This window comes from Saccopteryx bilineata, chromosome 12, assembly GCF_036850765.1.
Source record: "Saccopteryx bilineata isolate mSacBil1 chromosome 12, mSacBil1_pri_phased_curated, whole genome shotgun sequence".
Lineage (NCBI taxonomy): Eukaryota > Metazoa > Chordata > Mammalia > Chiroptera > Emballonuridae > Saccopteryx > Saccopteryx bilineata.
Genome location: NC_089501.1, coordinates 28,679,000 through 28,823,178, shown reverse-complemented (window position 1 = coordinate 28,823,178; position 144,179 = coordinate 28,679,000). Strand labels below are relative to the sequence as shown.

Genomic DNA, 144,179 nt, shown 5'->3' with positions numbered 1-144,179 from the left:
CAAAGAATTGATGCTTCTCATCTCTCTCCCTTCCTGCCTGTCTGGCCTGTCTGCCTCTATCTGTTCCTCTCTCTGTCTCTCTCTGTCACTCTCGCTAAAAAATAAAGTAAAAGTACAAAAAGAAGCAGTTTCACAATGGCACCCCAAAAACAATTTTGCAAAAAAAATAATGTTGTTTTGTGGCCACCAAACAAAATGTGTTGAATGACCGTCTAATTCAAATAAAGTTGATTTTTCTATGATGTTGTTAAAATTATAGCCTAACTAGGTTTTGAATGGGGTCCATCTGGGACTCTGAGCTTGGGATGGGGCCATGAAAACCAAGAAAGGCCATCTTACATTTGGCCCCAGTTCCACTTTCTAAGCAAGAGGATCACGGGAGACATCCAAGCAGGGGTCTCCAAACTTTTTACAGAGGCGGCCAGTTCACTGTCCCTCAGACCATTGGAGGGCTGCCAAATACAGTGGTCCTCTCACTGACCACCAATGAAAGAGGTGCCCCTTCCAGAAGTGCAGTGGGGGCTGGATAAATGGCCTCAGGGGGCCGCATTGCGGCCTGCGGGCCGTAGGATGCCCCTTTCGTGTCATGTAGAGAATACAATTGTAAGGAGGACGCCTTCAGCTTCTACATTTTCTGTTTATTTGTTTAAAATGTTTTTTCCTGCCATTTCCCCCCAAAATAAAAACCTACTCAGAAGTACATTTGTATTAGAAATAGAAATTTCTGACATAAGCAGAAATGTACAGAGTTGGATTTCTGACGCTGTAATTTTATCCTCTGTTTTCAGCAAGGAATTTTAGAATCTTCTCCAAACTCATAATTTTTCTAGTACACTGTCATCTCAATATGACAGCTACTTGACGATTAAAAAATTTCAGGAAGGAAAATTAAAACATCATTTTTAAAGAACAAGGATTGCCATGGAGTAGTTCTGAGGAGTTTAGAAAAATATTCCAGTGACTAGCATTTTGCCAGATCATTTGCCAAAATGTTGACATGAGAGTTCCCTGAAAACTGTCTTAAGTTTCCAAAAGTTTCACCGAGGAAATTGTTAAAAGAATAAACAATCAGTTGAATTGCATACAGTGAAGAATAAGGTCCCCGTCCAATGTGCATATTCTCTGTTTATAGCTGGGAAGAATTTAAATTACTTTCCTAGCATTCCTTTTACTCTTTAGTATAAACTAACTCAAAAAATGAAGTAAAAATTGATGATCTAGCAATGTTTCCCTGGCTGCCATACAGTATGGGCAATGAGTTCTAGACTCCAATTTATTGGTTTGTCAGAAAGTTATTTTCATCAATTTAGCTTTACATTTAACATTCCTCTGCTTAATTGAAACCATGCGGACACATTTGGTTAGCATCCACATTCCTACAAAAGTAAAAAGGGTACTTTGTTTCAAATTCTGCATAGTTTACTGGTAAGTTATATTTTTCTTGCATTTAAACAATTAACCACTCAGTTGGCACTTAATAGCAAAGCCTTGTTAATTGTTATTATCAATGGGTATAACTCATTACAAACATCCTTAACAAACATCCAGTCAGCTAGTAGGGGAAAGAGCATTATCCACAACTTTGTTTTAGTAATTGAATAAATGATTTGCTGGGGACTAGGGTTTTCAAACATGGCCCTGGGAAATTTTTAAGAATTTTAGAAACCTTTTTAGCCTGCTTTGTCCATGTCTCGCCCTCCTGCGACGCTGTACCACAGAGCTGGCAGAAGGGCGAGATCCGAAGGGTTAACTGATAAGTGCTACAGTTGATTGCAGACATTTCTTTCTTTTCAACCCCATTGTGGAAAATGACTCCAGATAGGTTTACGAAGTGAGTTTAGTGAGTAACAGGTTTCTAGGATTTGTACTTCCTCTGTTTTGGCAAAGTGATTCTTAATAAACCACAGAAGCAGCAACAGGACAGCTTGTACTGCTAAAATATAGTATTTTGAGGTTGACGAACTAATAATATATATATATATATATATATATATATATATATATATATATATATATATATATATTATGTTTATATATATCTAATCCCCCTGTTCTGGTAGAAAGAATGCAAAAAATAAGGAGGAAAAAAGAGAAGAAAGTATGATCAAAAGAATGAATTAAGATGACTCCCAACCAACAGTGACAAGGGGGGTCATCAAAGCTCATTCCATACAGTCTGTAGAAGTTAGAATTACCTCCTGGTATTCATGAATAGAGGTATCCTTTCAGTAAATATTTACTGAGCAGTTACTGTATACTGCTCCCTTAGATACTACTGCTGCATTTGTTGCTACTTTGTAGCCACAGAGAGATGGTGCCTTGCTTCTCATATCTTATGTTCCAGTCACCCCGACCACTTCCTCCTCTTCCTCAGGTGCCCGTGTGACCAAGAATTGAAGCCAGAGCATGGTTGCTAATCTTGTCTTACTAGAAACTGGAGCAGGGAGGCCACACTCGATGTGAAGAAAGACAATAAGTCCTGAGTGGCTAAGTCAAGAGAGGTCCAGCTGTCAAATAATGAGGGAGAGAGCCAGGAAGAGTGCCAAGTGCAACAGTGAGGATAGCTAACAGGCCACCAAGCTCACAGTTCTCACCACAGAACCCATTGGCTGGCCTCCTGCCTCTGACTTGCCTGTCCTTCTTCCCTTCACATAAAACCAGAGCTCTGCTAGTGTGCACATATGATCCTGTTACCATTCCTTAGAGTGTTCTGAGTGACTGCCTATTCATTGCCTGAAGATTAAAAACAAAAAATTGGCTTACAACATCATCATGATCAGAATCCCTGTCTGTGCTCACTGCCTTCCACCCTTGACCTCAATACCCCATTCTGAACCTCTCTCCCTTAACTTCCAGCCTTGCCCTCACTGTTTCTTCTGAGAAGAAGAATCTTCTAATTTATCCTGCTTTCCCCATCTTCCCACCTAAAGGTGCTAGAACTTCAGGTTTTGGTTTCAATGTTACTTCTCCGAGATGATGTTCCTGACCTTCCAGAGTTTCTCAAAAGACAGACTTGCAAGGCTTGTTTAAAATATTTCTGCATTCATTTTATATTAACTGAATCAAGTTTTCTGGGCTAGGGCCCAAGAAACTGTATTTTTAGTGAATATTCCACTTATTCTAATTTATAATAATATTTCAGGACCAATGACTTCGATTTTAGGATAATATAAAAAATAATAAACAACTCATAGACTATAGTCACCAACCAATCAAGATGGACACAATGACTAATCAGGACAGATTATGTCCCATCAAAATAGACTCTAGCTGGTCCTGGCCAGTTGGCTCAGTGATAGAGTGTCAGCCTGGTATGTGGATGTCTGGGGTTCAATTTCTGGTCAGGGCACACAGAAGAAACTATCATCTGCTTCCCCCCCCCTTCCTTTTCTCACGCTCTGTCTCTTCCCCTCCCATAGCCATGGCTCAATTGGTTTGAGCATACTGACCCCAGGCACTGAGAATGGCTCCACAAAGCCTCTACCTTAGGCACTAAAAATAGCTTTGTTGGGAACATGGCCCCAGATGGGCAAAGCATTAGCCCCAATGGAGATTGTAGGGTGGATCCCAGTTGGGGACATGTGGGAATCTCTCTCTTTTTCTTCCTCTCATTTGGGGGAAAAAAAAAAAAGTAAACTCTGGCTGTCAATCTCTCATATGTACATGTGGGTACTAACTACAATCAGCTCGTCCTGGGCTATGATTCGTTGCGCCCTACCCTTCCTCTGGGACTGAAATATACTGGCTGATATTTATTGAGTACTTTCTCTGTGCCAGGTATGGTTCTAAATAGCTTTCTTCTATCATTTCAATTAACCTTCAAGGTATTGCTCTAAATTAAGTGCTATTAAGTGCTCAATTTACAGAATTGAGACACAAAAATGTTAAGTCACTTGCCCAGTGTCACACAGCCATTAAGTAAGCAGAGCTAGAGGTCAAAAACTCAGTCTGACCCCAGAGCCCTACACGATTATGTACCTATCAGGGTATGTTTGATGATCTATTCAATTGCCAGTCTGGTTAGTTTGACTTCCTCACTACGCTGTGATCTTCACGCAGCAAACCTGATACAAAAAATAGCCTGTCAATATACATTTGAAGGATGACAAGGCACATGCTAATTCAGTTTAGGATCCAAAGCACTGGACAAAAAGGTTGACCGATTGCTTGGACTATCTCCTAGGGTTTTGAGACGTGTTTTTAATGAATTTCGAAGACAAGGAGCTTGGAAGGTTGCAGGAATTATGGGAAAGCAACGATCTAAGGCCACTGAGATCCGTGCACCTGGAAAGCACCAGCCAGAGTCTTGGCTTCTCTGCTCCAAGCCTTTCTTTCCAAAGTGATGAAAATGGAACTGACATTCATCCTGGCAAGTAAACCTGTGCCAGAAAGATTAGAACCAACAGGGAGGTGACAGGCCTCAGCATGCCATGCAGTTCATTTCTTAAAAAATAATAATAAAAAAAAACCTGTCCAGGATGCCTTTTGGTCCAACCAGTTAGTGCCCACAGCCTTGGTATTGAAACATTTTGTCATATGGATTCACCGTAAAAAAATCAAAACACTCAATCTTTTTCTCCAAAAGTATAAAGTTGGTTTCTTGCCTCTGGTTGGAGCACTGTGACTGTCACTTCCCCCAGCCGAGGTCATTTTTAACTGAGGGCCTGTCTTCACTTCTTGTCACTGCTACGACACAGAGAGGGTGCTGCCCCCCCACCCTCTGACCCTCCACCTTCCCCAGGCCTCTGTCAGCCACGTCTGTCCTCCTCCATGTCTTTCTGAACTCCAGTTCTGCTAATTTCCAAACCAAACTGCATCTGTGCTAGACAAGTAATCTTCCTAAAACCCTCATCAAGTTACTATACTGTAAACATCAGTCCATAAATCAATACTTTACCATGACCCTCAAAATAAAGTTTATACCCTTCAGACTGGCTTTTAAAGCCTTATATAATTTTACCCCTATTTTAGCCAAAGTTTTTTACCATCTCCCTTAGTATAACTTCCCTGCCATCAGGAACATGAAAAAAACCCTGTTCTTCTCTCTGAATGCGCTAATGATCCCCAATAATACCTTAGTGGCACCTCTTCCAGGCAGGCCTCCTTATCTCTCAAGTCCATGTGGTTCTTTTTGTTTCCCGAACTTCCGTAACACACATCTTTTGAGTCAAGCCCAGTCTGACATTGATTATATTCAGCATTGATTTGCAGTTGAACCACCCACACTGAGCCCACAACACTCAGTTCAGTACTGCTCAGGGACACAAAAACTTGGTGGGTGTCCCTTAACATGTAATGAGTCTAAAACCATTTCATTAGTGACCTCTTGCTATCTTAAAAAGTATTCTGCTATTTGGAGGAAAATCTGACAACATTTATTTACTGTGACTCATTTCATAAAAAGCAGCATCTTGGAATCTCTCTCAAGGGAAAGTTCCGGAATTCAGTGCCCAGAATAATACACTGGTAGGCTTTCGGGGTTGCAGTGAGACATGCAAGGAGAAGTACTCACCGTGGACCAGAATCAGGTGTATTCATAATGTTTGAAGTTACTGTACATTCCTCCAACTGCCAGGGAAGCCACATTCCCTTCTGATCAATCCAAACACTCCATGGTTCCCTCTTTGCTATCCAACTTGAAAAGCTTTGGAATTAGGCTTGCTCTCTTTTTTTCCCTCGGATTCCTAAGGAAATGCTTGAAGAATTCAGCTCTGCCTCTGACACTCTGACACGGTCACCCTGGACAGCTCCCATGCTGGTCCTATGACTATGCCTTCACTGGACCTGGACTGTATGTATTGTCTTGTCCCTGTTTGAACTTGGTCTCATAATTGACCTTTTCTCAGGGTGGTGTAACAATTGGAAAAGGGAGTTTTGAGGAAATGAAAGTTAAAGGATCCACTTTGACCTGAAAGCTTATTAACTTACAGCTAGCCCATTTCTGAACCTCCCTCATCCACCACCAGGGCCCACCCCCAGACACCACTATTTGCTCCCACCAATCTTTAATTCCTATGCCACCAGAAATGAGATATAAGTCAGTGATGGAAAGAAGCATAGCCAATCTGAATAGAGAACATGCATGTTAAGAATAATCAAAATTGGCCCTGGCCGGCTATCTCAGCGGTAGAGCATCGGCCCCGTGTGTGGAAGTCCTGGGTTCAATTCCTAGCCAGGGCACACAGGAGAAGTGCCGTTTGCTTCTCCACCCTTCCCCCTCTCCTTTCTCTCTGTCTCTCTCTTTCCCTCCAAAAGCCAAGGCTCCATGGGAGCAAAGTTGGCCTGGGCGCTGAAAATGGCTCCATGGCCTCCACCTCAAGTGCTAGAATGGCTCCGGTTGCAGCAGAGCAATGCCCCAGATGGGCAGAGCATTGCCCCCTGATGGGCGTGCTGGGTGGATCCCAGTCAGTCGCATGCGGGAGTCTGACTGCCTCCACGCTTCTAACTTCAGAAAAAAAATAATAGAATAATCAAAATTAGTGCAATAAACTAACATAAGCAAATACCAAAATTATAGATTTGTTTTTAAGAATTAGTAATTATGCTTTTAAAACTAGGAAGAGAGAAAGTAGCATTCTAAGTGGATAATTTTAATTGAATGAAAAGACAAGGGAAGACTTTTTTCATCCAATAGCACAGTGACTGACAGGAAAGATTCACTTAGCTACACACTTTTTAGTCTGATTCTAAAATACACATTTCCATTATCATAATATTTGGTGTTTTTGTTTGTTTGTTTTTATTGACTTTAGAGAGAGGAAGGGAAAAAGAGAGGGAGATAGAAACATCAATCTGTTTCTGTTTGTGCCTTGACTGGGATTGAACCCACAACCTTTGTGTATCAGGACGTCACACTAACCAACTGAACTATCCCACCAGAGTTTCAGTGTTTTTAATGATTTACTTTCACATAGATAAAGCAAATCATAAGTGAAATTTAGCCTATGTCTGAATTGCCACAGATTTTCTGTCCCTAGTCTAAATCAAAAACTTTTACTCTATCATCCAGGGAAACCACAGAAACTATAAAACTTATTGGAGGGACATTCAACAGTAATCTCAAATGCTGTTTTAGCTTTCTGAAAACAGGCCTTTTCTATAATGTCCTTTACCATCCAGAGTCCACATTTCAATTTTTCCCTGGCCTACACTTCAATATTTGGTTATCTCTTTGCAGAAGACATTCTATTTCATGTGTACATTTAATATAGATATGCTTTCTAAAAAGTAAATTATTATAATGAAAAACATATATATATTTAAGGTGACTCAAAGTTCATCCAGCTAGAGTGTTGTTGACATTGATAAACCACTCACCTTTTGCTCTTTTAGTTTACCAAGTCATTAGGCAAGTTCAGTGGAACTACAGTCAGTATGTGCAGCAGGGCACATTTGAAGACTCTTATAATTTGTCAATAATTAGACTCCTCCAAAGAAATATTTCGCATTTATTAAGGACTTGATTCCACAGTCTTTCTGATTATATTACCCACTATAAAAGTAAAGTCTGGGCAGTTTATCATTGTCAATAGGTTTTTCCCAGGAGAGAAATCTTTATGGAAAATAATATCACACATTTATATTGGTAACTTGGTTCTATTAAGATATTAGATGAGTTAGAATTTCTACTTTCTAGGTTATTTATGTTAGAGGTGCAATTAAGGAAGTTTTTGCCAGTATGAAAACTCTAGAGAGAAGAAGATGGAATAAAAAATAAAAAGTGAGACCACTTAAATCTAAAATAAATGCCAAATTAATTTATGAAGAAATATGCAGTATACACATTGCCACATCCAGTGTGCATACTTCTATGGCAGTTTTCAAAACCATTATTTTCTGTATTTTAACTAGTGTTTTTGGCCACTTTACCCTCTATAATCAGGAAATCAGTTAGAACATTTTAAAGGATCATACATAATACATTTAAAAGTTTATTATCTTGAAAATATAATTCCCTCTGGGGAGTTGAGTATGGCTTTCTTGGATTCTTGCCTTTATTGATATTTTATAAGGGTTACATCCATAAGAGAGGTCTTAGAAATCTGGTAACCAACCAGTTTTCACAACAATGTAACCCCTTAGCATTATGGTGCTGAAACAGAGGAAAGTGAAATTTCCCCATTGCCTTTGGCTGTAGCTAGGAATTTCCTTTGGAGGAGACAACAAAGCAAGATTCAACTAGTTTAATAATCATGATGGGACCAGGGTGAATAAAAGTAATGAGCAGACAAAGAGAAAAGTAAAACAGGAGGGAAGGAAGTTGGCATGTGGAGGCAAAGACAGTCACTAACATCAATTTTGCACCCATTTATAAAGCAGGATATTGGGGAGAGTGAGAGTTGAGACTAGGAGCTGAGAGGAGGGGTTGTTTTTAATATGTTTTTCTTTTCAGTTTTTTCTTTTCATCCTATGGTGTTGAAAGCACAGCTTTCTCAAAGACAATCTGACCTATAGTCAACATTATAAATCACTCTCCTTTTTTTAAAAAATAATATTATTTTTTTAATGGGGCGACATCAATAAACCAGGGTACATATATTCAAAGATAACATGTCCAGGTTATCTTGTCGTTCAATTATGTTGCATACCCATCACCCAAAGTCAGATTGTCCTCTGTCACTTTCTATCTAGTTTTCTTTGTGCCCCTCCTCCTCCCCCTTTCCCTCTCCCTCTCCCCCCTCCCCCCGTAACCACCACACTCTTATCAATGTCTCTTAGTCTCACTTTTATGTCCCACCTACGTATGGAATAATGCAGTTCCCTGACCTCATAAGCTGAAGGTCTGCATTGAAGATCTGTAATCAATACTGTAACTCATTCTTTTAAACACCATTAAAAAAAATTCTCTAACATCTTTATGGTTAATTCTAGAAAACAAATACCAAGACATTGTTTTGTTTTGTTTTTCTCAGATAACTTTACATACATCAACACTACTTGAAGCTATTACTTGCTAGTTCAGGACTCAACATCTTGCATGAATCCTGACTGACAGTTTCTGAAGTCAATTAATGTAGGGCACAAAGTAGTAAGAGCGTTGTTAACAGCAAGGTTAACAATTCGGTGACCACCTCAAAATTTAAGAAAGAATGAAAATTCTGCTTTTAAAATTTTAATAATTGTAATAAAAGAATTTTTCTAATTATATTGAACAATTTCTGTTTGTAGCTTTCCTATCAACCTACCAGTTTACTAGTAAATAGTAATATGGTTTGGACACATCACTTACACAACCAACCATGAATCTGTAGAACAAGATGAAAAAGTTTAAAATCCAGAATAGCTCTAATGAGGTGCCAGAAAAGTGACAAAGACAACAGCTCTAAGAAAAATAAATAAATAAGAAAGCATGTGACTGGAATGCAAAATAACTGCATGATTCTAGATTTAGGAAACTTTTATTGTCATTTGGTTCTATAGCCATCAGAATACTGCTAGATTATTGTGACTATATCTGAGAGTCACATTTTTGAATGGACAATAAAAGAGTGTCTACTGGAGTTCAACTGGGTTAAAAACCCTGAACTATGAAGAAAAATGGCAAAAACTAACTTTTGTGACAACCTGGGACAGAAAAATAAATGAGGGTAGAATATAATGGTTAATGTCAAAGGCTGAAAGAATAGATGAATCTCTGTAACTTCAAAAACACAGCCAGGCAGTTTTGTTTAGACAGTATTTTACTCTGCGTAAAGCAGATACGGAACGGCAAGAAGGAATAGAAGTGGCTGAGTACTGCTCCAAACATCCGAGCAGAGGCTTTGCGACCATGTGCCAAGAGGGAGGATGAAGAGATGCTTTTCTTTCCCCCCAACGCTGTCAGATCTCCGTGCATGATCCTTTGCCAAATATAACTTCCCATTTAAAAAGTATAGGGGATCAAAAAGGCAGATATCACTTAAAAGCTGAAATTCAACATCTGACAACATTATCTATCCTTTGATACTCACTAAGTTTATCCTGACACAATTCAATGCACATTAAATAGTGTTACACATTATACATGTGAAATAATAAGGAAAGGCAATGGACCCAGACACCACTTATATTTTTAAACATGTTTGTAACAATTTAGAAATAATATTTTCTAGCGGGAAAAGATTATCTTATATGCAATATAACATGAGAAAAATCTTAAATATAAATAGTGGCACAAAATTTGAAGTTGGCAAGATTGATACTATCATTAACATTGCATAGAAAATTTCCATATACCATTTCTGCATGTTAAAAAAAAAAAAAAAGGCCACAAATTTCCTTAGGTTGGACCACCCACACAGAGGGATAATTCAGATGGCCTTGCTCCTCATACTCTCTTCTCCATGTCACTAATTAATCCACTTAGTCATCTTTTATCTAAACAATTATTTGTGTGCTCATTATAAGGCATAATTTACATCCATCACCTTGGACTCTACATACTTCAGGAGCATTAATCTCCTATTATATCAGGCCATAGTTTTAATAACATTTTCCATTGCATTTAATTAATTATTTGGTGGGAATAGATTAGAAATTTTAAAATTAAGTCCTTTTTGAAGGATTTGTTTGCAAAAGCCCCTTTATCTTCTGCTGGTGACTACATTTTCTCATCCCCACATTCGTGACTGCTCCTAAACTTGGATACCTACTGAAAACTATAATAATCATTCATCTTTAGTATATATATCATTATTGTATGTAATATTATATAGCATTTCCCATTTTTCTCTCACCTTGATTAATTTTTCTTCTTGCAACCCTTATTACAGGTCTGCAACCCTTATTCAAAACCCTTGGGAGCAGTTATGTTTCAGAATTCATTTTTTAAAAATAATTTTCTGAGGCAGCCCTGGCCCGTTGGCTCAGCCATGGCATGTTGGTCTGGCGTGTGGATTTCCGCTGGGGCACACAGAAGAAGTGTCTATCTGCTTCTCCACCCTTCCCCCTCTCCCTTTTCTCTGTGTCTTGCCACCCTCAGCAACTGAGGCTCCATAGGAGCAGGTTTGGTATGGGAGCTGAGGATGGCTCCATGGCCTCGCCTCAGGCACTAGAATGGCTCAGGGTACAATGGAACAATGCCCCAGATGGGCAGAACATCTCCCCCTGGTGGGCATGCTGGGTGGATCCCTGTCAGACGCAAACAGGACTCTGTCTCTCTGCCTCCCGGCTTCTCACTTCAGAAAAACATAAAAAGAAAGTAAAATAATAATAATAATAATATTAATAATAATAATACTTTTCTGAGGCTTTATGGCATACTACCATCTTTGACAGCTCCCTGTACTCAGACATTAGTATTTCTACAATGCAGTGCATGGCAATTCATAGGAAGAGTGATAAACAAAGACTACAAATAGCTTCACCTTTCTCCAGGTCATGTTCTGCTGCGGGAGAAGTTCAAGTCAGGTCAGAGTTGCTGCCAACTGACCTAGGAAATATCTTTCAGCTTGAAGAGCTTTTTGAATTTCAGAATCACATGTAAAAGATTGTGAACCTGTAAATATTTACTCTTTGTCTATTTTCTCTCCAGCTTCTTAACTAGGATTTAAGAGCTGTGGAGGCCTGAATATTTTGTCTATCTCTTTCCAAAATCTAAAATAATGAAAGACACAGTAATAATTAGTTATAATAGTAATAAATAGAAAGAAAGAATGAAGGAGAGAAGGAAAGAAAGAGGGAGGGAAGGAACAAAGGAAAGAAGGAAGGAAGGAAGGAAGGAAGGAAGGAAGGAAGGAAGGAAGGAAGGAAGGAAGGAAGGAGGAAGGAAAGGAGGGAGGAGGGGGAAAAGGGGAGGGAGGGAGGGAGAGAGAGAAGAAGAAAGAAAGAAAGAAAGAAAGAAAGAAAGAAAGAAAGAAAGAAAGAAAGAAAGAGAAGAAACAGATGGTCTGGCACTAGAGCTGCCTAACAGGGAAATAACACAATTTATACCAGATCCCCTCCCCTAGGGACTTTAAATAGTAATACAAAGAGTAAAATACAGACTGTAGATTGATGCAGAAACTGAAAAACAAGACAAAAAAATACCAATTGAGAAAAAACGCATTAAGCAAAAGCAATGAGGCAACAGAGGTATAAGAAAGCAGAGCCATGAGGCAGAAGGAGAGGGAAGAGGTTATTAGAGGTATTAGAAGTAACAGAAACAGTGACAGAGGGATGCCTGAGTCCACATGATAGTCCAAGACTTGGTATCAGTAATGCCCTACAAATTGCTACAAAAAAACTTCCATTAACTATACTGCTCACAAAAATTAGGGGATATTTCAAAATGAATATGAAGCAATGAAATATCCCCTAATTTTTGTGATCAGTATAAATGGTTCTTGTTTGACTTTGTTCCTAGCTGAAACAACTTTAGCTGAACCACATGACATATCTAATCTTCATATATTAACTGATGAATTTGGAGAGATGACGCCAAAATTTCCTTCCAACTAAAATAATTGTGTCCTGTGGTGATTCTCGAACATTAGCATTCAGGACCTCATGGAGGTATTGTTTAAACTCAGAACAATGGGCCATGCCCTCCAAGCTTTTTATTTGAGAAGATATGAGTGTCGCTGTAAAGCCAGGAGGCACGGCCAGGGCCAGCATCAGAGCAGCCCAGCCCATGCAGGTTCGCATTGGATTCGGACAGTCGGTAAAGAAACCATGGAGCCAAAAACTGGTGGGCCATAGTCTTTAATCTAGCTTGCACCCGGCGGGCAAGTAAAAATACACACTGGGCTCCAAAACCCAGTCACACTCAGTGCTCACAAAGCCACTGACTTATCCGAGTTTCCTAGAATCAAAGGTTTCTAGCTCACCAGACTTATTCTCCTCAGTTCCCCATTTCCTTCCTTATCCCAGATACAAACTCTACATAAACTGGCATCTCACTCAGCACTCCGCCATCTTGGCTGCTTCTCCTGGCCTCCTCCACGTGGCCTTTCTCTGTTCTCCTCTGCTCTCTCTTGCTAATCTCAGGAACCAAGAGACAAGTTCCCGTTCTACCCCTATTTTATAGTGTAGCTTTACAACCTCTAATCCAATATACAAAATAGGGAAGTCTCTTATACAAAGTCACTTCTCTGAGGCATGATTGGATTGTACCACCCCTCATCAAAAAGGGTGGGAAAGGCTTAATCCCAAAACCAAGCCTCATGCTACAATTCTCAACACACATTAATATCACCTGGGCAACGGCCTCTTTAACAAAGTGAGCATAATACATTTTATCTGCCCAACAGTCGCCTGAGAATTTTCCTTCATAAGAGGAAGGTGACACTGATGCTTCTGGCCTGGGGACCAGTTTGAGAATCACTAATCAATGCAATATTTATTTTACAAGACACAGGTGAACCATAGTTATCCAAACTCTAGTGCCCTCTGTAAAGTTTTTGAGTTTGTCCCTCCGTAAGGCATGTCTAAACTTTCCATATACTCTTGATATTCAAATTGATTTCCAATCCTGAAATGCGAATCTTCCAGGGAAAAATGAGAGTCTCTCCCCACTGTTGGGCAGATAAAATGTATTATGTTCACTTTGTTAAAGATGGCGCTGCCCACGTGGAGGCCGTCGCCCAGGTGATATTAATGTGTGTCTCTGTGGGCTGTGGGCAGGCAGGATCCTTGTAGCCTGGGGCTTGGTTTTAGGACTAAGCCTTTCCCACCCTTTTTGATGTGGGGTGGTGAGATCCCATCATGCCCCAGATAAGTAACTTTGTATTAAAGACTTCCCTATTTGTATATTGGATTAAAAGTTTGGATTTCTACACTATAAAATGGGGGCAGAACAGGAGCTTGCTCTCTTGGTTCCTAAGATTAGCATTAGAGAGAAGAGAGCAGAGAGAGGCCACGTGGAGGAGGCCAGGAGAAGCAGCCAAGATGGCGGAGTGCTGAGTGAGAAGCCAGTTTGTGCAGAGTTTGTGCAGGGAGAAGGAAGGAGATGGAGAACAGAGGTGAATAAGTCTGGTGAGCTAGAAACCTTTGATTCTAGGAAACTCGGATAAGTCAGTAGCTTTGTGAACACTGAATGTGAGTGGGTTTTGGAGCCCAGTGTGTGTTTTTACTTGCCTGCTGGGTGCAAGCTAGGATTAAAGATGATGGCCCATCAGTTTTTGGCTCCATTGTTTCTTTACCAACTGTCCGAATCCAATGCGAACCTGCATGGGCCGGGCTGCTGTGATAGTGGCCGTGGCTACTGGCTTTACACCCACCATGAAACTAACTTTTTTGAAATTAAGTAAAACTCGTGTTAATATCGCCTTCCAGACACAGGCCTGAGAGATGAAAGGTCTCAGCGTTCCTGCTCCCTGTGGACCCACCCGTGGCAGCTGCTTCTTTTCTGATCGCCAGAAACCTTTAATCTCAAACGACACAAAGCAGACGGTCTACGCTCAACCAAGTTTACGGCTCTAACAAAGTCGCTCACTTCCCTGGCAGCAAGTTTTCATGAACTGGAAACTTCCCAGGATAATTCTGATTGCTTTGCCAGTGCAAAAAGGAAGCTACACAGCCAAGCTTTAAAAAATAAAAAAAAAATTTTTTTTAGACCAAAATGATCATTAGAAAAAAAAAAAAAATGTTTTCAATGTGGCAGTTTCAAAAGTAAATTCTCAGCAAATCTAGAACCACCAAATAAATAGAATGACTTCCTCGGACATAATTATATTTCAAAGAAAGTAAACGCCATTATTCACTTGCAAAGACAAGAAAATAGGTGTAAATTGCTGTGAGTGCTCCAGAGCTCACTGAAAACCTTCTTGGTGAAATGTTTTATTATCAAATGACACTTCGGCAAAGGGATCCACCCTCAGCTTTCCTGTGTGGGAAAAATGGTAGTGGGGGCAGAGGTAGCCTGGGCTGGCATCTTAGGTGACTGATCCTGGGGTGATTCATTATCACATACAAATATGGGTGTGACAAAGCGTAGAAAAGGCACTCGAAAATGGCATCTCTGAGTCACCTGATGCTCTTCTAGAAATGAACAATGGATCCCTGAAGACTGAAATACACATGGTACCACAGTCAGGAAAAAGAAGACGGAAAAGAAAGGATTAAAAGGTTGACAGTGATTTTTTATTTCTTCTGAAGCCAATTTATTTTTCTTTGAGCTAAAAGGACTCTGCCTCTAGGCTGGCGGAAAGCAACCTGTCCAGGAAGCCACATTCATCACACCAAGGAAAAGGACCACAAAGGAGACAGCATGATAAATACCTGGTTTCAGGAGCCCAGGATAGAGTGTCCAGAAATGAGGATAAAAATTTATTTATCTCCTTGAAGCCTGGGCTCTAGCTCAAGTAATATTCTCAGCAACGTTTGCTGCAAAACAGCCAATCTATTCAGTGGTTTAAGACTTAGATATATTAATGACATGATGCTTCATCATATTCTGAAAAGGTTTATAGAGTTGTTCTCTGATCTAGGACACACATGCAAGTTATTTGTTATGGTGATGGCTTGCTTTGCAGAGTCTCTGCCCTTGACCCAGTCCCATAGATCAATGTCAGACCGAGTGAGGTCTCCAGCAAGGGACAGCATGAACCCTCTAGTCAGGGTTAGGCTTCTGAAGTTTAGAGTTGGTCCCAGATTCAGGGATCAGACTGACCTGGGTTTGAATTCTATCACAAACTTCAAGTTGTATGTCCTTAAGTGACTTAACCTCTGGAAGCCTTGACTTCCTCATGCGTAAAATGAAACTAATTATAAATCATGCCTCAAAGGATATTTGTGGCCAGATGCGAGCTATTATATATAGTGGCTAGGTCTTGTACATGGCAAGTGTTAAATATCAGTTACTATTACTATTATTATATTATTTTTTATAGTAGAGCTTCTCTTAATGACCTTTAATTATCTGATTTGGCAGATTAACTCACCATGCTCTCCATTCCTTCCGTTAAGCATAGAGACTGATGCCAATGACATTATAAATATTCTTAACAGCAGAATACGTCTGAGCAGGCTGGGACAATGCTTGTCTGCTCCTGCCGGTTTAGTTTTTACTTATGTAACAAAGGTCAAATAAGTTTATTCCCAAACCTGATTGTGACGGTTGTAATTGGTATTGGAATTTTGTAGTGTCATAAATATTGTGTAAATTTATGAAACATATGAGCAAAAAACAAAGAGTTGTTATCTTTGTGGAAACCAAGTTAAATGCTTTGGAAAGAGAAACAGAAAAAAAAACAATTTCTGCCAAATTAAGTGCCAAAGCTACAGAAGGGCCTTGTAAGTATAGTCCAGATTGCTCTGCATTTTAAAGAAATGGAAGTGGAAATTGTAGAGCTGCTTTGGATGTTGCTCATGGAAAAAAGATACTGGAGAGCTCTAATCAGCAGATCTGTTCGTCTCAAGAACACCGGGCCCTACATCAAAAGATTGATAATGAAATATTTTTAAGTTAAAATAAAAAGTTTGAGATATATATATATATATATATATATATATATATATATATCATCTTCCCCCAAAATGGTGTTTTTAACAAGTAAACAATACAACACCTCGAGTGAACCCTGAAGTAAACAATGAACTCTGGGTGATGATGTGTCCATGAAGGTTCGTCTATTGTAACAAATATGCCAACCCAGGGAGGACGGTGATAGTGGGGTGGCTATGCATGTGTTGCACAGACAGATGTGATAAACCTCTGTACCTTCCTCTCAGTTTGGCTGTGAATCTAAAATTGCTCTAAAAATATAATTTAAAAGTACTTTAAAAAAATAAAGAAGAGGGCCCTGGCCGGTTGGCTCAGCGGTGGAGCGTTGGCCTGGCGTGTGGGGGACCCGGGTTCGATTCCCAGCCAGGGCACATAGGGAGGCGCCCATTTGCTTCTCCACCCCCCCTCCTTCCTCTCTGTCTCTCTCTTCCCCTCCCGCAGCCGGGGCTCCATTGGAGCAAAGATGGCCCGGGCACTGGGGATGGCTCCTTGACCTCTGCCCCAGGCGCTGGAGTGGCTCTGGTCGCGGCGGAGCGTCGCCCCTGGTGGGCATGCGGGAGTCTGTCTGACTGTCTCTCCCCGTTTCCAGCTTCAAAAAAAGAATTAAAAAAGAAAAAAAAATAAAGAAGAGAAAATTATTATTTCTGGGCTCAGCTGCATCAGACAAGAGGGTTTTTAGATCTTCTTTATTTGTACTAAGTCTTGGAAACCCAGTGTGATTTTATCCTTTCAGCCCATCTCAGTTTGGACTGGCCCCTGTGGCTACTGGCTGCCACGCTGGGAAAAACAGACACAGAAAAAGTAAACCGTCTCGTGATGCAGGCTGTCTGGGTGCGGGTGCTATTATTTTGGTGGTTCCAACGAAAAGGAAGTGACTAGGGAGGTCAAAAGGAGACGGAAACAGCATGGAAAATTCAGGATAAATATGACACAACTCTTTAAGTGGAATGTCTAGGCACTGTAAATGAAGGAAACACACATAAATATGCAAAGGAAAACAAGTGAAACTCATGTCCGTGTTCACAAGAAAGGAGAACTTGCAGACGTCAATTAGAGAAGAGTAACATTGTCTGCCGTGCAACTCCAGCTTCTCAGTCCACAACGAGAATGCCCACACAGTTCAGGCTTACCTTTCAGCAACCTGTGGGACAGTCGAGTATGGAGTAGAAAGACTGTTATAAGAGAAGTAAAGCGACCAACCTAAAAGCAACTTGTAGAAGCATTTCCAAACGTCTTAAAGCTGTGCACACACTTTTTGCATTTATCACATTATTATGTTAGTGAAAACACATTTTGGAGGCTGAAATAATAAGTCTGAACAAAGAGCTTAACATAGAACTGATGCACATTATCCTTTGGGAATTCCACTAATGTTTTTTAAAAAATATTTTAACAGTAAAATATTCTAACCGAGAATATCACAGCCCAAGATGCTGTAAATCAAACAAAATATTTATGAAGGAAAGCCCCTTAATTCCTCACCAAACACTTGTATCAATGAAAAAACAATCAGAATAGAACAAATTCCATGTCAGAGGTTAATGGAGATGTGTGACGTATCAGATTGCAGACTTTTATTATACAGTGCGTAAAAAATTCAATAGAAGCCTAGTGTTTTACCTCGAGCCCAAAGCTGCACCTGAATTTACATATGAAGCTGACATGTGAAAAACATTTTCTCATTTTCCTCTTAAGTAATGACCACAGATGGCACAAAATAAGCTTTTGAAACGACTATACCGAATTGATAAAATTTTAGTAATTCAACTTAAAATGGAATTCTTTAATATGCCATTTCATAAATACATAAAGACGATGGTAATGACTCTCCTTCTGGGCAGAAGTCTTCCTGTTCATTCAGCTGGAGCATTGGGCTTTTCACGCTCTGTCATCTGTACTTTTGCTCAGGTTGGAAATGGCCAACAAAAAGCAGGATTCAAATTAGAAATAAGCACTAACGTGACAACATAAACATCTTGTTTGTATTTTTACACACACAAGTTACAATGGCTCTCCTTACTGTTTCTCCAAGCCCTGATGACTTGTTTTGTAATCAATCCCTTCATTAAACTCTGTTCAGTTAGCCAATGTGAGTGTACCATTTATTTCCTTCTGGGACCAGACTGGTAAAAGGACATAGAGTATTCTCATAATAATTTTAGGGAGCTAAAGAAGATTGGGGAGATTGCAGACTGTTCTGTGGAGTTTGTACAGAAACACAAAGACAAACCTGAGGAGACTCAAGTTCTAACACAAGTGCTTAGTGGAGAGCACAAATTAAGAACTTCTTGTTACACCTTTAGGGATAGACCCAAAAGATGTTTGAAATCACAGTAATTAACTCATAGTAAAAAGATACTCAACTTATCTCTTTGATAGGTTTAATAATTGGCTATTAATAGACTATTGTTAATTAATAGATCCCAATCAGTTAAATAAGCAAAAGCTAACACTGAGAACAAAAGTGTGAATTTGTTAATATCCAGGTGGTTTGTGCTCACTTTTCAGTAGATTAATTTTTATTTATTCATTTAACGGATGCTTGCATTTTCAATATGCAAAGCCCTCTGTTAGGTGCTGCACAAAGTTAAGATAACAAACGACAATAACTTATTCTTCATGTCAAATCGGTGAGCGCATATTCCCAAATAAAGTGCAAGATCAATGCACACACATTTGAAAAACCATGGCTATTGATCCCCTGAGCACCCAGCCTGCTGCTGTGTCCATCACAGGTGAATGTCAGATTTTTCTCCCGAAAGTACCTCTAGCACTGAGAATTGATATATAAATCCTTCCTCCATTCTGCAGCACCTCAGGTTTATTTGTTTTCCCTTCTGTTTATTTTGGTTTCTTCCGGCTGCATTAAGTGCCCTATCATTTACCCCCCACAGACGCCTTCCCCTTGGGAGCTATTCTGACAGGGGTGGACTGGCGATGGCCTATTCGTTAACCCTATTTTACAAACCAGTATCATGAAAAAGTGAATCATTATCATCACCTTTCCATGAACATTTAACTGGCTGGAGCTTAATATGGAGGAAAAGGCATCACCAATCTGTAAACTTCTCCAAAATATATCCTAATTCAATTTCCTATCTTTGTGATGATCAGCATGGACTTGGACCACCTGACAGCATCCTGCTTCATACTTGATCTGCAGATGTCTAGTTCCAGTGCGTACCCGTGTTTGCTCTCCGCTGGGCACTTTGCGTTAGAACTTCCATCTCCTCGGGTTTGTCTTTGTGTTTCCGTGCAAACCACACAGAACGGTCTGCCATCTCCCCAGTCTTCTTTAGCTCCATAAAATTATTGTTAGAATACTCTATGCTCTTCTATCAGTCTGGGTCCCAGCAAGAAATAAATGGCACAGTCACATTGGATAACTGAGCAGAGTTTAATAAAGGGATTCATAACAAAAAAAGTAATTAGGGTTTGGAGAAACAGTAAGGAATAATATAGGATCCCAGGAGTAGCAATAGCAGTAAGGAATAATATAGGATCCCAGGAGTAGCAATAGCAGTAAGGAATAATATAGGATCCCAGGAGTAGCAATAGCAGAAAGCTGTTACTACATGTGGAGAGATAGAGACTGCCCTATCATTTATAGGAGCAGAGTGAACCAACATGGAAACCCAGACTAAACAGCCAGCCTTCCCGCCTCCCGCTCTGCTGTTGCCTCTCATTGGTAGAACACAGCGATGCTCACGAACACAGTTCATTCAGGGTTGTCTCTCTACGAACCTGAGGAATAGATACAGATGAGCAAATAGAAACCGTTGAGCACAAGTCTGAGATGATGTTAAGATTTGGAGGGAAAAATAGTGCTAACATTTTCCAGCCTATCACCTTTCTTTTTCTCTTTCTGAAAAACTCCAACTTCCGGTTCCACTTGCAATCGATCACCATACGTCATCTAACAACTGCTCCTGCTGGTTTCTATCTTCTATCCAAACTTTTCTTCTCAAATGAGGACACGTCCCACCTTGCTAATCCATTAGGCCCCATGAACACAAAGTTTTTAAATACAACAGATTTCCCTGGGAGTTGTACAGCAGGAATCAACTTAAAACTGAAGTATCGCTACCCTTAAAGTTTACTTCTATTTCTTTTTTTTTTTCTTTCTTTCTTTTTTTTTTTAATTTTCTGAAGCTGGAAACGGGGAGGCAGTCAGACAGACTCCCGCATGCATCCAATTAGGATCACCCGGCACGCCCACCAGGGGCTGACGCTCTGCCCACCAGGGGGCGATGCTCTGCCCATCCGGGGCGTCGCTCTGTCGCAACCAGAGCCACTCTAGCGCCTGGGGCAGAGGCCAAGGAGCCATCCCCAGCGCCCGGGCCATCTTTTTGCTCCAATGGAGCCTCAGCTGCGGGAGGGGAAGAGAGAGACAGAGAGGAAGGAGGGGGGGGTGGAGAAGCAAATGGGCGCTTCTCCTGTGTGCCCTGGCCGGGAATCAAACCCAGGACTCCTGCACGCCAGGCTGACGCTCTACCACTGAGCCAACCGGCCAGGGCTAGTTTACTTCTATTTCTTAAACAGGAAACTTATAAGAATTTTTGTTCTCCCAAAGCTCCAGCATGGCAACATTTCTTGCTTCCTTTAACATTATGTCCCAAACTTACTGATTCTTGGACTGCAAAAAAAAAATCCCTCATACTCAGTTACCATAGTAGGTATCTAGTTGAGTCAGCATAGCATCCTCATTTTCTTTCGGGGAAATGTGCCTTTCCAACACTGTAACATGGAGTTTGAGTACTAGCTGCTATATTTTTAAGGACCACCCTCCTCTTGTCATAGGAATTGGTCCAGAGGTGAGGAATTGACCCAAGCTGGCCCAAGCATTCTGCTCCACTCCTCCAATTAGTCCCCTGACACAAGAGGGCTCATCAAATCCCATCCCTGGAAATTTTAAATTTGGGACAAAAGAGACTAACTCAGTTACTTTCTGGTCATCAGTGTGTTGCCCTGAGCCTGAGAAATCTAGTGGATATAATTTCTGTCAGCAGGGAGGAGTCCAATAAAAAGGAAGAGGACTTCATCGGTCCTTGTTTTCACATGCTTCCTCTCACAGGAAGGAAGCTTTTACACATGGATTGCCCTTCCCCTGGAAGACTCTTTTCTTCTCTTGGCTGATCAAACATCGCTTCTTCTTCTTCCATATCTCAGTTCAAACATCACTTCTTCCTAAAGTCCTCACTTACTTCATTTATAAAAATTAAAATCAAATTGTAGCAGAGGAAGACATATAATATGTAAATAAGTAATTTAAAAATAGGGTGTCACATGGCAATAATTGGTATAGGGGCAAATTAAAGAAGAAAGTGGAAAAGAGAGAAAGGAGTCCTAATGTGGAAAGTAGTTTCTACTTTAAATATGGAGGTCAAGGGAATTCCTTCTGAAGAGAAATCTGAGGAGATGAAAGAGCAAGATTAGCAGATGCATAAGGGAATGCCATTCCATGCAGAAAAAAAAACAGGAAATGCAAAGGTCCTGAGGCAGGAGTATGCTTGGTTTTGTCAAAGAACGGGAAGAAGGCCAGTGTGGCTAAAGTAAAATAAATGTGGGCAGAAAAGTGGAAGAAAGATCATAGAGGTAGCAGAGTCGGATTATGTAGAGCCTTGTATGTAGATGAAAGAACTGGCTTTTACTCTGAGTTAGATTGGAAATCCACTGGAGGTTTGGAGCAGAACAGTAAAATGACCTAATTGAAGTTTTAGAGAAATACTGTGACTGCTGTTTGGGAGAACAGACTGTTAGGAGCCAATGGTGACAAGAGGACCCTGGTTAGAAAGCAACTGCCGTGACCTAGGTGGGAGGTAAGAGTGATTTAGACCAGAATGGAATCAATGAAGGTGGAAAGAGATCACCACAAGTGGACTCTATCTTGAAGGTAGAAATACAAGAATCTGCTGACAGAATCGATTGTGTGTAGAAGAGAAAGATAGGAGGCAAGGATGACTTCCAAGTTTTCGGCTTAAGCAATTAAGAGCTTAGAGTTATCATTTACTACAATGAGAAGGGATCAGGACTAGAGTACATCTTTTGAGGAAAGACCAGACGTGTGGTTGGAAGAGCCTGTTAGACATCCAAATAGAGACGTCAAGTGAGCAGTTGGGTATATGCGTTTGGAGTTCAAGGGAAAGGTCTGTGATAGAAAAATAAATTTAGAGGCCTTCTACATATATATGGATGAGACCTCCAAGGGAGTGCGGACAGAGAAGAGACCCAGGGAATAAAACCTGAGTTCTCCAATATTTCATTCAGAGACAAGATGAAGAATTGGTAATGTATGCCAATAAGGAGAAGCCAATGAAGCAGCCAAAAAACCTGAAGGGTACAGTGTGTTAGAAGACAAGTAAAGGAAGTATTTCACAGAGGAGGGAGTGGTCAATTGTCAAATGCTACTGAGAAATCTAAAAAGTTAAGAATTGAGAATGGACCATTAAATTTAACAACACGTAATTCACCAGTAACTTTAACAAGAGACATTTCAGAGCAAGTATATCTGTGAACGTCTTAGTGGAGTGGTTTCAAGATGAACTGGAAGCAGAAAGTAAGATAAGGAGTATAAATAACTGTTTTGGGGAGATTTGCTCTAACTACAAGTTGAGAAATGACAACAGTAACTGAAGGAATGTGGGACCACAGGTTTTTCCCCTTTACCCCATTCCTCTCCTGATGTCTCCTCTCGCCTCAGATCTTCACTATCTCCTTCATCCTGATTCTGGCTGCTGACCTTGCTTTATTATTTCACAGGAAAAAAAAAATAGAAACAATCAGAATAGAACGACTCCAAGTTGCCACCACAAATTCTAACCTGCTATCTGCACCCTCGTGTATTCAACATGAAACAGGTGGTTTGGTTGCCTGCATTTCTGAAATGATTTCTGGCTATATGACCGCAAGAATGGACAAGAAGGATTGTGTTAACTAGGGTTTGGGGGTTGCTAAGTGAGAATGTTGAAGGATGCTGGAGACAAAGACAAAAAAACTATAACATTAAACTGTGATTCATTCCGTTCTTTCTGACTCAGAAAGCATAAGAACTGCTGCTGTACTGTCACAGCCTGGGCCCGGGCAGCCCAAGAGCATGGCTCAGTTTGGGGACAGATGCCAAGATGATGGCAACTCTTATTAACTTTAAGGTTCTAGATATACTCAAAACAAGCAGCTTCCCTTAACCATTTATTCACTGTACATTTTTCCTCTACATATATCCAAACTTTCCCTTTCAGCCTATTGAAGTAATGGGTTATCTACTCAATAGGTAAAATAGCTTTGTTTTATTTAATTTTTTATAGCATAGCCTAAATTATAATGGGGAAAGGACTAGGTGTGTTCAGTCTGTGCCATATATGATTGCTGTCATAATTTTCAATCGTCATCTTTCCAGAATGAAGTGCCTCTTTTTCTACTTCATCATATTTGGAAGTGCTTTATCCCCAATACACAACATATGACTGTAGTTCACATTCATGTCCTTATTTTTTAAACTCCTTTTGTATAAAACATTATATTAGGCACTGCAGAGAGCATATAAAAAGAAAGTTCTCTACCTTCAAGAAACCCTTAATCAAGTATGCAGTCTAAAAGCTGATATGGACTATGGATATTAGGAGCCCGAGGAGGCAAGAAAGGGCAGGGGAAGAAGAATGCAGAATAAGGGATGAGATATCTGACCTCATTGCTCCAAGACCTAAATTGTAATTGAAAGAAAGCACAAAGGACCCAATATCAAAGAGCTTTCAAGGCAAAAGGCCTAGATTTTTAAAATATTTAAACTCATTTTGTTCCTTAGGTAAGAAAACATATTTGACAGAAATTAAAAGTAAAATGGTATGTAAATATATGCAAAAATAAATACCCTATTTGGGAATGTGCTGTTCAGAGTAACAGCTCAAAATGGCCACAACCAGGGCTCTTAATGTGCATGCCATCTGCGGAGGCACGAAGCCACAGCTGAGAGCTGAAGCCAGGGGCAGGAGTCTGAAGGGACATTTACCCCCATTGGATAGAACATTTTCTATAATCTTTCTAAATAATCTTTAGACCAGCTTCTATGAAACCTTTAGGACTGAGACATTATTAAAGTCCATGGCTATGATAACTAAACATAAAACTTTCCTGAAAGAGTTACATAAATATATTGTCTCAAGCACCATTATAACTGGAAGTTATAATCTATTCCTTAAGAGATATTTTACATTTTTTTACAGCTTTTAAAACAATATTTATATAGGTTTAGGTTTTGCAAAGAAAAAGTAATGTGATTCTATTTATATTATATATATGTTTATATATATATTTAGTTCTGTTGTGATAATCCCGTGTCATCATAATAATCACCACCACCATTTATATTCTGGACACTGGGCTAAACACGTTACACATATTATCTCAGTTAATCTTCACAAAAATACCATAAGACAGTATTAGTAATCCTATTTTGAAGGAAAAGAATTGGGATTTAGATAAACTAAATGACTTCTCTAGTGTCTCACAATTGCTAGCTGTAACTGGCACAGCCAGGATTCACACCAAGCCCTAACTATAAAGCCAGTGTAGCTGAACAACTGCCTCTCTCTACACACTTGCACATACATTATACACACACACATGTGCACATGCACATACACATATACATACACAAATATTTAAGCCACTGCATTCTCTTCTCTGAGTTATCACTTTCCAAATGTATTAATATGAAGATCATAACAACTTCCACTCACCAATGCCCAGTGGTTGCTCCTGCAAACACATCAAAGGTCTCTGTCACACCCCATTATAAAGTCACAGTATGTCAAAAGAGATGAAAATTAGTACCAGTGCTTCTGTTCACAATTATTTAACGAGGAGACCCAGCATATTAAAAACAAAAGGTGAAATGAGTTTTAAGATCAGATATTACCTTCCTACTATTTATGGAGGCCAGGATAAACTTCTGACTGTATATGATTAAACGACTATGGTTTTCATTTATTCAAACTCGCATTCAAGTCATTATTTCTGATCTAGTAACCCTGCCATATAAGCTGCCAACTGGTAGGCTAAATTTCAGCTTCACCTTTGGGTCTCTGGTGAACCCATAAAAGCTATATTTATGTATTTGTTAACCTAGGATTTTAATGAAAAAAAGAGTTAGCAAATTAATAAAATGTTCTGTTTTGCAAACAGAAGTCAAATTCATGCCATTATGAAGGGAGAAAAAAAGCGGAAAAGCTAGCATTGCCCAAAGCAGATTATATGCAGACATAAAGATATTAAACCTCTAAGGTTACTGAAAAAGAACAACAGAAATTCATATTGTAAAGGTAGGATTTAGGAAAATATCTCTAAAACAAGACTTCTGAGAATACAGAATTTTTAAATGAAGGTAAAGTTCAGAATGCAACTTTCCAATTTAAAATTAACCTTTGAGTCTTTTCCTTCTTAACCGGGGTAACAACCTAAGATAGGTAACAAGAAAACATTCTATTTAGACTTTCATTATCTCCTCTTTTTTCCTAAAGCCAATAAATTTTGATCCTCCAGGAGCTCTCTCAATAGCTCATTACATTTCCTGAAGGAAGCTAAGAAAGAACAAATTCTGTACACACACGCAACATGTATAAATTTATTTCAGCAAAACCTATCCATGCTGCACATGACAGGCTGGTATTCCTGGGAAGTTGCCCCCTCAAGGAGAGGTACCAGATTGGATACTGACAAGATGCTGAGTCCTTGAGGCCTTGAGGCCCTGGGATTAGCCCAGCTAATCTTTTCTCTCCCGCACTAACACTGCAACACAACAGTAGTAGTTCAGGTGTATATTAGACGTATTCTGTATACATTCACGGACCTAATATCTAGGCTTCTTATTCATTATTATTAAAATTTGTTTAGAAATTTAAGAAGAAATAAGAAAGATGAGTGACTAATGTTCTTAGAAAATTACTACTCTGTAAAAAAAAAAAAAATGAGAGATTAAAAATCCCACAGCTGTAGAGCCAAGTTTTTTTTTTTTTGTTAGGCATATAGAGCTTTCTGAATCCCATAAAAATCTCAACATCTGATCCATTTCACTTTTACAAGGGAAGGGGCTATTACACTGGAAAATACGCGTAAAAATCTGCAGCATTCAGAGGCATTAAACAGTTTTATTTCACATTTGTTTCCTATGTCTCCTGCTTGATAGACACACTGTAGCACCTGCCGCTATAACTCTGCTCCCAACAGCTCCCAACCTTCTCTTTTTAGAAGGGATTAGCGGGAACTTCTTCGGAACAGCTGAGTAATGCTGCCATCTCCTGCCCACTGCATAGACGGTAGTGAAAGTCCCCTCAAAAGGAACAGAAGGAAGTGACATGAGATAAAATGATGAACTACAGACTGTTGGCTTTTATAAATTTTTAGCCGGTAATTTAAAACCAACTTGATTCAACGTGACAATGCCATTAATAATTTTGTTTTAAATTTGAGGTGTTTTAGATAGCAGTTATTTTAGAGAAGTTTTAGAGTTTTTAAACATTGAATTGGTAGTTTTGATGTTTCTGAATATTGTTTTCATATGATTTAATTTCAATATCGAGTGTATACAATGTAAATATGAATAAAACTTTAAAAAGTTTAAACATAAAAAATTTTCATTGAATTTTAATATTAGCTAAAGTGTTCTCAGGAAATTGATTTCTCTCCAACAATTCCAAATTTAGAAACAGAGAAAAGCGTACATGAATAACAAAAGCTAACAAAACCAGAAATTAGTCTTCCTTTGGAATTTTACCAAAGCACAGACAAAAAAATAAGTGAAGAAACTTTTCAAAAGTATGTATTGATCTCTAAATTTCAGAACCTGAAAACCAGAAAGTTCCAGATCTTCAAAAAATAACTTTTCCTTTGCTCTCGTTATTGCTAAAAACCAATAAAACTGGTGTGTTCATGCAATTATTTCCCCCGATTTCTGAGGGTAAGGACTGCATTCTAGTCTAAGATGAGAATCCAAGTCTTATGCTTATTAGTCTTAAAGAGATCTTTAAGAGGCAAGCGTTTCTCTGCAAACATTAGCAGCATTCTGCTATCTGTATGAAGGATGAGTGATTTTTAAAAACAAAAGCCCAGTTCCCCTACTAATCAATTATAGATGGCAACATTCCTCCTTTAAAGTTATTTATGACTGCTTCTGAAAATTAAGACTAATTCATTTACTCTATTTAATGGCAAAGCAAAGCAGCTAGGTACAATTTTTTGTGTGTGTGAAATACACCCTCATTATATACTTCGAGACAGATTCTTTTCAACTCACTCCTTTCTGGACAAATAGCTCCCCCTGTCTTTAAAAACACATCCTTGGACCTGTTAGTTCACCTGTGTACTGAGGGCCCAACAAGGGTCTCTGTTGTAGATCCTCCATCTGGGAACCTCACCACTCTGCTTCCCTGTGGTTTTCCTGGATAATACGAAATACCGCTAAGTGCAGATCAGGAAAATATTGCACAAACTTGAAGTGCACAGCATTGCAAATGATGGCCTGTTTTCTGAGAGATAGTGCCTTACCTCTGTTGTCACTACTGATTGTATTATTTTCAATCAGTTGTCACTACTGTTGTATCCACTACTGTGGATAATTATGCTTATACATTTTCACTTTGTATAAATATTCTTCCACATGGTACACACGTCTGGTGGAAACCAATTAAAGTGCCATTGTTAGCTTATTTTCCACATACTGAAAAGTGTGTAGAGATTTGTAGTATGACTATGGTCCTAATCACAGAGAGATCATCTTCACCAATAAACCCACACCTATTTATAAAATATTTTTCTTCTACATATATTAAAAACAGAACATTTTAATCTTCACCAAAACCCTCTAATCACTGTTTACCTACACGCACCAAGGCTTCTGGGAGCATGTCCCAGGATCTGGGGCTCATCTTCTCAGCAGGAGGATGTGGGGATCAAATGAGATCATGTCTCGGAGCCTTCCCTCTGAAACATTTAGGTTCGAACTGCAAGTCAAGTCTGCAGTGGGAAAGTCTTTGTCTAACCTCCTGCCAAATCCTCTCTAGGCAAAAAAAAGAGCATCTTCTCCAGAAATACAGGAAGAAAGCAGGAATGTCACGTCTTGGTCAGCCTCTGTAGTTCTACTCCTAGAAAATAATACAATCAGTAGTGACAACAGAGGTAAGGCACTAGCTCTCAGAAAATAATGTACCACAGTTGCCATTAACAATTACTTCAGCTCATAGTAACACTGCCTGTGTCATTATATAGAATATTCTAACAGTATGTTTTGATTCTCTAAATTTTGTATCATATAGCAATAAGTTCCTTTGGGGAGGTGCTCATGATAGGTATTATAGAAATATATATATTTATACTAAGTGTTAAGTGGAGCCCAGAATTACATAAGAGCTCCTTCCTGGTAGACTGTCTTCAAAGGACTAAAATCAAACACTAAGAAATATGGAAATATGGAAATTGCTTAAGAGAGGATAAAAGAAACATCTATTATTCCCTTGCACAACTGTTTAACTCTTATTGTCAAAATATAAAGCAGAAATCAAGGAATCCTAGAATTACAGTGTTAAAAGGAAGATTTCAGACACTTTTCCACTCAACTCTACATAGAGGATTTGTTTGCATTGATATTTTATTTATATTTTGGGAAGACTTTTGCTTAGCTTAACAGTTTAAATAAAGCGATATATTTTATTAAATTTATTTGTTTTCCTTAAATAAGAGTTTGCCTCTGTCATCCAAATTGGCTGTTAATTTCCAAATTTGAATGCCTTACTAGGAAAATAGAGTTAAAGAGTATATATAGGTAGGATGAAATTCATTTTGCTGCTGAGAACACCTTTCATCACCCAAGTACGAGTATGGGACTGGCAATGATTATGAACATTTTCTCGTCAATAAATAATACCATTTCAGTTGAGACTGTCTGTGATCACCAGGGAAAACAACTCCTAGAGTTCTATCCAATGCAATAAAAGTAGAATCATTCAGCCAATATTCAGCTCATTTAGAGTCACCTTCAACTGAGGATTTATAACATTAAGTGATTGCTGACATTCCAAAATCAAAGGTGAATGCTGGCATGTTCTTGTTTGTCTTTTTGTTTCTGACAGAAAAAAAATAATAGCCTCAGAAATACAGCTTGTTGTTAAAATGTTACCTCCACTTGCTACAAATAACACTTACTTTCCAATTGTCATTGTGCTGGAAGGTACTTGGACCACTGGCTGGGCAGGTTGCGGTTTCGTCCAAGGTCCTGTTGTTTGATGCCCACTGCTCTGACTGCAACATAGGAGTTCCTTTGAAGACCAGCTCATTCCCTTTTCCATTTTTACTGCCATCAACAGGATAGTTTAAAAGTGTAACTGAATTTTCGCTACACTTACATCTGCCCTGCTTCTTATTACCTAGCTCTCCAGATGGCAGCAATGCTTTGAATAAGACTCGTTGCTCACGATAACATGAGGCAACAATAAAGGTAATAGTGAGTATGCTGTTTTACACCTTGATCTCAGTTATTTAAAAGTCTATGAAGAAACGTAGTTTTCTTTCCACATAGGGCTCTGAATTCCACTTCTGCACTTTAGCATCATTGTCATTTTAATGTTTATTTTTAGAGTAAAATTTCTAGACGTTTTACGTGACTGAAATTTGGAACATAAAATTTTGAACTGGATGACTTTATTTCAAAATGCAAGTTATGAGTGAGGACAGAAAAGGGTTTCATTTCTTCTTAAAAATTATACATATATTCCTTCCTGAAATAAGAGCATAACTTGCATCACTTTATGATCCACATGTGGGTAAATACCTCCCAGTAAGCCACAACATGCATCCATTTAGCAAAACATCTGCTGACCCCTGAAACTTCAGCAAGTATATCCAGCATCAAATCTAAAAGACAGAGTTTTAAATTTGTAGCATTTCTATGTTAATACTTTATTTTCCCCTTATGGATCTCATATTTATTTTTTTTATGTGCATTTTGCTCCTTTTAACTTGGTGGCAGCACTGTGAAATATCACAGGCCTTTAACTCTGTATTTTTCTCTAACAAGCCAACCAGGTACAAACGGGATTTTTATATTCGTTTGTAAATTTTAGTTGAGGGCAACAGAGAGAAGGAAAAATAAAAAGACAAATACGACATTTGTGTAAGGTTTAATTCACATCACTCGTACAATACTGTGCTGTTGGCATGTGTCTCGATAAATAGGCTTCAAAAAGAAATTATTGCAGTGTAAAAATAGTTTCCCTGAATTCACGTGCTTTTTACTATTCCCAGGTCTCAAAATGGCTTTTAAAATTATTTTTTCAGACTCTTGGAGCTATGTACCCCATATTGTGATAGGGTACATTTCTCTGCCCTGCTCCCCAGAGTGGTGTTGGAGTGAGGGGAGCTAAGACAGCTTGGCACCATTCTAGTCTAAAAGAGGCCCAATTTGAGAGTTTCACTTTGTTGCCAGAAAAAAAAGGAACATGAGAAATCAAAGTGTCAAAAGAGGCTGAGGAGTTTAAGCTTAAGACGAAAGCTCACACGTTAACTAACCAGCTAATAAAATAATAAATAAATAAATAAATAGGCAGATCAAATCTATACATCCAGTAAAATATTCGAGTGCCCACAACACCAAGCTGGACACCAGAGCTACAGCCTGGAACAACGGAAGTGCTTGCGTGCAGCTACTCTGCCGAGATGATCGTTTCCAAAGCGCATCTGTTTCCTTAATACTCTCCAAGTTATGCTCATCTGCCAGAACAGGCCTCCTCTGACACCTTTTGGTCTTCAGGTAGTTCCAGGCAAATTTTCAGTACAGTAAAAGAGAAAGGGGCCCAACAAAAACATGCAATCCACTGTCACAGCTCAAAACCTTGTCTCCCAGGAATATGTCCGAGTTTCAATTTCCTAGTTGTGAATTAAGTAACCTCAGCTGACAGCCTACCAAAGCACATGAGGCGAAACGACCTCACCAGCTAGGGGTGGTGGATTCTGCAATATCAAGGCGTAAAGCAACCTGAAATCATACACTAAAGCCTGACGATATTTAAGGGATGGGAGAAGAATCTTTTCCTAAGGGCAGCCTGCTGCTTCTTATCTCAGCCTGTTTTCCACTCCTCAGACACCAGCTTCGTACTGCCCTCTGCTGGCCAGGGTCTGAATTCACTCTTTTTAAACTGTTCTTTTTTTATGAATTATTTAATTTTACTAGAAAAATAAATTCATTTGTTCACAGAACATAACATTTTTTAAAACTTTTATATTAATGCGACTTTAAATTAACTCCAATAATATCCTGCCATATAATTTCATTTCTTTAATTTAAAATGTTTTCCTATGACAAAAGCAATATATGTTGATTAAAGAAAAACAAGCAAAAAGGAAACCAAAATAGCCACCTTTCCGGAAACAACCATTAAAACTTGATGTGTATTCTTCAAACCACTCTCTTCTCTGCCAGCATGCACCCTTATATTGCTTTTTAAAAAAAAAAAATGGGGTCCTATTGTACATGTTATTAATATTGTTTTTAAAAGACTTGTATTAACAAATACCCTTCTATACTGTCCATTTTTATCACATCATAATTTCCTTATGATTACACAATCATTCTCTTTATTTTATTTATTTATTTATTTTGTATTTTTCTGAAGCTGGAAACGGGGAGAGACAGTCAGACAGACTCCCGCATGCGCCCGACCGGGATCCACCCGGCACGCCCACCAGGGGCGACGCTCTGCCCACCAGGGGGCGATGCTCTGCCCCTCTGGGGGGTTGCTCTGCCGCGACCAGAGCCACTCTAGCGCCTGGGGCAGAGGCCAAGGAGCCATCCCCAGCGCCCGGGCCATCTTTGCTCCAATGGAGCCTTGGCTGCGGGAGGGGAAGAGAGAGACAGAGAGGAAGGAGGGGATGGGGGTGGAGAAGCAAATGGGCGCTTCTCCTATGTGCCCTGGCTGGGAATCAAACCCAGGCCCCCCACACGCCAGGCCGACGCTCTACCGCTGAGCCAACCGGCCAGGGCCAATCATTCTCTTTAAATCAAGAAAAGTTTGACTAACAGCCCTGTGATAAATATACTTATAGCTATAACCACTCTGTTTTCCATAATTGGTGAATAAATGTGTTGTCTTAACTATTAGGCTTCTGAATTGATGCTTTAGTTTTTCTCTCCCTTTATCAAAAATGCAAGAGTAACAGAACCTGCTGGTTTGGCAGGACCACAGAATAATCACCAGGCCTCCAACCTTCAGTTTCACAACTCAGTTCATTTCATACAGAAAGAAGGAACTTGAAAGAGAATGAGTTTCGATCTATAAAAGCACCTTTCTGGCACACTCCTTTTCCAAAGCCAATTTGCTGTGGAAACCAAAATGTGAACGCAAACGGGGTGATGAAGACAGCGAATGCGGAGCAAAAGAATAAAGGAGAGAAGTACCAGTACTCATAAGGATGTTTCCTGTTAACTATGTAGGTCAGAGTTTAGAAAATAGCCCCTTTAGTGTAGGTAAAGAAAACTTAGGATCATTCTCCTAACCCATTTCCATGACTTTTCAAGCAGAAGCCAGATTGTAATGCAACTTTAACCAGTCAGACTATGATTAGGCTCTAGGTTTTAGAGAAAAAGCTTATCAAAACATCTCGCTTGAGCCCTGGCCAGATAGCTCGGTTCAGTGGTGGGATTCAAATAATTTAACAACTGGTTGTCTGCCCTAATGACCTTTTTAAGTACAAAAAAACCCAACATACCGAAAGGTAGTTTGTTATTTCATGCATTTAATACTTGAATAAGAAAATAAAAGAGGTACACAAAACTAAATTATAAGTTTTAAAGTATTAATGAAAAAATGTTAAATAATACCTGACAAAAAACCATAAAACTGTTAAGATATTTCCATATTGCTTATTGACTGGCGTCCTCACTTGCAATTTTTTTCACCTATGGATGGAATGAACATTATTATGGGTGCATAGAATATGCTGTTGCACAGATGAATGTTAAAAAAGAGTAAGGAACATAAATTTGTGATTTCCACATTGGGCGGCTGCCCAGGCACCCACCTTACAGAGAACCCTATTTACACATGCCATTTTAACGGTAGGTTCACAGAACTCAACAAAAACTTAGGTTTTAGTTCTGCTAAACTGGTGAGAACCGACTGAATCCCACCACTGGCTTGGTTGGTTACAGCATCATCCCAAAGTACTGAGGTTGCCAGTTCAATCCTCTGTCAGGGCACGTACAGGAACAGATTGATGTTCCTGTCTCTCTCTCTCCCTTCCTCTCTCTCTAAAACCAATAAAATAAACAAGCAAAAAAATCTCGATTGCTAAAGAAGTTTCAATTTAGGTCTGCTTATGCAATTTGAAGTGTAACCCAAGTATTCATGATCTTTTTGTGCCTGGGGTGGCTGAAGTCCCAGTCCTGCCGATGTGTCGACACAGACGACTCTATGGGTGCCATTTTTCCAACAGGGTCAGATGATGCTTTTTAGTGATTTTTATTTTGTAATTTTTTTTCACTTACAGTTTACATTAAATATTATTTTGTATTAGTTTTAGGTGTACAGCACAGTGGTTAGTCAATCACATATTTTACAAAGTAGTTCCCATTATGTCAAGTACTCACCTGGCACCACACAGCTATCACCATATTATTAACTGTTCCCTATGCTGTACTTTACATCCTCATGACTACTTTGTGCCTATCAATTTGCACTCCTAAATCCCTTCACCTATTTCACCCAGCCCACCAAAGCAATAATGTATTTTTTAATTAAGGTATATACATATTTTGTTTGCTTTGATAATGGTAATTACTGCACACTTAATAGACTACAGTGTAAACATGACTTTTATATGGACTGGGAGACCAAAACATTCATGTGACTCGCTTTATTGTGAACCAAACTGGCTGTATGTCCGAGATATACCTGTTTTTACATAGCCCAAGTCCTATACAGCTGATCACCCTCTGTAAGATTAATCTTCGGTCTTTACCTTGTTGACCCCTTTGTCCCCAGCACTTGGCCACCACTGAGACAGTCTTCACCTAACAGGTTCTCTATGGAAGAATGGGAGAGCCTCACAGCCTTTCTATGGGCACCTCCTTAGCCCAGTCATGATGCCTCCATTGCTCTTGCAGGAAGGAACTTATTGCCAGAAAGCTCTGGTCTTCTGGCTTGTAATTGAGCTCAGGATCCTGGCTGGCAAGAGTGTCCTACCCCTCTCAGCCATCAGCCTGCTCCATCATGAGCCTGGGAATAGTGAAAGCTGTGATCCGTTCCTTGGTTCAAGATCCTACCCTTGCTTCTGAGTCGCAAGAGGCATCACAAGTTGCTTTGTGTTCAACGCATTCCTTGAGCCCAACTCCATGTGCATTCCTCCAAAATGGGGAGGAGGGGGAGAGCCAAGGTTAGTCTTTAGTAATTCTAAGGTTTCTACTCTTCCAGTTTATTACCTCTGAATATAAAATTGTTCAACTGCCTCAACACTCCAGTTAAACAGACAACACATGTTTTAAGATATCACCATTGCCTGACCTGTGGTGGCGCAGTGGATAAAGCATCGACCTGGAAATGCTGAGGTTGCCGGTTCAAAACCCTGGGCTTGCCTGGTCAAGGCACATATGGGAGTTGATGCTTCCTGCTCCCCCCCCCCCCTTCTCTCTCCCCATCTCTCTCTCCTTTCTAAAATGAATTAAAAAAAAAAAAAAAACTAAGCAAAAAAAAAAAAAAAAGATATCACCATTGTAATACTGGTGATATCATTATGTGGCCAGGTAGGTTCACATTGGATTCGGGCAGACAGAAAAACTGTGAAGCTGGAAAGCCTTGGGCCATTCCATTTAATCAAGTCTCACAGTGGTGGACAAGCACACAGCCAGGGGAAACTGCAATTCAGGCAAACAAACAGCAAAATGGCCCCTCACAGCGGCAGGCAGGCACTGCGCGCATCCATAATCCCCCGAGCGCAGCACCCATAGCCTTATACAGGCCACACACACGGGGCGCTGCCACCTGCTCACAATCTAATCCCGCAAAGGGCTTGCAGTGGGTAAACCAGTGAGCAAGCCTAACACAGCTGTCCGAAAACGATTAACACACCCTTCTTGTATTTCTTTCTATGTATGCCTTTGCTCATTTTTTTTTAAAGCAGTTAAAGTGGCTTAATAAAATGTTTATATGAATCTTAAGAAAATTAATACCAGGCCCCCCCCAAAAAACAGGAAGTGGAATATTTGGCTTGGAGCACAAGTCTCATTGTCCACGGGAGCAAGAAAACCGGTACCAAGTACGGATTTGGCTCAGCTTTACCTTATTTGGGGCACAAGCGTGATGTCCTCAACAGGATCGTTAAGTGCACACAGCAACTGGTTTCATTTATCTACTTTCCCCAATAAAAGACGGAACCGTCTGCGTCTGTCCTAGCACTGCAGCTTGTGTTGGCCCCCTGTAAACCAGGGGGTCCCATCTAAGCTACAGAGAAGTCACAACTAGGAGTTCTATTACAGCTGGACTTGGAAGGATGAGATTGCCAGGTAAAAAAGGTACTTCAAGGGGAAGCAGGAGCTAACAGGTGAAGTCATGCAGACAGACGGGCAACATGACTTTATTTCCTACAACCAAAAGCAGTGTGGATGAATCAAGTGAGCAGTGACTCGGCGTGAAGTCACTTGGGAAGCTATTGCAATCTCCTGGATGAGTCTTGTCAGGTGTAACAACGTAGAGAAAAGCGGTGAGGGTGCCCGAGGACTGTGGCTTGGGAAACCGGAAGTAACACATTGGATATAAGCACTTGCTCAGCAGCTCTAACCAGAAAGCTGTTTTCAAGGGAAACATTTACTTGGAGACATAAAGTTTGAGGTGCAAGTGGCTGTTCACACAGATGTTCAGTACTTATCAAAGCCAAAACAAAGAAACCACAGGAATCCAGAGTGGAAGCTATGGTAGAACTATGTCCCAGGAAGGTGTCGAGAAACAAGGACGTCAGCTGAACTCTGGAACTATTATAATGGAAAGGGACAGAGGACTGGGGAAGATGAATGGAGTCAAGAGCTGTTGGGCAGCTGTATGGCTTGCTTGCTGGTTTACCCGCTGCAAGCCCTTTGCCTGATTGGTGCGTGAGCACGTGGCAGCACCACGTGTGTATGGCCTATAGGCTTTGGGTGCTTGTGCTCAGGGGGATTGCGCACGCACGGATTGCCTGCCCGCCACTGTGAGGGGCTATTTCACTGCTTGCTTGAGATGCAGTTTCCCCTGCTTGTGTGCTTGTCTGCTGTTGAGGGACTTTAAACGAAATGGCCTAACCCTTTCCGGTTCCGCAGGTTTTCTGCTGTCTACCCAAATCCAATGAGAACCTGTCTGGCCTCAGCCACCAGCATTCCAACAGCAAAGTGTGGACTAAACAATTTTAGAGGAAAAGGCAGTTTACTAGCTATTATATTTGACCTTCGAGGTATTGGTGACAATGTTTTAGCAGAGAAAAGAAATTGAGGACAGATTATCTTGCAGACTGATTCTGAAGAGCATAGTACTGAAAGGTAGGGACGAGGGTGGGAAATTCCTTTTGAGACACCAATGCTGGTGTAACTGGAAGTTATCTGAAAGCTTACTTAGTCCCCAGCCCTAATCTCAATAAGGTGCCATTGAGTGAAAGAAATGGAAATGCACTTTGAATACCAAAAAATAGGTATTTTCCCCACCTTGCCTAAAACTGCAGAATTTCCTATAAAAAGTGAATTGTTGTACAACGTATATGGTTTTTGCTACTGCGTCAAAAGCTTCAACAATGCCATATATAGAACGTTTCAACAGATCCTCATGTAAACAAACTAGAATTTACTGTTTTCCTTATAAAACCAAATAGCTCAGGTAGCAGATAACCCCAGATGACACCATCCAGGGACCCCTATCCACAAGCTTTGTAAACCACATTAGCTCTGGAGCAGGGGTCGGGAACCTATGGCTTGCGAGCTAGATGTGGTTTTTTTATTTTAATGGGGTGACATTGATAAATCAGGGTACATGTTTGGGACTTTTGATGGCTGCATCTGGCTTGCAGACAAATCTTTAAAAAAATGTTAAAAATGTAAACATTCTCATGTATTACAATCCATTCATTTCCTACCACTCATGTTCATGGTTGCGGGTGGCTGGAGCCAATCACAGCTGTCCTCTGGGACACCAAATTTTAACTGGATGTGTCAAGTACATGGGTAGTTGTATGGCTTTCACGGAATTACATTTTTAAATATGTAGCGTTCCCGGCCCCTGCTCTAGAGCTTATACTTGAGGCCACTCCAGCAGTGGGTACCATGCTGAGAACCTTTAGTCGTAGTGGATTACTAGGGGTTTAAAGGCAGATTTTGGGAAAAGGTTTAAACCTGCAAATTCAAGATTTAAAAAGAAACCAAACTCCGCTTCAGTGTCTGTCCTGTCTACCAAGACTGGCCAACTATAGAAATACCAAGTTACCATGTTGGTGATTTACCAGGAATTCAATTACCAGTCTTTCATTACTCTTAAACAGGTTCAACATTTCATACCCAACTTTTATCCAAAAATACATGTCATCATCACTTCTAAGACTCCTATGGACCACAGCAGTGTTTAAACTGCTGGTCTGTGCAAGTTAACCATCCTCACGTTGTATAAAGATTATAAATCCAATAATCTTGGTTGAATTCACTTCCACTTGGGCTAATTTCTGCCTTAGCAGTCCTCAAAACTAATCCTATTTTTACCAGTCCCAAGTATAGACTGAAAACCACTGGATCAGACTAGAGTACATTTAAGTGCATCTTCTGTTTGTCACACTTGTCACCGTAAACAATGTCCTTTCCCAATGGGCATGTCCATAAGCACCCCTTCCCACCATACTTTCTGGTGCCCCACAGATGATTTCCAATCCTGCCCTCTTTTGATCTGCTGTTTTTGTCTTAATCTACCTCCTGTCCAGCTTGCAAGATTCTTACCTTTTTAACAACCACATTTGACTAGCTTTGGACAAATTCTCCAGGTTCAAGGCTGGGCAAATCAGTTAGTCAATGCCCACCCCAAAAAACCCTGGCTACCACAAATATTGCTTAGACTGTCCCATTTCAACGAGCAACACTGAAGTTATGTACTGGTTAGGACAGCAAGCTACCGTTTAGAAACCCAAGAGGGAATTAATATTAATAGTATGCTTCCAGTTATTTTCCAACCATTACCATTATCCTTTGTCCCTCACTAACAGGGATCTTATTTTACTTATCCCCACCCCACACCCAAAGACACAAAAACCAGAGATGAGAAACAAAACCCAAGTTTATTTGTTCATTTCTTGCATTTGAAGTACTCCTCGATGACATCCTTTGCCTGAGATTCTTTGCCATAGTCCTAAAAAATAAAAGTCAAATAGTTTTTTCTCACTAACATTTAGAAATTCCAAGTCGTCAGCACTAGTTATAATGAAGCTTTAAAATTAGCTCGTCTTATGAAAACGGTTACACTATTAAAATGCCTTATAGCCATTTTCAGGGACCTTAATGACTTTAATCGTCTTTAAGGCTCGTAACATGGCTTTACTATTGCCAGCTCTCTCCAAATTTCTGCAGAAACACATTCAGGTAAGCAGATTCATTGGCTGGCTTGAATCATGGATTCTTTTTCTTTTCTAAAAGGCAGAAAGCTCTCTCAATCTATCAAAATTCATATTTTTTCTTTTCAGGAGCTCTTGATTTAACATTTTAGATTTAGTATGCTTCCTGAACACAACCTTCACCCCAGGAGAAATGACTTACCTTAACTACCACACAACTGCAGCCAACCACTTTGCGGGGTTTTCCCTCTCGGTCAATTTTACAGAGGCCTACCCATTCCCCTAGCTTCTTGTTGTCGTCAACCTATTGGGGAAATTTTAAATATCACGTTAGTAGGCATCAGTGCGACTACACTGACAACAGATCAACCTATAAGGTACTGTAGTCAGATAATAGGGTGACATGGCAGTTTCCTCACAGCAGTTCAGTAGAGGGAGCCAGTTGTCATCATGCACAGCACCAAGGTCCCTATAGATACAGCACTGTTTTCTTCTATACCAACACCAAAACTAGCATTTAGCACCAGAGGAAAACAGTGGCTTCTATAACCACCTTTAGGTAGCCAACATCAAATTTATGTGATGTTTACTGTATCTGCAGAAAGCAGTCAGATCAACACTACAAAATTTGCTCAGGTGTGACAAAATCACTCCACAGAGCATTACTCCTGACACACTGGCTCATAGTTCAGATAAATCAAATTCATCGGGTAACATACCTTAATTAGGTTGATCTGGTGTTCAGCACAAAGGGCCTCCACCAACTTGACATACATAGGCTCATCACAGTTGGATGCAAGTACACAAAGGTGGGCTTGGCGCCTGAAATGCAAACCCAACAGTAAAAGCTAAACTTCAGACCTACATCCACAATCTCACTTGACAAGGGAGCTGTCTTTGCACTGGCTACACCAGTAAAACGCTCCCAGCATATCCACTGGTTCTAGTGAATGCTGCTTCAGTTTGAGAAACCTGTTACATGTTACACATTTTCATTCAATTCATCTAAATAAACGCCCAAGTGTTCAGTGATCCTTAAAATGAAGCTTATGCAGGGGAACTGTTTACTGAACAGTTTACCACTTTGTAGCCAAAACAAAAATATACAGATGTGCACCTGACATATGATTTCACTTACATGTAGAACCTAATAAACAGAACAAACTAAACACAGTAACAGATATGAGAACAGACCGACAGCCAATGGGTCTACACACCTGTTTACTGATGTAAACAGGTACCAGGCTTAGAAACCCTGAAAATGAATGCATTTAAATTCTCCTCAAAGTTAACACACCCAGTATTGCCAATGTAACCCAAAAACTGAACTGAATGTATTTACAGACTCCATATTCACATTTCTAAAACGGCCATTTCATTTACTAAAATCATGTAAAACTCCAGATGCTTCGGCAATGAACTCGAAATTCCATTAAGTTAACTAGATGGTTTAAAAAGTTTTGCAAATTATGTACTACAGAAGGTTTGTCCTAGACACAGTGAAATTAGCCCCACAAACTACAGGTTTGTCAGACTGCTACGTTTCACTCATTCGAGGAGTGAAGGGGTATCCGACAACTTGAGTCATCATTCAAAACTGTAGTTGTCCTCGATGAACCCAGCGCTCACCCCCACTCCAAACAAACCCACGAGCTTCAGGTGGGCCATAGAAATCTGAGTTCTGGTACCTTTTCCTAGGTTTCCTGTCGAACGGATGCCATTCAGAACTTTTGGGCTAACACCGTGAACTTCAGCTTCCTTCCCTCGGCTGCAGTTTTGCTCCGGTTCCAAACCCACAGTATTGAGATTGATACACGTACTTGTCTAAGGCTTTGGCAGCTTCACGAATTCCGCGGGCTAGGCCATCGTGGATGAGGGCGGTCTTCAGCACCTCTTGTAAAGCAGTATAAACGTCCATTACACCTCCAGCAGCAATGCTGAAATGTAACAAATAAAAGACGATTAAAAAAAAAAAATCTCCCGCAAACCACCTAACGCCTTGGACTCGGCATCGTCGGACAGGTACGCTTAAGGCGCCCAGGCTGACCCAGAGCCCGCGCTGCTGGCCCGCGCCTATCCGCACCACGATCCCGGCCCTGGGCTCACCCTTCCTCGGCCATGGCGGTGGGTTATGGGTGGAGCCGAATCTTGAAAGCACTGTAACACAAAAGAAAAGGAAAAGAAAAAGGACACTGGTTGACTACAGGCTTAAGGTGAGACCCTGGAACTTAAGGCCAAACCCAGCAGAAAAAGACACCTAACCATGCACGCTCCATTGTCCGCCACCCTCGTCTCTCTCAACTTACCCCAACACTCCGCCTCCGCGCAGCTCCGCGGCGGCAGGGAAAGAGACCTCCCGCGGCCGCATGACGGTATTTAAGCGTCTCCCAGGACCCCTATGCGCATGTGCACTCCTTTCCTTGAAAGAGGTGTCTCTTGTAGTGCCTGTCGAGAATTTCTGTTTCCGGATCGAGGCTGTTGAGACAAGAATACTGCCACTCCTTGAGCTCTTCTGTGCCCATCGCTGCGACGAGAAACAGGCACTAACGCGGGCAGCCTCACATTGTCCTTTCCCCGCCGGGGGCGTGGCCTGCGGAGGCCCAGGAGCATGTTCTACGGAACGCGGGACTGGTGGAGGGTACTTGTGGGCTTGATCTTGAAAGACCCCTAGATCAGTGGCTTCGTCAGAACTCCCGTTTTAACCCCTTACCGCATCGTATTGTCATTCTTGTCAACCCTATAATTGCCTGCCTGGAGGGCACACGCTCTTATAAGACACTCTGGATGTCCACGAATGTTCTGTGGGTGATCGTCCTCCGTGTGCGTGCGTGTTCATTAAACGAAAACCAACTTGGGTTTTCACGACTTCTGAACGCATGGCAAATTCCACTTTCCCGGCGATGGTTAATTAAGTGCAATCTTCAGCCAGGTCGTTGGTTCCGGTTTCTCAATGTACTTGGTCCTACGTGAAGTTCTTTTTATCACGCCGAATTGTCCCGAGTCCGTTATCCAGCGCAAATGCGGATTCAATAGGTGCATATCACACACCTACAATGCAGTCGACACAGGGATGGAATCTGTAAATATCGCAGGAAAACGTAGTGTTGGAGAAATCCAGCATTAATTTCGCCACCCAGGACTGGCGAAGTTAGGAGTGGAATCCGAGACCACTAAACTCTGGCTTTCCCCGGAAGCAAAATTTTAAATTTTGCAAAGATGGGCTATTCCTCCACCCACATTTTCAACTCAAGTACATGAAAGACAGACTAATTTAATCGGTAGTTGGTTTTTTTTTTTTTTCCCCTTTGGTTTTAACTTCGTCTCCTAACAAGTCGCCAAGCCAGTCAGTAACTGTTAGGCGTTTGATAGGTGCCAACTCTGGGTACACTGAACAGCGAACAGTTAAATGTCAGAGTGAGCGCCCTAAAGAAAATAAAAAACGGATAACGATAGGGTGAGAGGCCGAAATAACCAGAATAGAAGTATACTAGAATTTTAATAAGTTGTTTCAGTTCATGTTTAGTTTTTTTTTAACGCTTTCAAATTTTCATGTTGCAAAAGTGGTGAATTTACTTCTTTCCATTTATAACTCATCCTAAAAAAGTGTCCACTTAATTAGTTGTTCAATGGTTTTAAAAAAGCTGCAGAGTTTATAAAAATGAGAAGATTTCTTCCTGCCACTCTCATGCTTGTGGTGGGATTAAGATTTGAGCCAAATAATAGACTATCTAACGACCACAAGAGGCACAAAGTGGCATGGGGTTGAAAAGAGGGGAAGATGTGGAAAGGTGAGAAAAAGAAAGACTTTAGATTTGGGGCAGCATTTGAAACGGGCTCAAAAATAAAAAAATAAAACACGGAAAGGATTCCAGTGCGGGGGGGGGGGGGGGAGACAGGATTGGAGGAATGACTAAGAGCAAAAGCATTGATGCCTCCTTGGCTTTTTTGGAAGTTATCTTACACATTTGTATTTTTGAAAGAGAATGTGGTAAATAGTGTGTCAACAAGTTTCCCATTATCTAAATAATGGGAAACTCCCTGGCTGCGGACCGGTAGCGGTCCGTGGGCCATTTGGTACCGGTCCGCAGAGAAAGAATAAATGTTACATTATTTTCTGTTTTATTTATATTTAAGTCTGAACGGTGTTTTACTTTAAAAAAATGACCAGATTCCCTCTGTTACATCCATTTAAGACTCACTCTTGACGCTTGTCTTGGTCACGTGATACATTTATCCGTCCCACCCTAAAGGCCTGTCCTGTGAAAATATTTTCTGACATTAAACCGGTCCGTGGCCCAAAAAAGGTTGGAGACCACTGATCTAAAGTTCATTCAAGTTAATATGCTAAGCATATTAAGGAGGAGACAGAAAATTTGGAAAAGACTCAGGATACATAAATGGGGAAAGTAATCCCATTGCCAAACAGCATATTTGTATAGGGCAAAAAAGATTCAATACCTTTCAGTTTATACTGTGATTGGTTTCTGTCTTCTAGCAGCTTGTAATCTATTCTGTAGACTCACGTATCATAGACCTATGCCTTTACATTTACAATTCACCTTATAAATACTTTTTCTGTAAATTATTAACCTTCTTCCTTAGAACTGGAGCTACATTTTTTTTTAAGCCTAGTTATATAATGGTTCTAATCCCAGAAATGAAGTTAAAGGGCACACTGGTTTGAGATTTCTTTAGTATAGATTCTCCTAGTTCATTTGTTTAAGGTTACCTCTTCTCAATTTTAGATAGAACCAAAGGTAGAAGATAGTAAAATAGAGGCTGATGGCTAGAGTCAGTTTTATATCAGCAAATTAACATGTAACATGCACAAATGTGCATCTAAAATACATGTGAAAAATAAATAAATTATAAAGTTTGCTTTAAAAACAATAATAGTAAATAATTTTGTTTAGCACTTTTTTTTTTAAGTAAGAGAGAGAGAGAGAAAGGGACAAACAGGAAGGGAGAGCAATGAGAAGCATCAACTCACCTTAGTTGCTCATTGATTGCTTTCTCATATGTGCCTTGATGGTGAGGGGGGCGCTCCAGTCAAGCCAGCAACCTTGGGCTTCAGCCAGCAACCATGGGGTCACATCTATGATCTTACACTCAAGCCAGTCACCCCTGTGCTCAAGCTGGATAAACCCATGCTCAAGCCAGTGACTTCAGGGTTTCAAACCTGGATCCTCAGCATCCCAGGCGATGATCTATCCACTGTGCCACTACCTGGTCTTGTTTAGCACTTTGTATGAACCAGTTAAATTACTAAACTATTATCATATATTTTCTTTCTTGATCATCACTGAGAGCCACATATTAGTGGTGGTATTAGCCTTCTTTAATAGGTAAAGAGTTAAAAGGCTTAGAGAGTTTCCCAAAGTCTCACAGCCAGTAAATGTGGAAGCTGGTGTTTGAGCCCAATGGACTACAAAACTCATGCTTCTAAACTTTTAGCCATTTGGATGATTGCCCAAATATGTGAAAGAGATCACTGAGAATTCAATGAAAACTCTACATCTATTTTTATGCATAATACAACTGTTTCTACCTCATTATGCTAAAAAGAACTATTGCATAGGTGGAGAAAGGGGATATTGCAAAGTTAGACAGAAAAAGAGGGAGCAGTTGAAATTTGGGTTTCTGTCCCATTTAAGCATAGGATGTGCTAGTTTGCTGGGGCTGCCATAACAAAATATCACAGACTGGTTCGCTTAACAGAGATTTATTGTCTCACAGTTCTGAAGGCAAGAAGCCTGTAATGAAGGTGTTTTCAGGGTTGTTCAAGAATTAAAAAAACAACAACAAATAAATGAATGAAGAGGAAAAATGAAAACTATAAAAGAGGATCAAATAGAAATTTGAAAAAATAAAATATGAGAAATAATTTACTGAAAAGATTAACAGCAAATTGGAGATAACAAAAAAGAGTACACTTTAAGCTATATAAAGTTGAAATAATCCAACTTGAAGAACAGAGGAGGAAACCTTGAAAAAATGAATAACTGCAATGATCTGTCAGACAAAATTATAAGGTCTACCATGTATGTAATTAAATATATAGTTCTAACATAATTGCCATTGGAATGTCAAAAGGAGAAAGGAATGAGAAATATTTGAAGATCTGATATCCAAAAGCTTCCAATATTTGATGAAAGACACACATTTTCAGATTTAAGAAGCTCAGTGAATCCCAAGAAGTATAAATACAAATACACAAACAACAAGGCACATCGTAAGTGAACTACTGAAAGTCAAAGAGAAAAGTCCAAAAGCAGTCAGGAAAAAAAATGATAAAAAAGCAGGCACATAACATACAGGACAACAATAATGTAAAATTATACTGATTTCTCTGAGAAATGATAGAGTCTAAAAGATCATAGAGCCATGTTTTGAAAGGACTGAACGATAACTCTCTACCCATATTTCTATATCCAATAAAAAGATCGCTCAAGAATGAAGACAAAGACATTCAGAGATAAACAATAACTAACAGAATTCATTACCAGAAGATCTACACTTGAGGAAATCTCACAGAAAGTTATTAATGTTGATATCAAATAGAAATTCAAATGTTATGGAAAGAATGAAGAACACTGGAAATGATAAGTATGTAAGTAAATTTAAAAGACTATTTTTCATAATTAAAAAATACATATGATCATTTAAAGCAAAAATTATAATGTTTCATTACTGACTTTATATCACCTGTAGCTATACTGCATGTAAAAGCTGAAGCATAATGATTGTAAGAAAGTACTGGATATGTGAACCCATATGGTTACAACATTCTTATGGGGTTTTTTATTTTGTTTTTTGTGTATTTTTTGAACGAGTGAGAAAGAGAAAGGAATGGAGAGAGTGATAAGCATCGACTTGTATTTGCTTTCACTTTAGTTGTGCATTGAGCTTCTCATACGTGCCTTGACCAAGGTGAGCCAGTGTCCCCTTGCTCAAGCCAGAGACCTTGGGGTTTTCATGCCAGTGATCTTTGCGCTCAAGCTGGTGAACTTTGGGATTGTGTGGATGGTCCTTTGCTCAAGCCACTGACCCTGCGCTGATGAACCTGTGCTCAGAACCAGTGACCTCTGGGCTTCCAACTGGCAACCTCAGCATTCTGGGTCGACAGTTTATCCACTGTGACACCACTGGTCAGGTTCTTTTATTTTACATGAAGTGCTACAATATTAACTCTACTCCAGAAAAATTAAGAATGTATATTATAATTCCTAAGCAGCCACTAAAAAATAATTCAGAAGTATTCACAAAAAATAAGTTAAAATATAATTCAAAATATTTTCAATTAAACAAAAAGAAAATGAAGAAACAAATGAGTAAAAAATAAATAATGTGAAACAAATAATAAAATGGTAGACTTAGATCCAACCATATCAATATTTACCTTAATTATAAAATATCAGCTCAAATTAAAGCAGAGAATGTCAGAATGGATTTTTAAAAATCCACTATAAGTGATGCATATTAAATATACAGATAGATTGAGAATAAAAGGATGGGAAAAGATATTCCATGCAACCAATAAACAAAAAAGTTGTATGACTATGTTAATATCAAATAAACTATACTTCAAGAATATTACTAGTGATAGAGGTGTTTCATAATGATTAATGAGTAAATTCATTAGGGAGACATAACAATCATACACACACACAATTAAATGATATAATAAACATCAAAAATCATAGTTGGATATTTGAATATCTTTCTTTCAACAATTGACCGAAAAATGAGACAAAATAAGGTCACAGATCTTATTTTGATATATAGTTTAAAAAACTGTAACTTTGACCTGATTGATTTTTAGAGAACACCACATCTGACAAATATAAAATATTTTATTTATTTATTTATATTAATTTTAATGGGGTGACATTGATAAATCAGGGTACATATGTTCAGAGAAATATAAAATATTATTATTGTCAAGTGCACAGGGTAATTTTCACAAAGACATATCCTGGACCATAAAACAAGTTTCAATAAATTTTATAAAAGGTTGAAATCTTCCAGAATGAAACTCGATCACAATAGAATCAAATTAGCAATTAGTAAGATAACTATATGTGAAAAATCCCCAAATAATTGGAAATCAGAAACATGCTTTGAAGAAAAAATAAATAAGGGAAATTAAGAAATACTTTGGGCCCTGGCCAGTTGACTCAGTGGTAGAGTGTTGGCCCAGTGTGTGGATGTCCCAGATACAATTCCTGGTCAGGGCACACAGGAGAAGTGCCCATCTGCTTCTCCATCCCTCCCCCTCTCTCTTTCCTCTCTCTTTCTTTCTCACTTCCCCTCCTGCAGCCATGGCTCGATTGGAGCGAGTCAACCCTGGGCACTGAGGTTGGCTCCATGGCCTCTTCCTCAGGTGCTAAGAAGAGCTCTGAGCAACACAGAGCAACACCCCAGATGGGCAGAGTACCCCCCCCCCCGTAGTGGGCTTGCTGGGTGGATCCTGATCAGGGCACATGGGGGAGTCTGTCTCTGCCTCCCCTCCTCTCACTAAATGAAAAATAAAAGAAAGTACTTTAAACCAAATGATGTGGGATAAAGCAGTGTTTAGAGGGAAATTTAAAGCCTTAAAAGCTATTATTAGAAAAGAGAAAAGAGCTAAAAGTCACTAATATAAGCTTCCAAAATTTGAAAAATAATAGCAAAGTAAATGAAAAGAAAGTAGAAGGAAGATAGTTTGACTGGTAAATTCTACAAGACATTTAAGGGGGGGAAACACCAATCTTATATGAACTTTCCCAGAAAACATAGGAGGAGGGAAAATTTCTGACTTATTTTATGAGCCCAAGATTACACCTGCTACCAAAGCTTGAGAAAAGAAAAGAAAATTATAGATCAACATTACTTGTAATCATAGATAGAAAAATCCTTAACAAAATATTAACAAATTGAACTCACATTATTTAAAAAAAATATATGTCCTAACCAAGTTGGGTTTATCCCAAGAATACAAGGTTGTGTTAACATTAGAAAATTGATCAGTATAATATATTATAGTAATAGAATAAAGAAGAAAAACAATAAGTGCAGAAGAAATGTTTGATAAAATTCAATATCAATTCATGTTAAAATCTCTCAACACATTAGAAATAGAAGGAAATTTCCTGAATTTGATAAAATGCACATATGAAAAACTTGTAGCTAACCTCATAGTTAATGGTGGAGGACCAAATGTTTTTTCTCTAAGATTGGCAACAAAATAAGGATCTCTATTCTCACGACTTCTATTCAACATTTTATTGGTATTTCTAGTCATTGCAATAAAGTAAGTAAAGGTTTAAATGTAAAATTTTTGTTTTAATTGCTTCTAAAATAAGATGTTTAGGAATAAATTTAATACAGAGCATGTAATACCTCTACAATAAAAAAAATACAAAACATTTCTGAAATTAAAAATATCTATATAAGTGGAGAGATAGATCATGGTCATTGATTAAAAAACTCAATATTGATTGGATGTCAATTCTCCCTCAGTTGATTGATATAGTCAACAAATTCACAATAAGAATCCTCTCAGGTATTTTGGAGAAATTGAGAGATTATTCCAGCGTTTCTACAGAAATTCAAAGGACGTAGAATATTCAGAGTGCTTTTGAAAGAGAAGAACAAAGTTGGAGAATTTCACTACCTGACTTATGTGATGAGAATAAGTGAGTGAAAGAAGCTGGTACCAATTAAAATCCCTCTCGTAAGGTGGCAGCATTCCGGTGGAAAGGGGACATGATTTTAACTACAATATCTTATCCTTAACTCCGTTGGCATCATATGCTACAGATGTGTGTCCAGTGGCGGTGCACAGTTTTGTGTACTGGACCACTACTGGGGTGTGATTTTAGGCATGTAGCTTGTATGGGCTGTGTATAGTCCTCCTGCCGATTCAAGGCGCCACCTGATAATCTATGATAAACCCATTTTCTGTTTAAATTCATCAAAGTTATTTCCTTTATTAGTAATAGGGAACCTTGACTGATACAAATACTAGGAAAGAAAATGCAGAAGGATGAAGGAACAAGGGGTGACTGGGACTGTGTTTTAGATAGAGGGCAAAGAACGAACTTCTCTGAAGAAGTGGCATTTGAACAGAGACCATATTATTTTATTTTAGTTTGTAAAAAAAGAGGGGGTTTCATATGTGTATATATGTCAAGATGAGCATATATAAAAATGTGAATAGGCCCTGGCCAACCAGTTCAGTGGTAGAGCATTGGCCCGGCGTGTGAAAGTCCCAGGTTCAATTCCCAGCCAGGGCCCACAGGAGAAGCACCTATCTGCTTCTCTACCCTTTCCCCTCTACTTTCTCTCTGTCTCTTTCCCTCCCACAGCTAAGGCTCCATTGGAGCAAAGTTGGCCCGGGCTCTGAGGACGGCTCTGTCACCTCTGCCTCAGGCACTTAAAATGGCTCCAGTTGCAACAGAGCAATGCCCCAGATGGGCAGAGCATTGCCTTCTAGTGGGCATGCCAGGTGAATCCTGGTCAGGTGCATGCAGGAATCTGTTTCTATGCCTCCTCACTTTCTTGCTTCAGAAAAAAAAAAAAGTGAATAGATCACTATGGCAGGATGATAATAGCTCCCAAAGATAATGGCAGCATCCCAGTCACTGGAGCCTGCAAATGTTACCTTATTTGGAAAAGGAATTCAGTGAGTGTGATGAAATTATTAACCTTGAGATGAGGAGACCTTTTTGGATTTTGGCTCAAAAAAATTAATATCGAACATCCTGGCCAATAGATCTGCATTGTTTTTAAGCCACCAAGTATGTGGTGTATTGCAAAAGCAGCCACGGAAAACTGATACAATAATATATTCAACTGAAACCTTCATCATCTGGAGGGAGAGAGGAAGATAAGAATATGAATATATATGTCACAATACCCTTTATGTAAATTAAAAACATAAAGACACAAAACAAGAGTATAAATTTCATGAAAATATATACAAGCAAAAAGATTTGTGTTAAACCTGCAAGAATTTGTTGCTGATGGGAAGGGGAAATGGAGATAGAGATAGAAATAGATGACAACAGAAATGAAATTTTTATATGAAAGTTTGGATGATAAAGTGGGGGAAGCTTCCTATAAGATGGAGCAAAAAGGTCTGGCCTGTGGTGGCACAGTGAATAAAGCATCGACCTGGAATGCTGAGGTTGCCGGTTCAAAACCCTGGGCTTGCCTGGTTAAGGCACATATGGAAGTTGATGTTTCCTGCTCCTTCCCCTTCTTTGTCCCTTCTCTCTTTCTCTCTCTCTCTCCCTCTTTTCTCTTTAAAATGAATAAATAAAAAAATTAACATTTTTTATGATTTTAATTTGTATTCACATAGATTAAAGTGTCCCACTGAATATATCTCCTCCCACTCCCTCACTCCCCCTTGGACCCCCCCATGCCCCCTCCCCCAAATGCCCTCCCCTCTTCCCTCCAGGATTTGCTGTCCTGTTCTCTATAATGCTGTGTTATGTATATATAATTTCATTAATCTCTTTTCGTTCTCTGATCCCATCTTCTCGTCTACTTTCCCTCTGAGCACTTTCCCTCTGGTCCCTTTGATCCCGCCTCTGCCTCTGTTCCATTGCTCAGTTCACATTGTTCATTGGATTCTTCAAATGAGTGAGGTCATATGGTATTTTTCTCTCTGGCTTATTTCACTTAGCATAATAGTTTCCAGGTCCATCCATGTTGTCGCCAAAGGTAAGATTTCCTTCCTCCTCACGGCCGTGTAGTATTCCATTGTGTATATGTACCAAAGCTTTATAATCTACTCGTCCACTGAAGGACACTTGGGCTGTTTCCAGATCTTGGCTATTGTAAACAATGCTGCCATAAACATGGGGTTGCATATCTTTTTTTGGATCAGTGATTTTTTATTCTTAGGATATATTCCTAGAAGTGGGATAGCTGGGTCAAAGGGCAGTTCCATTTTTAGTTTTATGAGGAATCTCCATACTGTTTTCCACAGTGGCTGCACCAGTCTGCATTCCCACCAGCAGTGCAGGAGGGTTCCCTTTTCTCCACATCCTCGCCAGCACTTATTCTGTGTTGTTTTGTTGATGAGCGCCATTCTGACAGGTGTGAGGTGGTATCTCATTGTGGTTTTAATTTGCATTTCTCAAATATTCAAAGAAGAACTAACTCCTGTCCTTCTCAAGCTATTTCAAAATATTCAAGAGGGAAGACTTCCAAATAAGAATTTTTAAAGAAAAAAAAGATGGAGCAAAAAGAAAAAAGATGAAAAGTAGAAGAGAAAAAGAGTAATGAATAAGAGGACCAGTCTAGGTGACCCAATGTCTGCATAAACAGCAGCCTAAAATGAGAGAACAAAAGAAGGGAATGCAGGCATCAAGGCTATAATTCAAGGAAATTCTCTGGTACAGTTTGATGTTAGTTTGGAGAGAGAAGGTAAAGCAAAATAAGATTGGAGTTTACAGCAGTGGTCCCCAACCATTTTTGGGCCACAGACCGGTTTAATGTCAGAAAATATTTTCACGGACCGGCCTTTAGGGTGGGACAGATAAATGTATCATGTGACCGAGACAAGCATCAAGAGTGAGTCTTAGATGGATGTAACAGAGGGAATCTGGTCATTTTTTAAAAATAAAACATCATTCAGACTTAAATATAAATAAAAAGGAAATAATGTAAGTTATTTATTCTTTCTCTGTGGACCGGTACCAAATGGCCCACAGACCAGTACTGGTCCGTGGCCCAGGGGTTGGGGAACCACTGGTTTACAGGGTTAGATCATAAAGATTCTGGAAGGTCACTTAAGGAACCTTTGCTAGAGCTAATCCTTTTTGTTTAGAATAGCTATTGGCCCTGGCTCATGGCTCAGTGCATAGAGTGTTGGCCTGGTGTATGGATATGGATATGGATATGGGGGTTCGATTCCTGGTCAGGGCACACAGAGAAGTGACCATCTGCTTCTCCCCCCCCGTTCTTCTTCCCTTTCTCTCTCTCTCCCCACCCCTAGCCAGTGGCTCAATGGGGTAGAGTGTGGCCCTGGGTGCTGAAGATAGCTCCATCGGAGCACATCAGGCTCAGGTACTAAAAATAGCTTGGTACTTGAGCATCAGCCTCAGATGGGGTTGCAGGGTGGATCCTGGTCAGGATGCATGCGAGAGGAAGTCTACCTCACTATCTCCCCTCCTCTCACCTAAGAGAGAGAGAGAGAAAAGAATGGCGATAAAGGCTCTCTTCAACTACCCAGGAATTTTTACATAATCTTCAAGACCTAAGGTAACATCACTGCCTCAGGAAGACATTCTGGACTTATTTAGCCAATCAAAACAGTTCTTCCAATATATTATAGAACTCATTGCATTAGAATAAACTATTCATTGGTGCCTGTTTCATCTCCAATAAGGAGGTATGCTATTTGAGGGCAGAAGCCATATGGGGCTCATTCATTTTTAAGTCACAATTATGGTAACTCAATAGTCTTGTTTCATCTTGGCCCCAAATCAAGAATTTCCCTGTTCACAAACATTACCCTTCCACAGTAAGTAAGGTAAAGATTGAAGTGATACTGATAAAGGAAATTCAAGAGTTAGAAATTTAGCTCAGATGAAGAAATGCTAGAAAAATCCCTGGACTGCAACTTTTATCTAATTAACTTCTCCCTAAATTCAAACCCCTTACCTATCCTTTTCTTCTTCTTATTAAAAAAAAAAAAAAAAAAGTTTGAAATTTGGCTGAGACAAGGTGTCAAGATAGGTTTTTTGGGGGGAATACAGATCCCAGCCCTCCTCCCGGCCCCTGTCTTCTCAGATTGCTAGCCATCTGAATAAAGGACCCATAAAGATTCAATCCTTATCGCTACTTATTTGGCTGAGTGGTGACAGGCAGCACCAACGCGTGAATATTTGTCAGGTATCAATACCTCTGTTTTTGTGACAGAAAGTTAAGCGTGAGAGTAAGGTAACAGCCCTCATGTTCAAGTACCAAGCAGTCCACACCCCTTTATTACCAGTGCTCACAGCCATCCTACAAGATAGGCATTATAATGCCAACTGTACAGAGGGACAAACTGGCCTTACCACCCAGAGACACAGACAGCTAGTAAGTGCCCTGGATTGAAACTCAGGCTTTTGCCTCCACGGGTCTTATTCCTAGACACTCTGCCCTGCTTCCTCAACGTTCATTACAATTTTTCCAAATATATATTTTTCTTTTCTTTTTTTTTTTTTTTTTTTTTTTTTTTTTTTTTTTACAGGGACACAGAGAGTCAGAGAGAGGGATAGATAGGGACAGACCGACAGGAAAGGAGAGATGAGAAGCATCAATCATCAGTTTTTCGTTGCGACACCTTAGTTGTTCATTGATTGCTTTCTCATATGTGCCTTGACCGTGGGTCTTCAGCAGACCGAGTAACCCCTTGCTCGAGCCAGAGAACTTGAGTCCAAGCTGGGGAGCTTTGCTCAAACCAGATGAGCCCATGCTCAAGCTGGCGATCGGGGTCTCGAACCTGGGTCCTTTCTCATCCCAGTCTGATGCTCTATCCACTGTGCCACCGCCTGGTCAGGCCAAATATATTTTTAAAAGATTTTATTTATTGCTTTTTATTTTTTAGCGAGAGAAGGAGGGGGAGAGAAAGGGTAGGGGAAGGAGCAGGAAGCATCAACTCGTAGTAGTTGTTTTTAGCACATGCCATGACCCAGCAGGCCCCGGAGCCTGGATCCCCCACAACCCCCACCCTCCCTGGCATTCTAGGTCCACCATCATCCATTGCTCCACCACAGGTCAGGCTTACTTCTGCAAATATTTTTCTATTCCTGGTGCTTCGCATCAGTTCATTCCAGTTTATTAATGTCTGGCTTCCATGATTTCAACACTGCATTACTTACCCACTGTGAACAATAACCCACTCAAGAATAAGTTATGAGCCTAATTTTCTAATGTACATTTCTGTCTCACAGATTAGGGACGCTTATCTCTTGTGTTCACATACAGCATCCTTTTTTGCTTCTTGTAGAGACACATTTTACTGATCTTGAAGTAGGTGTTTCAACTATGTAGACTCGTCCTTCCCATTTTTATTTTCTTATATAGAATGAAAGAGTCCAGCGTATCCCAGAGAGTGGAGTGTGATAAAAGCCTGTGTCTTTAAATGAAAAGAAAGCACTGCCCCGCCTCTGGGAGCGCTCCTGTATCCTCCTGGGCCGCTAGGACCTCCCGGGCTGCGCGCTGTTCCAGCGCTCAGGATGGCAGGACACCGCTGAGCAGTCTCCGCCCGCTTTTCCCGTCTTCCGCTTGCCCTCCTGCTGGGCGCCCGAGACCGAGGGCGCCGGTCGGGACCTGGAGTCCCAGCACACCGCGCATGGACGCGTCGGGGGACACCGAGGGTCCTCGCGTCCCAGAAGGTGACCCACAGCGGCGCGGCCCGACGCGCCTCCGTGGCTTGGGTCTTGTCTCTTTATGGAAGGTTGAATTAGCTCGGTTTGTTTCCTAGACAATCGAAAAAGCTGGGGCCTAACGTGTGTGGGGTTCGGGTCGGCGTTTCTTTCTTCTCTGGAAGGAGTTCAAGTTTGGGGGCTGGAGTTGGTGCGGTTTCTGATTCTCTGTAGCTCTGCTTTTAAGCACTGTGTTTAAGAATGCGTTCAGAAAGCATGCCATCAGACAGACGGGAAGCATTACATTTGGATATCGCACTGTTGTCCCCCCCCCTTTTTAACTTTCTCTCAGTTCCCTTTCTCATCTACTAAAAAGTTTTACAAAGATTCCTAAGACTTCCTCATGGGTGCACAGATTTCTCCCCCTCCACTGCAATGACAAACTGAAAAATAGAGCAAACCAAACATGTTTTCCTTAAATTTCTTTTTCTTCCTTCAAACAATTACATTTAAAATTGGCTGATGAATTTGCTGGATGTTTGAAATGGAGTAACATCTGGTGTTAAATATTTAGGTTAAATTTTAAATTAATACAAATGGCCAGTGATGGGCTACCGGTTTGTGGGATTTGCCTTTCCAGGAGACACCATTGTAAGTATTAATTCAGCACTGACTGCTTTAGTTTGTCTTCTTACACTTCACTTAACTTCAGTAGCACCCTAGAATGCTTAATAAACAGCTAACACAACATGCCTAGGACACTGAGTCCCTGTAGCAGATGCAGCTAGAAACTTGAGCCATTATGTTTCAGAGAGCAGAACCCTTTGGACAGCACCCTCCCTGCTCCTTCAGCCTTCTTGAATGTGTTCAAAGTGAAAGAAATAGGCCTTATGGCGGAGGCAAAACAGAGCAGGTGGTCTGATAAATTCTGAACTGGAATTCTAATAGGGAATACTATGTGAACGAAAGTGATATATTTTCAAAATTGCAGTGATGTACAAGGATTGTGTTACATTCAATCACATATGCTATACTGAAAATAACTTCAGAGTGCTTAGTCTGTACACAGAAGTGCCATTTGTGTACACTGATCAGTCGTTCCAATTACATGACTGTAACTGCAGTGTGTGTTTGCCTTTAAGGTGATGGCCCTGCAGAAAGTGCAAGAGAGACGCTCAGCCGGCTTTCGAGAGAACAGCTTTTGGTATTGATATCAGCAGCTTCTATGAACTTAGGCTCTATGCTATGCTATTCTGTCCTCGGGCCCTTTTTCCCCAAGGAGGTGAGACTTTTTTTATTCTTATAAACTCTTAATTTAAACAAACAAACAAACAAACTTTCCTGACTGGGTGATGGTGCAGTGTGGATAGAGCATTGAACTGGGATGTCGAAGGACCCAGGTTCAAGATCCCGAGGTCACCAGCTTGAGCGCAGGCTCATCTGGTTTGAGCAAAAGGTCACCAGCTTGGACCCAAGGTCGCTGGCTCGAGCAGGGGGTTACTCCGTCTGCTGTAGCCCCACGGTCAAGGCACATATGAGAAAGCAATCAATGAACAACTAAGGTGTTGTAACAAAAAAACTAATGATTGATGCTTCTCATCTCTCTTCATTCCTGTCTGTCCGTCCCTATCTGTTCCTTTCTCTGACTCTCTCTCTGCCTCTGAAAAAAAACAAAACAAAAAACTTTTGAATTATTTAATTGAATACTATGTAAAATGTAAATATCTGCATATAGTAAAGATGATATATAGAACTTCAGCTAACAGGAAACTTCTTAAAGAATATTTGATACCAGAAAAAGAAGATCCAGTCAAAAAGAACATCATCTTGGGAGGTAATTCACCTAAATATAATTTACCTTCTTTGCTTACTATGTATTTAGATTAACCTTTATTTATTTGGTTTATGCAGTTGAGAAAAAGAGGCCATGCTGAATAATTGAGAAGTTAATGTTACTGCAGAAAGTCCATGTTAAGACTTTAAAGGAAACCACGCTCCACTAAATTCCCTTTTCTGACTTGAATTTCTTGTGAACTCCAGAGGCAGTGTTTGTGCCAAGGAAGAATTCTGATTAATCTTAACTAGTTCCTTCTAATCGTAGCCTTTTACATAGTATTAGGATCTATAGAAAATGGCACAGACTCAAAAGGAAAAGCCCCTGGAGAATCCACCTGGAACCTGGAGGTCAACAGGACATAGCGTGAGAGGAATAGTACCGGCTTGGCTGAGTGGAGATAAGATGTCTGTGTGTTTCACTTGGGGATCTTTGCCAAAGCCCCACTGGCCTCTGCTAGTCCTCTAACGGCTTTGATAACTCTGGCAGTTCTCTAACTGCTAAGATAACATTGTAGCCTTCATTCTGTGTCCAACAAAAGAGGGTGAAAATGGCTTCTTTACTAAAGAATAATATGATTTTGTATCCATACAGTGCTGTTCCCTTGTCAGTGCGCATTCCCACACTTTTATCACAGTTGGTTTCCACAGCTATTCCTTAAGATAGAGTAGTGAGAATCGCACCATGTTGTAAATGAAGAAACAGACTCAGAAGTTAAGACTCAGACTGGTCCAACCAGTCCTGTTCACTGAATGGGAGTGGGAGGCTTAACGGCTTCCCACTGTGGATGGTGCTAGGGTTTGGATGCTAGGGCAGAGGAAGATCAGGAAGATGTCCCTCTCTTGTCTGTCCACTGGGAGTGAAAAACATGAGCAAAGATCTTGCAGAGTATTTGAACATCCCTTAAGGAAAGGATTTCCAAAATGTATGAGGCTCTAGAGCAGGGGTAGTCAACCTTTTTATACCTACTGCCCACTTTTGTATCTCTGTTAGTAGTAAAATTTTCTAACCGCCCACCGGTTCCACAGTAATGGTGATTTATAAAGTAGGGAAGTAACTTTACTTTATAAAATTTATAAAGCAGAGTTACAGCAAGTTAAAGCATATAATAATAATTACTTACCAAGTATTTTATGTCAGATTTTTGCTAAGTTTGGCAACTTAATCTTTATAAAACAACTTACTATAGTTAAATCTATCTATTTATACTTTGGTTGCTCCACTACCGCCCACCATGAAAGCTGGAATGCCCACTAGTGGATGATAGGGACCAGGTTGACTACCACTGCTCTAGAGGAAGAATTGGTTAATTTTACCATGAGTGGGAATGGGAGTGGGATGGGGAGGGAAGGTCAGAAAGGGGTGGTATTGAAAGGGCCTTCACAGCATAAATCTAAGGTGATCTTGAGAAATGGTCATCCCCTAGGTGAACAACAGAGGCAGGGTGTTCTAGGGCACAGCTTGAAATAGTCACAGGAGTAGCAAAGGAAATTGCATGTTCTTGGAGAACAGCAGATAACTTGAGGCTTGATCTGGGGTGGAGGTAGTTCTGACAGGAGACAGAGGCTCTGAGGAGGCAGGTGGGAATTAGAATACAAAGGTCCCTCCATGTATGCCAAAGATTTAGTCAGTGAAATGTCACCAGAGGTGTTTGAGCAAGACAAAGTAGCCTGGCCAGACCTGGGGTTTGGAAAACAATGGTGGCTGTAAGCCTGTGGACTTAAGATGCAGAAGAGCTGGAATAAGTGGACAACCAGTTAGAAGGGCATTTCCCGGCTCAGCTGGAACTCAGTACAACCAGTGTTAACTTCTTCTAGGAGGTCTATAAACAAAGCAAAAGTAGGCTGTGCCTGTGTTTCTTAAGCTTTTGATTTAGTTTTTTGCTCACAGGATGGAAGGCTGAAGAAGATGGAGATAAAACACTAACTTTAAAGGGTGTAGGAATGAGGAGTGGGCTCTTCCTTTTCGTTTCTTATTGAAGCCCTCTGCCCTGGCAGAACTCACTCTTCCTCCTGTGTGTTCTGTCTTCCTTCTGATTAGGGAGAACTAATCAGGCAAAGGGAAAACAGGGCCCTTCTTAAATTCTGGTGCAGGATTCCTATTTCTACTCATCCCATTTTTGGCCCCCTCATCCTTGTCAGAGGATTACACATGAACCAAAAATTGTTTTTAATACCTCTTCTTGATTTCCTAATGTGAAGAAGGATCCATGCTCTACCAGTGGTATTCAGCTGCTGCTGTGGCACGTGGTTCTAAGTCATACTGTCACCATATGTTTCAACAGTGAATGTGGGAACAATCACAAGATGGAAACAGTCCTGGCAGCAGTGTCTGGAAACTTTGCGAATCTGTGCCCTCATCTATAAAATGGGGATAAAAATGCATCCCTTATTTAATTCTCTTGGATGCCCTGTGAAACAGCACTTACTAGCGATTCTGGCTCATACTAAGGATCCAATAAGTGTTAGTTGCTATAACCACTATGTATTTTCTTCCAGACTCCAGAATTAAATAGTTAGAACCATTAAACAAAATAAACATGAATAATGTAACTTGGCCAGTGAATGCTTTTTTCTATATCTTCATAGACTCCTTTGGTAATATGTTTCCTTTGAGATGCCTGTTTTAGTTTGCTAGGATTGTCATAACAAAGTACCACCAACTGGGTGGCTTAAACATTAGAAATTTTTGTATCATAATTCTGGAGACTAGAAGTGCAGGATCACGGTGTTGGCAGGATTGGTTCTTGCTGAGGGCTGTGAGGGCAGGGATCTATTTCAGCCCTCTCTCCTTGGTTGTGTCTCTTCCTATGGTCTCCCTTCTGTGAGAGTCTCTGTGTTCAAATTTCTCCTTTTTATAAAGATACAAGTTGTTTTGGATAAGAGCCAACCCACGGACTTAATTTTAACTCAATCACTCCTATAAAGGCTCTATCTCCAAATAAGGTCACATTCCGAGGTACTGGGCGATAAAGTTCAGCATATAAAGTTTGAGGAACACAATTCAATTCATAACACTACATGACCTTTGTGTAGTAGAAATGTCAACTTCCTGTTCTAGTCTATATCCGGCACAACCTTTTGCTAGGGTGCATCAAGATATCTTTTTTAGTGAGATCTCTCTTTTCTCCATACCACGATCGCAAATGGTTATTAATAATAAGAGGTGAATAGCTAATTCTGAGTGCTTTCCATTCAGCCTTTTCACTCTCTCCCATCACCAGATATTAGGGACTACATTTGAGTGGGTGGCTGGGGTCTTTCTAGAGTAAGGGGTTCTTTCTTAAAGGTTAGCTGAGAATAACAGAGTTCACCTATCTGTTTTCTTATGGTATTATGCTATGAGAAATGTAGGCTTTATTTAAAGAACAATGTTGAAAGAACTTTGAAAAAGACAAAATTGACTGATGATGGTAACTTTGCATGGGAAGCCAGGGTGTAAATTTTTGTCTTAAAATTGTAGTTTGGGAGAGAATGTAAAGAAATGCGATCATGGCTATTGTAGAGAATGGATTTTGAGAGGTGCAGCAGTGTGAGTGCATGCATATGCATTTCTGTGTTAAGAATAAAGCTATTTGCAAAAGAGCTGAAGCTATGGCAAAAGGATGAATCTAAATCAGATCTTCCAACAATAACTAATCACTGCTGGTTCCCAGTACAGTGCCGGACCCATAGAAGGTGCTCAGTAAATGACTACTGATTGCCTGAGAGAACAGAGAATTGTGTAGTGCAGGCTTTATGCTTCATAGTATCCCAAGTTGCTAATCCTATCTTAAAGAAATTATCTCATTTTAACTCCTTACGTGGCTATAGTTAGAACCTGATGTAGGACCTACCTTATATCCAGGGTTTAAACAGTTTTTAAAAAGTTATTCAAACCTTTTATTTTTGTGTGTGAATTCAGTTGTACATCACAACCAATAGTATCAGTTGAAGTTCAAAAGATATAGAATAAATATTCTATCATCTGTAGCAAATTTAGGAATCCAGTGATAGACTAGGCTGTAAATATTAAGAGGTATAATTGGTGGATGGTATATTACTGTAGGTGTTTCAAGAGAACTAGAATGTTAGGGAGAGGAAGTGTCTTTTATCTGTGTTGATGTCAGGAAAGAAAACTTAGGTTTCTCTAAACAGTCAGTTGGTATTAATATCAGAAACCGAGAACTACCCTGAATGGGGCTTGATATGACTCATGTGCCAGCTCAAGGAACTTCCTATTCTTCAGTTTTTTGACTTGCAGAATGTCTTTTTATATTTTTCTTTAGTGGAGTGTGATCCTATAACTATATGTAACACTGAATAGGAAAAACTCTTTCTTCTGTATGTGCTTCATTCAAACTCACACACTACCATACTCTCACTTCTGATACCAGGTGTATGGTTTTTGTTTTTGTTTTTTCCCCCACAACAAGCAATTCTGTGATGCCAGCTGGGTGGCTAAAGTTTACTTCAATTCTGACAGACCCACAGGGTAGGGCTTGCCAATGCAAGTAGTGGGTCCCTAGGTTACACACTACTGCTATCTGACTTGGCCACAAAGTGAGGGTTCCCACAATCTCCCTGACCCCTTGGATTTGATTACTTGCTAGAGTGGTTCACAGAACTCAAGGAAATACCTCTGTTTACTAGTTTATTATGACAGGATACGGTGAAGTGTGCAGGTGACTATCCTGTTGAAATAAATGCATAGGGCAAGTATGTGGGAATAGGCACAGTGCTTTCATGCCCTGACTGGGCTCACTAATCTCAATACTTCCACATATTTATAACCCTGGAAGGTCTCCAAACCTTAGGGATTTTTATAGAGGCTTCATCATGTACCCATGATCAATCATTAACTCAACTTCCAGCCCCTCTTTAGAGAATAGGTGGGAGAGGCTGAAGATTCCAAGCTTCTAATCCTGGCTTGGTCTTTCTGGTGACCAGCTTCCATCCAGGAGCCTGCCAAGAGTCACCTCTTTAGAACAAAAGACATTTCAATCACACAGGAAATTTCAAGAGATTGAGGAGCTCCATTTCAGGAACCAGGGTCAAAAACCAAATATTGGAACAAAAGATGTTCTTATTACTTGGAAAATGACAAAGGTTTTAGGAGGTCTGCACCAGGAACCAGGGACAGAGACCAATATATATATTTTCTATTATTTCATAGCTATCATAAAGGCAGTGTGTCCAGATCAGCTGTTTGGTCAGTTCCATGGATGAAGTAGATCCTAAATTTCCTCAGCCAAGATTTTTTGCTTTTGTTTATACCTTTTTATACACTCTAATTCTGTTTTATGCCAGCTAAAGCTAACACTTCTTTTTGGTGGTGGGGGGGAGTGAGTGGAGGCTTTATTGAAATATACAAAAAACAATTGCACACATGGCTATCTTGATAAGTTTGGATATATGCATATACCTGTGATGTCATCACCACAAGCAAATCAAGATTCTTTCTTTCTTTCTTTCTTTCTTTCTTTCTTTCTTTCTTTCTTTCTTTCATTTTTATTTTTCTTTCTTCTTTTGTTCTGTGTGTGGTAACAACACAACATGAGCTCATCTTGCTTAAGAGAAACTTTATATACCCAATGAACAATAATCCCTCACTTCCCTCTCTATGAAGCCCCTGAGAACCACTATTTTATTTTTTGCTTATGACTATTTCAGATACCTCATATAAGTGGAATCATGTAGTATTTCTCTCCAGTGTCTGGCTTATTTCACTTAGCATAATTCCCTCAAGGTTTCCACGATGTTGCAAATGCCAGGAAAGAAAGAGAAAGACAAGCAGGGAGAGAGAGGAGAAGCATCAACTCATAGTTGCAGCACTTTAGTTGTTCATTGATTGTTTCTCATATGTGCCTATACCAGCCAAGCCAGTGACCCCTTGCTCAAACCAGCAACCTTGGGCTTTAGACCAGTGACCTATGGGCTCAAACTAGCGACCAGGGGATCATGTCAATGATCCTGTGCTCAAGCTGGTGAGCCTACACTCAAGACAAATGAGCCCTTCCTCAAGCTGGGAACCTCAGGGTTTCGAACCTGGGACCTCAGTGTTCTAGGTTAAAGTCTATCCATTTCCACTGCCTGTCAAGTGGATTTCCTTCTTTTTTAAAGCTGAGTAATACTCCACTGTACTGCATGTATATACTGCATTTTCTTTATCCATTCATCTGTTGATAGACTCTTGGGTTCTTTCTATTGTGAATAATGCTGCAGAGAATGTGGGACTGCAAATAACTCTTTTAGACACTGCTTTAAATTCTTTTGACCATAAACTCAGCAGAGGGATTACTGAATTATATGGTAGTTCTATTTTTATTGTTTTGAGGATCCTTCTAACTGTTTTCCATAGAGGTTGCACTATTCTACATTCTCATCAACAGTGTATATGGGTTACAATTCCTTCACATTCTCACCAACACTTACCTTTTTTTTTTTTTTTTTGTATTTTTCTGAAGCTGGAAATGGGGAGAGACAGTCAGACAGACTCCCGCATGCGCCCGACCGGGATCCACCTGGCACGCCCACCAGGGGCAACGCTCTGCCCACCAGGGGGCGATGCTCTGCCCCTCCAGGGCGTCGCTCTGCGGCGACCAGAGCCACTCTAGCGCCTGGGGCAGAGGCCAAGGAGTCATCCCCAGCGCCCAGGCCATCTTTGCTCCAATGGAGCCTCGGCTGCGGCAGGGGAAGAGAGAGACAGAGAGGAAGGAGAGGAGGAGGGGTGGAGAAGCAGATGGGTGCTTCTCCTGTGTGCCCTGGCAGGGAATCGAACCGGGGACTTCTGCACGCCGCCAGGTCGACGCTCTACCACTGAGCCAACCAGCCAGGGACTTACCTTTCGTTTTTTAGTAATAGTCATCAAACAGGTGTAAGATGGTATCTTACTGTGGTTTTGATCTGCATTTTCCTGATGATTAGTAACTGAGTATCTATATGTGGTGGCCATTTCTTCGTTCTTCTTTGGATAAATGTCTATTCAAGTCCTTTGCCCATTTTTTAATCAGGCTTTTTCTTTCTTTCTTTCTTTTTTCTTTTTTTCTTTTTTTTCTTTTTTTTTTTTTGCTATTAAGTTGTAAGAGATTCTTATGTTTTAGAGATTCTTATATATTAACCTCTTACTTATTAGATTGTTTGTAAATATTTTCTCCCATCACATAGGTAGCCTTTTCACTGTGTTGGTTGTTTTCTTTGCTGTGAAAAAGCTTTTTACTTTGATGTAGTCTCAGTTGTCTACTTTTAGTTTTGTTGCCTGTGCTTTGGTGTCAAATCCAAAAAATCATTGCCATGACCAATGTCAAAAAGTACCTTCCCTATGTTTTCTTCAATGAGTTTAATGGGTTCGGGTCTTAACAGTTAAGTCTTTATTTTATTATGAGCTGATTTTGTGAATGATGTAAGATAGGTGTCCAATTTAATTCTTTTACATTTGGATATCCAGTTTTTCCATCACTACTTGTTGTGTGTTTTTGGCACTCTCATGGACGATCACTTGATGATGTGTGTGTAGGTTTATTTCTGGGCTCTCTATTCTGCTCCATTGAATGATCTGTTTATGCCAATGCCATCCTGTTTTAATTACTGTAGCTTTTAACTTTACTTTTGAAATCAGGAAATGTGATGCCTCTAACTTTGTTCTTCTTTCTCAAGATTGTAAAGCTAACAATCCTTATGGGCATGGTAAGTGAATTATTTTCATGTCAATGACTAGGTTTTGGTATAGTTTCCCTTATTTCTCCATCCTGTTTATTTTAGAATAAAATTTTCAAAATTGCTATGTAGATAAAGGTTACAAGAAGATGATGCTCTGGATGAATAGCTCCATTTTTCTATATTAATGATAATTTGTCTTTCAAACTTGTTTCTTTTTCATTTCTTTAAAGGCTAAAAAGAAAGGAGCTAGCAATACAGTTATTGGTATGATCTTTGGATGTTATGCCTTGTTTGAATTGATGGCCTCTTTGCTATTTGGAAAATATGTAAGTATTCAATTTCATATAAACATTTCCACTGATATAGAAACAACCATCATTATACTTTATGAATTGTGCTACTGTTGACAGTTCCATTCTTAGGGGTGCCTGATTTTTAACTTCTTTTATTTTTTAAGAAATGTATGTTTTTATTCTATTAAAGATTTATTTTGAAACCCTGGGCTTGCCTTGTCAAGGCACATACAGGAAGCAACTACTATGAGTTGATACTTCCAGCTTCTCCTCCCCCCATTTTTTTCTCTCTCTACTCTCTTGATTAAATTGACTGCTTAAAAAAATCAATAAATAAAATCTAAAATTTTTTAAAAAAATAATTAATGTAACTTTATATTTTCCCCAAATTGTATATTTCCTGATACAGTGAATTTTTTATGTCAATATAAACTTGTACCAGTCATCAATTTACTACTCTTCTTTGACATTTATTATAGCTTGTACATATTGGAGCAAAATTTATGTTTGTAGCAGGAATGTTTGTCTCAGGAGGAGTTACAATTCTTTTTGGGTGAGTCATGTTTTGATATATTTGGGAGCCTGAACAGATTTTATAATCTATCTTCAGTTAAAAATTTTAATGGATTCTTTACATCAGTCAGTACCACTGATTGTTGAGTGTCTGGCATGTGACCAATGGTCAGGGAGTTGGATGATGTAGAGAACAAGATGAATGACATTAATCTTAAGAAAAAGTCTTCTAGGAGATCACCGATAAGCTGGCTACTGAATCTCTTTATTAGGACTCTTGTGACTATGAGTGACAGAAACTTAACCTGCTTTTCTGAGTCACAGAGTTTTTGGCTCCAGTGAGAGAATGAACTTTTCTTTTTTAGCACGAGAGAAACCCATAGACAGGAAGGGAGAGAGATGAGAAGCATCAACTCATAGTTTCAGCACTTTAGTTGTTCACTGATTGCTTCTCATATGTGCCTTGTTTAGGGGGGCTTCAGCTGAGCCAATGGCCCCTTACTCAAGTCAGTGACCTTGGGCTTCAAGCTAGTGACTTTCAAGCTCAACTCATGAACCATGGGATCATGTCGATGATCCCATGTTCAAGCTGGCAACCCTGCACTCAAGTCAGTGACCTCGGGTTTTGAATATGGGTCCTCAGTGTCCCAGATCAATGCTCTATCCTTTGCATCACCACCAGCCAGGCAAGAAAGTGAATTTCTTATCTAGAGAAGCAACTGAAGAAAATCAGGATACATATGTTAAAATAGTTACATCAAACATCTTTCTTAAGTGCCTGGTTTTACTTTCCTCCTCTGCTTTGTTCTTGGACAAACTGTACCCTTGTGGTGGCAATATGGTCCCCAGCAGCCACAATAGCTTCTAGTAGAGTTGCAGAATGGAGTTCCATTGACCTGATTATTGTAGATGACCCAACCCAGCATCAAGGACTGTATCCAGGAGAAGAGAGTGCTCTGATTTGCCAGGCCTATGTCATGTGCTCACTTCTGGACATGCTATTTGGAGGAGAGGAATAATAAGTGCCACAGGCAAAACAGCTTTGAAAGTTCTTAAAATTAGTCTTTAAACCAGCAGCATATTGGCAAATAATATGGAAGAGCTTACACAAGTTATTGGGGAACACAAACAAATGATAAGAATTTGGTAAAATTGTGATGAAATAAGCTAATGAAATCCATATCAAATTAAGTGTTTTTTAGATTTTTCTTTTTCTTTATGGGGGTGGTCTTCTATTTTCTTATTCATTCTTTTTTTTTTTTTTGAAGATTTGAGCCCCACCACGGGGATTGGGTACCTGAAACTAAGAAGTTTTCTATATTGGTTCTTGTCAGAGTGATTCTATATATTTCAAAGGCCTATTTAATATTATTTATGGGACCAATTGTGCCAGCAGAAAAGGTCAACAAAGCTCTCATTATGCTTCATATTGTTACCCCAAAAAAGGGAAGATAATTCTCTTCTCAAAGTATAACAAAGCAATCTTTTTAAAAATTTGTATTCTGAAGAGATTTATTCTAATAACTCTGGGTCAGGTACTGATCTTTTCAGTGGATACAGTTAAAAAGTGAGGGAATAAAAATCAGCTTGGCATCTGAAACTTGTCTTATTCTCTTTTAGTGTATTGGACCAAGTTTCAGAAGGACCAATATTTATTGCTCTGTGTTTTCTAGTGAGAATAACAGATGCAATAAGCTTCGCTGCAGCAATAACTGCATCCTTTGCTATCCTTGTAAAGGCTTTCCCAAATAATGTGGCTACAGTATTGGTATGTATTTCACAAAGTTTTTTCTGTTTTACTTTTAGCATAGGCTAAAATATTTGTTTTCCCTTCTAAGTTAAAGCGGAGTCTATTCTACTAGATCTGGTTTTCTCCACAATCTGTGTTTGTTACCTTTTACCCTGGTGTATAAATCCAGCAGCAGGCTATTAATAAATGTATCATTAGTCTTACTCAGGTCTCTTCCTGGGCTTAGAATCCCCTTAATGGTAAGTGTGGTCTAAGCCAAATGTTCTTACTTCTACTTTTGTTCTTTTTTAAAAAATACCTCCTTATTGTTATTTTGCTGTCTCTCATAGCCAAGATTGGGACTCGACTACCTGAAGTGTTCCTCTGCTGTGGAAAAGAGTTATCTTTCATGGCCAAACACTCGATTTATACTAGAGTTCTTCCTCTGCTTTTCCTAGATTCATGAGAGGGATGTTAGAGATCATCCTGAAATTCATAAGTGCTTCTGTGCTGTTTGAGGAGCACAGGAAAAGATGTGTGTGTTAAAATTGTGAAGTAGATAGAGTTTTTTCAGATAATGCCCATTCAATCTTTATTTGTTCATTTTTAAAACAAAATATATTAACTTAATGTTTTTTTCCTCTATTTTTAGGGAAGTCTTGAGATATTTTCTGGACTGGGACTAGTGCTAGGGCCTCCGCTTGGTGGCTTCTTGTATCAGTCCTTCGGCTATGAGTTTCCTTTTATTTTTCTGGGATGCATAATTTTGCTGATGGTACCACTTAACCTGTATATTTTACCTAATTTTGGTAAGACTATATTTATTACTCATTTTAGAAATCTTAAATGTATTTGTATGCCTTTGTAGGAGACCAATTAATGTATGATTACTTTTATTTTATATAATCAGTAATATATTTTTAGAGCACCCTGAAATAACGGATTCTATTTTCAGAAAAAAAAATACTGTAGGCAACCCATTTATATAAATCTCTATATAATGGCAATATTTTCTGACCTTTAGAACTAGCAAATATTTAATTTCTGATCATAAAACATCACCCTATGCAGTGCCAAGCAAAGGTCATCTTGGACTTAAATATTCCGAATGACAAGGTGCTACGCACCACAAGTGGTACCATTCTTTTAGAAGACTGTATAGGACAGAGGGCAATCCCACACCTGTCTTTCCAGTTCTTGCAGCTGTCTTTGCAGCATGGCCCAGGTATAAGGACACAGCAGTAAGTAATGGAGTCATCCTGGCTTCAAAGCTTTGTGCCCCATAGGAGATAACCTATCTTGTAACAACTCTATGGACACAGCTTCCAGGCTCTCCTCAGTCACACTCAGGGAGGCACAAATACCTTATCGGGTATTTATGGTTTGTTTATAGATCCTTCTATGCGAATGAAATTTACTGGGCAAGAGTCACCTTTATTATTAGCAAAATTGCCTAGTAACATAGTTGGCATTTTACCCTTATCAGGCTACCAGGGGAACAGAGCTAGAGTTAACTTGAGAGCTGGAGAAGAGAGACCATTGCTGGAGAGGCACCATCACCTGGAAACATACATGGGGCCTGTCCTCTTTCTAACCTCACTAACATTGCAACAACAGTGGTTTCTGTAGACCAGCGTCCTGGGCTGTGCTCAGACGGGAATTGCAGATCAATTTTTGCCTGATAATTAAGCATCTGACACCAAGTCAGATTCTCATACAGCAGAGGAAAGAGTTCTGTTAACCCTTTACCACACTGTATAAGGAAAAATGGCTTTGCTTACTAGTTAATAGTAGGACACGGTATTGAGAACTTCTGTGATTTGGTACTGGACTGGTCCCAGTGTCTGTTACCCCCTAAGCCCTGGTCTGCTCTCCTATTTCTTCCAGTTGTTCCATATCTTGGTATTTTCTCAACCCCTCTAATCGCCGCCAGCCTACTTATTTCTCTTCATTTTTGTGATTCCTCAATTAAAGTTTTCCCGTATCTTTATTGAACTTTACAAAGTTCCAAATAGATATATTTATATGAACAAAGTCGTTTGACAAACTTGTTTATCTACAGAAGGATCTTCCAGTTAGAGTGAATGGGGGAAAGGTGGTATAAAAAAATCTCTAAGATTATGCCAATAAGGAGTGCTTTTTAAAGTTACTGTTTTAAGAGAGCTTCTAGACAGAAGCTAGAAAATTAAATCTTTTCCTTTGATGACATTGGCAGAATTCTGTGTTCTACTCCACTCATTTAGCTCCCAAACTCAACTCAGCATGTGGGCCGCAGAGCAAGATCACAGCCCTTTGGCGGGCCGCACTAGGTCTACAAAAGGCAACTGTTACGCAACACTTTTCTCACTGCAGTTGAAAACAAAAAAAAATCAGTACAACAAGCACAATCGTACCTACAGTTTACTCAGTGTCACAAAACGACCAGAAACTGTAGTTCGCATCACAACTGCTGTTAACTAAGCTAATATCTAGCTAGGATGCTAGAGAAATGAAAAAATACAAGTAGGCCCCTAGGCTTACTTAATTTTATCCAAAATATTTTGAACTTTGTGGATTAGTCTGCGGGCCGCACAAAATTGTTTGGCGGGCCGCATGCAGCCTGCGGGCCGCGAGTTTGAGACCCCTGCTCTAGACCCACGGACAATGAGGCTCTAGCTGTGGGTGGGTAAGAATTAGCTTTGGTCCCACCCTCATTCTCACCCTTTATATCTATCTGTTCACCAAGTCCCCTCTTCTGTACTGCTCTTAAGAAATATTTCTGGCCCTGGCCAGTTGGCTCAGCGGTAGAGCGTCGGCCTGGTGTGCGGGGGACCCGGGTTTGATTCCCGGCCAGGGCACATAGGAGAAGCGCCCATTTGCTTCTCCACCCCCACCCTCCTTCCTCTCTGTCTCTCTCTTCCCCTCCTGCAGCCAAGGCTCCATTGGAGCAAAGATGGCCCAGGCGCTGGGGATGGCTCCTTGACCTCTGCCCCAGGCGCTGGAGTGGCTCTGGTTGCGAAGGGGCGACGCCCCAGAGGGGCAGAGCATCGCCCCCTGGTGGGCAGAACGTCGCCCCTGGTGGGTGGGCCGGGTGGATCCTGGTCGGGTGCATGCAGGAGTCTGTCTGACTGTCTCTCCCCGTTTCCAGCTTCAGAAAAATACAAAAAGAAAAGAAAAGAAAAAAAAAGAAATATTTCTAAAACTCGTTCATGGACATGTCAATCCTCTTATTAAAAAAGCCCTAAACCTATAAAATGTGAGCTATATCCCAAAAGCCATTAAGAGCTATTGTTAGATTTCAGCATGGGAGTCATATGAGCTGGAGTATCTCACACACACTACCTAGCTCTTATTTATCCTTCAAAATTTAATTTGTATTATCTCTTTAGGGAAGTGTTTCTGAAACTTTTCAATCATTGGATTTAATGCTGAGTAAGTGGTGCTACTGCTCTCTACTGGTTTTGTTTTGTTTTTTTTTTGCTGCCTCACAACTGAGAGTACCCCACGTTCCCATCTCTACCTGCAGCTCCCTGCTGTAGGCATTTTCAAGCAGGAGGTCATGTCCTTCTAAGAAGAAGATGTCAGAATTGGAGGGAGCAGAGAGAGTACCCGAGTAGCTTGGAAAAGCTTCTGAGGTGATTCTCTAAGATTCACCCTAAGTTCAGACAGCTTAATTAAACTCATTATATGTTCGTCTTCCTAGATGTTATTATTTTGATAACCCCATTTCACACTTTGGATTTAGAGACAGGAATCATTTATGCCGTAACAGTTTATTTTATACCAAAAATCCATACCCATTATATGCGCAATAAATATAACTGATTACAGTTGATCTTTTATACTTTGTATCTTAAAGGTGACCAGTAAACATCTTTAATATAGAGTTCAAAATCCATACCAGTCTCCCTGCTGGCACTACTGCACTGAGCCACATGGTGGTGCTTGACCTCTTTCTAGCCCAACATGCTCCTTCTGTCCTTGAGTGTCCTGGGCTGTGCTCAGGTTTGGTTTGTATTCTGAAAAAATCTATATGTAACACTTAAAACAGCTGAAGCACTCTGTGCCTTTTTGTGTACTTGACTCCATACTGGATCATTATTCAAGAAGAATTTATTGAGTAATGAACCGAGGTGGGTGCTATTAGAGAAAGGAGGATATACAAGTGCTAATCTTGGCTCTCAAAGATCTTCCTTGTCCAAACGAGACCAGCATCACCTGTCGCCTGGATCACTGCAAAAGGTCTCCTTAGGCCAGAGCCTGGGTCTAACCGCTTGTTTGAAATCTCCAGTGATTTCTCTGGTTTCTTAGCATGATTTCCGAACCCCTGCATAGTCTTATCTCTACATTCTTGTGCAGTGTGATCTCTCCCCACTACATAGGTATCCCTGACCCCTGCCTTCACCCTCCGATGCTCTCTTTTTTCATGTCCTCAAATACAATAGTTTTCCTCACTTCTTAGTCTTGGAATGTGCCATTCTTAGAATAACATGCCTGCACTATTCTTTCCTCTTTTTTGCTCATCTCAAATTCATCATCAACTTAGGTATTACTTTTGTGAAACTTTTTCTATATAGTCTTCCTGGTTTTGTTTTGTTTTGTTTTGTTTTGTTTTGAGGTTGTTTTTTTTAGGACTTGTTCTTCTGTGTTCCAACAGGTGTCCTCCTAGCTCCATCCTCTCCTTCTCCACTTCTCTCTGAAAAAAAGGTTTTGAGTTTGTCCTTTTGGCCTTGGTCTGCACAGCATTTCGCATGGTACCCGCCTCAAAAAAGATTTTGTTTAGTAAATTAATCGGGAGATAAGAAAGCCATCAAACAATAGTAAACAATGTAAAACAAAATATAGCTTAGGTTTTAAAATATATAATAGACTTGAAGTGAAGCAGGAAACCAGAGGAACATAAAATCTGGGGAATAATTAGGGCCAGAGCCAGAACTTACAAAGTGAACAGAGTTTGGAAAATTAGCAGGGAGAGCAAAGAAAGGAGTCATAAACTATAACCAGAGGCTTGGAAACAACCATCCCCGGAGCGGGGAGCAGTGAAGTAGGTGAGGGAATGCTGGGGAAGGGAGCTTGGTGCTCAGCGGACCTTGAATGCCACATGGACTTCACACATGATTCAGCAACCCCCCTTTCAATCCAGTGTTTTCTTTGCCAGCAGGAAAAAAAAAGTTGTCTCGTGTTCTTTGATTGATTCAGATTCTCCTCGGCGTGCACACAGTGTTCCTTAATAAAACATATGCCTTTTCCCAGACACCAAATGAAACATTACGGATTCTTTGTTCCATCTGAGAAGATCACACTTGCTTCTAGCTAATAACTTATAACCTCCGAGCCCTTCCTTTCCTCACACTCTGGTCCTGGTTAATTCTTTTTGAATCGGAGACATTATTTTTAGAAAAACTAAATGTGGCCTCTAGGTTTGAATAACTTCTGCGGATAGGTTATAAGCAATGTTAGGCAAACTCAGAGGTGCAGTTATTTTGATTACCAGATAGTGATGGCCTTACCAATTTTTACCCTTTCAAATAGATTAAATGATAGTTAAGTGATTTTAATTACTCTAATTTCTCTTTTTCATTTTTATACCAAAGAGTCTACTCCGGTTAAACAATCATTCTGGAAACTCATCAGTTTAACCAAGGTCACCTTCATAACCTTTGTCATCAACTCGCTCAGCGCGTGTTTTGGCTTCCTTGATCCTACTCTGTCTCTCTTTGTTTTAAAGAAGGTGAGTAGCCTGATTGCCGAAGAGCTCTGTATTGTTGAAAGGGGACGTATTTGCTTGCTCTTGGGCGCTGCTGGGTGGGAAGTTTTCCGAGTGGCTGTGAGAGGAAGGCAGAGTGAGAATTGCACACCTGTACTGTCATCTCACGTCCCTGTAACTAGGGGTCTGGTTCAGTGTCGATGAAAGAAGCCTTGCACTAAGTGGCCTCAATATCTGTCTCCCTGTTTCCAAAGCCAAGCTCAAGTCATCATAGGTCTGGCTTGCTTGCATATCATCCTGGCTGTTTAACAAGGACACTTTTCCTGTGTTCGTTTGAATTTCAGTGGGGAATTTGGAGTACCCAGTGGCTCATTTAATGTGACATGTCCTTCTTCTCTAACAGATATCCCCTGAATCCACTTACTTCTTAGGCTATTGCATATAATTGACTGACTATGGACTATATTAATCTGGGGTAAGAGAGAGGAACCCAGAGCCTCTCCATTTTTTTGGTACTGAAAAATAAATACTGAATTCTGAAAAGTTTGATATCATAGAAATTTGTTTTTAGATATTTTTGAAAAATATTATTAATAATGCAATCAAGTATATCACCAAACTGGTAGTTAATTATACTGGAGAATTAGTATGTGTCTATAAGGCAGAAGTCTATTAGTTGCAGACCACAATGACTCTATGTGAAGCATTGGAATTTAAAAAGCACAGTTACCAGAAAAACAACCCCTTGAAGTCACTAGAGACAATTTCGGGTGTATAAACTACCCAAAAAGCTAAACTTGGGAACTATAATTTTAATGCATGGCCCAAGGTTTAGCAATAATAGACTACCATGCTTAAGCAATGAGCACTCAGGAGGTAACACATAAGGAGATTATTTTATATTTATGGTGACACATTCCAGTCACATCAACAGTGTGTCTCTCTCAGTCATTTTTCTCTCTGCAAGAAGTTGGGGCTAAGAAATGGGAAAAAATTATAACCATTTTCTAGTAAACCCAAGCCACTCATATCTATCTTATAAAAAAATCTTTAGAAATGTATTTTTCTTTCTATGAATTTTTTAATTCCCTTTTCTGACTTCTTACCAGTTGTTAGAATTGGTGGTTTGCTGTCCAGTTGTGGTGACCCACCCTTTTGGGGTTGGAGGACTCTATCATATCACCCCCCCCAGGTGGGAGGGCTCTATCATATCACCCCCCCAGGTGGGAGGGCTCTATCATATCACACCCCCCCCGGTGTAATATTAGAAGAGGCCATATTTGATTTTCGTATCTTGCTTTTATCTTTAAAGGACTGATTTTTAATATTTGTGATAAACATTGTTAAAACATATACTGGCTTATAAATAAATCTCATGGGTTTAATTAATAAAATTAGTGGAGGAAATTTAGGAAAATGAGAACTCAGATAACCAAAAAAAGCTATTTATATCATGTTGGTAATAGTAACAGTATCAAAGTTATGCGGTAGCTTACTGTTTTAAAAGCCTTTTTAAATTAGATAGTTGAATAATTAGATATTAATATCCCTTTGTGATGGGTAAAAGAAGTATTATCATCAATGACTTTACACCAGTGCACTCAGTCTGTGAGCAATCGGCATCACCGGATTGCTTGTTAGAAATGGAAATTCCCAGGCTTTTTGAATAAAAAATTCTAGGGTTAGGGCTCAACAACTTCTTTTAATAATTTCTCTGGGTAACTTTTATGCATGCTGAAGTTTACAAAGCATTTATTTACATGTAAAAAACTGTGATTCATAGAAACAAAATTATATGTTTAATGTTAAATGCTACAAAGTAAAAAATCTAGGATGTCTGACTTCTGCTTTGATTTGGTTTTTTTCCCCTCATAGAAAAAAAAGCAATCCATTGACAAAATCAAGACAAAAATTAGGAAGGATATTGATTTTATTAATAGACTGGTAGATAACAACAGCTTAAGAAATGATAGAAAATAGATGTTTATTTGAAAAGTGACTGAATTGTGTAACTTTATTGCAAGACTTCTTTTACAGTTTAATTTACCAGCTGGATATGTGGGCCTGATATTCCTGAGTATGGCACTACCCTACACCATTTCTTCACCACTCTTTGGTCTACTAAGTGACAAAATGCCAGTATGTACAGTTATTTATATTTCAGAATTGTTTTTGTATGTTTAGACCAGTGGTCTAGAATCAATGCCTCTAGACCTCTAGAGGCCCATTGATTCAGGTTGACATATTCATTTTTAAAATTTTAGCTTTATTGAGGTATAACTGACCAAATTGTAAGATATTTAAAGTATACATCATGGAGAATTATTAAATACACACACACACACACATACACATTGTGAAAGAAATCCCTCCATGCAATTAATGAAAACATTCATCACCTCATCTATTTATCATTTTGGGGGGAGGTAAGAACATTTAAGTTTTAATATATTCAATTTTTTGAGCTGACGATGAGATTCCAGAGTGGGGTTCCAGTGGCTTCCAACCTGCCGTTATCCTGAACAGGTTCGCTTTTTTTTTTTTTTTCTTTTTTAGTGAAAAAGACAGAGACAGAGAGAGAAGGAGATAGATAGGGACAGACAGACAGGAAGGGAGAGAGATGAAAAGCATCAATTCTTTGTTGCGGCACCTTAGTTGTTCATTGATTGCTTTTTCATATGTGCCTTGACCCTATGATTTCTTTTTTTTTATAATTTATTTTTTATTTATTCATTTTAGAGAGGAGAGGGAGAGACAGAGAGAGAGAGAGAGAGAGGAGAGACAGAAAGAGAGAAGGGGGGGAGGAGCTGGAAGCATCAACTCCCATATGTGCCTTGACCAGGCAAGCCCAGGTTTTGAACTGGCGACCTCAGCATTTCCAGGTCGATGCTTTAGCCACTGTGCCACCACAGGTCAGGTGACCCTATGATTTCTAGTCTGCATTCAAGTAGTTTATATGAAATAATTTTAGTGGGTTATTTTTTAAATAATGTAAATTTTCTAGAAATTTTACTTGCCAGGTAGAGTCTTGTAGTGACTGTTTTTTACATTGTTCTATTTGAAGTAGTTCATCATGTACAGAATCTGCCAACCATGCCCTTTCCAAGGAACCCTTGTTTCACACACTCCTGATCTTGGGGTCCGCTGTCCTTGCTTTTGTGTTTACCACTTACCTATTTCCTCGTGTAGGTAGAGTTTTGTTTTCTTCGATATATTTGAATTTTTAAATATGATGACGTGTGTTCCTCAGTAATGTGTAAAAATACTCTTTGACTATGGATGGTGTGAAGAGTTCCTTTTGTCCCTTTCTTCACCAGCATCTGAGGAAATGGTTTCTGGTTTTTGGAAACATCATCACAGCGGTGTGCTACATGCTGTTGGGACCTGTTCCAGTCTTGCACATTAAAAGGTAATTTTTTTTCTTCTCTATTTTTTTGGTCAAAATAGCATTAAGAAGTGTTTCAGAAAATTTGATGTAATACTGGTTTGGCTTAGTATTTTGAACCTTATTATTGAAATAATTACCTTGATTTGTGACTATATTGAATTGTTAGACTGATGGTATTTTACCTTACTGGAAGCTAGCAGTGGTACAAGCAAATCTGTATTAAGTGAGAAATATGCATATTCTCCCTTTGTGTTTCAATTGCACACTTGTTTGTTGCCACCTGCCTTAGCTAACAGCTCTTAGAATATCGTTTTGTTTTTGCTACTCCTCCTTGCTCCGTAAGGCAGGGACCAAATTTTTACTTGTTTTTTTCTGTATCATCCTTAATATGTAGTAGTTGCTCATTAAAGCTTATTTAATATAATTTATTTGCTGAATAAAGTGAGCAAATTACTTCTGGGATAAAGCATGAGGTGGAAAGAGCAAGGCTTTCAGAATCCTTCAGATTTGCGATTACATCCTGGCTTAGCCACTTACTAGATATATGAACTTGGGCAAATCATTTAACTGCCTAGAGCCTCATTTTTTATCTACCAGAAAGAGTCTCTAATAGTACTGTTGAAATAACTTTCTATGCACAAGAAGCTGCTCCTCTCTGGGTGCTACATCAGCAACTGAAACTTAGATGCCTTTGTGTTCCTGTAAATGTTGTCCTTAACCAGAAACACAGGCTAGAGCAGGGGTCCCCAGACTACGACCCCGCGGGCCGCATGCAGCCCCCTGAGGCCATTTATCCGGCCCCGCTGCACTTCCGGAAGGGGCACCTCTTTCATTGGTGGTCAGTGAGAGGAGCATAGTTCCCATTGAAATATTGGTCAGTTTGTTGATTTAAATTTACTTGTTATTTTAAATATTGTATTTGTTCCCATTTTGCTTTTTTACTTTAAAATAAGATATGTGCAGTGTGCATAGGGACTTGTTTATAGTTTTTTTTATAGTCCGGCCCTCCAATGGTCTGAGGGACAGTGAACTGGGCCCCTGTGTAAAAAGTTTGGGGACCCCTGGGCTAGAGGGCCCTCAAACGCCAAGGCAGCTCTGGCCCTTCTCACTCCTAACGGGGTTGACTCTGTAGCCCAGCCGATCAGGTATTTTTTGGTTTTCTCTTCCTCGTTCTTTATTCTTTTTTTTCTTTTTTTTTTAATTTATTTTTTATTTTTCCGAAGCTGGAAACGGGGAGGCAATCAAACAGACTCCCGCATGTGCCCGACCGGGATCCACCAGCACGCCCACCAGGGGGCGATGCTCTGCCCATCCGGGGCGTCACTCTGTTGCGACCAGAGCCACTCTAGCGCCTGGGGCAGAGGCCAAGGAGCCATCCCCAGTGCCCGGGCCATCTTTTGCACCAATGGAACCTCTGCTGCAGGAGGGGAAGAGAGAGACAGAGAGGAAGGAGAGGGGGAGGGGTAGAGAAGCAGATGGGCGCGCTTCTCCTGTGTGCCCTGGCCGGGAATCTAACCCGGGATTTCCGCACGCCAGGCCGACGCTCTACCACTGAGCCAACCGGCCAGGGCCTCGTTCTTTATTCTTTATCCTTTAATAGGTTCCTTCCTTCTTCCCTCTTTTGCAGTTATCTGAGAGGAGATGGTTTGTATCACCTAAGTAGTCTTTAATAATTTTGTTAACAGGATTCACATCTCAGGGATGCTGCAGGATGCAGTGAGCTAATGGGTGTTAAGTAACTGGCATAGCACCACCGACATGGTACAAATATCAGTTTCCTGTCACTTTACCACCTCCCTTCTCTGACATTTTCAGTTGATTGAATTTCAAAGCCAACCAACTGAAGGAAGAACAGTAGCATTAGCATTTCCACCAATTTTAAGTGGATTTTGTATGGTGACAATAAGGCAGGTTGACATGTGATATATGTGACAAAAGACATTGAGGTACCAAGATGAATTGACCCCTGCCCCAAATATAAGGAGCTAAATAAACGATGCTGTCACTGAATGAAATGGGATCAGATGGGAATGAGGACAAGGGTCCAGAATCTGTAAAAGGACCTTGTCAGGGGTCCTGCCTGCCATCCTTACCATGAAGCTTTATGTCTCTTAAAGTGCTATTTTTTTTTCCTCCGAAACTCTTTTGCAGTCAGCTGTGGCTGCTGGTGTTGATGTTAGCCATGAATGGCATCTCTGCTGGAATGAGTTTAATTCCCACTTTCCCGGAGATTCTCAGCTGTGCCTAGTAAGTTACTTCCGTTGCTTCAATAAACTGTATTTTGAATAGTTGTGAGCACCAGAGGCTTTCTTGAATTTCTCAATTTTGAAAGATTTTGGATTTTTTTCCCCACAATACTACATCTTTATGATTTCATGTCAAACACTGTTGTAATATATACAGTATGTACAATAATAAAATAATATAAATGATAATAAGATCTAGTAATAGTAATACCATAATAACTAAAATAGGTTGTGGGTAGAGACTTGGTTTATACCTCTGTACAGATGTACTTTAAAAAAAAAATCAAAGCAAAATGGGAAAACCTCAGTATTATTCCTCTCTCATGGGGGAGGTCCATGCAAGAGCATAGAGTGACCAGGTAAAATGATTCTAGGACCAATTTTGATGTGTGGGGATTTTTCTAAGCCATTCTTTTATACCATCTGGATGTCCTACAATTCAATTCAGTTCTGACACTGACCAACCAGAGATAGCATCAGATTTCACAGGCTAAGGGCTCAGTCCCACAGGATTGCTCCACTTCCGGTGCCAATCACAAGTCCAGTGTATCACGGGCACTTCTGACAGGCAGGCTAGAAATCAGATGTTCCCATGGTCCCCTCCTTGGGTATGATTAACTTGCCGGAGCAGCTCACCACACTCCAGAAACCAGTTTAATCCCTAGATTATGGTTTGTTAACAAAGGGTGATAAAAGGCAGGAATCAACAGCCAGAGCTACATATGGTGAGGTCCTGAACAAAGGAGCTTCTTGTCCTCCTGGAGTTTGGGACCCTGCGTGATAGCATGTGTAAGCATTTCGGTTCACTAACCAGAAAGTTGTCTGAACCTTGTTATTTTGAGTTTTTATGGAGGTTTCATTACTTAGGCATGGTTGATTAACTCATTGACCATTGGCAATTGATTCAACCTCCAGCCGCACTTCCCTCCCAGAGGTGGATGGTGCGGATGGCGTGGAGGAGAATTAGGGGTGGGCATACTGAAAACTTCAACTCTTTAATCACCAGAATGGCTCTCCTGGAAACCAGCCACCATCCTCAGGTGTCTTCCAAAAGTCACCTCATGAGTATAACAAAACACTTCTATTGCCTTCCATTAGTTAGGAAATTTCAAGGATTTAGGAGCCCTGTGCCAGAAATGGACTAAGAGACCAAACATGTATTACTTATTGGAAAGCACAGTATCACACCCAGCATGGTCACTTGGCCACCAGGCTTTTGTTTAGTAGGCATGGTGATATAGCAAGAACACAAAGTGAACTTCAGGCAGAATATTGATAAGTAGGCTGTCAATTCAACACCTCTCACAGGAATAAGCAGCTGCCCCTGCATTTTCTAAAAGCTCATTGTTCTGTTTACATGGTCATCTCATTTTAAGAATTTCTTAATTATATGTTTTTCTGAGCACTTATTGTCAGCAGGTCATGATTCTTAATATTGTATTCTATACCTCCAACAGAATTATTTTTTAGAAAACCATGAAGTAAGCATCAGTATGAAAATTTCTTTAAATTAGTTTAGCTTTTTATCTTAGCAATGGAGTATTCTTGCTATTGGTTTTGTCCAGATTAACCTTGGCTTATTTTCATTTCTCTATTATACACAGTTCTTGTCTATCACACAGGCTTTCTTTTAACTCACAGATACACTCTTGTCCCTCTTTGCAGTGACAATGGGTTTGAAGAAGGATTAAGTACACTGGCACTGGTATCAGGTCTCTTTAGTGCGATGTGGTCAGTTGGGTGAGTAGCCATTGAATTCCATTCATACCTGCAAAGTGGAAAATACAGTCTCTAAATTACAGAGGAAGAGGTTACACCAGATGAGTTGCCCAGAGGCACCTAATTTATTTAGGGCAGAACCACAGTTTTCACTTACATCTTCTGACTCTAAGATCATTGATTATGCCAGCAGTTTTAATACCAAATCAAAATGGTCCCATATACTTTGTCCTATAAAAATTATACTTTTAAGTTCATTTATGAGGAGCATAGCTAAGTTTTTAAAATTTATACATTTATTTATTTATTTATTTATTTATTTTACTCTCTAATATACCATAGAGGTAACTGTATGCTGGCAATGTAGATATTGTCCATAAATATGTTCTGAATGAAGTTATTTTTAATTCAAATACTGAGGAGAGTAGAGAGAATACTGGTCATCTTTAAAATTTTTTTTATATTAGGCACCAGCTTTTCAGAAGCAGTTACAATTTTACAATGGTTTAGGACAGTTAAGCAGCATCATTATTGAGTAGAATTATTTTCTGATACCCAATGCAATGTCCAGAAATTGCCTTTTTCCTTTAGTACTTAAAATTTCCATTTAAAGAAGACCTGTGGCTGAAGGATCATGCAGCCTTTTTAGGATGAAACTCTCCTTCTTCTTTTCCTTTTTTTCTTTTTTTCACTACTTAATGCCCTTTCTTCTTTTCTTTGTTAGTGCTTTCATAGGACCGACCCTAGGTGGATTTCTGTATGAGAAAATTGGTTTTGAATGGGCAGCAGCTATACAAGGTCTGTGGGCTCTCACAAGTGTGAGTAATCAGACTTTTCATTTTTTTCTTACATTTGTGGAGAAATGTGGCTTGGAGAATTGACATTAACAAGTACCTTTAATTGTGTTAAAGGGATTAGTGATGGGCTTGTTTTATCTGTTGGAGTACTCAAGGAAAAGAAGAAGGTATGGTTAACTCTTGAGCTTTTTTCTCCCTTTAACTGTTGGCCTATGGGAAGCCTGGTTGGGTAGCTCATTTGGTTAGAGCATCATCTCAATATGCCAAGGTTGCCGGTTTGATCCCCCATCAGAGCACATACAAGACTCAACCAATGAATGCATAAATGGGTGGAAAAACAAATCAGGCCCTGGCCGGTTGGCTCAGCGGTAGAGCGTCGGCCTAGCGTGCGGAGGACCCGGGTTCGATTCCCGGCCAGGGCACACAGGAGAAGCGCCCATTTGCTTCTCCACCCCTCCGCCACGCTTTCCTCTCTGTCTCTCTCTTCCCCTCCTGCAGCCAAGGCTCCATTGGAGCAAAGATGGCCCGGGCGCTGGGGATGGCTCTGTGGCCTCTTCCTCAGGCGCTAGAGTGGCTCTGGTCACAACATGGCGATGCCCAGGATAGGCAGAGCATCGCCCCCTGGTGGGCAGAGCGTTGCCCCATGGTGGGCGTGCCGGGTGGATCCCGGTAGGGCGCATGCAGGAGTCTGTCTGACTGTCTCTCCCCGTTTCCAGCTTCAGAAAAATGAAAAAAAAAACACAAAAAAACAAAAAAACAAATCAATATTTCTCTTCCTCTCTCTCTAAAAAAAAAAAAAAAAAAAGAAAAAGAAAAATTAAGTTGGCCTGTAGAAATGAAAAAGAAAAGCCATTTTTGTGGGCACTTTGAGCCTCAGGTCTTGGTAGATACAGTTCAGGAGGTAGTTGGGTAGAGGTGTAGGTGGTGATTTTTTTTTAAGATGAGAAGTGTTGAAGTTTTTCTTCTTCTTCCTTCGTTGTAGATTGAAACTTCAAAATATCCCTGGCACAGAGGAGGAACGAAGTGCTCTCCTGCCTGATGAAAACCAGCCTTGAGAATCTTGGGTTATACAGGGTGGGGAGATGGATGTTCCTGGCCTTGATCATTAAAATTAGAAAGTTAAAAATGTTTTCTTAATATTACGCTGGTGTCCATGAACCCGACACCAGCGTCCTGGAAGTGTCCACATATTTTTGGATGATCTGTGTTGGGCTGCACATACTGCTGTCCTGCAAAGCTGGCCTGCTGAACCAGCCATCTTTGAAGCATTACATATGAAAAGAGTGGTTGAAAATCAACCAGACTTTGTGCTTGAAGGTGTTGTTGAGCCTGGGTCTCCTGTTTCCTCTGTTGTGTACTTTTCATTCTAAATTCACTGATTCTATGTATGTACCTATTTATGTTAATAAGGAAAGAAATAATATACTTAAGGGAAAAAGCTGATGTGCTTAAAGATAATATAAACAACTCAATATATGTAGAGTAATTACTGTGAAATCAGTTTTTAAAATATATGCTTTATCTGTATCCTGAGATTTTTGTTTTTGTTCAAAGGCAAAATTCTGCCTCCCATGCAAAAAGTTCATAATATTCCCTGGCCCTCAGATCTTCTAAAAATGTTGTGTGGAAGGTAGAAAAATAACATTACTTGAGATTTCCACCTGACCTGCGGTGGCTCAGTGGGTAAAAGTGTCGACCTGGAATGCTGAGATCACCAGTTCGAAACCCTGGGCTTGCCTGGTCAAGGCACATATGGGAGTTGATGCTTCCAGCTCCTCCCCCCTTCTCTCTCTCTCCCTCTCTTTCTCTGTCTCCTCTCTCTAAAAAATGAATAAATAAAATCTAAGAAAAAATGGCTTTCTCACTTAAAAAATAAAAGAGATTTCCATTTTTGCAACCTACTTCCAATTACGATCTGGATTTATAAGCAGTGCTCGGTATAACATTCATTTTCCATAGTGTCTGTTTGAGTTCTACCATCTTTTTCTAAAAAACTTATTTTCAGTAGATATATCCATTCCTAGAGCAGGTGGTTCCACAGGAATGCTTGTATGTTCGGGACGGGGTTCTCCTGACTTCATGTAAAATGCATACTATTGTTTAAGAGAGGGAATCTCTGTTGTGCCACTCTCATACTTCCTAATTCATTTCCATAGTGTATCAGCCACATTTACCTTTTTTAAATAAAAGAAATGGTTTTATCTGTTTAGTCATTCAAAAATATTTATTTGCCGGTGAATCTGTGGATAGAGCGTCGGCCTGGTATTTGGGCGTCGGCCCCAGATGGGGTTGCTGGGTGGATCCCAGTTGGGGTACATGCGGGTGTCTGCCTCACTATCTCCCCTGCTCTTAATATACATAATGTCTTTCCTGCCTTATGATAGATGCTAGAGATTTCTCTGTGATCAGGATAAATACAATCTCTGCCTTTATCTGACTTATACTTCAAGGGAAGGGCAAACAATAGATAAATACCAGAATTTCTAATTATCTTACCAAGATGCTAGGAAGGAAAACAAATTGGTGATATGAGAGAGGAGCTGGCTAGAATTGGTTAGGTGTAGAGTCCTAATTCAGACAAGGCTTCTCCATGGAGGTGGGACTTGAGAACTCAGATCTGAAGGGTGAGAATGAGGCAGCCATTCTGACCCAAAAGCAATCCATGGCATGTGCAAAGGGGCTGTTTCTTGTTAACAAGAAAAATGACAAATAGAGAAAGTATACTTTGTTTCATTTTAAAGTTTTTGTCATTCAAGACAAATTTGAACACCAAATCAGTTAAGTCACATATTTTGAAAATGACCACCATGAAATCTGTTGTTGGATAAATTCTGATAGTGTTTTCCTTGTAAAAGAGTTAAAGTCTGTGTAGATAAATATTTAAACGTAACATTAATACCTTTTCTTCACACACTTTCTGAACTTTGGGGTGTATTCATTTCCTGTATTGTTTTCTCTTTTATCACTATTACTAGGTTGCTTTTCCCTCTTTTTTGGTTGACAAAGACCAAAGTCACTTGGTTGTTGGTGAGTCCATTCCTAAGAGCTAGGTCCTGCCTCAGGCTTGTGCATTAGGAAGTGGCCCTATCATCTCATAATAAGAAAGCAGAAGCATTGGATTATACACTGCCCTTGCATCTTCTGAAGAAAAAAAATATCTCTGGTAAAGCAGCAATATTAATTGGGAAAAAAATGCATAAGGAAGGAAGACCCGACCACAAATTCTTCGTTAGGTAGCTAGGAAATTTGTCTCACACAGCCCTCAAGACCTTGGTTAGTTGATTCAGAAGAATGAATACTCCCACATAGATACTGTGCATTAATTGATCTTCCATAGAAACAAAGTCCATTCAGCAGAGCTATGGCATATGACTCTGATTCTGGGTGTTCAAAGCAGACCAACACAAGACTTTTGCTTTTCTTCTCTGTCTTTGCACGTAGTCACATTGGTTAACCGTGCAGCCGATAAGAAACTGAAAGTAACCGCTCATAAAGACATTCCTTCTGCACTGGGAACTCGAATCTCTCCATTAACACTGTCCTGTCCTCTTCCAGAGCAGGGAGCAAGATGCAGGAAGTGCTGGGATTTTACCCAACTTCCCTGTTTGCTTCTCCACCCAGGAGGGGGCGGGGTCATGAGTAGTTTTTCTCAGAAACTGTCAGGCTTGTTTTCCAGAGTGGCTGGCTGTGCCTTTTCACATTCCCACAGCAGTGAATGAGTATTCCAGTTTCTTGGTAAGTTGTGTGTGTGTGTGTGTTGTGTGTGTATGTGTGTGTGCCTAAAAAAGTGTATTATACGTGAATTAAGGAGTTAGAACTATTGATGAGAGGGAGAATCTATGATACAGTTGGAGGGAAAACATTCAAAATAAGCTGGTAGAAATGGGCTTTAAGTTAATAGTTTCAGGATAAACCATTAAAAGCAGACTGACATGGAAGAAAGGAAACAAGAAAGACTTTGTGGAAAGAGGACAATGAGAAAATAAAGAATACAGACTGGTTGATGTCTTTTTAACAAATTAGTAGGCAAGAACAGGTGGGCATCGAAGCAGAGGAAATTAAAGACCAGGCTAAAAGCTGCACTAAGCATTGCCCTCAGATAGGGCTCTGTCTTCTGGGCACAAGGTAATAATAACAGCAAAAGTTATTTATTTTATTTTATTTTATTTTTTTACAGAGGCAGAGATAGACAGGGACAGACAGGAACGGAGAGAGATGAGAAGCATCAATCATTAGTTTTTCATTGCGCGTTGCGACTTCTTAGTTGTTCATTGATTGCTTTCTCATATGTGCCTTGACCACGGGCCTTCAGCAGACCGAGTAACCCCTTGCTGGAGCCAGCAACCTTGGGTCCAAGCTGGTGAGCTTTTCGCTCAAGCCAGATGAGCCCGCGCTCAAGCTGGCGACCTCGGGGTCTCGAACCTGGGTCCTTCCGCATCCCAGTCCGATGCTCTATCCACTGCGCCACCACCTGGTTAGGCAACAGCAAAAGTTATTTAGTAGATATTTTCACTTTTCTGCAAATGAGGGAAACTGTGGCACTGAGAGACACATCACTTACTTATAGTCACCCAATTAGGAAGTGACTCAGACCCAGGCATTCTGGCTTCAGCATCCATATCATTAACCATACCATTATCTGATGCCATCATGACTCATAACTAGTGCAGGAAAAAAAATTTACGACATGTAAGTTATCGGTAACTAAGATACAGGACCATACAGAATTTAGTTATGTCCACCTAGAGCAGTGGTAGTCATCCTGGTCCCTGCCGCCCACTAGTGGGCATTCCAGCTTTCATGGTGAGTGGTAGTGGAGCAACCAAAGTATAAATAAACAGATAGATTTAACTATAGTAAGTTGTTTTATAAAAATTTATTCTGCCAAAGAGCGAAAATCTGACATAAAGTACTGGTAAGTAATTATTATTATATGCTTTAACTTGCTGAAATTCTGCTTTATAAATCTTATAAAGTAAAGTTACTTCTCTATAAATCACCATTACTGTGGAACCAGTGGGCAGTTAGAAAATTTTACTACTAACAGAGATACAAAAGTGGGTGGTAGGTATAAAAAGGTTGACTACCCCTGACCTAGAGGAAAGTTCTAGAGTATATGTGTATTACAGTAGAAGAATAATGTGCTAAAGAAAAATAATATGAATATAAGAATTAACTGAGACTTGGGGTGGTGAGTACACAATGGAATATACAGATGATGTTTTATAGAATTGTGCACCTGAAACCTGTATAATTTTGTTAACCCTTTAAATAGTGAGTTTTTCTCATGCTCGCTGATCCTCAGGAATGAATTCTTTTTCAAAAAATAAAATTAGTTCCAGTTAACAATTTTATTAATGTAAAATCATGTTTGATAATTTATGGAAACAAGAAGAACATACACTTATCTTTTTTAAATGTTGCCTTACACATTTTTAAAATAATTTTTTTTTTATGATTGTACTCTGGATGGTCAGGAAGCACGAGGATGTACACGAACAATTGTAGTACTCAAACGGTTAGCCAAGGTCACCCCAACAAATTCAATAAACATTTTTATAAAAAATTGTAGTCTTGAGCACTACAAAATGGCTAGCTTCTATTTTTCCATTGCTTCTCCAGGCCATTTGGATATTATTCAGAAACAATCATGTAATTCCACCTGGCCTGTGTTACCTGGTCTCTATGACTACTTGAAGGAAGACCCCAGAAATTAGAGTTACCAGACTAGGATAAAACAAACATCCCCTCTCCTAGTGTTTAGAACCCTCTGGTGAGCTGCTGCCCACCCAGAGCATAAACCAAAGCAGAAGGTCAGGGGTGATAGGAAGAGTCGCTGGCCTCGGAAAGAAGAGAGCAGATAGAATCCAGGGAAGTGGAAGGCTTCACCTAGACCCGCCTGTCATCGTTACTTATCTTAGACCTCCTCTATGCTTTTTACATCCTTACCTACTGAAAATTGACCAATAGTTATCTTCTCATTTTGTTCTCGCCTAGCTGAGAGGGCAAGGGAGCTCCTCAGGGACTGTTTTATAAGGGCACAAATCCTATTCTTGAGGGCTCCACCCTCATGACATAAACGCCTTGCAAATGCCCCCACCTCCTAATACCATCACAGTAAGGATTAAGTTTCAACATACAAGTTTGGAGAGTGAGGGGCACACAAATAATCAGTTTATATTGCCAACCAAGAGAATTTTTTAAAGTGTCTTTTGGTGAACGCAATGAACTTCGGGCAGAGTTGGATCAGAGCTAAGGTTAGTGATCTGCTAGTAAAATCATCAACCACAGAGCTGCCTACCGTTGGGGCCTCAGCAGAAGAACATGCTGCCAGTTCAAAGGGGCTTTAGCAGCTCAGCGTCCCACAGTCCTCAACTTAGGAGAGCAAAAGGCAGAGAGGGTAGTTTAAACCACATGAATTTTCTGGTGCTCCAGCTCAAAAACCGTTGGCTCCTGGCCACTTCCTATGACACAACCCTTTCCATCCAGGAGGGCATAACACGTACTCTCAGATTTTCTCTTGGTTTAGCTGTCTGAAGAGTTGAACAGCCATCCAAGTTCAGAGCTAGAGGAACCCCTCACCTGAGTGGGACCTGGCGCCAAAGATGGTTCAAGTTCAGTCTGGTTCTGCTCCAGCAGTCGTTTCCTTCCAGAAAGGCAGACTCAAACAATCTTTTGAACATATAGGAAAGCCATGTGCTTTTTTGTTTTATTTCTTTTGTGTACAATTATCAAGAGAATAATTTGTAAAGAAGAACCAGGGTTTTCTTGCTTCTGATTTTGATGTGTCATCCTTGCTGCCAAGCAGGAAGTGCCGTCAGGGACTGTACATGCTATTTCCAACCCCTCACGTCTCAGCTCCCGTACTGTCCTTTCGTTTCCGGGAGAGAGGCCAGACGAGGACGTCCTTCAGGCTGTGGCAGAGCCCAGAGCTGCTCCCCACCGTCCTGTGCTCCTTGGGGTTTTTGCTGTGTCTCCACCGTGTGGTTGATGTGCATCTGTCATGTTGTTTGGCAAGATCCAGGAGTTGGCGACCAGGTACCCTGTTCCCCGTTCTATCCCCAGTGCCCTGTATAAACTAGATTTGTTTAATTGAACAGGAGTTGCTCTGTGGGCCTAAGAATTAAATCACACTAAGCAGTCAGGATTAACACCTATTTGTGTTAATGATACTCAACCCATCTTAATCTTACAGAGAACCTTCACGTGTCTCTCAGAATAAATTTGTGAAGGAAATCGAGCAGGTATTTTGTGTTATAATGGGTTACATGACAGTTATTTTAGTTACTATATTTTTCTATTAATTAAAGGGTACAATGGGACTACATTTGAATTTTGTTTTTTGAACTTTGACATCAAATTTTATCAACATCGCATGTTGTACATTCTTTGTAATACTTTTTGATTGTGTTCATTTAATGGCGATATTTTTCTCTCAAAATTGGTTGAGTGTAATAATATTCATAAGACTATAAAATAAGAGCTCAGTAGCTGGCAGTCATATGTTACATAAATGTACCAACCTATATAAATGCTATGTAAATATTCCTTACACTTTCAGAAATCTCTAGACCTTGGCCATGACCACTTTCTCCTTTCAAACCACTGTGGCAGTTTTTGCCCTGATTTTCCTGCATGTCGGTGCCCTGGATACTTTCACAGCTGCAGTATATGAACACGCTGTCATACTGCCAAAGAAAACAGAGACACCTGTTTCTCCAGGCGATGCCTTGCTCCTTATGAACAAGAATATCGATGTTCTGGAGAAAGCGATTAAGCAGGCAGCTGAGAAGGTATTCTTTTACTTCTACTAATCACCCTTTATTGTAGGGACATGAGATCTGGTGGAAGGCTAGAGGGCTGCATAGTCTATGTTACATGTGGAGAAATAATTTGATTTGACTGGTTTTGAACAGGGTGCTCATATCATTGTGACTCCAGAAGATGCACTTTATGGATGGAAATTTACCAGGGAAACTGTTTTCTCTTACCTAGAGGATATTCCAGACCCTCAGTTGGACTGGATTCCATGTCAGGACCCCCACAGGTATTTTATGTCTCCAAATTGTGTGTACAGAAGCGCTAATACCCTCTAAAATGTGTGCACTTGCTACAGCAAAATGATACATTCTGAATTACCATGTATGTGGTGTATGTTAGTAGTATATTTATCTTGCACCATTGAACAATCATCTATGATTTAATATCATTAAATTTGAAGAAAATGTATAAAGGAGATGTTTATAACCAAAACTAGAGACTAAGGGGAAGGAGATCTCAGGGACACAAGTAGTAAATTAACTTCTGAAGTGGATGGGGGTTGTTATTGGGAAATATTTCAATGTCTCTCTTTGCAGGTACCATATTGCAATTTTATAGAGTCTCTTTTCTAGGGTCTGCTTCTCAGGCAGAAAGGCCTCACTATGTATGTACTTTCTAGTAAGTCATAAAACCTTATTCTTTGCAACTGCATTTTCCTAAGCCACAAAGGTAATTCTCCTGAGAAAAAGTAATCTAGAAATATTTTAATATGAAATGTTTGCTAGATATAGATATAGATTTAATATATAAGTCCTACTCCCTCGGGAGACTTGGATTACTGAGATGCATACTGCACCCTTCAAAACTTGCAGGGGAAGGTCACCCACTCTGTCACACCTACTCTTCCTCAGCTCTCAGAGCCTCTCAGTCTGTCATCCTCTCATACTCTCTCTCATTCTTTTATCTCAAATTAAGCTTATTAAACATTCCTCTGCCATTTTTGCTGGAGGATTATGGCCACCACACTTTTTTTAGGCACCTTTGGTTATTGTGACTTTTATATAAAGGCTATTAGAAATTACTTCCCTTTGCTCTACAGGGATTAACTATGCAAAGAAGAGAATGCTGGGCTATATGACACTGGACAGTTCCATCTTTCCATCCTTCTTGTTCTGAGCTGATCTCTCCATGGTGTTTGCAAGAGCTTTTCTTCCGGGGAAAAAAAAAAAAAAAAAAAAAAAGAGATGGCAACGAAAGCATAGTCTTTTTGCATAGAAGTATTGAGAATTGGGAGAACCAGGATATTTTCAATCTAACAGTAGGGTTGAGTTCTGAATCTCCTGTTAAAAACAACATATTTTGCAAAGGCCCTTGCTGGGTAGTTCAATTGGTTAGAGCATCCCCCGATACCTGAAGTTTGCAGGTTCGATCCTCAGTCAGTGTACATATGAGAATCAACCAATGAATGCATAAATAAGTGGAACAATAAGTCGATATTTCTCTGTCTCTCTCTCTCTCTAAGATCAATCAATAAATAATAGAAATTAAGCCCTGGCCGGTTGGCTCAGTGGTAGAGCGTCGGCCTGGTGTGCGGAAGTCCTGGGTTCGATTCCCGGCCAGGGCACACAGGAGAGGCACCCATCTGCTTCTCCATCCCTCCCCCTCTCTTTCCTTTCTGTCTCTCTCTTCCCCTCCCACAGCCGAAGCTCCACTGGAGCAAGGATGGCCCGGGTGCTGGGGATGGCTCCTTGGCCTCTGCCCCAGGCGCTAGAGTGGCTCTGGTCATGACAGAGCAACGCCCTGGATGGGCAGAGCATCGCCCCCTGGTGGGCGTGCCAGGTGGATCCCGGTCGGGCGCATGCGGGAGTCTGTCTGACTGCCTCCCTGTTTCCAGCTTCAGAAAAATACAAAATAAATAAATAAATAATAGAAATTAAAGAAAACAACATATATTGCAAATTTATGGATAAGTCAAAGATCACAGTAACTATGGGAACTAGTAAAAGTTGGGGGACAGGTTTTTCCATATAGTTAGTAAATGCCAGTTTTAAAGCCCCACAGTAGAGGAACATATTTTGACAGAAAATGGGCTTGCATTACCACTCAATATAGTTCAATTTAATTCATTCATCTTTTTATTCATTCAATCGTTATTTGTTGAGCACCTAGTATGTGCCAGATGCTATCCAAGGAGTAGTGGAGACAGCACTTAATAAAACAAAGTCTACACCCTTCATTTGGCTAATGAATATTTAGTGGGAGAAGATACTTTTATTAGACTGTATCATGATAAGAAGAGGGGAGATGTGGTGCTTGGGTGGGATGAGTTATAAGACCTATTGTGGTTATTTTAAAATTGGGGTTGACTATGGAGCTTGTATTGACAAGGGAGAGACATTGTGAGGTGAGATCAGAAAGGCTCCATGTTGTGGGGGTGCTGTGGGTCACATAGGGTCTTGAAGTCTATTGTAAGATCTTTGGTTTTTTTTTTCTCTCAGTGCGATGGGAGGCACTGGAGGGTATAGATTCCAGAAGTGACTCAATCTGACTTATGCTTTAAAAGCACCACTCTGGCTTCTGTATTGGGAAAGATAAGGAGGGCAATGACAAAGCAGAAGACTACTTAGGAAGCTGTTGTAATCATCCTGGTTAGCACTGCTGAGTGGAGGTGGTAGGAAGTAGTCAGATTATAGATATGTTTTAAACATCAAGGTGACAGGGTTTGTTACCTGGTATAGAGGTATGAGAGAAAGACAAGCACCAAGAGTGACTTTCAAGTTTTGGGCCTGTGCAACTAGAGACATAGAATTGCCATTGGCAGATACAGGGAACACTGAAGAAACAGTATTTCTGGGATGGAAATTTGGAAGTCAATTCTGTGCATGTTAAGTTTGAGCTGTACTTTAGACATCTAAGTGGAGATGGCCACCTGGCAGTTGCACATACAAATCTGGCTTGGACAAGGTCAAGGCTGGAAATAGAAAATCAGTAGTGAGCATATAGAATGCTTTAACACCACGATGGCTTCATTTATGGAGTGAGTTAGAAAAGAGAAAGGATCTAAGGTTGGGATCTAGGAAATTCCAATGTTTAGACTCAGGAGAGCTGAGGAGGAGCCAGCAAAGGAGAATGAGACGACGAGCCAGTGAATTGGAGAGAGTGAGACACAATAAGTGTTTCCAGGAAGATGGTGTAATTAGCCGTGTCAGCTGCCACAGACAAGTAAGAGGAGATCGAGTAAGATGTGGGTCACCGTTGGCATTAGTAAGAGTTGTCTGTTGGGATCATAGAAATGAAAGCTGACTTGAGTGCCTCAAAAGAGAATGGGAAAGGACAAGTTGGGAATAGTGAGACAAACAGTGCTTTCCAGCAGTTTTGCTGTCAAAGGGAGCTGAGAAATGGAGCAAGATGTGGAGAGGCCTGTGAGTTCAAGAGAGGTTTCTATTTCCTTTTTCTTTTTTTTGAAAATAGGAGGTACTAGAGCATATTTGCATGTCGATGAAGGAATGATCCAAAGAGGGGACGACCAGTGATGCAGGAGAGTGTACAGCGAGTTGCCAGAGCAATAGATACGGTGGGAGCCAAATTCATTCAGTTGAAGTGTAATCTGTGGATTTTAAAATGTGATCTTTTTTTTTTTTTTGTATTTTTCTTAAGCTGGAAACGGGGAGAGACAGTCAGACAGACTCCTGCATGCGTCAGACCGGGATCCACCGGCATGCCCACCAGGGGCCACGCTCTGCCCACCAGGGGGCGATGCTCTGCTCCTCCAGGGCACCGCTCTGCCGCGACCAGAGCCACTCTAGCGCCTGGGGCAGAGGCCAAGGAGCCAACCCCAGCGCCCAGGCCATCTTTGCTCCAATGGAGCCTTGGCTGCGGGAGGGGAAGAGAGAGACAGAGAGGAAGGGGGGGTGGAGAAGGAAATGGGCGCCTCTCCTATGTGCCCTGGCCGGGAATCGAATCTGGGTCCCCCGCATGCCAGGCCGACGCTCTACCGCTGAGCCAACCGGCCAGGGCCAAAATGTGATCTTTTTCATAAATAGTTTTTATTGATTTCAGTTATACTTGGGCTCTTGCTTTAAAAAAATTGTGTTTTAATTATAGTTGACATTTAATATTACATTGCTTTAAGGTACACAGTATAATGGCTAACATTTATTTGTTTTATGAAGCGATTCCCCTGATAAATCTAGTACCCACCTGGGACCATACATAGTTAATACAATATTACTGACTGTATTTCCTAAGCTGTACTTTACACTCCGGTGACTATTCTGTAACTACCAACTTGTACTTCTTAATTCCGGCACCTTTCTCACCCAACCCCAAGCCTCCTCCCACCTAGCAACCATCAGTTTGCTCCCTGTATCTATGAGTTTGTTGTTATTGTTTATGTATAATGTGACTAAAATACTTTTTAAAGCCAAAATGCCTTTTTTATTGAGATGTAATGGACATATAGCATTGTGTAAGTTTAAGATATGCAATGTGTTAAATTGATACATTTATATATTGCAATATCATTACCACCATAGCGCTAGTTAACCCCCTTGTCATAGCATGCAAGTATCTTTTCTTTCTGTGTTGAGAGTAATTAAGATTTAGTCTCTAAGCAAGTTTGAAGCTTACAATACAATATTGTTGGCTATGATCATTATACTGGGCATTTGATCTCCAGAATTTATTTATCTACTAGTTGCAAGTTTATACCCTTAAATAACATATTCCTAATCCCCTTTCCCCTCAGCCCCTGGTAACCACTATTCTACTCTGTTTCTATGAACGAAGCCTTTTAAAATTTCACATATAAGTGATGTCATACCATATTTGTCCTTTTATGTCTAACTTATTCAAATGTCTTAATTCAAATTTGATTTAGATTTGGTCATACCCCAGTACAAGCAAGACTCAGCTGCCTGGCCAAGAATAACTCTATTTATGTCTTGGCAAATATTGGGGACAAAAAGCCATGTAGTTCCCGTAAGTCCACATGTCCTCCTAATGGCTATTACCAATACAACACTAATGTGGTGTACGATGCAAATGGAAAGCTGGTGGCACGTTACCATAAGGTAAGAGTGGGTGGGTATGTAAGGTGGCACCTGTTATAAGAGTGATGAATGCTGTGTTTAGGATTTTGAGCTTCATTTCTTATATATGATATTATTAGAGATATATTTTTAAGGCAAGCACTTAAGAAAAATCACATTTTAGAAAAAAAATTAATTTGAAAAAAATAATGTGGGCAAACCTATCAGAAAGATGTTACAGTAGCCTGAGATGAAGATTCTTTTGTATAAAACATAATTTTCATATTAATTCAAGCGATACCAAGATGACTATAATCTAGACGCCATTTAATGTTGAAATGATACAAAGGTATGGCCAAATTGCCTGGATGACTTTCACAGAAGCTAATTTTTCTGTTTTCTATCAAGTCACAAAAATGACCTTTCTTTTTATTTTCTACACCAGTCAGTTTAATTATCTTCCGTAGCATTAAGGTCAGATCAGAAAATTTTACTTTAAACTTTGAATTAAAAGAGCAAAATAATTTTATATCAACTTGGGCAGGGAGAGAGAGCTTGCCCTTATAAATGGGAATGTAATATACATGTCGATGTGAATGTCCCTCTTTTCCCCCCATAGTTTTTCTAAGCATCTTAAACAGTAGCCTTAGAATCTTTTGAGTAGAGAAATAGTCTGCTGGAAGTCCAAGTTAACATATAAATTTAGTCAAGCACAAAAAGAATAAAAAAATACCTAATATTCATATAATATTAGTTAAGAGGAGTGATATAACTCAATTTTTCCCAATGTTTTTGATCCTACACTGCTATAGAAAAAGAAATTTTAACTTGAGTACTCAAAATATATATATTTATTTTTGTTTTTATAAATAAAATATATAACTTGTAAACTGTTTTCTCTATGACTTTGTGGGTTTTAACAATTTTTTTTCACTTATAATTAAACATTCATATTCTCCTCAAAATGTGTGTCATACTAAAAATACAAATGTCATCTCTTCCATTCTTTGGTTTTCTAGACTTTGCGTTATTAGTATAATTTTTTTTTTTTTTTAAGAAAAAAAATTTTTTTTTTTGTATTTTTCTGAAGCTGGAAAGGGGGAGAGACAGTCAGACAGACTCCCGCATGCGCCCCACCGGGATCCACCTGGCACGCCCACCAGGGGCGATGCTCTGCCCACCAGGGGGCGATGCTCTGCCCCTCCGGGGCGTCGCTCTGCCGCGACCAGAGCCACTCTAGCGCCTGGGGCAGAGGCCAAGGAGCCATCCCCAGCGCCCGGGCCATCTTTGCTCCAATGGAGCCTTGGCTGTGGGAGGGGAAGAGAGAGAGAGGAAGGGGGGGGGGGTGGAGAAGCAAATGGGCGCCTCTCCTTTGTGCCCTGGCCGGGAATCGAACCCGGGTCCCCCGCACGCCAGGCCGATGCTCTACCACTGAGCCAACCGGCCAGGGCCTATTAGTATAATTTTCAATGCATTTTCTTTGCAAGAATCATTTTAAGTGATTCTGTCATTCTCTATTTAGTTAAATTGATAACACAGTTGAGCAACACACTTAACCAGGCCCATGTAAACTGCAGGACAGCACGGTGCACCAAGTGTGGAAAAACTAGGGAGAAACCTGTGATTATTCTAAGTTGAGGGGCTCTCACTGTCCCTTCAGGGTACCTTGAAGACTATTCATGACCCATGAACTCTAATATGTAGACTTAATGTACCTTTGTCAATCAATTCTTAAAATATTCATAAAGTTTAATTTCTTTTTTAAAAAATTTTTTGCCCTGGCCGGTTGGCTCAGCGGTAGAGCGTCGGCCTAGCGTGCGGAGGACCCGGGTTCGATTCCCGGCCAGGGCACATAGGAGAAGCGCCCATTTGCTTCTCCACCCCTCCACCGCGCCTTCCTCTCTGTCTCTCTCTTCCCCTCCCGCAGCCAGGGCTCCATTGGAGCAAAGATGGCCCGGGCGCTGGGGATGGCTCTGTGGCCTCTGCCCCAGGCGCTAGAGTGGCTCTGGTCGCAACATGGCGACACCCAGGAGGGTCGCAACATGGCGACGCCCAGGATGGGCAGAGCATCGCCCCCTGGTGGGCAGAGCGTGGCCCCTGGTGGGCGTGCCGGGTGGATCCCGGTCGGGCGCATGCGGGAGTCTGTCTGACTGTCTCTCCCTGTTTCTAGCTTCAGAAAAATGCAAAAAAAAAAAAAAAAAAATTTTATAGAAAAATAATTGTAGAAAGAAATTTAATAGTCCTGTTCCCAACCCTCATCAGTCTCTACTTTGCAAACCATTTTATTTCACACTTGACTCTAATTATTGTATTATACTGTTAGTTTTAAAAGTTTACTTGGAAGGAATCAGGGAGAAATAAGAAAATATTCATTTTCAACAATTTTCCATTTTAAAAGTTGGATAAGAGTCTCTGAAGTTACTTTGGATGGGACACTGTAAAGAGGGAGATAGCATCCCTCATACACTTAAGAAATATTTATTGTGTATCTACTATGTTTCTAGGTATCATAGATTCAAAGAATAATGTTGTTATTCTCCTTTGAATCCCTGATACCTAAAAACATTAAACCAAGTCATAGTCTAAAATTTATGGAAAGTTATTTGTCTTCTAATTTGGGTGAGGTGGGGAGACAGAGACTATATTTTATGTTTCCCCTGGATTTGCTTGCTATGAAATCTCTGTTGTTGACCATTGCCAAATCTGTTAGTAACTTTGGAGGTTTTTATACACGTCATCTCTTCAATAAAGAAGACATTCCTGGTTTTATCTTATGCATTTCTTATAGTACCACCTCTACTCTGAGCCTCAGTTTGATTCCCCTGAAAAGCCAGAGCTGGTGACTTTCAACACCACCTTTGGAAGGTTTGGCATTTTCACATGCTTCGATATACTCTTCCATGATCCTGCTGTGACCTTGGTGAAAGATTTCCATGTGGACACCATACTGTTCCCCGCAGCGTGGATGAATGTTTTGCCCCTCTTAACAGCTATTGAATTTCATTCAGCTTGGGCAATGGGCATGAGAGTTAACCTTCTTGTGGCCAATATACATCACATCCGCCAAAATATGACAGGTAATTCATGACCAGGTGAGATTCGCAGGTTATATTTCTGAACTCACAGAAGCTAATGCTTTAGATGTGAGCTGTCATAATTTTTTTGCTTCTCTGTTGGGACTAACCACTATGTTTGTCATCTTTTCATACACACACACACACACACACACACACAAAGGTTAATGACTGATTTTAACAGCTATGGTTGTTTTAAGACCTTTATGTGTACTATTTCATTTATTCTCACAACAACACTGTGAAATGAGCATTACTATCCCACTTTTACAGATTATAAAACTAAGACACAGAGAATGCAGCTAACTTGCCAAATGTGACCAGCTAGTAAGAGGTAAAGCATGGTACTAAACAAGATTTGTTCCATCATTGGCAAAGGACAGAGGACTATATTATTGACATATTGTTTGTGCCAAAGTACTTTCAAAGTAAAAAGTGGCTTAAAACAACAAACATTTATTAATTTACTTTTTCTATCGGTCACTATTTGGGACTAGCTTAGCTAGGTGACCCTGGCTCAGACTACATCTTCAGGTTACATCAAGCTGTTAACTGGGCTAGTGGTCATCTGTAAGTCTTGACTGAAGCTGGATGGTCTGTATCCAAGAGAGCTGTCTCACATGGCTCTATTGACAGGATCCCTTAGCTCCTCAGGGGCTAGTGGCAGGAGACTTGCCTTTCTTGCCACTTGGACCTCTCCATAAGGCTATGTGATGTATCCTTATGAATGGTAGCAGCTGACTTCCTCCAGAGACAGATGATAGATAGGTGATGGGTAGGTAGATAGATAGATAGATAGATAGATAGATAGACAGATGATAGATAGGTAGACAGATAGATAGAGAAAGCTGCATTGCTGTTTATGGCTAGTCACACACCTTAACTTCTACCATGCTCCATTAATTTAAAGTGAGTTGCAAAGTCCAGCCTGTGCTCCAAGGGAAAGGAATTACATCTACTCATTAGAGAATAGGGTGTTAAAAAATTGGGGGCAATTTTGAAACACTACCATCATAAGGAACAGGAGAAAACTTTGTATCACCCTTTCTTATCTTTCATGAACTCCCATATAAAGAGGTTTTTAAATGTGACTTACTTTTCCATAATGCTCATAAATATTCCTATTATATTCAAAGTTTATTTGAGATGAGACATCAAACACCTATTAGACCCCTTCCATAGAAATAGAAGTTTTTCGGTGTTCAGTGTAACTAGAAGCCTGTGTGCTGTCTCATTGTGACTGACATGGCGACATGACCACATGCTCATTCTGGTGGGGAAACTGGCAATGTTGGGTTTGTTTTTAAAAAGACTCATTTTCTATTCGCAGGCAGCGGTATTTATGCACCACATGCTCCCAAGGTATACCATTATGATATGGAAACAGAGTCGGGAAAACTCCTTCTTTCAGAAATGGATTCACATCCTCGAAATTCCCCTGCCTACCCAACAGCCGTGAATTGGAGCGCCTATGCCACGACCATCAAACCCTTCCCAGTACAGAAAAATACTTTCGGGGCATTTATTTTCCGCGATGCGTTGAACTTCACAGAACTTTTTGAAAATGCAGGAAACCTTACAGTCTGTCAAAAAGATCTCTGCTGTCATTTAAGCTACAGAATGTCAAGAAAAGAAGAGAATGAAGTTTATGTTCTAGGAGCGTTTACAGGACTTCATGGCCGAAGGAGACGAGAGTACTGGCAGGTAATAGCAGCTCAAGTGAAAGGGAGTGTGTAGGTATCGATGAATCACAGGGTAAAGTTTTCATATTTGTCCCAGTGAGCCAAGTGCTTTTTCTCTGCATGACTCCATGAATTGCCAGTGTTCTATCCCCCACCAACACACACACACATTAAGAATAATCAAATAGCATTTGCAATGAGTCAAGAATAATCTGATTGCTTGCTTTGAGCACATTTAAAAATATATCATCTATCTAAACATGATGATTATTTATTCGACTAATGAACTACTTTACGTACCATAGTGAACCTCAGTAAGGCTCTCCTATGTAGGTTTGCTGATGTAGCTGAATAAAAAGTCTTGTTTTAACTTTTAAAACTAACCATGAGTAGGAATTTCACTCTTGTCTTAGTTTCTCTTGTAATCAGATGTCATATTCAGTTTATACCCTTCCAATGACAGTATTTAAAATTCAGACTTTTTATATAGTGTTGGCTGTGTATTTGTATCTTCTTTTTAGTTTTTCCATTGATTTCAGAGAGGTGGGGGAGGAGAGAAGCATTAACTCGTGGTGCCACTTAGCTGTGCACTCATTGTTTGCTTTTCATATGTGATCTGACGAGGGATCAAACCTACAACCTTGGCATGCCAGGACAATGCTTTATCCACTGAGCCACCTGGCCAGGGCTGCATTCAATATATTCTTAATATACTCTGTGCCTCCACTACCCTCTTTTTTAAAAAAAGGGTATGAAAATAAAGAGATGGTCAAAACTTTAATCATTATTTTAGCTTTAGTACCATTGTTGCCAAAAGACCTCTACTCTCTTGGACTAACTAATCACCTGATATGCCATACTAATGGTTTAGGCATAACTCTAAACTGACTTCTTTCTTTAAATCCATTTGTTACCCAGGAAGTGGGAAGTGGGGTTGGTTCTCAAATCATTTGCCATTTCCAATAAAGCTGGTAATGATAAGAAAGATGATCCAATTCCCTTTATTAAATGGAGAAAATATATGTTTTGCTATAGTTACAAATGGAGTCAACAATTCTAGTACAAGTAACTTAGGTGTAAGACATTGCGTTTTATCTACATCTGTTCTATATAGGTATGCACAATGCTGAAATGCAAAACGACTAACTTGACAACTTGTGGACAACCAGTAGAAACTGCTTTGACAAGATTTGACATATTCTCCCTGAGTGGCACATTTGGAACAGAGTATGTTTTTCCTGAAGTGCTACTTAGTAAAATTCATCTATCACCTGGAAAATTTGAGGTAGGAGGATTTTAAGGGTATTTTTATATTCTCTGTTCTCTTAGGCCAGGTAAAGTAGGTTATGGCAACTGTATCACTTAATTTTTATTGTGCGGCAAACTTCCTAATACTGTAATGGCTTTAGACAATAACCATTTTTTAGCTCCTATTTGTGACTCACAATGTAAATTGAGTATAGCAAAGCTGTTCTTCTGGTTTGGAACAGGCTTAGCTGATCTTGGCTGGGCTCATTCATGCATCTGCCACTAGCAGGTATATTGGACTGGCCTTGTCTTAGAACAGCTGGGATGATTGGGACCACTCTCTTCCTGTGGTCTTTCCTCTTCCATCAAGCTTGTGCTCATAGGAGAGTAAGAGCATCAAGAGAAAAAGCCACAATGGGCAAGTTTTTCTCAGTCTCTGCTTGCACCATGTTTGCAAATATCTCGTCAACCAAAGCAAGTCACATGACCAATGCAGTTTCAAGGGTTAGAGAAATAAATGATACAGATCTTGCAGTGGAAAGAACTTTAAAATCATATTGCAAGCCCTGGATGGTTGGCTCAGTGGTAGAGCATCAGCCTGGCATGCAGGTTCGATTCCTGGCCAGGGCACACAGGAGAAGCGCCCATCTGCTTCTCCAACCCTCCCCCTCTCCTTCTTCTCTGTCTCTCTCTTCCCCTCCCGCAGCCAAGGCTCCATTGGAGCAAAGTTGGCCCGGGCGCTGAGGATGGTTCTGTGGCCTCTGCCGCAGGCGCTAGAATGGCTCTGGTTGCAACAGAGCAACAGCCCAGATGGGCGGAGCATCGCCCCCTGGTGGGTGTGCCGGGTGGATCCTGGTCGGGTGCATGTGGGAGTCTGTCTGACTGCCTCCCCATTTCCAACTTCAGAAAAATACAAAAAAAAAAAGCATATTGCAAAAGGACATGAATAAAAGAGGAGAAAATATTTTGGCAATTTTTATAATGACAGCAAGCAATTCTAAAGTGATGACATTTTGTTGAATAACATGATAAGATGCCTAGAACCATTGAGACACCATTCATTGAAAAATGTTTATAGATTTTTAAATTTCCTTTTGTCACATGTGGAAACACATGGAAAATCAGATATTTATTTTATAAATTATAGTGGCTATAAACAATTTATTTACAAATTAAGCTGGTTTCAAATTAGAATTAAGACTATAGGTTTAAATCTAATAGTACACAGTATACATCCGCTTAACTAGATTTAATTTTTATTTTATTTTATAGAGAGAGGAAGGGGGAGGGAGAAAGAGAGAGAGAGAGAGAGAGAGGAACATAGATTTGTTCTTGTATGTACCCTGACAGTGGATCGAACCAGTAACCTCTGCACTTCAGGACGACGTTCTAGCCAACCAAGCTCTCCAACCAGGGCCTCAACCAATTTGAACCCTGATGTCTTCTCTGAATTGTGGCAAACAGGAACAGGTTTCAGTAACTAGGGTGAAGTCATTCATTGCATTTTCTATAAAAGAAAAATAGAATTTGTGTTAATTTGTATACAGCATTGAGCAAGAAAGTCTTTAAAAGTGCAGATCGCTGATGGTCATGTATCTATGCCTGCCTGTATTATCAGATGGGGATATATCATAGTTATAAAAATATTGAATTTTGTGAAACCACCAGTTTGACATGTAGTTCAGCCTTCAGGCTGAGAAACCTAGAGAAGGCTGCCACAGAGCCCAGTGAGGTGGAATCTCATGAGCAGATGAGGCTGGAATAAAAGCTGGAATGTCAACTACAGAAAATCATGATAAGATCTGAAGTGAGGGATCTGGAACTTAAATCCAGTAGTTCAGAGGTGGCGAGGCTGGCACAAATAAGCATAGATGAACTGAAAATACCTGGTGCCAATTCAAGTAAGTGAGAGAAAGGCGTGCCGGACTCACGCGGGTCAGGGGCCAGGCAGTATCGGTGCCCTGTCTCTTATAGTGCCTGCCATTTAAACTGAGCACGCAGTCCCACCTTCTGGGTAGTCCTTTGACATTTTCCGCTGAAGTCACGTACTCACAGAAATGTATCTTTTTGAGAAATTGTCCTAGAGTGAGACTGAGCATTTGTGTCACAAAAGCATCTCATTCGTGGGAGAGAGGCAAAAAACTTCTTGAGTTTTCCAGACCAGGTTTAAAGTGCAGAGCCATAAAATGTCGTTTCCCTTATACTTTGAACCACAAGTGCTTAATAGTATAATATTTGTAGGTCTCAACTAAATAATTCTCAAAACTTGTCATGCTCTCCCCCATGTCTGGGCAGTGGCTCTTCATTCTTGCATGGAAGGAAAGAAGGAGGGAAGGGAGGGGTTGCACCTATCCTTTAAATTAGACACTTTATAGTATATTTATGATTTGGATCATGTTTTATCTACTCCAGCTTATTTGTTGAAAGAGGAAATAAGATATAGTGTTCCATGAAAAAGATATAAAACAGGGGTAGCCTTGCCCTGGCCAGTTGGCTCAGTGGTAGAGCGTCGGCCTGGTGTGCAGAAGTCCCGGGTTCGATTCCCGGCCAGGGCACACAGGAGAGGCGCCCATCTGCTTCTCCACCCCTCCCCCTCTCCTTCCTCTCTGTCTCTCTCTTCCCCTCCCGCAGCCGAGGCTCCATTGGAGCAGAGATGGCCCAGCGCTGGGGATGGCTCCTTGGCCTCTACCCCAGGTGCTAGAGTGGCTCTGGTTGCGACAGAGCGATGCCCCGGAGGGGCAGAGCATCGCCCCATGGTGGGCGTGCCGGGTGGATCCCGGTCGGGCGCATGCGGGAGTCTGTCTGACTGTTTCTCCCGTTTCTGGCTTCAGAAAAATGCAAAAACAAAACAAAACAACAACAACAAAAAAAACAGGGGTAGTCAATCTTTTTATACCTACCGCCCACTTTTGTATCTCTGTTAGTAGTAAAATTTTCTAACCACCCACCGGTTCCACAGTAATGGTGATTTATAAAGTAGGGAAGTAACTTTAAATTTATAAAATTTATAAAGCAGAGTTACAACAAGTTAAAGCATATAATAATAATTACTTACCAAGTACTTTATGTCGGATTTTCACTGTTTGGCAAAATAAATCTTTATAAAACAACTTACTATAGTTAAATCTATCTTTTTATTTATACTTTGGTTGCTCCGCTACCGCCCACCATGAAAGCTGGAACACCCACTAGTGGGCGGTAGGGACCAGGTTGACTACCACTGATATAAAAGATGCACTTGCTGCCAGTAGGCAGGGTTTTTGGTATGATGTTGCCATGGAGCAAGCTGCACACACAGCTAGAGTCCCAATCTTCACTTCAGGTGTAAATATTCTATAGCAGTATTTTCACTGAAATTCATCATATTCTGAGGAACAGACACTAAGCAAACTTACAAGACACATAACAGAGAGGACCAATTTATTATTATTATTATTATTTCTTTTTTTTTTTTTTTGTATTTTTCTGAAGCTGGAAACGGGGAGAGACAGTCAGACAGACTCCCGCATGCGCCCAACCGGGATCCACCCGGCACGCCCACCAGGGGCGACGCTCTGCCCACCAGGGGGCGATGCTCTGCCCCTCCGGGGCGATGCTCTGCTGCGACCAGAGCCACTCTAGCGCCTGGGGCAGAGGCCAAGGAGCCATCCCCAGCGCCCGGGCCATCTTTGCTCCAATGGAGCCTTGGCTGCGGGAGGGGAAGAGAGAGACAGAGAGGAAGGGGGTGGGGGATGGAGAAGCAAATGGGCGCTTCTCCTATGTGCCCTGGCCGGGAATTGAACCCGGGTCCCCCGCACGCCAGGCCGATGCTCTACCGCTGAGCCAATCAGCCAGGGCCAATTTATTATTTTTTAAACAAATAGATTCACTCAGCTGGAGGACAGTAACTTGTCTCAAGAATGTTCTCCATTGGTTAGTCCTCTCAAACTCTGAAGCTATAGATCAGAAGTTTGTTTTGTGAGCAGAGGATTAAAACAAAAAGGGCTGGGTATTCATGGGACAGATTCATAAAGCCATGGAAGCTTGAGGCAATGTGCTTCTCCTCTCTAGAGCTGGTTATCTGAGACCACGTTGAATCTGGGTGCCTACTTTCTTCCAAAAAGGCCAAATAAACAGAAATTAGTTCCTGACTTTTTAAGTTATTCTTTCCCTAGAGACCTTTCAGGTCATGGCCCTTCTGTTAGCCTATTGTTTTTAGAGAGACCAAGTGACAAGTTTTTGGCATGACTTATGCTGACCATGCCTTCTGGAGTACTTTATAGTGTCCTGGACTGAGGCACTCTCCATCAGCAAATGTTTGCACATTATCTCGCAGAACCACTTCTGCAGAAATTTCAACATATTCACTGAATGTCTTTCCCCGCCCTTGTTTTATGCTAAAAGCTTGAAGTGTTACTGATCATAACCACAAATATAGGAAGCATCTTGCTATAATATTTTAAGCAATGCCGGTGTATTGTCAGAAATCTGACTTCTGCAATAAACTAATTATGTAACCTCATGCAAGTCAGTTAACCTCTCAATTTCCTACCTATGAAAGGGAAAGAATATCTTCCTCAATGATCTGGTGAGTGTCAAATATGGTAACGCACGTTAAAGCACTCTGTGAACAGTGAAGCACTGTACAAATATCAGGATGTATTTTTCAGTACTTAGTACTAAAGTTTTATCTGGTTAACCAGTCATTAACAACTGGGAGGGAAATCTTGCCAAAAATATGCCACATGTATTGAACATCATGTAAGTATAGCTCAATGTGCAGATGGGCTGGAGGTATAAGAGGGCAGGTCCCTTTTTAGCTCCAGTAAATCAGAATCTTGTGAAGGTGAGACATATACATTTTTAGAATCTCACAGGTGATTTAGATGGGTAAGAACTACCAGTTTAATGGAGCCATCAAAAAGGTCAAATAGCCTGACCAGGCAGTGGCACAGTGGATAGTGTTGGATTGGGATGCGGAGGACCCAGGTTAGAGACCTTGAAGTTGCCAGCTTGAGTGTGGACTCATCTGGTTTGAGCAAAGTTCACCAGCTTGGACTCAAAGTCGCTGGCTTGAGCAAGGGGTTACTCAGTCTGCTATAGCCCCACGGTCAAGGCACGTATGAGAAAGCAATCAATGAACAACTAAGATGTAATGAAAAACTAATAACTGATGCTTCTCATCTCTCTCTCTTCCTGTCTGTCTGTCCCTATCTATCCCTCTCTCTGACTTTCTCTGTCCCTGTAAAAAACAAAAAACCAAAAACAAAACAAAAAGGTCAAATAATATTTCATATATAGTGCTTAGGTGTCCAGTAAATTGTATAGCATATTTTAGGAAAATGTCTAACAAGAAACCAATACAACTGCCAAGTTTTAGCTAGAACCCGAGAGACAATCACTGATCAAAAACAATTAATCCCAAGAAGATCAAAATAGACAAAATTTTACTATATTGATGAAAAGTCACTAAAAAATAAAAGTATCTGTCTAACTTATTTTAAACTTTCAGCAAATTATAATTTGAAATATAACTGTGGTCTTTTATTTTTGTTCCTTTGAGGAATAATTTAATAAACAAGAAACAAGTAAACAATGAAATGATAAACAATAAACAGTGAACATTTACTATACTGCTCACAAACATTAGAGGATATTTTATGGCTTCATATTCATTTTGAAACATCCCCTAATGTTTGTGAGCAGTATATTTTATTTTGTTCATTTAATTACCAATGGGTTGTCTGACTTGTTAATGATATATGTCTTTGTGTATCTGTGAGCACCACAAGTATTATCTTCTAGGTTATTTAGTTATTTTCTTCTTCCAGTGATGAAATATGATTTCTCACTTTTCAAGTTCTTCTCCATCCCAATTGTCCTTTCCACAACTGATGGATTCATTTTCCTTCTTTTATTCTTATTCTATCTATTGTCTATCTACAGTATTTGTGTTTCCTTTTATTCATGTCCCATTAGTTTGCACAAATTATTTCCAAACAGAGAGGTCTCTATGACTTCAGGATACAGCTGGTCATTTTTGGCTTTTACTATCTGAGCCCTAACTTTCTGTTTTGACCACATGGCTTATTCTTCTCTTCACCAAGCTTCAGCTTTAGCCAGTAGTATACTGTCAATGTTAACAACCCACAAATAAGAAAATAAAAAGCCTTGATTTGTAGCATTTTCCAATTTTCATGACTGCAATGTTCCCACCCTGATCAATTTCAAGAATGATTATGTTTAACAAACAGCTGCCAAAGTTCCTAGAATTATAGCTATCTGTTTTCGATGAGCTTCTGCACCACCAGTTTGAGCACATTGCTGGTTTTAACCAACTGGAGTGAGAAAGCACATTGCCTAGACTTATCACCCACACTTCTGTCTCAGAATGAGAATTTGCTACTTGGATCTCCACTTCCCAAAACGTCTCTGTAGTCAGCCCCAGGGAGAAATTTCATAACTGCTCCTTCCTGTGGCAAGTTGAGTCCCACTCTGGGGCACTGATCAGTCCAGCTCTTTCCTCTCAGACCTCCTACACACTTACCTTTTTACCTCTCTAATACATAATATACGGCTTCCTCAGTTTCACCTCTAACTTTTAAGCTTCTTGGGGGAAGGCTGTGAATTTACTCCTCTAGCTCTTGGTTATCTTGCACATATTAGGACTCAATAAATGTTTGATTATTAAATTTTTTTACTTTTTATTGTTACATTATGTTTATGGCATTGAGGTTCTTTTATTAGATTCCCCAAGATAGAAATCAAGAGAAGACCCCAGAAAAATTTCCAGACAGATTTTATTTAGCTTATGCTTGAGCACAGGGAAGGCAAAACAGAGAAAAACAAGGTACTTTGAAATCACTTTAAGGCTGACTCTGCTTGGCGACTTTATAAGTTGGGGACTAAGTGAGCTTGTATGAAAAGGTGGGTTTTTGGAGAAGGTGAACTGGTGGAATTTTCCATTTCAGGGTCTGTGACTTCCTTTTTCAGTGGCCTTGCCTGGCAACTATGTTCCCATCTGTGCTCTGGGGGCAAGAGGGCAGTGTAACTTTCTACTGCCACCTCAGAAAGGTCAATCTTTCTTTGGCTGTGCATGTGGGTTACACATCTGCAGGGAAGCAAGCAGGTACAAGGGACATAAAATCAACTACCTCCCCCCCTTCTCTCTCTCTGTCTCTCTCTCCTCTCTCTCTCTCTCTCTCTCTTTCTCTCTCTCTGTCTCTCCCTCCCTCTCTCTCTCTCCTCTCTAAAAAATGAATAAATAAAATTTAAAATGTTTTAAAAAAAATCAACTACCTATAAGTTTTGAAGAGAGTGGAAGGGTTGTGACATTCTTCTGGTCAGCTTCTCTGGGGTTCCTCTGGCCACCTGGTCTTAATTTGGCTTCTTGGTCACCAGGATTTTTCTCTTTCTAAGCCCAAGTCCCTGTACTATCCCAATATGATTGTTGAAACTCAACATATTGATCTCTCCTCTAGTCTTCATCACATATACAGTAGCTGTCCCCTTCCTGTCCTGCCTGTTCCCTGTTCTCCCCTCCTTATCAGATTGGAACTACTTGATCAACCATGATATTTAGGTTTATTTCAAAAATATTATTTTGCTTGAAATGAATATTTTAATCAAACTGACTATACTTTTCTCATTGTTTCTTTAGGTACTAAGAGATGGGCGTCTGGTAAATAAGAATGGACCATCTGAGCCTATTCTCACAGTGTCACTCTTTGGAAGATGGTATGCTAAGGACTCACATTCCATCTCAGGAAGGGCCAGCAATTTGGAAACAACTAATCTGTTAATATCCACTTTATTAATGATCATGATTTCCAAAATATTGTGATGGTATAAGACATCTCTTTATATATTCATTTTGCAGCATATATTTTGCTTAATGTGTTTATCAGCTTTCCAACTTTACTAAGAAACTTTGAAGAGCCATTTCAGTAGTATAAACCAATGATTTCTACATATGTATTTTTCTCATCTTGACTTATTTTTAAGTATTATAGTAATTTTGTATCCTGGGTGCTTTGGTCAAATAAATGAGAAGGAAATCTTAGCCTTAATGTTATTTGTTGTGAGAACTTGTGTGTTCTTGTGTGTGTGAGGGGTGAAGAGGTTTGGGGTCATTGTTGACATAGTTGTGGCCTTTGAGAAAACAGTAATGACAAAAACCGAGTTTTATGGCTGATTTCTATTTGTCATTAAAGACAATTTGAATGCATCTACTTTTCTGTGCTAATGATTAGGAGGAAATTTGCTTTTTTTTTTCTATTTTATTTTATTTTATTTTATTTTATTTTATTTTATTTTATTTTATTTTATTTTATTTTATTTTATTTTATTTTATTTTATTTTGTATTTTTCTGAAGCTGGAAACGGGGAGAGACAGTCAGACTCCCGCATGCGCCCGACCGGGATCCACCCGGCATGCCCACCAGGGGCGATGCTCTGCCCACCAGGGGGCGATGCTCTGCCCCTCCGGGGTGTCGCTCTGCCCCGACCAGAACCACTCTAGCGCCTGGGGCAGAGGCCAAGGAGCCATCCCCAGTGCCTGGGCCATCTTTTGCTCCAATGGAGCCTTGGCTGCGGGAGGAGAAGAGAGAGACAGAGAGGAAGGAGGGGGGGTGGAGAAGCAAATGGGCACTTCTCCTATGTGCCCTGGCCAGGAATCGAACCGGGTCCACGCACGCCAGGTCGACGCTCTACCGCTGAACCAACCTGCCAGGGCCAGAAATTTGCTTTCTAATCAGATGGTAATGTTGAAATTTATCTTCATAATGAAAGTCATCATTGAGATGTTCTAGAAGAGATCACATCTAGTCCAAGTTCATGTCAAAGGAGGCTTAACTTAGGCCATTTGTAACCCCGAACTATCTCACCTGAAGGCTGTAGTATAGTTTAATAGACCTAAATCCCATAATACAAATGTCATGCTGTTAATAGTAATACTATTTTCAACATTGAGTAGTCATAATACATGGGATATATATATATATATATATATATATATATATATATATATATCTTATGCTATTTGAAATACATTATTTAGATGTTATGCAGTGGTACTGCTATGTGTATTGTGACCCTTGGGCAATGCTATTTAACTTAAAACAGTTAGACCCTTGACTCAAAGTCAACAGCTGACCCTAAACCCACTGTTTTGAGAAAGATATAAATAAGGAACTCTTCACAGATTGTAAGGGACAGCACTCCCTGTGATTCACACTTAGAGCTATTACCTGTACTTCAATTCATTACAGAACAAAAACAAAAACTAAACAGCATCAAGTCTCAAGAAAAACAGAATACTTAACTCAATTGCAAAATTGCTTACATCACATTTTATTTCCTCAGTGGTTTTTGCACACACACATTTAATTTAACCAAATAATTCAAGCACAGTTTTATTGGTAGCAAAACAGCAGCAGGTGTCAGCCTGGACCTCAGTTCAGCGATCTCAGTACTTGAATTCAGAGCCAACATTCACACAATAATAGAAAATTTATTTAGAAAGTCGCAGAGGTAGAAGTGAGTTATAGAAGGAACGGGTTCAGGAAATAGGTTACAGGGACAAAAGAAGAACCTTAGAAGCTTAGGGCAAAGAGAGAGGCACCACTGGGTAGGGAAAGGCACAGACCAGCCATGCTGGGCCCCCCACCTTGAGAGTTTTCATCCCCTCTCTAAAGGCAGGGATCTTAGGGGAAGGGCCAAGGGAGAATCTCAATAGAGTATTCATCAGCTGGTCCAGGTGGGTCATTTCAGGGTTATGGTCTTCACCGATTGGTCAGTGCCAGTGCAGGGGGTCATTAGTGACTGCAGCTACTCTTGATCTCAGCCATGGCCTCGCCCTGCCTAGCCTTGCTGCTTTTCTGGACCTAGAGCTGAAACCAGGACTGAGATCTAGAAGTTATCTCTAGTTTGATCCAAGGTTTTCCTTCTAAGATTATTTGATGCAGGTCAGAACCTCACGTCCTGAGTGATTGATGCTAAAGGAAGTGGTCGTGGAAGGGCTTGAATGGGAGTTTCATGCTACCAGTCTGGCTTCTTATTCCTCCTCCAAGGGAGTCTACTGCATGACTAGCAATTAAAATTTTGGGGTGGGTGGCTCTAAACCACACAACCAGGGATATAAAAGGTCAGGGGGGTTTAAACTGCATGACCAGTGGTATGCTAGGGGAGGAAATGTCACCCTGGGGCAAGGCCTTATTTTCCCAGTATTGCCTGAGAAAACCAGGGCGCTAGGCATCTAGGACGTTTTGCCCTGGTGACCTTCTGTACCTGGCCATTGTCCTTGCTCTGCCCATGCCTGTCTAACTGCCTGTCATAGTTTTTGATTTGGCTTTGGTTTAGGGTTATGCACTTGAGTAAGTAGATCTTTAGTTTCTAAAGAATTTAATATCAGAGTTTAGTTTCTTTAAAAACTATCCACTTCACCTTAAAATTTCCTTGTGGTTCTGGAGGGAGTAAATACCCTCTGGTTTTTACTTATTTGGCTTTCACTTGTCTTTTTTTCTGAAATGTTCTCTTCCAATTTCCCCAGTTACAGTTCCCTATATTGTAAAACCGCACCCTTAGCTTAGCTTTCTCTCAGTCTCACTATCCACTGTTTTTCACTGAGATAGCATTTATTGATTTCATATTGTGTTCTGCACTAGGTACTTGGACATTAGTCTATGTGAGTTTTTTTGCTATATTTGCCACTCTGTGACATTTGCTCCTGTGATATGACCTATTCCAGTAATCTCTGTACTATATGCAGAAGCTTATTCTGCAAGTATTACTGCCTCTGTTTTCTACTTTTTCTTATTTGCATTCTGACCTATCCTCCTGACTCTGATCATTCCTCTACATAGTGATTCCCAAAGCTATTTTTTCTGTTTTGACATCTTCCTTAAGTTCTATTCCCATTCTAACTCCATTCTGTTCATCTCCCCTGCATATTCTATAGAATATGTGTTACTGGTGGAAATGGAGGGCCATTCCACAGGGACAATGCTCCACCATCCGGCCCTGGGGCCAATGCTCAACCACCCAGCCCCAGGGCAAACACTTCACCATCCAGCCCCAGGGCCAATGCTCCACCATCCGACCCCCGGATCAGTGCTCAGCCACCCAGCCCTAGGGAAAACATTTCACCATCTAACCCCAGGGCCAATGCTCCACCCTCCGACCCCTGGATCAGTGCTCAGCCACCCAGCCCTAGGGAAAACATTTCACCATCTAACCCCAGGGCCAATGCTCCACCCTCCGACCCCCGGATCAGTGCTCAGCCACCCAGCCCCAGGGCAAACACTTCACCATCCAGCCCCAGGGCCAATGCTCCACCCTCCGACCCCCAGATCAGTGCTCAGCCACCCAGCCCCAGGGAAAACATTTCACCATCCAACCCCAGGGCCAATGCTCCATCATCTGACCCCAGGATCAGTGCTCAGCCACCTGGACTTAGTATCAGTGCTCAGCCACCTAGCCCTAGTTCCAGCACTTCACTATCTAGTGCCAGGACCAGTGCTCAGTTGCCCAGCCCAGCCCTCCAGCCTGACCCCACCCACAGCAGCGGGAGTAAAACCCCAGGAAGGACCTCTGAGATGCCTGTTGGTGGGACCCCAGCCTCTCCTGGCCATTGCCAGGGCTGGCAGAGGGTAACAAGGTGAGTGTTAAGAGCATTTTTAAAATGCCTTTGTTAGTGGGAGGCCCCTAAAAAAAAAATGCTTTTGCTGTGTCCCAACCAATACAGAGTCATCAGTGAAAAGGAAGCAAGTCAAGCCTGCATGACAAACTTGTTGAGGCCAAGGCAAGATGCTAGTGAGGTCAGTATTTTAAATGTTGGAGTGGGAGGTGCTGTATTCCGAGGGGGACGGGGACCATCCATTCTGCGGGAGGAGAGCCAGAGGCCAGATGCCACCAGCTGCTGACTGCGGGTGAAAGCCGGGCTAGAAATGCATGCCATGTGTGCCAGGGAAAGGACGGGTCCTTCTTTTCTACCTCTACATATTGTAAGATGCAGCAGGCAGGGCGGGGTTTCTTCTTATCACTGTGTGACTTGGCTTCTATACTCTTCTCTTTGGACTTCTATTTGGCTTGGACGACTTGGATTTAGTTAGATTGATTGGACTTTACATACAGATTGTTTTAGAACTTATTCTTTTGTGTTTTTGTTTGTTTGGTTAAGTTGTTTCCATTGTAGACCAAGTCACCATGTCTGATGCCTTTTTAGTTATAGTCACCCCTAGGTTCGGTGTGGGAAATTACCTGTTCATTAACACCCTGGGCACTGGGGGGGGGGGGGGGGGGGGGGGGGGGCTGTTTCGCCACAGTACAGCTGTCCCGGCATGTTCCTACAGGCATGTATGTCGCAGTGAAAACTTTAGGTACAAGGTACATGCATTCAGGGAGGTTGCCTTCCTCAAGGTTTTAAACCATCCATGTAATGAAGCTACTAGAAGTGACTGTCGCCGACTGTGAATTGTTCATCATTACGAGGCATGTCAGCAGTGGGATGTGCTGAACGACAGAGGACTGAGGCGAGGAGGAAGCGCGGCGCATCTTTGGGCAGCTAGTTTCAGCGCTCCAGTACCGTCACTGGCATAGCGTGATCCACAGGGACCCAAACCAGAGAACGTCCTGGTGATGGGGGGGGGGGTGGATCCCCGACTTGTAGAGGAGACGAACCGCATCAGCTTCCAGAGGAGACGAACCGCATCAGCTTCCAGAGGAGACGAACCCCTTCGGCTTCTAGGGGAGACGAACCGCATCGGCTTCCAGAGGAGAGGAACCCCTTCAGCTTCCAGGGGAGACGAACCGCATCGGCTTCCAGAGGAGACGAACCGCATCGGCTTCCAGGGGAGACGAACCGCATCGGCTTCCAGAGGAGACGAACCGCATCGGCTTCCAGGGGAGACGAACCGCATTAGCTTCCAACACACTGAGATACAGAAGGCACTGAGCGAGCCCTACGATCACGTAATGGAGACACATCTCCTGTTAGAGACCAGGAGCGGAAGGGGAAGGACTGCCTTGCCCCCAAAAGCACCTGCGCTCACTGTCTTCCCATCATCCTTCCCTCAGCTCAGTCATGGGGCGGAAGGAGGTGGACTCCGCCAGCACTCCGGGAGGAGGTGGGTCTGACTCTGGGTCCCGGTCCAATGCTCCAGCATCCGGCCCAACGGTCCTAACCGGCGACCCAGCATCCGGCCCAACGTCTGGGGCCAGCGTTCCACCATCTGACCACGGGGCCAGGGCCAGCGCTCCGCCATCCAGCCCCGCCTCCCGGGCCAGTGTTCCACCATCTGGCCCCAGGATCAGTCCTCAGCCGCCCAGCCCCCGGACCGGTGCTTCAGCATCCGCCTTCCGAGGCAGAGCTTCAGCATCCAGCCTAAGGTCCCAGGCCGGCCTTCAGCATCCGTCCTGGCCTCCTGGGCCAGCGCTCCACCATCCGGCCCCAGGACCATTGCTCAGCCACCCAGCCCAGAACCCATGGACACCACCTGCAGCCCAGCCCTCCAGCCTGACCCCACTCCAGCAGTGGGAGTAAAACCCCAGGAAGGGCCTCTGAGATGCCTGATGGTGGGACCCCAGCCTCTTCTGGCCACCGCCAGGTCTGGCAGAGAGTTATGAGGTGAGTGTTAAGAGCATTTTTAAAAATATTTTTGCTGCGTCCCAACCGATACAGTCATCAGTGAAAAGGAAGCAAGTCAAGCCTGCATGACAAACTTGTTGAGGGCAAGGCAAGATGCGGTGAGGTCAGTATTTTATTTTATTTTATTTTATTTTTTTTATTTTTATTTTTTTTATATAATTTTATTTTTTTAATGGGGTGACATCAATAAATCAGGATACATATATTCAAAGATAACAAGTCCAGGTTATCTTGTCGTTCAATTATGTTGCATACCCACCACCCAAAGTCAGATTATCCTCTGTCACCTTCTATCTTGTTTTCTTTGTGCCCCTCCCACCCCCTATCCCTCTCCCATTCCCCCCTCCCCCCCGTAACCACCACACTCTTATCAATGTCTCTTAGTTTCACTATTATGTCCCACCTACGTATGGAATAATACAGTTCCTGTTTTTTTCTGATTTACTTATTTCGCTTCGTATCATGTTATCAAGATCCCACCATTTTGCTGTAAATGTTCCGAAGTCATCATTTCTTATGGCTGAGTAGTATTCCATAGTGTATATGTGCCACATCTTCTTTATCCAGTCATCTATTGATGGGCTTTTTGGTTGTTTCCATGTCCTGGCCACTGTGAACAATGCTGCAATAAACATGGGGCTGCATGTGTCTTTACGTATCAATGTTTCTGAGTTTTGGGGATATATACCCAGTAGAGGGATTGCTGGGTCATAAGGTAGTTCTATTTGCAGTTTTTTGAGGAACCACCATACTTTCTTCCATAATGGTTGTACTACTTTACATTCCCACCAACAGTGTATGAGGGTTCCTTTTTCTCCACAGCCTCTCCAACATTTGCTATTACCTGACTTGCTAATAACAGCTAATCGAACAGGTGTGAGGTGGTATCTCATTGCCGTTTTGATTTGCATTTCTCTAATAGCTAAAGAAGATGAGCATCTTTTCATATATCTGTTGGCCATTTGTATTTCTTCCTGGGAGAAGTGTCTATTCATATCCTCTTCCCATTTTTTTATTGGATTGTTTGTTTGTTTGTTGTTGAGTTTTATGAGTTCTTTGTATATTTTGGATATTAGGCCCTTATCTGAGCTGTTGTTTGAAAATATCATTTCCCATTTAGTTGGCTTTCTGTTTATTTTGTTATCAGTTTCCCTTGCTGAGCAAAAACTTCTTAGTCTGATGTAGTCCCATTCATTAATTTTTGCCTTCACTTCTCTTGCCATTGGAGTCAAATTCATAAAATGCTCTTTAAAACCCAGGTCCATGAGTTGAGTACCTATGTCTTCTTCTATGTACTTAATTGTTTCAGGTCTTATGTTTAGATCTTTGATCCATTTTGAGTTAATTTTTGTACAGGGGGAGAGACTGTAGTCCAGTTTCATTCTTTTGCATGTGGCTTTCCAGTTTTCCCAGCACCATTTATTGAAGAGGCTTTCTTTTCTCCATTGTGTGTTGTTGGCCCCTTTATCAAAAATTATTTGACTATATATATGTGGTTTTATTTCTGGACTTTCTATTCTGTTCCATTGGTCTGAGTGTCTATTTTTCTGCCAATACCATGCTGTTTTGATTGTCGTGGCCCTATAATAGAGTTTGAAGTCAAGTATTGTTATGCCCCCAGCTTCATTCTTTTTCTTTAGGATTGCTTTGGCTATTCGGGGTTTTTTATAGTTCCATATAAATCTGATGATTTTTTGCTCTATTTCTTTAAAAAATGTCATTGGAATTTTGATGGGAATTGCATTAAATTTGTATATTGCTTTGGGTAATATAGCCATCTTGATTATATTTATTCTTCCTAGCCAAGAACAAGGTATATTCTTCCATCTCATTATATCTTTTTCGATTTCCCTTAACAATGGTTTATAGTTTTCATTATATAAGTCCTTTACATTCTTTGTTATGTTTATTCCTAAGTATTTTATTTTTTTTGTTGCAATCGTGAAGGGGATTATTCTTTTGAGTTCCTTCTCAGTTGTTTCATTGTTGGCATATAGAAAGGCTATTGACTTCTGTATGTTAATTTTGTATCCTGCGACCTTACTGTATTGGCTTATTGTTTCTAGTAGTCTTTTTGTGGATTCTTTGGGGTTTTCGATGTATAGGATCATATCATCTGCAAAAAGTGATACCTTTACTTCTTCTTTTCCGATATGGATGCCTTTTATTTCTTTGTCTTGTCTGATTGCTCTGGCTAGAACCTCTAGTACCACATTAAATAAGAGTGGAGAGAGTGGACAACCCTGTCTTGTTCCTGATTTAAGGGGGAAAGCCTTCAGTTTAGTGCCATTTAATATGATGTTAGCTGATGGTTTATCATATATGGCCTTTATCATGTTGAGATATTTTCCTTCTATACCCATTTTGTTGAGAGTCTTAAACATAAAATTGTGTTGTATTTTATCGAAAGCCTTTTCTGCGTCTATTGATAAGATCATGTGGTTTTTGTTCTTTGTTTTGTTGATATGGTGTATTACATTAACCGTTTTACGTATGTTGAACCATCCTTGAGATTCTGGGATGAATCCCACTTGATCATGATGTATTATTTTTTTAATATGTTGTTGTATTCGATTTGCTAGTATTTTGTTTAGTATTTTAGCATCTGCATTCATTAGAGATATTGGTCTGTAGTTTTCTTTTTTTGTGCCATCCTTGCCTGGTTTTGGTATGAGGGTTATGTTGGCCTCATAAAATGTGTTTGGAAGTATTGCTTGTTCTTCAATTTTTTGGAAGACTTTGAGTAGAATAGGAACCAAGTCTTCTTTGAATGTTTGATAAAATTCGCTGGTATAGCCGTCAGGGCCTGGACTTTTATTTTTGGGGAGGTTTTTAATGGTTTTTTCTATTTCTTCTCTACTGATAGGTCTGTTTAGGCTTTCTGCTTCTTCTTGACTCAGTCTAGGAAGGTTGTATTGTTCTAGGAATTTATCCATTTCTTCTAGGTTGTTGAATTTAGTGGCATAAAGTTTTTCATAGTATTCTACAATAATTCTTTGTATAGCTACGGTGTCCGTGGTGATTTCTCCTCTTTCATTTTGGATTTTGTTTATATGAGTTCTTTCTCTTTTTTCCTTGGTAAGTCTTGCCAAGGGTTTGTCAATTTTGTTGATCTTTTCAAAGAACCAGCTCCTTGTTCTATTAATTTTTTCTATAGTTTTTCTGTTCTCTAATTCATTTATTTCTGCTCTGATTTTTATTATCTCCTTTCTTCGGCTGGTTTTGGGTTGTCTTTGTTCTTCTTTTTCTAGTTCCTTAAGGTGGGAAGTTAAGTGGTTCACTTGGGCTCTCTCTTGTTTGTTCATATATGCCTGAAGTGATATGAACTTCCCTCTTATCACTGCTTTTGCTGCATCCCATAGATTCTGTTATGTCGTATTGTCATTTTCATTAGTCTGTATATATCTTTTGATCTCTGCACTTATTTCTTCTTTGACCCATTCATTTTTTAAAAGTATGTTGTTTAGTTTCCACATTTTTGTGGGATTTTTTTCCTCTTTTTTGCAGTTGAATTCTAGTTTCAAGGCTTTATGATCAGAAAATATGCTTGGTACAACTTCAATTTTTCTGAATTTGCTGATGTTGTTTTTGTGGCCCAACATATGGTCAATTCTTGAGAATGATCCATGTACACTGGAGAAAAATGTATACTCAGTCACTTTGTGATGAAATGTCCTGTAGATGTCTATCATATCCAGGTGCTCTAGTGTTTTGTTTAAGGCCACTATGTCTTTGTTGATTCTCTGTTTGGATGACCAATCTAGAGCCGTCAGCGGTGTATTGAGGTCTCCAAGTATGATTGTATTTTTGTCAGTTTTTGTTTTAAGATCGATAAGTAGCTGTCTTATATATTTTGGTGCTCCTTGGTTTGGTGCATATATATTAGGAATTGTTATGTCTTCTTGATTCAGTGTCCCCTTAGCCATTATGAAATGGCCATTTTTGTCTCTGAGTACTTTTCCTGTCTTGTAGTCAGCATTATCCGATATGAGTATTGCTACACCTGCTTTTTTTTTGGATGTTATTTGCTTGGAGTATTGTTTTCCAGCCTTTCACTTTGAATTTGTTTTTATCCTTGTTACTTAGATGAGTTTCCTGTAGGCAGCATACAGTTGGATTTTCTTTTTTAATCCATTCTGCTACTCTGTGCCTTTTTATTGGTGAGTTTAATCTGTTTACATTTAGTGTAATTATTGATACTTGTGAGTTCCCTATTGCCATTTTATATCTTGCTTTCTGTTAGTTTTGTGTCTTGTTTGATCCTTCTCTTTCGTTTTTCTATCTTTTGTTTTTATTTGGTTGTATTCCATACATCTTTCCTCTGTTGCTATCTTTTTTATCTCATGTGCTTCTGTGGTGGTTTTTTCAATGGTGGTTACCTTTGAGTAATGAAAAGGGTCCCTACCCTGTTCATTGTAGCGAACTATTTTGTGAGTACTTTTGCACTCCATCGTCCTTTGCTATTGTTAATCTCCGTCTTCTCCCCCTCTTTCTTTTTGTTGTTGTCACAGTTTAAATTTGGTTTTATTGTGTTCTTCTTGGAGCTTTTACTTGTGGCTCTGTTTTTTTTTGTTCTTTGTATCTGATTGGAGAACCCCCTTTAGTAATTCCTGGAGTGGGGGTTTTCTGATGATAAATTCCCTCATCTTTTCTGTATCTGTGAATGTTTTTATTTCTCCTTCGTATTTGAAGGATAGCTTTGATGGGTATAGTATTCGTGGCTGAAAGTTCCTCTCTTTCAGGACTTTAAATATTGGGGTCCACTCTCTTCTAGCTTGTAGAGTTTCTGCTGAGAAATCTGATGATAATCTAATGGGCCTTCCTTTATATGTTGTATTCTTCTTTTCCCTGGCTGCCTTGAGAATTTTTTCTTTGCTGTTGGTTTGTGTCAATTTCATTATGATATGCCTTGGAGTAGGTTTGTTGGGGTTAAGAAAACTTGGAGTTCTGTTTGCTTCTTGAACTTGAGGCTTTAGTTCTTTCCACAGGCTTGGGAAGTTCTCATCAATTATTTGTTTAAGTATGTTCTCCATTCCATTTTCTCTCTCTTCTCCCTCTGATATACCTATTATTCTTATGTTATTCTTTTTGATGGAGTCAGATAATTCTTGTAGGGCTATCTCATTTTTTTTAATTTTTGAGTCTCTTTCTTCTTCTCTCTGTTGTGCCTCAAGTTGCTTGTCTTCTATTTCACTAATCCTCTCTTCTATCTGACCTGTTCTATTAGCTAAGCTTGTTACTTCGTTTTTCAGCTCGTTAATTGAGTTTTTCATCTCTGTTTGATTTGTTTTTATAGTTTCAATTTCCTTGGACATATATTCTTTGTGTTCATGGAGTTGTTTTCTGAGCTCCCTATATTGCCTTTCTGTGTTTTCTTGTATATCTCGGAGGATTTTTAGGATTTCTATCTTGAATTCTCTGTCATTTAGCTCCAAGGTTTCCAATATATTAAATTTTTTCTCCATAGATTTTTCCTCATCTAGCTGTGTTACCTCTCTTTCTTTTGTATCCATGATATTCGATTTTCTCTTCCTTAATGGCATCTGAGGGTGGTTTTGTTGATAGTATTAATGAGATTTAATAAAGAATAAAAAGTTAAAAAAAAAATAAAAAAATAAAAAATCGAAAAGAGTTGTTTTTTTTAAAAAAATTAATAATGAAATAAAGAAAAATAAAATAAAATAAAAATTTTTAAAAAAAGGAAATTATTCCCCCCCTCTTTTTTTCCTCTCCTCTCCTCTCCCCTCTTTCTTGAGAAAATCTTGTGGTGGACTGTGAGTTATAACAAACAATGCCTGTGATGGAGGGCCTGAATTGGGGAAAAGTAATAAAGGGGCAAAAAAGAGAGAAAGAAAAAAAAAAAAAAAAAAAAAAAAGGAAAAGAAAAAAAAAAGAGCGTATGGACCCACAAAAAGCAAATAAGGAAAAAATTTGGGTCAAGAATAAAATGATTTGCTTTTAGGTGTTGGTTTTCTAAGAGTTATGATGAGAGGAATAAGAGGAAAATGGAAAAATGGGGGGACAAATTAAAAACTTACTATTGTATTTAGTGGAACAAGAACTAGATAATATGGAGAGCCAGGAATGGGAGCACTGCTAGTGAGTTAAAAAGGTGAAGTAAAAACCCCCCAAAATGCCACAAACATAGGTTTGAGTCCCAGATAAGATAATTTGTTTGTTATTGAGGTTTGAATGAGAGGAGATGTAAAGGAGAAAGGAAGAAACTAATATAGAGGGAGAAAAGAAAGAGAGAGAGAGAAAAAAAGAGGGAACCACTAAAAGAAGAAAAAAGAAAGGAGAGAGAGAGAAAGAGTTAAGGGTTTTGGAGTGCAACCCTCATAGAGAGAAAGGAAGAGAAGAGAAATGATAATGGGAGATGTAACACTTATGGGTAGTGTAGTTCAAGGAGAGGAGAGAGTAAGACCGGTAGAGAGTTAATCGGCCAAATTGGAGGAGGAAAAAAAAGTCTCAAGAATGAAGATAAGAGAAACGAACAAATATAATAAAATGGGATAGGTTATAAAGTCTGCAGATTATTCTTGATTTTGAGAGGTTATCTTCTTGCTTTTTCTTTTCTCTCCCTCTTCCTGGTCGGTGACTCTGTACCCCGGGTTCTGCCCCTTTGGCACGCTCAGGTAGAGGTTTGCAGTTGATAAGTCTCTATGGCAATGTCATGTATTATGCTTTATTCTCGTTGGGAGTTGAGGCTCATTAGCATTTATAGGCTCCGACAGTGAGAGAGTCCGTGTTCCTGGAGCCTTTCTCCTAGTCTTTCCTTCCTCAATTAGTAGCCTGATAGTCCAGGTATGGGGTTGCTGCTGCCTCTGCCTGGATAGTAAGAGGCTCAAATTGCTGGCAACTCCCCACTCTATTTCCACTCAGCACAGGGCTCTGGGTAAGGCTCAGTCAGTCAGAGCTGCTAGCATAATCAGGTGGGCTTTCCGCCCACTCAAAGACCACTGGCTCTGCCACTCTGTCCGGTAACACAAGCGGGCGCCCACTTCCGGGGCGCTTGGAGGAAACTCTCACTCACTGTCTGCAACCAGGATATCCGGCCAGCAGTCTCACGCTCTGAGTGAAACCCCCAACCGCAGGGAAAAGTTGCAGCGTTGGAATTGAGTCTCGCTCCGTCCCCGTGTGCGGCTTTTGCAAGGCGCTGGGGCGGCCCGAGATTCCGCTTTGGCCCACACAAAGGCCCCTGACTCTGCCCCTCTGTGCGATAACACGGGCGCGCACTGCCGAGGCACTCGGAGGAATCGCTCACTCCTTATCTGCGCGCGCACACCAGGATATGAGGCCGGCCGCGGTTCCCTCTGAGTAAAACCCTCACCAGCGCGGAAAATCTCCACCGTTGGAAGTAGTTCTCACTCCCTCCCGTGCGTGGCTTTCCCAGGGCGCTGGGGCTGCCCAGAGACTCTGCCCTCAGCCCACAGAAAGGCCTCTGACCCTGCCTCTCCGTGGGGCAACACGGGCACCCACTTCCGCGGCTTAGGAAGAAATCTTTCTTCCACTAACTGCGCACCGACCAGGAGACCGGGTAAAATGGCCGCTCCGCTTGTCTTTCTTTGTTTGGGTTTGGCGCGAGTGTTAGCTTGTATTGCCCGGGTTGCCACAGGATCAGATTTTCCTCGGCTTGGATCTCTGAGCCACAGCCTGGTTCGGCCGTTTTTGCTGCGGGGGCCTGGATCTATTCACCCCCTTTGCCCGCCTCAGTTTCTATATTCACAGTTACCAGAGAAAGCCGCCCTGTTTAGGTTAGTGAGGAAGGCGGAGCATTTCTTACTCCCTATTTCCTTCGGGGTTTGGTTATATATTTAGCCAATTTTTCACTCAATCATACCTTTGGGTGTATTGCGAAGAATCTGGAAGCTCCAAGTATAGGTTTTTCTGTTTCTGGTTGAAGATCTTGTTGAGTTTTGGGGGAGATTTATCGGTATCGCTTCCTACTCCGCCATTACTCTGACGTCATCCTCGAGGTCAGTATTTTAAACGCTGGAGTGGGAGGTGCTGTATTCCAGGGGGGGTGGGACCATCCATTCTGCGGGAGGAGAGCCAGAGGCCAGATGCCACCAGCTGCTGACTGCGGGTGAGAGCCGGGCTACAAATGCATGCCATGTGTGCCAGGGAGAGGACGGGTCCTTCTTTTCTACCTCTACATATTGTAAGATGCAGCAGGCAGGGCGGGTTGCTTCTCATCACTTCATGTGCGTTAAGAACTGTATGTGTTTTTCCCACTTGAATCCTTACCACACCAGTTCCCTGAGCATGAAGAAAAACAAATTAATACATTGTTTTTAAAGGGAAGACCTATCTGTCTCTGTGGGGCTGGTTCATTGGTACTTACATCACTGATGAGCTGGTCTCTTGCCCTTCTCACTGAGGATCCTGAGGTGTTCCTTCTTTCATCTGTCCCCCTTCCCTGAGATGCCAACAACATATGGCACAGACCTCTGTGTGACTCTCTTCACTTTGTATTGTCATTACATGGTTCTCTTCCCTTTCTTGCTCAGATCTTCCATTCCTGAGCAATTTGGGGGCCGGGAGGTTTCTTATTCACATTTGAGTATCCCTAGTCATTATCCCAGAGCCAGATCTGGGAAGGTGCTCAGAAAATGATGGACAGGTGAACAGTCAGCCTGGTGACAATACAGTGGATTGTCCCAAATCAAGACACATTGGAGTATATAAGGGGATATGAGTAATGACTATGCTGAGACAACAGTGTAAAGTTGGACTGGAATTTTACTGATCTGTATGGTCATCTTAGTGATCATTGTCAAGCCTTATGAACAAAATTGTGGACTCGCTAATTCTGGAGACCTTTTAGAATGCACTGGTATTCCATTTGCCTGAGTAGATTTAGACCAATAGTTCCCAATGCATTGGAGACATAATAGCATAGGAAATGTTTGAAACTAGCAGGGTCATCAAGATTAATATAGACTCACGCTTTCATAGTGTAATTCCCTTTTTAAATTCTATTTTACCATTTTTTAATTATTACGAAGAGAAACTCAGTTTGGTGCTAAGTTATGTTTAACTGCCTCACCCTTCTGCTGGTCTTCCTTCTAAAACGAAAAGTAAACAAAGCTCAGGATCAGGACCTACTAATAAGAAATGGTGTTTGGCTGGAATATGCTTTCCTTTTCTCCTTGCAAATTAATTTCATTTTTTATGTGGCATTGGATTATAAAATTTTATTTTTATTGCCTGAGCTGTCGGTATCACAGTAGATACAGTGTTGGACTGGGACGCAAGGGACCCAGGTTCAAAACCCAACATCGCCATATTGAGCGCGGACTTATCTGGTTTGAGCAAGGCTCACCAGCTTGAGCTAAGGTCGCTGGCTTGAGCAAGCGGTCACTCGCTCTGCTGTAGCCCTCCCACCCCCGTCAAGGCACATATGAGAAAGCAATCACTGAACAACTAAAGAGCTGCAACAAATAGTTGATGCTTCTCCCTTCCTGTCTGTCTGTCCATCACTCTGACTCGCTCACTGTCTCTGTCAAAAAAAAATTGTTTCTTATGAGATAATATTAATTTTCCCCCCCAGCCAACTGCTTTTTAATTTTATTTTTTGTCTTTAGTTTTACTCTGATATGTTTGTGTTTTGTTCAGTTTGTATTTATCCTACTTGAGAGTAGTGAGAATTCATAATATTATCTCTTGAGGCCTTATCTTAATTCTGGAAAATTCTCAAATATTTATCCCATTTTTTCTTTTCTTTCTGGGACTCCAGTGAATTTATATTAGATTTTCTTACCTGTATCTTAACTATTTCTCGCCTCTTCTATGTATCTTTTTATTCCTTTGTCTCTCCATGCTTCCTTTTGGATATGTTCTTATACTACTCTCCTGATTCACTCATTCTCTCTTCAGTTGTGTCCAAAATTCTGTTAAATTCATTCACTGAGAACTTAATTGTGATTATTATATTTTACAGGTCTAAAATTTCTATTTTTAATTTCCTATTCTGTGCCATGATTCTCAATCCTAATTCTCCTTTGTAAAGAATAGTTTTAAAAGTGTATTTCTGAGTTAAATTTTTTCCTTCTCTGTTTTTTTTTAGGATTTGGTCACATTGTTCTGTCTCCTTGAGCATCTACTTATTTTGACTAAATGCTTGATACTTTATTTAAAAATTAATAAAAGCAATTTGAGACCTAGATTTGTGCTGCTTTCATCCAAAGAAAATGGAAGTTTACTGCTGGCAGATGGCTTTCAGTGTTAGTGAGTCCAAAAGGCTTCTTCCAGTAAAGGCTTCAATCCTTGTAAGGTCAATTTTATTCAACATCTCTTACTACTAAGATAATGTTCTTCTAGTTTCCTACACAATGCCCCAGGAGTTACCAGGTGCTCTGAACTTCAGTGGTACCTGAGCTTTTTTGTATCACTCTAGTTGTGAGAGGGTAGGAATATTCTCTCCAGCTTCGCAGCCTCCCAATCACCTGGAATCACAGGATGTCCCGATGCAAACACCATGAGCACCTTTCAAGGTTTCCAGCTTCTATCTGATCTTGGCTGCATAATTATTCCTTGCTTTATTAGCTCTTTAATAAATTATTTTGTGTTCAACTCCTCTAATCCTCATAGTGCAGTTGGTCCAAATTTCTGAACCTCTATTACCACAAGTTGAACTTCTCTTATATCACTTTCCTATCTCTTGAACACTAAAATGTAAAAGAGAACACCATTCCCCTTTCTCTGTGCCTTCTTTAAAGCTGCTCTACTGCATAGCTTCTCTTTATGGGCAGATCCCTTAGGGGAGGCTACAGCTATCTGCCCTTATCTTTGTTTTTCACTTATCTTTTAACTTTCCATTTCCTCACAGTTCAGAAAATGCTATAACTGGAATCAGCAGGAACCACCAAGTTCCCAAACCCAACAGACTCATGTTAACCCACAGCTTACTCTTTTTCACATTTAAAATTCTTAAACCCCCCAACCAGAAGATCAGTGTAGTTCTAATTTGTATTTGTTTTCATACTATTGAAGTTGAAATTTCCTCTATATTTTAAGCACTTTATTTATTCATTATTTCTGTAAACTGTCTATGTTATTGTCCTTTTTTATGAGAGCTATTTTCATATTAAGAATTTTGTTCTTTGTTTTTTATATGAAATGCAAATTTTCAGTTTGTCATTTATCTTTTGACATTTTTTTCATGCAAATGTTTTTCTTTTAATGCAGTAAAATGTGTTAATATTTTGGAATTTTGATATTAGAAATCAATTACGGGGTTTCTCATGGTTATTTGTGCTAAGCCAGGCTTGGTGGCAACACTGACATTTTTTTATAGTTTTTAAAGACTAAAACATACTATATTTCTTCTCAGTTATCTTAGGTATTGAATCCTCCGGATGTCTGATGCCATTCTCACTTAAAATCAGACATATAAAGGGCATTCTTTCCAACTTTATCCTTTATGGGACATAAGGATTCTTTTAGAATTGTTCCAGAATTCAGAGTTGTAGAGCAGGTCAAAACATGATAACTGTCTGATACCTTGCCATCCCATCGCTTGCCCTCTGAGTACTACTACCTCAAAAACAATCAAACTTCAGCCTGTTAGATGAACTCAAATACTACCTCAAAAACAATCAAACTTCAGCCTGTTAGATGACCTTTGAACTAAGTGTATGTAATTGAGCTACTTTGTGCTAGAAAGAACCAGCAATCAGGAGATGTGGAATATTTTCATTCACAAACAAAAGATGATGTAGTCTAGAGTAAAGACAATGGGAATAATAATTTGGAAAATTTTCTTTTATATCCCTATGCTCTCATTTATAACATGATTTAGTTGAGCTCTTTTATTTTCCTTAGCTTTCTAAAAGTATCTGTAATAAGAGGGTAAAAATTTGTGTCTCAGGAAGGTGGTTGTAGGTATGGATTTTTTAAACTCTAAAATTATTTCCCTACCCTCACCCCCACCACCTTTTTTTTAACATTTGGCAAAATATTTTATATTCTATCTTTTCCAATGCCATTGAGGTATTGTGTCTTATAAAGAAAAGAGTCTACATGTATAAAAGAGAACTGAAAATACACTGTGTCTGTAAAGTCATGGTGCACTTTGACCGGTCACAGGAAAGTAACAAAAGACGATAGAAATGTGAAATCTGCACCAAATAAAAGGAAAACCCTCCCAGTTTCTGTAGGATATGTGGCAACATGTGCACATGTGCAGATGATGATGTAACACCGTGTATACAGCGGAGCAACCCAGGCATGGCCATGCCAGTCGAGATGTGGACGGTACAGAGGAAAGTTCAGTGTGTTCTGTGGCTTGCTAAACTTGAATCTGTGACCAAAGTGCAACATGAATATTGGCGCGTTTATAATGAAGCACCACCACATAGGAATAACATTACTCGGTGGGATAAACAGTTGAAGAAAACCGGCAGTTTGGTGGAGAAACCCTGTTTTGGTAGGCCATTAGTCAGTGACGAGTCTGTAGAGGCTATACGGAATGGCTACCTAAGGAGCCCTAAAAAATCTGTGCATGAGCCCACATCGAACTGCACTAAATAGGTATGAAACTCGGAGAGTTTTCCTTTTATTTGGTGCAGATTTCACATTTTAATCGTCTTTTGTTGCTTTCCTGTGACCGGTCAAAAGTGCACCATGACTTTACGGACACACTGTATAATAATGATACAGATACAAAATTATTATATAAATGGATTGGAGAAATTGAATGCTTCAAATAACTAATAATGTACGAAGCTTGAGAACCATGAGGAAACAAACACTGGTTATAACTGGTATATAACTGAATCTGGGGAGTGCCCACATCATATGGTATTTACAATACTTAACACAGGAAAGTTCAGGGTAGAGAAAACAGTCATTCTTTCAGTGGGAAGATAAGATATCAGAGGGAAGAAGAAATGATCAATTATTCACTAAAATTAGTGAAAGAGAAGAAATAATTGACAAGGCAGCACACAGGAGAAGTGACAATCTGGTTCTCTCTCCCTCTCTTTTCCCATTCTCTCCCTCTTCCCCTCCTGCAGCCAAGTGGCTTGATTGGTTTGAGCATTGGCCTCAGGCAGTAAAGATAGCTTAGTTTATTTAAGCATTGGCCCCAAATAGTGGTTACCATGTGGATCCCTCTCGGGGTGCATGTGGCAGTCTGTCTCTCCATCTTCACTCCTCTCACTTAAACAATCAAACAAACAAACTTCATAGAGAATTCACAGAAGTACCATGTAACTCTCTGGTTAATGTTGTAAAGTGACCCACTAGTTCCAAGGAGACACCAGAATACCAGAATTTGAGAGGAGTTTATTCAAATCAAGCTGCTGGGGCAAAACAAATACCAAATCAGCTGCCCTGAGGAGCAAGAATCTCAAGTTTTTGTAAGCAAAAACCACAGCCTTTCAGAAGCTATCACATAGAAGAAAGAACTTGCAATTAACTTTACAGGTTACATGTCTGGGCTTAGTGCATTCTGTGGTTTTCAGCTCAGTCTGCAAGTTTACATAGAAACCTAAATATTTCCAGTGGGGTTACAGAAAGTCAGGAGGGTTGCAGAAAGTCATACAGAATACAAGAAATAGCATTTACTTCTGCTAACAGTTTTTACAATTTCTGGGCACCTTGTCACATAATGAACCTCAAAACAAACAGAACAAAGCTGGAGAAGGCACAAAGACACAACATTGAAAAGATAAAATATATCACTGAATGCAGATAAATAATTTAGGATCTTCCTTATGAAAAGATTAGGACTAAGCAACCATGGAGATAAATATCCTTAAAAACACTGATGAAATAAACATGTATTTCTCCAATTTATCCCAAAGTATTAGAACTATGCACTGTATTGAACTTAAAAAAGTAATTTTAGGACAAATCTTTACATAATGGCTCAATATGAAAAGTATCTCCACTTAATCAGAAAATACACATTCACAAGAGTGTGGAATAATAAGTTAACAACCCAAAATTACTGTGCTGTGGTGGAGTTTCAGGAAAATTCTTAGAAATCATTTTTTAAATGAAATTCTGTTAAAGTAAGAAAACACTGTAGAACGAATCTCTCAAACACTATGAAAACAAACTGTCTTTTTTAGTCTTTAAGTAAAATACACTTTCAAGAGCTGACTTTTTTTTATTAATTTAATTATTTTATTTCATATAACATATAAATCATTTTTACAAAGGACTGCTCTGGATTTGTTAATGATTTCAATTCTAATTATTCCTTTTTTTTTTTTTGATTAAAAATTTTAATTTATCGGGTTGGCTGGTTTCAAGTGTCCCACTCAAGAGCTCGCTGACTTTTGAATAATTCATATGCCAACAATTGTTATGTGACATGTAGGTGTGTACATGACAGAGTACAAGTTGCCCTCAGTGTTGCCATGGACATGTAAGTTACCAGTTAACTGCCAACATTGCCAGAAAGTTGGTAGAAGGACTATCTAATTTTATTGACTCATCAGTCCCCACGTCATGTACCTCAGTAAACAAGGGTCTAACTTTCAGATTTAGAGGCTGAGCACTACAGCACACAAAATGTATTTGTTAAAAAGTGACACAATTGTGTTATTCAAATATATACATATATATTTGGCCAGGGAAGGGGAGAGAAGCAAATGGTTGTTTCTCTTGTGTGCCGTAACCAGAATTGAACCGAGGACATCCACACGCCAGGTTGATGCTCTATGCATGAGTAGGCTGGCCAGAGCCTAGAAATCTTTTAGTATCAATAAATTGTTCTAATTTACCCAAGATCTACAAGCAAGACCACTAAAGTCTAGCTTCCCTGTGTTGTAGCAATTTCTTAAAGTTTTTTCTGTGGAGTAACTAGCTTTGGGATTGGCCTGTATCTATATTTGAATTTCAGCTACACATGAAGGATTGAGTACATTTCATTTCCACTGTTCTCTTCTGAAATTCTATAAAATGATAGTGAAACAATTTAGAGAGGTTCATAAGAATAAAGTGAACCACAGAAGGAATGACAGTGACCAGTTCTGGCAGCTGGAGGGAAGATCAGAGCACAAGACAAGGTCCTTGTAGAGGAAAAGAGCAGCTAGCTGGCTTGGACCTCAGAACCCAAGACACTCTCACAAATGAAGAGGCATCACGGAGGTGCAATTGGGTTTGATACAGAAGGATCATTAAATACTTTAAGTAGCTGTTAAAAAAATCACGGATTCTGTACTCCGGCCCAACAGAGGAATTAGGGATTAAATCAAAGAAACTCTATAGGACCCCAGGCAAACTGAGCAACTGAAGGATTAAGTGAATGTCTCTCCACTGAACAAGAAGATGCCTGGGGCCCTTCTCCCATTGGTCTCCAACAACATTAGCCAACACTGCATATCTTCCAGACAGGAGATTAAAGTGTTGTCTCTGAAGCAAGTGATTGGCACCATTGTATTTGGAGAAATGACCTACAATAATCACCAGAATGGCATCCATCAAAGAGCCAGGTCAAAGAATCCTACAGTGAAGACCATCAGTCAGCAGCCTGTGTCTCTGTCACAAACATGCACACAAACTGGCACAGAGCTCCTGATCAGCTTTCCAGTGCCTCCTTCCTTAAAACACAATTAAAAACTCCTTTTGCCTAACCTGTGGTGGCGCAGTGGATAAAGCGTTGACCTGGAACACTGAGGTGACCGGTTCAAAACCCTGGGCTTGCCTGGTCAAGGCACATATGGGAGTTGATGCTTCCTGCTCCTCCCCCCTTTCTCTCTCTCTCTCTCCCTCTCTCTCTCTCTCTCTCTCTAACTCTCTCTCCTCTCTAAAATGAATAAATAAATAAAAATTAAAATTCACATTAAAAGGAGAAAAATATTGTAAGATTAATTCCCTTAAAAATAAAAAAAATAATAAAAATAAACTCCTTTCAATTACTGTTTACAGTCAATAGTATTTTGTGTTAGTTCCCAATGTACAGCATAGTGGTTAGACAATCAGATATTTTACAAAGTGATCCCCTAATATGTCCAGTATCCACCCTCCACCCGACATAATTATTAAACTCTTATTGATTCCATGTCCTCACTCTGAAGGTGTGAACAGACGAATAAGGAGCGTCAGGCACTTCGGAAACACATCTGCTGAGATGTATATCAAAACCAAGCAGGAAGGCAGGAATAAATATCTTTTTATCCAGAGGTTTTGGAGTGTTTGCACAAATGTACATGAACCAGCCTCATCATCACTTTTCTCCACAGACATGGTTCTTTAAGTGACATGGAAGTTGACCTACACAGCCTATTCAAGGTCACCTGAGAAGTCCTTTGTGTAACCTGGAAATGGATATTCAACGTGTAAAAATACCTTGTAGCCTCACTGCAGGTCCGAATTCACTGCATCCTTTGGCAAGTGCTGGAGGGAACGGTCATCTTCAATGCTCACAGAGAGGCTCCAATCAGCTGGCTGTCCCTCAGCCTCTGCAAGTGTGCACAGGTCGGCAAACCCAGGCTTCAGCCCTGCTCTTTCTTAGCGTATCTGCCCCAAAAGCTGAGTGAGGACAGAACGGGGATGTGTGTTAAGATTTTTCTGAATCACTTTAATTAAAGAAATAGGTGGCTGTATTTTCTTCTTCCAAACTCTTCTATTAATCCCAAGAACAAATATTTATTCGGTACTTACTGTGTTGCCACTCACTGTGCCAGACAATGGGAACACGATGTCATGAACTCATTGTTCCGCTGCGTTATGCCATTGATTGCTTCTCATACGTGCCCTGACTGGGCCTGAACCAGTGCCACAAAGTGAGAGCTGGCAACCTCGGGATGGACGATTCCAAGCTTGAACTGGCAACTCCTCATTGGAACTGAATGATGTCCTTGGGCTGGAACAACTGTCCTCACTGCCCCACAGGTGAGGGCCAGACTTTCACTTTTACTCATTTTATTTAACTTTTTGCATTTTAGATTTTATTTCTAATAAAGTCAGTATCAATCTTTACTATCCCACATAAACAGAAAGCTCTTTTGGCATCCTTTTATTTATTTTCTTCATTAAAAGGGTCATGAGGTACAAAAGGGAGAAAACCACTGTGGTTTATCCTGAGCCACGCTGGTCCATGATTGTCCCTGACCTCATGAGACATCCTTGTGTTGGAATTACAAACTAACCTGTGTAAGACCCAGGCTTGACTGAGGATATTGTCTTGGCCCACGGAGCGTTACAGTGACCTGAGGTTTTAGACATGGTTGTATTAAACTTTGGATTTCTATTGTGACTCGGACTATTCTCTTTGGACTTTGGTGTTTAGACTTTGACTTGGTTAAACTGTATTTTTTACTTGGCTTCTGTACTAGGACTATACTCTTTGGACTCTGACTTGGCTTGGACAACTTGGATTCGGCATATGGATTGTTTTAGAACTTACCCCTTTGTGTTTTTATTTGTTTAGTTAAGTTGTTTCCATTATTTAGACCAAGTCACTATGTCTGATGACTCTTTAGTATAGTCACTCCTAGGTGGAAGAGGTGCAGCGTGGGAAATTACCCTGGCCACAGGGCCTTCGCCACTGTATAGCTGGCCCGGCATGTCCCTACAGGCATGTATGTTGCAGTGAAAATTTTAGGTACAAGGTACTGCCCTCATGCATTCAGGAAGGTTGACTTCCTCAAGGTTTTAAACTATCCATGTAATGAAGCTACTAGAAGTGACTGTCTCCGACTCTGAATTGTTCATCATGTCAGCGGCGGGATGTGCTGGACGACAGAGGCCAGAGAACGGAGGCGGAAGCGCCGCGCATCTTTGGGCCGCTCATTTCAGTGCTCCAGTACTGTCACTGGCATGGTGTGATCCACAGGGACCCAAAACCAGAGAACGTCCTGGTGGATGAAGATGGGAAAGTGAAGGTAACAGACTTTGGGTTAGTAAGGGAGGTGAAAGGGGAAGAACCGACAGTTTACTGTGGGACTGTGTGCTACATGGTGCCCGAGATGCTGCTTGGCCGTAGTGCTGAGGGCCGGAAACTGGACGTCTGGATCCTCGGTGTTATATTGTACCAGATGGTGAGGGGACAGCTGCCATTTACAGGTGAAGATTTAAACAAAATGAAGAAAGAAATTATAACCGGGGAGTTAGCAATACCGAGTTTCCTATCAGAGGAATGTGAAGCCTTGTTAAAAATTCAATGGCTCTCAACCCCAAAGATAGGTCAGCAGCCCTCCACGAGCTTAAAAACGATCCGTGGGTAAATACTCAAAAAGACTACATAAAGACATATGGTGACGTGCCCTGGGGGGGGGGGTGCCTGGATCCCCAACTTGTATAAGACATGAACCGCATTGGCTTCCAGAGATGAACTGCATTGGCTTCCATCGCGGTGAGATACAGAGGCGCTGAGTGATTACCCGTATGATCAGGTGATGGGGACATATCTCCTGCTAGAATCCAGGAGCGGAAGTGGAAGGACTGCCCTGCCCCCAAAGGGACCTGCGCTTGCTGTCTTCCCATCACCCTTCCCTCAGCTCAGTTATGGGGGTTGAGGGTGGAGGGGGGAGGTGCATTCTGCCAGAACTCTAGGAGGGGGTGTGTCCACTCGTATCCCAGTCCAGAGCTCCACCGCCCTGCCCAGTGTCCGGGGCCGGGTCTCCCCCATCCGGCCCAGTGTCTGGGGCTGGGTCTCTACCCTTTGGCCCAGCATCCCGGGACAGCACTCAACCATCCAGCCCCTGGACCAGCGCTCCACCATCCAGCCCCTAGACCAGCACTCCACCGTCCAGCCCCTGGACCAGCGCTCCACCGTCCAGCCCCTGGACCAGCGCACCACCGTCCAGCCCCTGGACCAGCGCTCCACCGTCCAGTCTCAGGACCAGTTCTCACCCACTGGGCCCCAGTACCAGCGCTCAGCCTACTTCTTTTATGGAGTCACAGAAAAAGCGTTTTACAGAACACACATCTGGAGAAGATTAAGTTTTCACAGTGAAATTTATTCAGGTTCAAATAGGAGGCTGGCTGCCCACTGGTTTCCAGTGTCTCGTCTCTGTCTATCTGGCCAAGGAAAAAGTCTAGTCTTGTCTTCATTAAGCCCAGTATAAAGATCAAAGTCTAAATATTCTGTGCCATGGTTTATTTAGCCCATATCAAAGTTCAGTCTAGTCTAAGCACTGCTCAAAACCTGTACTTAGGAGACTGCACAGCTCCCTGGCCACAGCAGCTGCCAGCCCATCACCTGAGAGCAAACAAGGTGAACGTGCATTCCCAAGTGAGAGAAGGCTGAGAGAGAAGGGCCGGATCTCTGTTAGGCTTGAGTTTATATTTTTGGGTCGGGAAAAATTAACATTTTTTAAATCCAACCAACCAGTTTCTTTAAAATATTCCAGGCTTGCATTGGGTTCTCCCACTAACCAATCAGATTCTTCTAGGTTAGACTGACAGGCCTCTGTGGCCACCATCTTGGCTTCCACTGCTCATGTCTTAAAGACGAAGCACAGAGCACTTCTCCTCATAGTCTGGGTATGGACTGGTTGTACCCTGGGGATATGGAGAAACCTGTTCTTCATCCCTCCAGGAGAGAGGAAGTATTCATCTCTTTAGTGGGCAATCTCCTGGGAGTGGGGGTCTGGAATTGTAAATGCTATAGCTTCCTAGTAAATGGAATGCTATAGTTTCCTACTGAAGCAGGATTTCCAGTTCTATTAAACTTTAATGTTCCCAGTACCTTTATTTCCTTTCCCTATCAACATCTAGCTGCCTGCCAACCATGAACAAGAGAAGAAAAAGTTTAAGACAAAATAAAAAGAAGAATAAGTGTCATGGGGCTCAAAGATCTTCAGAAATACAAGTTGTTCTGCCTTCATTGCAAATTTACACCTTCATTCTCTCAGGAAGAAAAGGCCTAAATGATCAAGAGAATCAGGATTATTCTCAGAAGGTTTTATATTTATAGTTTCCTGAGGTGAATGTCTTTTATTTTTCTCTGCCAGACTTTTCCTCTCTCCTCTTTATTAAAGGGAATTCCTTACATGTAGTTATGTTTGGAGATCATTCCTCTTAGCTTCAGGGTGTGTGATAGATTGCCCAGGCTCTGCCAGTCACACACTGGACCTAGAAAACAGTGGGCAGTGGTAGCGCCATAGAAAACAGTGTTCTGTGGAGGGAAATGGAAGAAGGAAAGCCACACTGGGCTCAAAGAGAGCCTTCCTAGTGCTTAGAAAAACAAAGTCCTATGGAGTTTCCTTATGAAACAGCACTATGAATCGCATATCAGTCACTTACGTACCCACTACTCAGTTTGTGCAATAATACATTAGGAATAGAGTGACATCTCTTGTATTGTCCTCTGATCACCTATTCCTCCTTTCCTTGTTTTCCTCCCCTAGAGGGAATCATTATCCCAAGATTTTTCTAGATCATTCCTATGATGTCTTTGTATTTTATTACATCTCTACATACCCTTACTTAATACTTCTTTGCCTTTTTTGAGCCTGATATGATGGATAAAACAATATTTATTTGTCCTTTCTTTTGCTGATGAATATGGCGAACATGGTCCAGCCTGCTGCACGGAAATCCTTTGGGGCCTGGTGCAGTGATGGTCCCAGGCATGTAGTGCTGACCTTTCACCCAGCCATCAGTAAGAAAACAGCAGACCCATTGTCTGGCTTTCTCTAACCTGCCATGCTCTTCATTCTATGACAGCAGCTGAAACCATGAATTTTGCGTGCACCTCTATGAGAACACAGGCTTTATGACCAGTCTTATACTTCCTCTTAGGGGTTCATGTTAGAAGTAACAGGAGGCTGGATTATAGTGGGTCTTGGGAGCATTACAAGAACTTCTCTTTTTATTCTGCATGAAGGAAGTGCCATGGAAAGATTTTGAGTGGTAATGTAACACAATTAATTTTACATTTTAATAGGGTCCCTCTAAATGCCATTGTGCAAAAGTAGTAGTGATACAAAATCCAAGTAGGAGGGTATTACAATAATCCAGGCTAGGGATGATGCTGGTTTAGACCAGAGTTGAAGGCAAAAGGTCACCTGATTGAACATGTGTAGAGTGAAAGACAAAAATTAAACTAAAAATAAGCCAGGGCTTTGGCATTAAAAAACAAACAAACAAAGAAAAAAACTGGAAGATTAGAAAAGCCATTAACAGATCTGAAAGATTGTAGAGTGTTGGGACAGGAAGGTCTAAAGTTCCCTTTTGTTTATACTGATTTGATGTGCCTTTATATACCCAAGTGTGGATTTTGAGTAGACTGTTGTTGGATCCAGGAGTCCAGATTTCAGGAGAGAAGTCTAAGCTAGTGCTATTAATCTATTGTCGCGGTCCAGCCATGAAAAGTCTATTATGGGGTCCTCAAATGGGAAAAGGTATGGAATTAAATAAATGAAAGAGAATTAAAGATATATATATATATATATATACACACACACAGATGGGTTCAGGAGGATGACACGGCAAACAGTCACTACTGTTCCTAAGCCGATGCAATGGTGGCCTCCAGAAGCGCATCTGTCTTTATTCAGGGAATAAAAGTGGGCCATTAGCAATTCAGTTGTTTCCAAGACAACCCCCACCATACCATTTAGATCTAACTTTATAGCAATAAGAAACTAGCTTCCAGCCTCTTCCAGAGGACATGGGTGGGACAAGCAAAAATCAGGTATAGCTCTTTGTTAACTGGGCAGATAAGATGGGTGGTTAGGCCCAGCACCTCTGTCCCCTGGATATCCAGATTGTAAAAACACCCTGTTTATATTTCAGTCCCCAACAATCAATGTGTCACAAATGTGTAGATGGTATTTAAAGCCATGAAATGGATGAAATCACTGACAGAGTGACCACAGATAGGAAAAGATTTACCATAGTTGGGCTTCAGGACCTACCAATGTTAAGAGTTTAGGAATGATAAGAAGGAACAAGGAAAATGAAAGCACACACACACACCCCCCAAATTAAATACAACCACTAAGCAGGAAAGATGAAAACTAAGATATTGTGAGGGAAGAAAGCACCCCAAAAATGAGATATGTAAAATGCTGTCATGTTAAGTAAGGTGAGACTGAAAATTGACCAATGAATATAGTCATGTGGAGACCATTGGTGACTTTTACAAGGTGGTGAAATCATAGGTTCAAAACCCTGATTGGAAGAAAGCAATTAAGACAGAGAGTATACACGACCCTGTGGAAGAGTTTTGCTAATAAACGGAGCAGACAAATGGGACGGAATATGGAACAGTATGTCAGACCTAAAGAGATTTTTTTTAAGGTAAGAAATAACAAGATATTTGTATGCTGATGGTAATAATCCAAAGGACAAAAATAAATTGATGATAAGGATTGGGAGAGAAGAATTTCTAGAATAATGTCTTTGAGGTCCAGTGTGCAAGGACAGAGGTTGGCCTTAGAGGTGCATGAGCAGTCATTATAGGGCAAGGAGGGGAGGCAGAGTTGATACATACAGACACTAGCAGGTGGGCTGATGCTTGGCAGAAGCTGTTGAAGTTTCTATTCGGTTGAACAAATAGAGCTGGAGTTTAAGACAGATGTTTGAGTTAAAGATGGAGACATAGTAATTATCAGTTCATAGAATGTAGTTGAAGGTATGAAGTGGAAGATCCACTACGAGGGGTCTGGGGAGAGACAGTAGATTAAGGAACAAACACCAATACAAACAATGTGGCTATTGACCACATTTAAGAAACCAGAGGAATTCCTGAGAGCTGGTGTGGAACCCAGGGACCAACCTGGAGGCTTTGCAGAAGAAGCTGGAGGAGTTGGAGCTGGACAAGCAGCAGAGGAAGCGCCTTGAGGCCTTCCTTACCCAGAAGCAGAAGGTGGGGGAACTGAAGGATGATGACTTTGAGAAAATAAATGAACTGGGTGCTGGCAATGGTGGAGTGGTGTTCAAGGTCTCCCACAAGCCGTCCAGCCTGGTTATGGCCAGAAAACTAATTCACTTGGAGATCAAACCTGCAATCTAGAACCAGATCATAAGGGAGCTGCAGGTTCTACATGAGTGTAACTCCTCATACATTGTGGGTTTCTATGGTGCATTCTATAGTGATGGCGAGATCAGCATCTGCATGGAGCACATGGACAGGGGGTCCTCTGATCAAGTTCTGAAGAAAGCTGGAAGAATTCATGAACAAATTTTAGGAAAAGTTAGCATTGCTATAATAAAAGGCCTGACATATCTGAGAGAGAAGCACAAGATCATGCATAGAGATGTCAAACCTTCCAACATCCTAGTGAACGCCCGTGCGGAGATCAAGCTCTGTGACTTTGGGATCAGCGGACAGCTCATCGACTCCATGGTCAACTCCGTCATGGGCATAAGGTCCTACATGTCGCCAGAAAGACTCCAGGGGACTCATTACTCAGTGCAGTCGGACATCTGGAGCATGGGGCTCGCTTTGGTTGAGATGGCACTTGGAAGGTATCCCATCCCTCCTCCAGATGCCAAGGAGCTGGAGCTGATGTTTGGGTGCCAGGTGGAGGGAGATATGGCTGAGACACCGCCCAGATCAAGGACCCCTGGAAGGCCCCTCAGCTCTTATGGAATGGACAGCTGACCTCCCATGGCAATTTTTGTGTTGTTGGATTACATAGTCAATGAGCCTCCTCCTACACAGCCCAGCGGAGTATTCAGTATGGAATTTCAGCATTTTGTGAATAAATGCTTAATAAAAAACCCTGCAGAGAGAGCAGATTTGAAGCAACTCATGGTTCATGCTTTCATCAGAGATCCGATGCTGAGGAAGTGGATTTTGCAGGTTGGCTCTGCTCCACCATCAGCCTTAACCAGCCCAGCACACCGACCCATACGGCTGGTCTCTAAACGTTTGGCAAGCAGCAAAGAGCGAGTCTCCACCCGGGGGCATGACACATTGCTCTCAGGTCTCTTTGCCATGCCTCTGTGCAGACATGATTTCACCTATGTAAAAGGATGAAGATGGAGAGCCTGGATCAGGACCTTGAGGATGGGAATGCAGGAGTTTTACAAAGGATTATTCTGTGTTCCTCCTTCCCTTTAAAATGTGTCCCTTACATGCTTTAAAAGCAGAATTGTATTTATTTTAATACAAAACTTTAGATTCTGAATTTCCCACTCTCACTATAATTTTAAACAACCATTCATGTACAAAACCTTATTTGAATAATTTGCATCTACAATCCCTATTCCTTACACACATATGAGGTAAAAACTTGAGTATGCATTGGTAATAAAATACTTAATCCAAGCGCTGGTAGAGTGTCAGCCTGGTGTGCTGGAGTCCCGGGTTTGATGTCCGGCCAGGGCACACAGGAGAGGCGCCTATCTGCTTCTCTACCCCTTCCTCTCTCCTTCCTCTCTGTCTCTCTCTTCCCCTCTCGTAGCTAAGGCTCCATTGGAGCATAGTTGGCATGGGAACTGAGGATGACTCCGTGGTGGCCTCTGCCTCAGGTGCTAGAATGGCTCTGGTTGCAACAGAGCAACACCCAAGATGGGCAGAGCATTGCCCCCTAGTGGGCATGCCAGGTGGATCCCGGTCGGGTGCATGCAGGAGTCGGTCTGACTGCCTCCCCATTTCCAACTTCAGAAAAATACACACACACAAAAAAAACCTCAAAACCCCATTTAATCCAAGATTTTACTGCTTTCAACATAACAAAAGTTGATACATTTCCTGGAATTAGGGACTGGGAGAGTAAAGGGGAATTCCTGTGTGTTTCTTTTTGATTCTATTCAGAAAGTCAGAAGATTTAAGACAAGAGTCAATTTCAACCTGAAGTATGAAAAGCAATCCATCTGTCTCACACAGTTTCAATCTTGGCCTCAGATATTTTTTTCTGAAGTGAATTTGCTTCTGATGTGTATCATTTCAGAACATAAGAACACATGGAAAGTTACTGGGATGCCTGGGAGAAGGAAGAGCTATTTAGTTAGTGGGAAGAGGTTACTGGAATCAAAGGGTTTTCAATTATTAAACCAAACCACACACAAAAAACCAAAACACATTAATCTCTAAAACCTACACGGTTCTCTAAAAGATTAGAAAGGAGAGAGACTAAAAGACTGAGACCAAGAGAGGGAGAAAGAGAGAGGGAGAGACCCAGTAATAATGACTTTAGAATCAGACTTCAACCTTTAAATGGAGTTTTACATTTTAAATTATTGTATCTGGACAGTGAGGAAACAAACTCTTTGCCACACGATCAAGAAGTCAAATTCAGGAGTCTTTGTTTTAAGCCAGCGACCACAAGTAAAAATGAGTAGTAGCAAAAGCATACCTACTGTCAGTATAAATGTTGACCTTCTTTCCCTTGGCCTACCTTAACTCCTGAGGGAGAGCAATAAGTTCTGCCCACTGAGCAGAGGTCCCGTGGGGCAAGACTTGGGCCCAGATGATCTTATCAAGAGTCACTACAGCTGCTCCAGCATGTCGAACCCCATTCAAGACAAAACTTCTACCATCTGTGAATAGCTAGCTGTTCTACCCCAGCTAAGGGCTTATCAGTGAGGTCCAGCCTTGCAGTTTGAACAGAGTCTAGTACCTCAGAGCAATCATGGAAGGGGATGCTAGTATCCTCGTCAGGCATCAGGCTTCCTGGGTTGATGGCCTACATCTGGACAAATTTAATGTAAGGCTGAACGATGAGCTGAGCCTGATACTGGGTCTAGCCACTTGGAGAGGTAAGCAATAGGCCTGCGCCATGGCCGTACCATCTTGGGTTTAGACTCCTTTCGTGATTCCTTTGCTCTCATGAACAAAGAGCTGAAAAGGCTTTGTAACATCTGGTAAAGCCAGGGTGGAGGCCATAGTGAGGGCCTTTTTGAGCGTTTTGAAAGCTTCTTGTTCCTTATCTGTCCAAATTAATTATTGGGTTCCTGCCATGCAAGAGTACAAAGGCTTGGCTATCTCTGCAAGCTTAGGGATCCACAACCTGCAGTATCCAACTGCTCCAAGAAATTCATGGACTTGCCCCATGATGGTGGGGGTTGGGATCCGAAGGATTACCTCTATACGACTGGAAAGAGTCCTCTTTCCCGCCGCATTGTAGTAGCCTAGATAGGTTAACCTGGAAGTGCAGAGTTGTGCCTTTTTAGCTGACACGCAGTACCCGAGAGTCTTCAGTGTTTGCAAAAGACCCTCAGTGGCTGTCCAGCAGCTTACCTCCATCTCTGCAGCTAGAAGCAAATCATCTACGTACTGTAGCAGTGTGCAGTCTAGATGTTCCTGGCAGAAGGCAAGCAGATCCTGATGCAGTGCCTCGTCAAAGAGGGTCAGTGAATTCTTGAAACACTGCGGTAATCTGTTCCAGGTTAGTTGTTCCGGGATGCCTACTTCTGTGTCACTCCACTCGAAGGCAAAGGTGGGCTGACTTACAGGGGTGAGAGGAATACTGAAGAAAGCATCCTTCAAATCTAAGACTGTGTAAAATTTCAAGTCTGGTGACAACAGGCTCAAGAGAGTATAGGGGTTAGGCACAGCGGGGTGAATTGTTTCAACCTGCTTATTTACTTCCCATAAATCCTGGACTGGGTGATAGCCTTGGTAACTGGCTTCCTAACAGGCAGTAAAGGGATATTCCATTGGGACTGGCAAGAAACAAGAATACCAGCTTCTAATAGTCTCTTAATGCGGATACTTGCTCCCCTGAGAGCGGTCCAAGGGAGGCAGTGAGAACAGACTGAGAAGTTCTGGTGTCAGTGAGGAAGTCTACTGGGTAGCCCCCTACTTGTAAAGTTACCTTGGGCTCCTGGGGGCTAACAAGTATGGAGCCTGGGCCCCATCAGTCCTCCTTTAGATGAAGGAATCTTGAGGTCTGCTGTGACTTTCCTTTTATTTCTGGACAGTCTTTTCTCCAATGTCCTTCTTCACAGTAAGCACACTGATTTCTGCTTAACTCAGGGTTTCCTCCTTTTTATTCTGGTGTTCTAAAACAGATACAATGACCTTAGTCATTTTCTTAGCTTGTTTCTCCTTTAAGGTGCCTCTATTATTGTAAACTGTCTGAGCTATTTCTAATAGTTGGGAAATTACCATCCCTGGGAAGCCTTCTAATTTTTGTAGCTTCTTTCTAATATGTGGAGCTGACTGTGATACAGAGGCTAAGTTGACTGCCCTAGCATTTTCTGGCGCCTCTGAGTCTAGAGGTGTATAGACTCTGTAAGCTTCCTGTAACCTCTATAAGAAAGCTGTGGGGGTCTCCTGAGGACCCTGAATAACTCTGACACCTTAGACAAATTTGTTGTGGTGCAACCGCAACAAACCGGAACAGGAGCCCAAAACTGATGCAATCAACTCGGGTTTGATTCACTGGCCAGTGGACTGCCCACCATTCCTCTCGTAACGAACAAAGATGAGCTCCAGGAGGTGGGGGGGAGAGGAGTATTTAAAGGTAAAGACCACAAGGTTACAGTTACTTCAGCATGTTTGTACAATATCTTTGCAAAAGCACACATGCACACACTGTTCTAAGATAATAAACCGCCTTCTTGCAATATCTGCAGGGCTGATGCACAAGGAACACATTGTGCCTTTGCTAGCGGGATTAGATTTGCTGAGGCTCATGACAATTTTCCACTTTAGCTGTATGTAGCTATAAGTTAAATTGAGTCAGGGGTCCTCCCCAGCATGTTCTGGCACGCCAGTACAAAATTCATGAGTTTCTTAGTAGCTCTCCTGTTCCCTGCTAACAGAAACTGGTGAGAAGTATTCAAAGCTTCCCGTTCTGCTGTGGTGTTAGGAACCTACTTAGGTCAGGCAACGGGAAACACCTTCTCTAGGTGGTCTCGGTTATCCTCCTCAGACCCATTCATTCCTAACATAGCAGCTTTTCTCACCTCAGATTTGATTCTTTCCCTTCCTTCGGACTAAACAAGGTAAGTAGAAGCTGCTGACAATCGTCCCAAGTGGGATGATGTATGTACAATACAGATTCTAACAGTCCTGTTAGGGCGTGAGGCTTCTCCAAGAAAGTAGGATTCTGAGCCTTCTAATTATACAAGTCACTAAAGGAGAAAGGGACATAAACAAAAGAAGGCTCTTCCCTTTCCCTTCCCTCTGCTGTTGGGACTTATCTCAATGGTAAGAGGGATTCTGCTTCCTTTTTCTTTTCTTGCCTCCTAATCTGCCTTGAGAGTGGCTCTGGGCTCTCTGATGCAGGTGGATCTGATGGAGGAGGAGGGTATGGAGGAGGTCATTAAGATTCCTCCTCAACAGTCTGTAAGACAGGGACCTTCTTACCTGATTTTGGGGCTGTTGCTAGTAAAACATGATGACCATACTTGATTGTGCAGCCTTTCAGCCAGGGAGGGGGATTTTCTACTAGGGTGCTCTACTGATCTATGTAGGGGAACTGGTCTGGGTGACCCCATCGCTGAGTTACTATATTCCATACAGCCCTGGCATCTCTAGGGTCTAAGGTTCCCTGCAAGGACCATACTACCCCAAAAGAGGGCCACTCTATTTCACAAAGGGTTCAAAGTTTTCCCTTATTCAGTTTTACACTATAATCATCAGAAAATGCAAGGCTGAAATTCTTAAATATACACTCAAGAGGAGTTTGACCAGCACTTTGTTGTTCTCCTATTGTTACAAACAATATTAGCACAAATGAGCTTCCTAAGATCACAAAAGGGATCAAGAACTGAGGTTTGTGCCAGTTTTCTATAATGTCTCCCTTTGGGTGTACCCTGGAGAACTAAAGGACAGAGAGCTTTCTGACAAAGTTTGATGTACAAGAGAAGGGGATGCCCCATGAGGAGCCACAAACTAGACACTCAGGTACAGGCACCAGATCTCCACTTTCACACACTATTCACTCAGGGGTTTTTAATATAGAGACAGAATACCAAAGCAAAAGCGAAGAATGAGGCCCTGGCCGGTTGGCTCAGCGGTAGAGCGTTGGCCTGGCGTGCGGGGGACCCGGGTTCGATTCCCGGCCAGGGCACATAGGAGAGGCGCCCATTTGCTTCTCCACCGCCCCCCCTCTTTCTTCTCTGTCTCTCTCTTCCCCTCCCGCAGCCAAGGCTCCATTGGAGCGAAGATGGCCCGGGCGCTGGGGATGGCTCCTTGGCCTCTGCCCCAGGCGCTAGAGTGGCTCTGGTCGCGGCAGAGCGATGCCCTGGAGGGGCAGAGCATCGCCCCCTGGTGGGCAGAGCATCGCCCCTGGTGGGCGTGCCAGGTGGATCCCGGTCAGGCATGCGGGAGTCTGTCTGACTGTCTCTCCCCGTTTCCAGCTTCAGAAAAAAAAAAAAAAAAAAAGCGAAGAATGAGATCTTGCCAGGAGAAAAATCAGAGAGGGATCCTTGAAAATAAAGGTCCTTCCTCTATCTAGTGAAGAATGCAGAAAGGAGATCCTGAAGAGGGACCAAACCAGGAGATATCCTCTAGGATAGCTTGTAAAAATAAATGAAAGCCACAAAATAAGCAGAGGGTAAACATATGAGAGAGGGAATCCAAATGTGTCCTAGGAAGCCTGAAGTGGGACTTAACTCAGTTCCTGCAAATGCCATAAACTCCAAATCACTCTCCATCACCATCTTGGCCCTGGAGAGTCTATTGTGTGAGTGCAGTCATGTCCGATCCTCAATCACAATAGTTTCAGACTGGCTAGCCACAGACAGGTTACAAATTGAGCAAATTGCAAATTTGCTGTATGCACCTCCAGAGGCTTTCCTGATGACTCCAAATAGGTGGATGGGCATGCTGGTTGTTTACAGCTGACTGTTGGTCAGACAGAAAAGGCTAGCAGGGCCGTAGAATGTCTCAGGTGGTGCCTACCCTTCTGGGTTTCCATTCCTGGCAGTCAGACCTAGGAGGCCAGCAGCCCCATTGGAGTGACAAAAACAAATGTGTCCAGAGGACACAGATTTCACTGGGGTCTCCAAATGTTGCATCTGGACAGCAAGGAAACAAACTCTTTGCCACGTGATGAAGAAGTCAAATTAAGGAGTTTTTATTTTAAGCTGGAAACCAAGAGTAGACTCACATCCTAAAGAACTCATGGCCCTGAATGTACTCAGGAATTTGCTTTCAAAAGCAAGAAAAAGAAGCAAGGGGCAGGAGTGAGCACCTAGTTTAAGCAGTTTTACAGAAATAAAACAAGCTTCGTAAGCTGTGGTTATCTTTGGAACAATCTAGGGAGTGACCATTCAGAGAAGCATTTTACAAAAAGCAGAAGGATTTGGTTGGTTATCTGACTGATCTTTTACAAAGTCTGTTGAGGTAACATCTTGCAAAATATGATCCTGAGGACTTTACTAAACCTAGATATAGCTGGGAACATTTATGGTTTTACACAACTTTTTCAATATATATCTGCAAATCTTGCAAAACTAGCCCTGTGGTCAAGGATATGGTATGTTTACATTTCAAAATTAACTCACATTCAAACAAAGAGTTTCATTCCAAACCTAAGCCAGAAGATTGAGTGAAACATATCAGAAAACATTGTCAGTGATTACCATGGTACAAGTTGCACAGGAGCGGCAGAGAATCATAGTATGGGCCTCATCCCAAAGGTGTTTGTAAGGATAAAAGATATATGAGAATTAAGAGAGAATTTAGGACTTTTTGAATTATCTAGTCTGGAAGCAAAAGGCAGAGTTGGAATTACTGTTTTACACTGTAGAAGATACACAAAGTAAATAGCATATCAGTGCAGGAAATAAAGTTCTAAAAATTTGCAATATTCAAACATGGAACTGGTTGGACTTTCAGGTAGTAGTATCTGACATTCAATATTCATTCATGTATCAGGCTCTCATACCTGTCACAGTTGTGTTGAGCTAATGAAGTTCAGGAGAAAGACAATTCCTTATCTTTCAAAAGTCACACCCTGGGTGCATCATTCCTGGATGATCATTTGACATGGGTGTTACCGAAAGATACATCATAATTTTTTAAATCTCTTTAAAGAAACAAAATGTATATCTGCTTCTAAATATCAATATAAGGTTTAAATTAAGGGTCAAGAAAACAGCAAGCAGCTAGAGACAATCACCAGGACAAGATAAAAGTGTTATGAGAGTTCAGGAATATCACTAAGGACTGGGGGAGATTGAGAGAGCTCTACAAGCAGCTGGAATTTACACAGATGGAGAGCAGGACATTTCCAGGGAAAATGGCCATATAATCACCTAAGCAGAGCAGTTCATGGAGTGTTCAAAGGTCAGGGAATAATTCAACATCCCTGATGTCCAAAAAGCAAGTTGTACAAATAAATCAAGAACTTATAAATTCTATTATCCAGGAGTTTGAGGCATTGTATATTTTCTAATAAACTTCAGTATTATCTCTGTAACTATTAAAATAACAACTATTTATCTGTATATATTGAAAAATCAACATGCTTATCCCTCATGGAATGTTGATGGACCACATCTGGGAATTAGTGGTTTATTTTTTTATCTGATTTTTATTAATTTTAATGCAGTGACATTGATAAATCAGGGTACATTTGTTCAGAGAAAACATGTCCAGATTATTTTGACATTTGATTATGTTGCATACCCCTCAGCCAAAGTCAAATTGTCTTCTGTCACCTTCTAACTGGTTTTCTTTGTGCCCCTCCCCTTCCCCCACCCCTCTCTCTCCTTCCTCGCCCCTCCCCACCCCCCATCCCCCATTACCATCACATTCTTGTCCATG

General features: G+C 40.7%; 3 protein-coding genes, 3 non-coding genes and 1 pseudogene across 11 annotated transcripts; 2 read left to right on the top strand and 5 right to left on the bottom strand.

The window, feature by feature from the left end:
• Positions 1–38,694: 38,694 nt before the first annotated feature.
• Positions 38,695–41,434, bottom strand: RPS12 (ribosomal protein S12). Its single transcript, XM_066248419.1, has 6 exons — positions 41,293–41,434; positions 41,093–41,143; positions 40,807–40,923; positions 39,706–39,808; positions 39,189–39,290; positions 38,695–38,784 (listed from the first exon to the last, which is right to left on the bottom strand). The coding sequence occupies exons 2-6, from the start codon at positions 41,104–41,106 to the stop codon at positions 38,722–38,724; spliced, it is 399 nt and encodes a 132-aa protein (XP_066104516.1). The 5' UTR covers positions 41,107–41,143; positions 41,293–41,434; the 3' UTR covers positions 38,695–38,721.
• LOC136316536 (small nucleolar RNA SNORA33) lies at positions 38,908–39,038 on the bottom strand. The gene has a single exon (XR_010727765.1). It is a non-coding gene; the product is annotated as a small nucleolar RNA SNORA33 (small nucleolar RNA).
• LOC136316541 (small nucleolar RNA SNORD100) lies at positions 39,366–39,445 on the bottom strand. Its single transcript, XR_010727769.1, has one exon. It is a non-coding gene; the product is annotated as a small nucleolar RNA SNORD100 (small nucleolar RNA).
• On the bottom strand, positions 40,511–40,584 carry LOC136316521 (small nucleolar RNA SNORD101). The gene has a single exon (XR_010727751.1). It is a non-coding gene; the product is annotated as a small nucleolar RNA SNORD101 (small nucleolar RNA).
• A 12,736-nt stretch (positions 41,435–54,170) lies between the features above and the next one.
• SLC18B1 (solute carrier family 18 member B1) lies at positions 54,171–82,387 on the top strand. 3 transcript variants are annotated; one of them, XM_066248349.1, is made up of 14 exons: positions 54,171–54,366; positions 55,479–55,618; positions 64,038–64,133; positions 64,580–64,653; positions 66,234–66,381; positions 66,995–67,151; positions 71,916–72,052; positions 74,066–74,167; positions 75,346–75,437; positions 77,568–77,663; positions 79,328–79,402; positions 80,106–80,179; positions 80,293–80,345; positions 81,161–82,387. In XM_066248349.1, the coding sequence occupies exons 1-14, from the start codon at positions 54,324–54,326 to the stop codon at positions 81,215–81,217; spliced, it is 1,344 nt and encodes a 447-aa protein (XP_066104446.1). In that variant the 5' UTR covers positions 54,171–54,323; the 3' UTR covers positions 81,218–82,387. The 3 variants fall into 3 exon arrangements, with proteins under 3 accessions (XP_066104446.1, XP_066104445.1, XP_066104447.1); XM_066248348.1 differs by having other exon boundaries at positions 80,106–80,199; XM_066248350.1 differs by lacking the exon at positions 77,568–77,663 and having other exon boundaries at positions 80,106–80,199.
• A 683-nt stretch (positions 82,388–83,070) lies between these two features.
• Positions 83,071–87,176, bottom strand: LOC136316053 (splicing regulator RBM11 pseudogene; annotated as a pseudogene).
• LOC136316342 (pantetheine hydrolase VNN2-like) lies at positions 83,810–107,176 on the top strand. 4 transcript variants are annotated; one of them, XM_066248360.1, is made up of 10 exons: positions 83,821–83,913; positions 87,066–87,216; positions 87,374–87,422; positions 87,740–87,971; positions 88,095–88,225; positions 92,819–93,011; positions 95,758–96,046; positions 97,374–97,747; positions 98,840–99,010; positions 106,613–107,176. In XM_066248360.1, the coding sequence occupies exons 4-10, from the start codon at positions 87,759–87,761 to the stop codon at positions 106,793–106,795; spliced, it is 1,554 nt and encodes a 517-aa protein (XP_066104457.1). In that variant the 5' UTR covers positions 83,821–83,913; positions 87,066–87,216; positions 87,374–87,422; positions 87,740–87,758; the 3' UTR covers positions 106,796–107,176. The 4 variants fall into 4 exon arrangements, with proteins under 4 accessions (XP_066104459.1, XP_066104457.1, XP_066104460.1 ...); XM_066248362.1 differs by lacking the exon at positions 87,374–87,422 and having other exon boundaries at positions 83,810–83,913; positions 87,068–87,216; XM_066248361.1 differs by lacking the exon at positions 87,374–87,422 and having other exon boundaries at positions 83,899–83,913; positions 86,987–87,216.
• Positions 107,177–144,179: the final 37,003 nt, after the last annotated feature.

Bases quoted from the DNA above. Each gene is read 5' to 3' on its own strand.
- SLC18B1 (XM_066248348.1), top strand. From the start codon at position 54,324: ATGGACGCGTCGGGGGACACCGAGGGTCCTCGCGTCCCAGAAG. The intron at 67,152-71,915 runs GTAAGACTATAT...TTTATACCAAAG, and splicing joins GTATATTTTACCTAATTTTG to AGTCTACTCCGGTTAAACAA. The intron at 74,168-75,345 runs GTATGTACAGTT...TTTCTTCACCAG, and splicing joins TACTAAGTGACAAAATGCCA to CATCTGAGGAAATGGTTTCT.
- RPS12 (XM_066248419.1), bottom strand. The intron at 39,809-40,806 runs GTACGTGTATCA...TTTGCATTTCAG, and splicing joins GCTGCCAAAGCCTTAGACAA to GCGCCAAGCCCACCTTTGTG. The intron at 39,291-39,705 runs GTATGTTACCCG...TTTCCCCAATAG, and splicing joins ACCAGATCAACCTAATTAAG to GTTGACGACAACAAGAAGCT.
- LOC136316342 (XM_066248362.1), top strand. From the start codon at position 87,759: ATGACCACTTTCTCCTTTCAAACCACTGTGGCAGTTTTTGCCCTGATT. The intron at 93,012-95,757 runs GTAAGAGTGGGT...CATTTCTTATAG, and splicing joins TGGTGGCACGTTACCATAAG to TACCACCTCTACTCTGAGCC. The intron at 99,011-106,612 runs GTAGGAGGATTT...TTGTTTCTTTAG, and splicing joins TATCACCTGGAAAATTTGAG to GTACTAAGAGATGGGCGTCT.